Source organism: Dreissena polymorpha, chromosome 3 (assembly GCF_020536995.1).
Source record: "Dreissena polymorpha isolate Duluth1 chromosome 3, UMN_Dpol_1.0, whole genome shotgun sequence".
In the NCBI taxonomy this organism is placed as follows: Eukaryota; Metazoa; Mollusca; class Bivalvia; order Myida; family Dreissenidae; genus Dreissena; species Dreissena polymorpha.
The window spans coordinates 15,112,007-15,233,902 of NC_068357.1; the positions used below are offsets into that span (position 1 = coordinate 15,112,007).

The 121,896-nt window shown below is 36.3% G+C and overlaps 4 protein-coding genes across 8 annotated transcripts; 2 read left to right on the top strand and 2 right to left on the bottom strand.

Annotated features, from left to right (window-relative positions):
* Positions 1 to 14,787: 14,787 nt before the first annotated feature.
* LOC127873056 (pecanex-like protein 4) lies at positions 14,788 to 63,433 on the bottom strand. Its single transcript, XM_052416628.1, has 14 exons — positions 63,362 to 63,433; positions 41,769 to 41,879; positions 37,961 to 38,271; positions 35,708 to 35,939; positions 33,552 to 33,729; positions 31,766 to 31,939; positions 30,901 to 31,190; positions 26,871 to 27,107; positions 24,455 to 24,597; positions 23,643 to 24,123; positions 21,606 to 22,769; positions 20,148 to 20,265; positions 19,278 to 19,464; positions 14,788 to 17,741 (listed from the first exon to the last, which is right to left on the bottom strand). The coding sequence occupies exons 3-14, from the start codon at positions 38,243 to 38,245 to the stop codon at positions 17,490 to 17,492; spliced, it is 3,741 nt and encodes a 1,246-aa protein (XP_052272588.1). The 5' UTR covers positions 38,246 to 38,271; positions 41,769 to 41,879; positions 63,362 to 63,433; the 3' UTR covers positions 14,788 to 17,489.
* Positions 63,434 to 63,580: 147 nt separating this feature from the next.
* On the top strand, positions 63,581 to 104,142 carry LOC127873060 (mediator of RNA polymerase II transcription subunit 17-like). 5 transcript variants are annotated; one of them, XM_052416637.1, is made up of 16 exons: positions 63,581 to 63,700; positions 71,207 to 71,377; positions 72,845 to 72,980; positions 74,444 to 74,470; positions 82,969 to 83,146; positions 83,872 to 84,042; positions 86,147 to 86,277; positions 87,656 to 87,727; positions 88,770 to 88,832; positions 90,129 to 90,340; positions 91,779 to 91,835; positions 93,012 to 93,146; positions 93,825 to 93,836; positions 96,434 to 96,557; positions 102,095 to 102,243; positions 103,533 to 104,142. In XM_052416637.1, exons 1-16 carry the CDS (start codon positions 63,609 to 63,611, stop codon positions 103,747 to 103,749), a joined length of 1,947 nt encoding a protein of 648 aa, XP_052272597.1. In that variant the 5' UTR covers positions 63,581 to 63,608; the 3' UTR covers positions 103,750 to 104,142. The 5 variants fall into 5 exon arrangements, with proteins under 5 accessions (XP_052272597.1, XP_052272598.1, XP_052272599.1 ...); XM_052416638.1 differs by having other exon boundaries at positions 90,141 to 90,340; XM_052416639.1 differs by lacking the exon at positions 93,825 to 93,836.
* A 147-nt stretch (positions 104,143 to 104,289) lies between these two features.
* Positions 104,290 to 109,137, bottom strand: LOC127873073 (uncharacterized protein C1orf198 homolog). Its single transcript, XM_052416656.1, has 4 exons — positions 108,843 to 109,137; positions 107,238 to 107,288; positions 106,655 to 106,875; positions 104,290 to 106,170 (listed from the first exon to the last, which is right to left on the bottom strand). The coding sequence occupies exons 1-4, from the start codon at positions 109,110 to 109,112 to the stop codon at positions 105,543 to 105,545; spliced, it is 1,170 nt and encodes a 389-aa protein (XP_052272616.1). The 5' UTR covers positions 109,113 to 109,137; the 3' UTR covers positions 104,290 to 105,542.
* Positions 109,138 to 109,308: 171 nt separating this feature from the next.
* Positions 109,309 to 121,595, top strand: LOC127873080 (malate dehydrogenase, cytoplasmic-like). Its single transcript, XM_052416682.1, has 8 exons — positions 109,309 to 109,473; positions 110,671 to 110,769; positions 113,252 to 113,348; positions 113,680 to 113,855; positions 116,503 to 116,625; positions 117,255 to 117,431; positions 119,858 to 119,971; positions 120,868 to 121,595. Exons 1-8 carry the CDS (start codon positions 109,471 to 109,473, stop codon positions 121,078 to 121,080), a joined length of 1,002 nt encoding a protein of 333 aa, XP_052272642.1. The 5' UTR covers positions 109,309 to 109,470; the 3' UTR covers positions 121,081 to 121,595.
* The last annotated feature ends 301 nt before the right edge of the window (positions 121,596 to 121,896 follow it).

Here is a 121,896-nt window from a genome sequence, read left to right on the forward strand (position 1 = left end):
CGTTTGCACTTAAAGGCTATTTTCTCATATTTAGTACTAACTTCCATATTCCTGTCAACATGTTAACATGTTAAAGTATAGAGAGCAGTGGAAGCGAGGAATTACTTTAATGCATTGCATTTCAACTCGCGAGTTATATCGGGTCAATTTGCGGCCACTGTGTGTGAATGTCAGAGTTTACATACAGGTCATCGCTGCGTCTCTACCCTATGTGCTGATCGAAGTTCGCGGCCAGGAAAATAATCGTTACATAATAAAGACGCTATAGCGTGAACTAGGTGAACTGGAATTTTCTTTAGACCAGACAGATGTTAAATGAAGATATACAGCGATATCATATGGTATGTCAATAATAGATTCTTAATGTGTTTTACAACAATACCATGATAAATATTATTTTTAATTAATTTAACAAGAATTATGCCATCATATTGACTAATGAATTAAGCATGAGCGCAATGATTTTCGATACTGTTAATAATCGAATCAAATAGCAACGCCAGACAAACCACTAAAACAGGTTTGTTCGAAGAACGCGCGTATAAATATTTAAAATATATACGGATACTTCGCGTGTGGCCGGTTGACTCATATGTTTTAATTTCACTTCCATTCTTCTTTTGGTTTTCTGTTTTGTATCTATACGTTTATGACCAGAAATATGTAATAATGTAAAATAAGCCGCGAAAACTCCGCGTATCATCCCGTACTACGTTTGCTTCAGCTAAGAACTGCACAGAAAAAAACATTCGCTATCTTTGATCTCATTCATTGAAGTCTGTGGAAGGGTATTTAGGTAAAAATTACATCATTCGTGGTGAATATTTACATTATGACTGATGCTTTTTATAATATGCTTCACGACAATTCCAGCATGCTTGTTGTCTATTCGTTTATACTTGATGATTGTTGCAACATTACATCATTTATGATGAATATTTACATTATGCGTGATGTTTATTCTAACATGCTTCACGACAGTTCCAACATGCTTGTTCTCTTTTCGGTTATACTTGATGATTGTTGCAACATGCTTGGTGTTTATCCAATGTGTGTGTGTTCATTATTTCAGAAACCAGTCATAATCGGCTTTGCCACTAAGCGTCATTAACAACGGCAGGTAGAAACAGGCAGTAAGGAGAATGCAACTAAGCAGAATGCAAGTTACCAAATTATGACAACAGGTGGCGCGCGTTTATTTTCCGTATGTTGAATACATTACTTTTCGGAAAAAAGCGAAAACATCCGAATCATTTTCACTAGTATACTGAATAAGCTAAATTAGTTCCCTTTGTTATATAATCTCCAATAAACTAAATACGTTTATTATTGCCATTAAGAACAGTAGGCCTACACAATAAATTGACTGCCGTGAATATTTTTGATATTTGTAAGTTGCAGTTGGCACTCAAGAAAATATACATGTATTTTATTAAGGACATAACAGGGCTGATGTGTTGGAAGTCACAGTGGCCCATCCCTAGTCCAAATAATTACAGTAGACGTAATCTACCGATGTTCATTGCATATCGACCTCATATTTATAAAGTAGCCCAGACCCCCATTGCCACAGAACTGTGCGTGTTATTTTCAGATTTCTCTAGTCTGTTTACCAGGCTATACTTACAATGTCTATAAACACATATTGATCATTTTATGTCTATATAATGTCTGTGGTATATATAGTGAAGCCTGAAATTTACAAGTACTCGTGTCTAGTACAACTATTGTACCCCCGTTGAGAAAAACTACTTCTACTATTAAAATATCATAGAACATAATTTTCAATTAATTTGGAAAAAATAAATAAAACAAATTAATATAAACAGGTCTGTCATAAACGTTGACGTCGTTCTTGGTTACCAAAAAAATTCCCACGCACGGATTTCAACCGTCATTGTTTACAATCAATTAAGTGCGTAAGTACTGGAATTGGTGTAGCGTTTTTAAAAGGTGTATGTCCAGCGCGTGTGGCGGGAGAACAGGGCTTAATGTATTCTTTTTGTTAAGCTCTGTAATATTTATATCCAATCTGTATGAAAAAATGTGGGTGAACATTAATCCGGTGTTAATTTTAAAAAATATTGAGGCGTTCATTAATTATGGATCTAAAACGGAGCATTAATCCGCATTAAAAAACACCGGGCATATTGCATATTAGATCGGAGACATGAAATTATTTAGAAAGAAAGCAATAAGAGGTTCAATTCTACATGAGCAAGTCTTGCTACGCACGATTACGCTCTTACTGCTCGTATATATTTGACTCTTATGAATCTTGGCCAGTACCTAGTGTTTTATTTTGCTTAATCTAAATTATGTCATGCATATATATGTACTTTAAGCAGCATGACCAACAGCTCTTTCATATGTGAAAGAGATTAACACGAAATATCTACCCATCTATAATAAAGTTTATATGTGTACTTCAATATTATAGTTTTATAGCATTTTATGTGGTGCAATATAAGTGTACTCTAGTAAATTTGAAATTATGAAATGGATTTCTTCTCAACATACATGCAGAGTTCCAGATAACTTTTTCAGCAAAATCTTGGTTTACACTCTATAAAAAAAATCCAGCCTATAAGTCTATTATTAATTCCTTTTTTCAGGTATTTATAATTTTTGGCACATCAGCATTTAGATTTATAGTCTAAGAAGAGCTCATGACAATTGCCGGGTTACAGCAGACTTTTTGCGATAAAAAGACCAGATAATGGAAAACGTTTGGCTTTTCGACTGTTTTAAAGATGGTCTGTTATTCATAATAACGTTAAAGAGCTGTTGATTTCATAATTTTAATGAGGGCCTAGACGAGTGGGAGCTCATAGATGAAATGTTTACATTATTTGCATTGATATTGAGTTTTACGCATGATCACACATTTTGAATTCTTATTTTATATGTCCAATGTGTAATCGTACGCACAGAATTTAAGTCTACTTTTTTACTAAATTTAATTCATTTTTTTACGACTTTAAGTGTCTTATCTGGAGCTCTGCATACATGCATTAGTAGCATATATTGAAATATATCCATAGAGTTTCTTTGGTTAATGAAGGTAAATTACTGTACAAAATCATGGTTAGTCATTATTAAAAAAAAGTTACGTCTACAAACACGCGGTTAATTTGGGTTCAGTAGCAAATATCACACAAGGGGGCACAACTTCTGCTATAACATACAATTTCCGTTATACGCCGTAAATGTCCGTAGTCGTCCGTAGCATATCGGACCGACTGTCAATTGACATCATTGTATCACGCATGATTGTATGTTGCTTTGTGCTTGGGTGAAACTCACATCTTGCAATCGCGTTAATTTATTCAACGCATCAATATTTGATTACATTATTCACTGCGCATATTGCACAAGTCTCGCTGCACAAACCAACATACACATACCCAGCATGCAATTTACGAACAAGAATGTTGCATCTGTACACATGCATGATACCATTAAGCAGAATGTAAATAGACATTGGTCATCAGGCAAGATGTAAGCGTCATCAAGCATGAAAAGATGTCTACATACAAATTGAAAGTACCATCAAGAATCATGACACAGTCATAAAGAAGGATGTAATTTTTACCTAAATACCCTTCCATAGAAGTCTTTACCTTTCATTAACTGCAACCACAATCAACGCCGTATATCTTTTTTAAAGATATTTCTTGTTTATATTGTTATGAAAGCGAATTTATGTTAGAATTATCTAAAACTAAGCAAGTAGATTTGATTAATTGTTTTAACCTTACCAGTAGCTACATTGATGACATTCTTAATTTAGACAATCCATTATTTGAACAATATATTCACAAAATCTACCCAAAAGAACTAGTCTTAAATAGATCGTGTATATCCAGTACAGACGCTGCGTATTTAGACTTACATTTAACTATTTATAATAATTTGATCAAAACTAGTTTATACGACAAACGGGACGATTTTAACTTTGAAATTGTGAATTTTCCGTTTCTAGATGGCAACATCCCTAAAGGACCTTTCTATGGTATTTACATTTCGCAGTTGGTACATTATGCCAGAGCATGTTCGTGTATTAAAGATTTTAATGATCGTAATCTAATATTAACTAAAAAATTGCTAAAACAAGGCTTTTTGTATCAAAACCTAAGAAATAAATTTGCTAGATTTTACTCTTAGTATGGTGATTTAATTTCAAAATATAATGTTTCTTTAAAATGGCATTTAAATAATGGAATCTCCCACCCATCATTTTACGGAGATGTTTTGAAGCGTGTCCGCAAATTAAAATATGTTAAACCAAATGTTCATATTAAACTTTTCAATTTAATTAACCTGTTTTTATCAAAAGGATACGATGCTTATGTACTTAAAAACACGTGTTTGATGGTTTTCGATTCACTATATCTTTCTTCCCTTAAAATTTGGAATCATTAGTGATATTATAGGCATTTTTCACTGTTGAATAAAATTGTGTCATTGTGTCGTATGAACAAATCTGCATGAATACTACATTATAGGCATTTTTCACTGTTGAATAAAATTGTGTCATTGTGTCGTATGAACAAATCTGCATGTAAACTACATTTGGTCTCAAATCGTACATCAAATCATTTCTGTCTTCAGTTGTCAAAACACCTATATACTGTTTGATTCCAATAATGTCGCTTTAATGGAATTACCATTTTTATGCATTTGCTTCTTAATATTAAATCACCTAAACTTGTTTTATTAGTAGCACAGCCCAATTAATATTTTTATTTAGTACTGCCCTTGGAATTTGTTCACGTCATTATGTCATTATGGATTTGTGTGACGTCATACGACCGACTTTCCCAGTTGTAATCTACATGCATAGGTCATTGGGTTTATAACGTTCCATTTTATTTATATTTTCTCTGATAGGCGTTTCTTGTTTGATTTAATTATTTTTAATTTGTTTAGCAGTCACATAAACAACCAAGCTATGTAATATGGAATTTTTACACCCATTATTGCTGCTTCTTCCTGTATTTGCGCGATGATTATCTGAGATATTAACTCTATGATTCTATATTCTCAAATCTTTTCTATAAAGAAGGAATGTAGTTGACAATTGTTAATAGTTTTATTTGATCGTTCGTCAAAAAGTTGTAATTCTGTTACTCTTGTATCTTCAATGCAATTGAGTAATTAAATAGTAATTAAATTGAATGCGTTTTAATTCCCTTTTATTATTGTTTAATTTGAGTTACAATGCTATGACGTTAAATTTTATTTACACTTAAATGTATTATGAATATTGCTGGGCCAAGTGTGAGGTTGAGCGCTCTATAACCAGGTTTAAACCCCCAATGCTTTGCATTGACCGTTCCAAGGCGGTGACCCCAGCTTTATTCATATTTTGTGTTTATGTTGGTTTGTATTGTGCTGTATTGTGCTGTTTTGTACTGTTTGGGCAATCGGTCACTTGCCTTAAATAAAGGACCAACTAATTGTTTTTAATGAAAATTAAATACTGCTCCAGCAGCTGGAGTTTCACTTCTTTATATTGATAGCAACTTGATATTTGGCATGCATGTGTATCTCATGGAGCTGCACATTTTGAGTGGTGAAAGGTCAAGGTCATCCTTCAAGGTCGAAGATATGGGGGGGGGGGGCCAAAGGGTTTCACAAACACATCTTGTTTTTATGTGTAATCGATCAGAAATTATGTGCCTAAAAATGTATAAGGTGTTCTTTTTTTGAAAAGTTCCATACAGTAAAATTAATGTAATAGTCAGTATTATTGACAAGAAATTGCCATCACTTTATTGGATACCTAAATTACATAAAACGCCATATAAAAGTCGTTTTATCGCTAATTCAGTGTCTTGTACCACCAAGCAATTATCAGTGTATCTTACAACTGCATTGAGTGCTATTAGATATTATATAGCTAAATATTGTAATAAAGTTTATGAAAATAGTAATATTCACCTATTTTGGTCAATAAAAAACTCCTTAGAAGTTATTGATAAAATTGAAAAGAAAAAATATAAGGTGTTACTAGTAAGCACTTATGATTTTTCTACACTATATACTACGCTTCCTTACGCTTGAATAAAATCCAAACTTGATTCTTTGATTGAAAAAAACATTTGCTAGAGAGAAGTGTTCATATCTAGCTTTTAACAATAAAACATTTTTTTTACTAATCAGATATAAGATAATTACATCATTTGGACTTGTCTTGATTTTTGTGCAGCACTTACTTTTCTTCTGGATAACTTGTTTGTTGAATTTAATGGTAAAATATTTAAACAAATTATTGGCGTTCCTATGGGTACTAATTGTGCGCCACTTATAGCTGATATTTTTTTATATTGTTATGAAAGCGAATTTATGTTAGAATTATCTCAAACTAAACAAGTAGATTTGATTCAATGTTTTAACCTTACTTGTAGGTACATTGATGACATACTTAATTTAAATTTCCATTATTTGAACAATATTCACAAAATCTACCCAAACGAACTAGTCTAAAAAAGATAGTCTCAATCCAATACAGATGCTGCGTATTTAGACTTACATCTAACTATTAATGATAATATGATTAAAACTAGTTTATACGACAAACGGGACGACTTTAACTTTGAAATTGTGAATTTTCCGTTCCTAGATGGCATAATCCCTTAAGGTCCTTCCTATGGTATTTACATTTCGCAGTTGGTACGTTGTGCCAGAGCATGTTCATGTATAAAAGATTTGAATGATCGTAATCTTATATTAACAAAGAAATTGCTAAAACAAGGCTTTTTGTATCATAACCTAAGAAGTAAATTCGCTAGATTTCACTCAAAGTATGGTGATTTAATTTCAAAATATAATGTTTCTGTAAAATGGCATTTAAATAATGGAATTTCCCATCCATCAGTTTATGGCAATGTTTTGAAGCGTGTTCGCAAATTAAAATATGTTAAAGAAAATGTTCATATTAAACTTTTCAATTTAATTAACTCGTTTTTATCAAAAGGATATGATGCTGATGTACTTAAAAACACGTGCTTGATGGTTTTTGATTTACTATATCTTTCTTCTCTTAAAATGTGGAATCATTAATCATTTTATGGGCATTTTTCACTTTTGAGCAAAATTGTGTCTTTGTGTCGTTTGCACAAATCTGCATGAAAACTACATTAAGACTCAAATCTTACATCAAATCATTTCTGTCGTCAGTTGTCAAAACACCTATATACTGTTTGATTCCAATAATGTCGCTTTAATGGAATTACCATTTTTATACATTTGATTCTTAATATTTAATCACCTTAACTTGTTTTATTATTAGTTCAATTTTGCAGTACCGCCCCATTAATATTTTTATTTTTACTTTACAGTATTGTCCCTGGATTTTGTTCACGCCATTGTGTATTCGCTTGTCAATTACGTCATAAATCTTTCTCTGTTCCCGGGTAAATTTATTTTTGTGACGTCAAACGACCAACCTTCCCAGTTGTAATCAACATTCATAGGTCATTGGGTTTATAATTTTAATTTTATTTTCTCTGTGACAGGCGTTTCTTGTTTGATTTATTTTTTTGCAGTACATAAACAACAAAGCAATGTAATATGGAACTTTTACATCCATTATTGCTGCTTCTTCCTGTATTTGTGCGATGATGATCTGAAAAATAAATTATATGATGCTATATTTTTAAATCTTTTTCTATAAAGAAGGAATGTAGTTGACACTTGTTCATAATTTCAATCCATCGTGCCTCAAAAAGTTGTAACTCTGTTGCTCTGGTATCTTCAATACCACTGAGTAATTAAATTGTAATTAAATTGAATACGTTTTAATTCCCCTTTATTATTGTTTAATTTGAGTTACAATGCTATGAGGTTAAATTTTATTTACACTTAAATGTATTATGAATATTGCTGGGCCAAGTGTGAGGTTGAGCGCTCCTACCAAACCGGTTTAAGCCCCCAATGCTTTGCATTGACCGTTCCAAGGCGGTGACCCCAGCTTTATTCTTATTTGTGTTTATGTTGTTTTGTATTGTGCTGTATTGTGCTGTTTGTACTGTTTGGGCAATCGGTCACTTGCCTTAAATAAAAGACCTACTAATTGTTTATAGTAATAATTCAATACTACTCCAGCAGCTGGAGTTTCACTTCTTTATATTCTATGTGAGTTGTCCTAAATTTTTATATGAATCAGTCTCTAAAGTCGGATGATTTACGAAACTGAGACTTATTGTTATGCCGTATAACAAAGAAAACAAAAGTTAATTCAAAATTTCCACTTTTACTTTCATTTTTATTTACCTTATCAATTCTATTACAACAAAAGCATATATTCATAAATATCATATGCAATCAACAATAAAATATCCGTACCTGCATCTTATTCTATAGTTAGTTTATAATAATATGTTTCTTGTTTAATAATAATGTTAAATAATTTATCTTGACCGGATGTTAACTTTTCAAAACAATATTACAAAACTGAAACTTGCTTATTTTCGAAACCGCTATTTATACTTTTTCGGTCGTGACGTCAATGACAGGTGACGACCGTTAAAGTAAAAATATCTACCAATGAACGTTATATGAAATGTCGGATTTATACTCAAACCCGGTTGAGTCGCGGGTCGTTTTGACTCGCGGTATTTCATTAGCGCCCTCTGGATTGTGTTTGTAAACAAACCTGCGTGACCTACTTTTGAAATCTGAAAGAAAACATCTTTTGCTGCCAGTACAGTATGAATAGATTTTTGGTAAGTAACTTCCCAAAATCGATTTAAAACATCATTTTAAACCAAAATTATGTAAAAATCCATGTTAAAATGAAATTTCCCTTTCAACTTTTTCACTGTTCAAGTTCGTCTGCTTGCGGTTGCTTAGGTCAGACACTACCAATATTATTCTCTTTGTGAAGGGGTTACACACCACCGATTTTTTTAAATTATTTCGATAGGTCAGGCTCTATAAAAACTTCAATATTTAGCTAATAGATTTGAGGGTTGAACTTAGATGAAACTCAAATTGTTTTTCAGATTAGAGAGTCAAATCATAAGAAGAAGCCTTACGACAAGAACAACCTCAAGAGAGCGCTTGGAGGAATGTCCGTGTACAGAGCGTCAAGAGTGTATAATGTCCCGGAGCCAACATTGAGGGATAGAACAAGGCAAAATGTTGACATTAACTGTAAACATGGAGCAGAGACACTCTTTACCTGTGAAGAGGAGAGAAAGTTGGCGGACCATATTGTTTTTATGGCCAATATCGGCTATGGGTATTCTGTAACTGATGTGAGGTGCATGGCTGCAGACTATGCCCGTTCTCTGGGGAAGAATGTCAGGGCCAAAGGGGAGCTAAGCTCGGACTGGTTCTATGGATACATGCAGCGTTGGGCCCAACTTAAAGCTGTTAAGCCTCAGAAGCTTGGCTTACAGCGAGCAAAGACGGCATCGAAGGCTACGATTGACCGGTACTTCGAGGAGCTAGGAAGCATTCTTCATCGCAATGATCTGCTTGATGCCCCAAAGCGCATATGGAACGTTGACGAGACCGGGTTTTCGATAGAGCATTCGCCTCCTAAAATAGTATGTGCGAAAGATGCTAAAGCCCAAGCAGTGACCTCTCCACGCTCTAAGAATGTCACCATGGTCGGGGGTATCAATGAATGAATGAATGAGATGCAAGTGTTAAAAACAATATTATACAAATACAATGACAAAAACGTAAGTTAAGCAATAGACATCGGTTGAAATATATAAATATGATGTTAATGCATATTGTGAATAACAAGTTATTTTAATAATACACATTTTAATTTAATAACGAGCGTTTGTTTACGTAACGCTTTGTATAACGGAATGGGTGGGGTAACGGCCTAGCATTATGTTTCTTATGAGGCCCTTCTTCTGTATTTATCCGCAAGTACAATAGACATCTAAAAGCAACTTGGTGGCGAGTAAAATCTTGCAAAAACTGTTTGAAACTGGATTTATAGTGTAAACGCTGTGTCAGTAATACATCTTTTTGCTTAATTTGTCAAAGAAAAATTTTAACAAACACTACTTTATTTTAGCTATTTTTTTATGACCAATAATAAACTAACAAAGTTTTCACATAAAGTGCGGAGTGTCAGAATCACAGGTGTTCAAATAAACTCCTATTTGTTTATTGTACTTATGCAGATTATGTTCGGTAGCTGGAGTATTTCGATACTTTTACTCTTGTAAAAATCAGCACCGAACGTTCGGTCAGACGAGAGCCAACCTAGCATTTCTACGAGTTCAAGAGTGTTTTCTTGTAGTTTATGTTGGCAAGCAGTCGTTCGTGGTCATTTTTCGTCACAAGGGCAAACCTTTCCCCAACATAATGATACATAGTTTACGAAAATCGACCGCCATTTAGGCACTAAATGGCTTAAAGTGTTGATGTAGGTTATTTCATACATACCTGTTAATATATACCTTGCAGGCTCTCTCTCTCTCTCTAGAGAGAGAGAGAGAGAGCGAGAGGACCAAAGAGAGAGAGAAGAGAGCGTAGTCGGCGGAGAGCGCGAGAGAGAGAGGAGAGAGAAGAGAGAGAGACGAGAAAGAGAATCTGGATACTTTATGCTGAGCGTCATATCTATAGAGATCTATATCATCTCTCGCACTTCTCTTCTCTCTCTCTCTCTCTCTCGATCTCTCTCTCTCTCTACTATCTCTCTATCTCTCTCTCTCTCTCTATTACATATATATTATATATATTTTTTTGTCAGATTTTTGGTCAAAATGATGAAAAATGTTTTATGACATATTGATACTGTTAAATGACTTGGCCACACGCCCAATACCTGAGGTGTGCAGTATATTCTGACACATGTGTTGGGCACATTGGGCACTGAATGTATACAATGCAAACTATTTGAGCTGAATTCTGGGAAATCTCATATTCTTAGTGGAGTTTAAACATGAGAAACGTTCGTGATACTTGGCCCTGGGTTTCATGCATGTTTTAAAGTGTTGACCCAGTTTAGCCTGTTCAGTCAGTATTTAGTTTAACATGATGTCTCACAGTCGACTTGTTCAGAAATCAATCATTGAGAGTAAAGAAAGCATGTTTGTGTACAGCGCCGTAGCCACGCTGAGGAACACCGAGGCAGTTGCCTCGGCTAAAATTCGCAGAGCAATGTTGAGATTACAAGGAAAATCAAAGTACTGACAGTACTGGTGTGACGATGCTTTTGAAGAGGATTGATATAAAAGCATCTATTTAAGTTTATCTACATCACCACAATTGTGTATGTGGGTACGAACATTTTGGGTACGAAAATTTTGGGAACAACAATTATGCCCCAAAAAATTAAGTATGTAAAAAGATTTGGTTACGAAAAAAATTTGGGTAAGAAAAAAATTGGGTACGAAAAAAAAATGGTTACGAGCAAAAATTTGGGTACGAAAAAAAAATTGGGTACGAAAAAAAATTGGTACGAAAAATGTATGGTACGAAAACAATTGGGGGTACGGGGAAGTAGTATCCACGGGGAACTTGATCCTTTCAGCGAAACTGGGAGGCGGGTTACATTCTCGATCAAATATAACAAGAAATATCTTTTAAAAGGTATTCGACGTGTATTTTCTGTACCACTTATCTTAAAAAAACAGTCTGTTACAGTAAAACGTTTGTGGGTTATAACATTACGTTTCAGCATATAAATTCAAAACTTCACATGCTTTTAAATTACACCATGTTCTTTAATTTCACATGTATATCATACCAAACTTTATATTTCGTTGTTTCCTTTCCTAAGTTAATGATGCTATGTGTACGGACGTGATTTCACAATCCAATGTGCATGAACATATACTTTTTCTCTTTTGATTATTGTTCTTTTTCTCTAATTCAATTAGCTTTGGCATGTTTGTTTGTTAAGAACGGCAATAACTTCATGATGATTCCCGATCGAAAGTGGGTATGAGCACATAGTCGTAAGAGCACTTGAATACGTGAGTTCGCCCATGAACACATGGTAAGGTTAACTAAATCTCCGCTATATGACCTAACATGTGTTTAAAACAGCAAACAATATCCAACAAACGAATGAATTGTCAAACATAGTATGTGCACTGATGTGGCTCTGTAATTTATGTTTGAAAAGTTTATAAAATATGCAAAATAAGAAAGCACGCAGAAGAGCGAGTATCACAGATATGATATGGCTATTATGCTGTTTATATACCATAATCGCTACAACGTTTACAAATGGCAGGTTCGAAATAATTCGTTTTCTTTACACTCATGATTGCATTGAAAGTTAATTATACACGTTTTAATTCGCAATTTATTTACTGAATCACGACAAATGTCAAATACAATACAGAAAATGTATAGTTGTTTCATTGATCTATAAACATATAATGGACTGAATGTAACTGATTTAAAACTAATGTTTTCAAACTATTATTAAATCTTTTCCCAGAATATGCTGTCCTATTTATAGCTGAGCTTCCTATACCTTTATCAATGATAATCAGCGAGGTATGCCGATTAGAAAAATCGAGCTATCTCAATCGGACTGGCTCGGTCTTTTACATAGGTTGCCATTGTGAAGAATTTTTCATGATATGATAACTTAGACGATGCTTCGCAGCATCGTCAAAAAGGACAATTTATGTCAAAGAATAAAATCTATATAAGAAATTGAGACAATTTAATGAATTTAAGGCACTATGATATTCACAAACAAATATTATCATGGAGTACAATTGGTTCATGTTGAGGCCGATAATTATTTCATTTTAATAAGTTCAATTGATGCCAAATGGCTCAGCAAAATGATTAGGAAAATCCGTATATTAAACAAAGCGTCGCACTGTACACTTCGATGTTACAATCATTGCATTGTGTCACACCGGTCTTTACTGACAATAACGTAGTGACGTCACCATCTATGTATAGAATGACAATCATTGTGGACATCGGAACGTACCGAGCGAGGATCGGGTGTTTTACGGCCAGGTCTGGGTCTATTTAGGACCTAGACACACTTCGAGTGGTTGGCGTTTTCGCCTTTATTGGAAATCTCCTCTTTATGGCCGGCGTCGATTTTAATCCGGAACCGTTTCAGGTGGTAAGAATCTTTGTTTACATTAGAATTTTCAAATAATGATATGCCGCGTATTAAACTTTTTGATATAGTTCTTTTCTTTTAATAGTCAATGAAGTTGATGATAGAACGTTGATGATAGAACTGTCAACTGACAGAAAATGATGACGCAGTGGTTAAACAAAATGTTACACAAGAAAATTGAAAAAATGGCCAAAAACTTTACTGATTTAAGTTAAATATTTCTACTCCTCATGATCAGCAATATGCTCCTGTGTCGCAATCGGTAAGGCGTCAGACTCTGGATCAATTGCTCACTATTATATTGTTGGTTCGAATCCCAGTAGGTCCGTGTTTAAGTAAATTTCATCAATGATCCTTTTTATATGTGTTTATGATTGAAAACGCCTTTGATTTAATGCATTTAAATATTTCTTTAAAGAGCCCTATTGTGCGTTCAAGCTCTAAATGGAAAAAACAAATCGTCCACGAATTTTTTTCACGGTGAACTTGTCTGAACTACAACAGCATGTTTGCGGAAGCTGATTTGATGTTAACTTCAGAAATAATATTTTTTATTGGTTCTTGTACATGTGAGCGGAGTTTTATCGCATGGCGAAGGCTTAAAACGTGGACACGTTCTACTATGAAAGAGAAACGGCTTAATGGCATCGCTTTAATGTTTGTGCATAAAAACATTCCAGTTGATCGAAAACAGATTCTTCGAATGTGGGATTCGACTGGAGACAGGAGAGTTGAATTAGCGTTCAATAAGAGTGACATTTAAAAGTTGAAGAATAATAAAACATGTTCATGAAACATTATTCGCTTAAATGTTTGATAGATCTGTTTCTTCATATTATAAGGTAGATCTATTTTATTTTAGTATTTCAATAATAAATATGTAAAGCACATTCTATTAACCATATACATACTATGGCTTGTATGAGAGAGCTGCGTCTCAATTTTTTCTTTTTTCTATATGACTTCAAATGAAGTATATGACTATTTTTCTGTAGTTTGTTACATCATTGTCACTTCAAACACCGTTTATGGTACCAGAATATAAAATTGACAATGAACTTTTTTTGTTAACTTTATTGATACCAAACGGTAATATATAGCGTCCACGATTCCGATAATTTAGGAATAAAATGTAGTTTAATGGCCTTTAAAACGCACCAGAGACGTTCTAGGTAAAAAAAATAATTGGGGGGGGGGGGGGCATTCCCCCGTTACCCCCCCCCCCCCTAGAAGGACCTAAGATACTGCCTCGGCTTAAATTTGGGTCTGGCTACGACACTGGTTTATGTTTAAACTTAAAAGGTTAATGAGGTCCTGCAAAACCGATGGTCCCAGAATTGAACCCACGATACAGCTAGGAGGCCTACTATGGTTGTTGGACTGATAAACTAATATGTGAAGCAGTCTTGTTAGGGAGGCGGAAAACTACAACGGGCGAGGCATGGTCAGGGGTGATAACCCCAAAAAAGGGTTAGGGTAAGGGTTAGGATTAGGGGTCGGGTTAGGGTTAGGGTTGGGTTTAGGCTAACCCAAACCCTAACCCGACCCCTAACACTAACCCAAACCCTAACCCTCTAACCCCCCCTTGCGCAATACCATACCATGCCTCGCCCGTTGTAGTTTTCCGCCTCCCGTCTTGTTACATTAAAAAAATAGTCATCCAAAATTAATGGCTTTTGTAATAAACAGATGAAAAACATGCTGCAAACCATTTACAAGAAAGATTTTATTGTCAACAAAATAGTGATATCACAGACTGGGAAATGAATATCCACATAAAAACGGCAACATAACACCCAATATATACATAGTCAATACATGATAATTGACTGTGATTTACAGCCATGTTATTCTTATGTTTGAGCCATGCTCTGGAAAAACAGGGCTTAATGCATGTGTATATTGTCGCCCCAGATTAGTATGTGCTGTTCGCTTTTGGCTTTTATGGTATATTACCGTTTCTTCCGTTTAGAGTGAGTCTCTTTTAGCCAAAACCAAGCTCAGGCGAAAATTGTCGTCCCTGTTTAACTTGAGCAGACTACATGGGTAATCTGGGATGACACTTTACACACATGCATTAAACCCAGTTTCCCAGAGGAAGGGTCATTTTTAACATACAACAATGCTGAGTATAATGAAACAGACCTAAATTAACTGCTTGCTTTTACACGATTCATTTTCACATAATATCAAGGTGATGCATCAATAACGTAAGTGTTGCCCCTGCATGAAATGGTTAGCAATGTGTTACCAAGACAAATGACAGCAGACTTCACATACAAATATCAAGTATTCTACTTAAAACATCAAATGGTGTCTAACATTGTTAACAAGTAGTAAACAACCACAATTTATACAATGGTATATCCATTTCTACTGAATCTAATGTCTTCCACTCCAGAAATAATTGAAACGAACGTGAAACACAATATGAAATGTTCAAATGTTATGAAAATAATTTGTGCTATCATACTTTCACAAAATCAAAAAGTGCTTGATTTGTGCTGTTTTATAGTATGTACATAAAATGATTGAATAAATCACACAATAAAGAAAAACACTAACAACAATTTAATAATTGAAACATTACTCATAAATACAAGGGTGTGATCAAACTGATGGATGCTTGCCTATGTCATTTATAATACAAAGATACTGCGCTTCAAAGAATATCATGCCCTGTACCTAGGCATAATTCATGTGATATTGAAAATGAAATTATCAAAAATACATTTACTTTTCATTCTTGCCCTAAGTTCCAGAAAAATGGAGAACTGTGAACAAAATTCCAAGTTCAGAAATCCTCAATGTACCATTAATCTGAGTAAAACCATAAAAACAGAGCATCACAGTTCAAAGAATTGTCCAATAAAATAAAAAATATATAGATCTACTATAAGTAAAAAAATAATAACAATAAAATCATTGAAGTGGAGCTTACTAGTTTTCCATAGTTTCGATGAATTCTGACTAAAAATTGCTTCTAAATTACCTCTTAAAATACAACTGAATGGGAGATCGAGTGGCAACAACACATAACCTGAATAATGTCAAGAGAGCACAATACAATAAAGACAACTCATTAAGCAAAATTAATTCCTTACATTGAAGAAATGAAATGTCTATGAAAATTGACATTTACATCATATCAGCTGAGGCTTTTGATTAGCAATCAAGTCAAATGTATACATATTTTTGAATTGTATACGTACATAAAATCAAAAGGCAATAACTCCATGAAAAAACGGTACTTCACAAGAGGGTTGTTCCCCAAGATACAAGTCATTGTAGAAAAAGGGTAAGTAAAAACTGTATTGGTTTCAAAGGCGAAAATCAAAATGATAAAACAGATTTAAATCAAGAGCAATCCTGCAATACCAGTAAATTGATAAAGAACATGACAATAAAACAAAGGTAAAACTTGTAAAGATAAAACAAAGGTAAAACTAGTAAAGAACAATCAAAATCAAAAGTGACTGAACAGGTCAAATATAAATAAAACAAAAGAGAGAAAAAACACTCAGATCTTTATGTGGTTGATTGATTCAAAAATGAATGTTCAAATGTGTAAATTGATGCGATACAAGTTCACATACAAAACCCTGAAAAGAATGCAACTTCATTAAAAATTGCATTTAAAAAAATGATGCAAGCGCACAGTAAAAATTAATGCTGTGTATTTCTCACAAGGGATGGTCACAATAAACATTCAATGACTACAGTAATTTCTAGCTTGTAAACTTTAACCTGACATTGATCTATATGGGCCGTGCTCTGTGAGAAGGGAGGACACTTTCCGCTTCGATCTTTGCTAAGAGGAGACTTCCTTTAAATAAAAATATAAATGCGGAAAGTGTTGACTCTGATCTGGGACAAAACTTTACACACATGCATTAAACCCCCTTTTCACAAAGCACTGCCCAATTTATCCCATTTTAGGTTTTACCCTTACACTCTAATGCCCATACTGTTTTTGCCGCGAAAATTAGGCCTGTATAAAAAAGGCAACCTTGTTTAGGGGACTGCATTTTTAGGCAACTCAGCTTATAAAGCAGTGAAGACATCAAGCTACGCCTAAAAAACACTAGTTAACAATGATGGCATATACACTGAATAGCTGAGATTAAAAGATTGGTAACAAATGGTACCATGGCCACTAACTCAGGTGCTTAACCCTTTCCCACTCAGCTCAGAAGCAAAGTGAAAATGGCTGTATGCACGCAGAATAAAAGTAACCCACAGTCTGTTCAGGTTTTATGCTGTTTGCTTCTAATCAGTATATTATGATTTGAAAAAAGCCCCTAAAACTTAAATCTTTTAAGAAAAATCTTTAAATTAATTGAATTTTCGAATAAACTAAAAATAAGTTTAACAGCATATCTAGGTGGTAAAGGGTTAAACCGCAGAGCTATGCAAGCGGTACACTGATAGGCTGCGACGAGTAGATCGGGTAACCAAGGGGCGGGTCAGCAGCCTGAACTGTGAGGTTCCTTAGCAACACAGGATGGGCCTGGATACTGTATCTTTCCTCGTCATCGTTTGTCATGTACAGGAGCTCCAGGCCCAGATTGGCCCATTGCCCGCGCACAGCTTCTGGGTTCAGACGACCAATGGAGACAGGCATTGACTGGAGTGTAAGCGTGCGACTGTTGTAGGTGCTCTGAAATAAAAGTATATGAACCTCTTTCTGGAAAAACCGGACTAAATGCATTCACGTAAAATGTCTTCACAGATAAGCTTGTGCAGTTATTGTATGTTTTGTGTTTGTCCTCACAGATAAGCTTGTGCAGTTATTGTATGTTTTGTGTATGTCTTCACAGATAAGCTTGTGCAGTTATTGCATGTTTTGTGTATGTCTTCACAGATAAGCTTGTGCAGTTATTGTATGTTTTGTGTTTGTCTTCACAGATAAGCATGTGCAGTTATTGTATGTTTTGTGTTTGTCTTCACAGATAAGCTTGTGCAGTTATTGTATGTTTTGTGTTTGTCTTCACAGATAAGCATGTGCAGTTATTGTATGTTTTGTGTTTGTCTTCACAGATAAGCTTGTGCAGTTATTGTATGTTTTGTGTTTGTCTTCACAGATAAGCATGTGCAGTTATTGTATGTTTTGTGTTTGTCTTCACAGATAAGCTTGTGCAGTTATTGTATGTTTTGTGTTTGTCTTCACAGATAAGCATGTGCAGTTATTGTATGTTTTGTGTTTGTCTTCACAGATAAGCTTGTGCAGTTATTGTATGTTTTGTGTTTGTCTTCACAGATAAGCATGTGCAGTTATTGTATGTTTTGTGTTTGTCTTCACAGATAAGCTTGTGCAGTTATTGTATGTTTTGTGTTTGTCTTCACAGATAAGCATGTGCAGTTATTGTATGTTTTGTGTTTGTCTTCACAGATAAGCATGTGCAGTTATTGTATGTTTTGTGTTTGTCTTCACAGATAAGCTTGTGCAGTTATTGTATGTTTTGTGTTTGCCTTCACAGATAAGCTTGTGCAGTTATTGTATGTTTTGTGTTTGTCTTCACAGATAAGCATTTGCAGTAATTGTATGTTTTGTGTTTGTCTTCACAGATAAGCTTGTGCAGTTATTGTATGTTTTGTGTTTGTCTTCACAGATAAGCATGTGCAGTTATTGTATGTTTTGTGTTTGTCTTCACAGATAAGCTTGTGCAGTTATTGTATGTTTTGTGTTTGTCTTCACAGATAAGCATGTGCAGTTATTGTATGTTTTGTGTTTGTCTTCACAGATAAGCATGTGCAGTTATTGTATGTTTTGTGTTTGTCTTCACAGATAAGCTTGTGCAGTTATTGTATGTTTTGTGTTTGTCTTCACAGATAAGCTTGTGCAGTTATTGTATGTTTTGTGTTTGTCTTCACAGATAAGCTTGTGCAGTTATTGTATGTTTTGTGTAAAGGAAGTCTCTTCTTGGAAAATATTGAGCTTAGGCGGAAAGTGTTTTTTCTTAGATAAGACTGTGCAGACTTCACAGGCATATCTGGGCTGACATTTTAGGCACATCCATTTAGCCCAGTTCTCTCAGATCAAGGCTTATATGTATGTCGACAGAAAACAAAATTAATAGCAAAATAACCTATGAATAATCCTTCCAAAAAACAGATCAAAATTTACCTGATAACTATAATTTGTGAAATACTTAGTTTTGAAACTTAATTCCCCATAATTTGTTTACTTCCTTACCTGTTGTGTATTGTGTCCCATGGAGAACATGTTTGGAGTCTGGTTGAGTATAGCAGTGGTCCAGTCTTGTTCCCGTTCTACACCGATGTACCAGCCTGTGTCATACTCTTCCAAGGCCTCGCGCCAGTCTGCGTCTGTGGAGAACTCCCCCAGCAGCATCTGGTCTATCATCAGCTTAAACCCATACCTGCAGTACAACACCACAACAGCCAGTAGAATTGACTATGGTCACTAACGAAATCAGCACAAAGTTTAACCAGTGCTACAGCTCTGAACAATGTAGCCATCAAAAGGAAGTTTTTTCCACCACAGAAAGAGAAAACTGTCTCCAAAACTTATAAAACCATGGTTAATTGAACCAATGACCCTCGGTCTGGGAAAACGGGGCTTAATGCATGTGTGTAAAGTGTTGTCCCAGATTAGCCTGTGAAGTCCACACTGGACTTTTGTTAAGAAGAGCTTCCTTTCAACAAAAAATACATTAGAAGTGGAAATTGTCGTCCCTGATTAACCTGTGCATTTTAGCTCGGTTTTCCCAGTACAAGGCTCAAATTTATCCCATCATCACGCCTGCATTGAAAAAATTACACCTGGTGAAGAAACTAAAATGCATTTCTACTAAACTGAAGACAGCAAAACACGTGTATTGTGACATATTTTTTTATTTTCATAAGGTCATGTCATGTTCTTTTGCGTGTTTTATTTCAGAAATTTTTTGTTGTATATTTTCAACATTAATACCGAAAAATGTTAGGCTAATTTGAATATCTTGTCAGCGTCAGACAAGAGATCAGTGTCCCAGACTTACTTAAACATGTTTAATTAAACCATAGCTTACAATAAGGTCAAGTATGTCACATTGATTCTCACCTGAAAGCCTTCTTGACGAGTGCCTGCAGGTCAGTGTGTTCTCCCAGCCAGTCCCACATGGCGTTGACAGACACCTCGCCCATGTAGCTCTTGTACAAGAAACTGGCACCAGAGTAGCCTACAATGTGGTTGTATAAAATGGCATATTTACCCGGACACTTGCAGTTTCAAAGAAGCACATTTTGGGTGGTAAGTCTATACCAAACATGTGACCACTGGGAGATGGCTATTTTTGACACCAGGGCCAGAATTTAAACAAACTTCGTACAGGACCTTTTTATGATGGTTCATACCACATATGATATCTAAGCCCCTGGGAATTTTGATTTCAAAGATTTTTTGTATAGTTGTTCACTATATAAGTCTACATAAATCATGTGACCAATTGGTTATGGCCAGTTATAACCCCAGGGGCAGTTAAAGAGATGTTGTTAGAAGCAAATTGTTGAAAACTAATTACTTTCAATGAACACTCACAGTCAGATGTCAGAGGGCCACCTACCATTACAGCTAACAATAAGAATATCTGAGGTAAACATGACAGTGTAACCATTGAGGTCTGGACATTAGCATAGCTTGGATGTCATCCAACTAAGAGGAGCATGTGCTAGACAATTTAAACTGCCAGTTGAATGTGCTACATGTAGCCGTATGATGCCCATATCTTACAACTGATCTTTACCTTTGAACTAGCAACACAGTTTAGATGAATGATCAAATTACTGTTTAGAAAAGTTATCCCATGCCAATCTTTTAACTTTGATATCTCATTAAGACCGTGAACTTAAAGTTAGGAACATTTTTCAAGCTAAACACTGTCTCAGCATGGTGAACATTAGCATAAGTCACTTTAAAATTGCCTGATGTATAATGAAGTTTCAAGATGAATTATGCTCAAACTTAACCTTTTATCTCTAAAAGCGACCATGACCTTGAGCTTGTTTCCACATGATGAACATGTGTAGTACGTACTTTGTAAATTCTATGATGAATGATAAACCAACAGTCTAGACAGTCATGTATGGTCAAACAGACACCTGGACAGACAAACGCTAGCACAAACACCAAACCACCATTGGGAACATGGAACTGACAGGAAGCCGGCTGGACAAAAATGAAGAATTTATAAAAGTTACGCTAATTTTGGAAAAAAGTAGAATATCTATTATCTATATGGGCCGCCCTCTGGGATAATGGGGCTTAATGCAAGTGCGTGAAGTGTTATCCCAGGTAAGTCTGTGCAGTCAATACAGGCTTATCAGGGATGACACTTTCCGCGCTTATGGAATATTTCGTTTACAAGGTATCTTGGGGAAAAAATCTAGTCTAGGCAGAAAGTGTTATCACTGATTAGCATGTGCAGACTTTAAAACTAATCTGGGATGACACTTTACACACATGCATTAAGACCAATTTTCCAACAGCTAGACTCATATATATTTCATGCCATATACTCACCTTGGCTTTCAAATATCGAGTAGCAGGCCATGATCAGTTGAGCGTAACAGTTCCGCAATGTGTCATCATTTACAACATCTTTGAGCACTTGATCCTTGGGTACATTTTCACACGTGAGATCAACACATGACAGCACATACTTGTACCAGTCCACAGGAAACTTGCTTACATGTCTAGATATCTGAGAAGTGTCCAGTGGTAACTCCCGCCACTCGTGCGGTATACTTAACTGCGATGAAAATGGAGATTTGTAATCTGGTGAACCAGCCAAATTTGTTTGAGGTCTATAGATACTGTTACCGTATGACTTTGAACCAAATTTGTTCTGAACCTGAGGGTTCGGTTTGGTCACGTCGAAAGCGGGCATTCCGATGTTGAACTCGTCGAATAGATCCTCAATATCAGGGCTCTTGGTTCTCTTTCCACCCACATGTTTGTTGCCATTGGCTGGAGTTCTGGAGGATTTCTTCTTGCCGGCCCCTTCGTCTTCTGAAAAGATGCTGTCTGTGAAGCTGGCTAGGGAACCCCATGAGGACACCATTTTCTTCTGCTTAGCAACCGTTGCTTGGTATGGAGGTGGCGGGGGTGACTCTGGTTTATCTTCAAAACCTAGATCTAGAGGCTCTAGAGGAACTTTCTTTGTTGATTGTAAAGAATTTGAAGTATTATTATTCCCACTTAGTTCTTTCAGTTCATGTTTTTCTGTTTTTACAACATTCTGTTTTTCTGTTACTACCGATTCACCCTTTAACTTGTTTGCTTTGATTTTGTGATTTCCCTTCACATATTTCAACACAATCCACACTAGGCTCTTCAAGAATGCTTTCATGGTGTCTTCAGTAGCATTTGGAGTGTCAATAATTCCTGTGAGCACATTCCGAGCATCTGAGAAAGTCTCTATGTAGCTCACATCTGCGGGAGTCAACGTATGTAGAGGATACTCGTTTATTTTCCCCATCATGCGTGAACAGCCTTCACGAAGCTCTAGAGCGTTCTCAAAGATTTCATCGATTCTGGCTGCCTCAACAGTGTGGCAGGAGGTTTCCTGGAGTTCAAGCCCTTTGATGTTCAGGACACAATATGTGGCACCACGTTCCAGCACTACGATCCAGACAAGTCGGTCCTGATAGCGAACCAGGTAGTGATTGCCTGGACTGGGCTCCCCTGTGAAATACAAACATTGCAGTAAAAAAGCCTTGTTCTGGGAAAACTTAGCTTAATGCACATGCATAAAGTGTCGTCTCAGATTAGCTTGTGCAGTCCAAACAGGCTAATAAAAGACAACACTCCGCCTAAACTTGATTTTGCACTTAGAAGAGACATCCTTTAAACAAAAATTCCATAAAAGTGGAAAGTGTTGTCCTTGATTAGTCTGTGTGGACTGCACTGGCTTATCTACCATGAAACTTAACGCACATATATAAAGCCCAATTTTCCAAAAAATGTGGCCCCAATGAAACTTAACCACAACAATGAGTAATACTCTAGCACCGCTTTCTTAGCTATGAAGGAAAGGCAAATAACGTAAGAAAAAGTTTAGCACTGAGGATGAAAAAACTAGATATCATGGAGATAGCGTTAAGTTTCAAATTATTTGCTTGAGAAATGTGAGAAAATTAGTGTGCTTCTACAACTTATATCATTTTCTGTAGACTGTAGACCAAGATACTACAATACATAACTGGCATGCCAGACTTTGACTAATATGAATTTGGCCGTGCTCTGTGAAAAGGGGGTTTAATGTATGTGTTTAATTAGTAATCCCAGATAAGCCAATGTCGTCCGCACAGGCTAATAAGGGACGGCACTTTCGGCTTGTATGATATTTTCTGTTTAAAGAAAGACTCTTTATAGAAAAAAATCCAGTTAAAGCGGAAAGTGTCGTCCCTGATTAACCTGTGCGGAATGCTCAGGCAATCTGGGACAACACTTAACGCACATGCATTAAACCCCTTTTTCACAGAGCACAGCCCATATTTATCATCATCATCAAAACAATCAAATCTTAAGTTATTCCTTATCAACAAAATAATTTACCTAAGCTTCCATTTGCGAATCCTGAAGACAATGCCCTCGACAGTTCTGGAGCTAGCTGTTTGTAGAAGTTAGTATCTGGACAATTGTTCGCTGAGGCCCCAACTTCCTCAGGCCAAGATCGCAAAGGTCGCGGAAAAGAAAACAGCACCATGGGAAGAGTAAACAAAGGTAACAGCGGAATGGCCAGAGCTGATGCTACCGCAATAATGCCCAGTACTAATGGGAACAGAATAACTGAGACAATGATGATTGGTACGGTAGAAGATCGCCGCTGCTTCTTGTCAGTCCAGGAGCTGATGAGGAGCGTCAAGTAAAAGTAAAGTTTGTCTGAAAAGTTGTAGAGACGATCTCTGCAGAGGGACACGAGCATTGCTAAGATCGGTATGCCCCACTGGAGCACTGTTGTGTTGGTTGTCATGGTTACTAGAACAAGATGGCTGATAGAAAGTTCCAATAGGGAATGGACTGTGTGCTGCCAAATCTGAAAGACAACATGAAATAAATAAAACACACCACACAAAAGAACACCATTATTAAACAAGAACTGTCCCAAGAGACAGCCCTCAAAATATTCTTCCTATTTGATAATATGGTTGACATTTTTGGTCAGTAACCTGATTTAACTACAACAAATACATTTTCTAAGTCGAATATCTTTGGTACTTACATATTTTATGTAAACTTAAAGCTGAAAATTAATAAATCAAAACAAGAAATGTGACCATTGCGGACTGCACAGGCTAATCTGGGAGGATACTTTACACACATGACCTACGTCCAATTTTCCCAACACAAAACAAATAAGTATTTACCGCTCTGTAAACCCGCACAACCCCGAAGATATACCAGACGGAAGTGGCATGGTCAAGATGACGTGTTGCAGACACTGACTTTGTATCCTCACCATTGGCAATGATCACCAGGCACAGATAAGCCAGCATCAAGAGTGGCCCAGCTTTGGATAACAATTTAAAGGTCACAATTATGCCACTACAGGTATTTTCAATTTAACCACAATTTGAACAATCAAAATATGTAGTTTCTGCTTAATTGTTCATAATATTTGATAAAAAGTTCTTACATTAAAACATGGGTTACACACAAGAAATGTTGTGGATACTAATTCATATAAACATAATATAGGAAAATGTGTATACACAACGAAACAAGAATATACGCATACAATAAATATGAATAACTCTGGGAAATACGACTTAATGCATGTGTGTATCAAAAACTTTCAGCTTAAATAGTATTTTCTGTTAAAAGAAAGTCTCTTCTTAGCAAATATTCAAGTTTATGTGGAAAATTTCATTTTTGATTAGCCTGTGTGGACTTCACAGGCTAATCTGGGACGACACTTTACACGCATCATTAAGCCCATATTCCCAGAGCGAGGCAAATATAAGAGTCTGAGAAAACAGGGTTTAATGCATGTGCGTAAAGTGTCCTACCAGATTAGCCTGTGCAGTTTGCACAGGCTAATCAGGGACGACACTTTCCGCCTAAATTGGATTTTTGCAAAGAAGAGACTTCATTTAAACAAAAGGGCCTGAAAGGCCCAAAGTCGCTCACCTGAGATAACAAGATATTATTGGAACAAATCTTCTGACCAAGTTTCATGAAGATCGGAAAATAAATGTGGCCTCTAGAGTGTTAACAAGGTTTTACTATAGCCATATAAGGAAAAATGCCCCGCCCTCTGGCAGCCATGTTTTTTAACCAACCGGCATCATTTTTAAACTCGTCCAAGATATTATCGGGATGAATCTTTTGACCAAGTTTCATGAAGATCGGACAGTAAATGTGGCCTCTAGAGTGTTAACAAGATTTTACTACAGCCATATAAGGAAAATTGCCCTGCCCCTTGGAAGCCATGTTTTTCAAGCAAACATAATTATTTTCAAACTAATCCAAGATATCATTGAGACCAATCATCTGACCAAATTTCATGAAGACTAGACAAAAAATGTGGCCTCTAGAGTGTTAACAAGATTTTACTATAGCCATATATAGCCATATAAGGCCAAATGGCCCGCCCCCTGGTGGCCATGTTTTCAAAGCAACCAAAACCATTTTCAAACTCATCCAAGATATCATTGGGACCAAGTTTCATGAAGATCGGAAAAATTAATGTGGCCTCTAGAGTGTTAACAAGGTTTTACTATAGCCATATAAGGAAAAATGCCCCGCCCCCTGGCAGCCATGTTTTTTAACCAACCGGCATCATTTTTGAACTTGTCCAAGATATTATCGTGATGAATCTTCTGACCAAGTTTCATGATGATCGGAATATAAATGTGACCTCTAGAGTGTTAACAAGGTTTTACTATAGCCATGTAAGGAAAAATGCCCCGCCCCCGTGGTGGCCATGTTTTGCAACCAACCGGCATCATTTTTGAACTCATCCAAGATATTATTGGGATGAATCTTCTGACCGAGTTTCATGAAGCTCGAACTATAAATGTGGCCTCTAGAGTGTTAACAAGATTTTACAATAGCCATATAAGGAAAAATGCCCCGCCCCTTGGCAGCCATGTTTTTCAAGCAAACGTTACCATTTTTTTAACTCATCCAAGATATCATTGGAACAAATCTTCTGAGTAAGTTTCATGAAGATCGGAAAATAAATGTGGCCTCTAAAGTGTTAACAAGGTTTTACTATAGCCATATAAGGAAAAATGCCCCGCCCCCTGGCGGCCATGTTTTTCAACCAACCAGCATCATTTTAAAACTCATTCAAGATATTATTGGGATGAATCTCCTGACCAAGTTTCATGAAGATCAGACAATAAATGTGACATCTAGAGTGTTAACAAGATTTTACTATAGCCATATATCGCCATATAAGGAAAAATGCCCCGCCCCTTGGCAGCCATGTTTTTCAAGCAAACGTTTCCATTTTCAAACTCGTCTAAGATATAATTGAGACCAATCTTCTGACATAATATCATGAAGATTGGACAATAAATGTGCCCTCTAGAGAGTTAACAAGGCAAATGTTGACGCAGCACAATGCACAACGGATGACGGACAAAAGGCGATCACAAAAGCTCACCATGAGCTCAGGTGAGCTAACAAAAAAAGCATAAAAGCGAAAAGTGTCGTCCCTAGTTAGCCTGTGCGGATCGCACAGGCTAATCTGGAATGACACTTTACCCAAATGCAGTATGCCCAGTTATCTCAGAACACGCCTCATATCTTCTGAACATAATCAAAATATCCTACCCCAGTTGACTACTATTCTTCTTATAATGCCAAGTGTAAGTAACATCTTTTTTCTTCCCTTCAAGGTTCCTGAAGAGAGGCTGGGTGGAAATAAAGGATTCCTCCACAGGCCGAAACAAATAAACACTCCCTGCAGGTCTCTCACTACTTTCTCAAACACACACACACCAATGATGCAGTAGCCCAGGATTTTCCAACTTGATGATGATATTGTTTGACTTTTGCTGTTCACCAGACCTACAAATAGCAGACAGATACATAAACACATAAATACAATTGTATGAACTACCAAAATTATTCCCTTTGTTCTTTAAGAACATAAATAAGTATAAATAACTTTTTAAATATTAAAATCTGTTAATTTGCAAGTATAATATAATGAATCAATGTAATATTTTAATAAATAAATTCTAAATAAATTGTCATAAAATTAAATTCAGAAAACAGCTTTTACATCTTCATGTTTTGGTTTATTTTCAATGTATGACCGGTCCTATTTTCAGATATCTTTGGTTTTCCAATTGTGACCCCCAACGTTAGATTTGAATGTTTATAAAAACATACGGATAAGCTTCCATTGAATATACATGTAATAACATTTCGGGGCATCCAACGGGGAATCATATTTCCCGGAATGGCAAAAGAACAAAATTTATTATTTGTAAGCATAAAATAAATAGAAAACATGTTGGATATGATGGAATATCGATTTTAATTCACTCCTGAGCATAGAAAAAACATATTTTCTCTGATCACTCGTGAATTAAAATCGATATTTCACAAAATCTTACAGATATCCTCTCTAACTTTACTTAGATCTGATATAAAACACATAAGCAAGCAGTGGACCAGTGGTCACAGCGGTGCCATGGATATGGTGTCCATCCTATAACCAAGAATATGAGATGTCCCAGGTTTGATTTCCAGTTGAGAAGCATTCTCAGAAGCTTTCTTAAGACACTAAGTACTGGTTTAACCTAAGAATGGGACTTGATCACAGAAAGCATTGGTTCTACCTAGAAATGGGACTTGATCACAGCAAGTACTGGTTCTATCTAGGAATGGGATTTGATAACAGCAAGTACTGGTTCTATCTAGGCATGGGACTTGATCTTACCAAGTACTGGTTCTACCAAGGAATGGGACTTGATCACACCAAGTACTGGTTCTATCTAGGAATGGGATTTGATCACACCAAGTACTGGTTCTACCAAGGAACGGGACTTTATCACACCAAGCACTGGTTCTACCCAGGTACAGGACTTGATCACACCAAGTACTGGTACTAGGAATGGGACATGATCACACCAAGTACTGGTTCTACCTAGGAATGGAACTTGATCACACAAAGTACTGGTTCTAGGAATGAGACTTGATCACATCAAGTACTGGTTTTACCTAGGAATGGAACTTGATCACACAAAGTACTTGTTCTACCTAGGAATGGGACTTGATCACACCAAGTATTGGTTCTACCTAGGAATGGAACTTGATCACACAAAGTACTTGTTCTACCTAGGAATGGGACTTGATCACACCAAGTACTGGTTCTACCTAGGAATGGGACTTGATCACACCAAGTACTGGTTCTACCTAGGAATGGGACTTGATCACACCAAATGCTGGTTCTAGGAATGGGACTTGATCACACCAAGTACTGGTTCTACCTATGAATGGAACTTGATCACACAAAGTACTGGTTCTACCTAGGAATGGGACTTGATCACACAAAGTACTGGCTCTATGAATGGGACTTGATCACCTAGGAATGAGACTTGATTACACCAAGTACTGGTTCTACCTAGGAATGGGACTTGATCACACCACCAAGTACTGGTTCTACCTAGGAATGAAACTTGATCACACAAAGTACTGGTTCTATCTAGGAATGGAACTTGATCACACCAAGTACTGGTTCTACCTAGGAATGGGACTTGATCACACCAAGTACTGGTTGGTTACACCAAGTACTGGTTCTACCTAGGAATGGAACTTGATCACAAAAAGTACTGGTTCTATCTAGGAATGTAACTTGATCACACCAAGTACTGGTTCTACCTACGAATGGGACTTGGATCACACAAAGTACTGGTTCTACCTAGGAAAGGGACTTGATCACACTAAGTACTGGTTCTACCTAGGTACGGGACTTTATCACATCTAGGAATGGGACATGATCACACCAAGTACTGGTTCTACCTAGGAATGGAACTTGATCACACAAATTACTGGTTCTAGGAATGGGACTTGATCAAACCAAGTACTCCCAAGGAATGCTTGATCACACCAAGTACTGGTTCTACCTAGGAAAGGGACTTAATCACACCAAGTACTGGTTGTACCTATGCATAGGACTTGATCACACCAAGCACTGGTTCTACCTAGGAGTTGGACTTGATCACACCAAGTACTTATTCTTCCTAAGAAAGGAACTTGATCACACCAAACACTGGTTCTACGTAGGAATGGGACTTGATCACACCAAGTAATGGTTTTATCTAGGAATGGAACTTGATCACATCAAGTACTTGTTCTACCTAGGAATGGGATTTGATCACACAAAGTACTGGTTCTACCTAGGAATGGGACTTGATCACACAAAGTACTGGTTCTACCTACAATAGGACTTGATCACACAAAGCACTGGTTTTACCTAGGAATGGGACTTGATCATACCAAGTACTGGTTCTATCTAGGAATGGAACTTGATCACACAAAGTACTTGTTCTACATAGGAATGGGACTTGATCACACCAAGTACTGGTTCTACCTAGGAATGGGACTTGATCACACCAAGTACTGGTTCTACCTAGGAATGGGACTTGATCACACCAAGAACTGGTTCGACTTAGGAATGGGACTTGATCACACCAAGTACTTATTCTACCTAGGAGTGGGACTTGATCACACCAAGTACTGGTTCTACATAGGAATGAGGCTTGATCACACCAAGTACTGGTTCTACCTAGGAATGGGACTTGATCACACCAAGTACTAGTTCTACCAAGGAATGGGACTTGATCACACCAAGCACTGTTTCTACCTAGGAATGGGACTTGATCACACCACCAAGTACTTATTCTACCTAGGAGTGGGACTTGATCACACCAATTACTGGTTCTACCTAGGAATGAGACTTGATCACACCAAGTACTAGTTCTACCAAGGAATGGGACTTGATCACACCAAGTACTGGTTCTACCTACAATGGGCCTTGATCACACAAAGTACTGGTTCTACCTACAATGGGACTTGATCACACAAAACACTGGTTCTACCTAGGAATGGGACTTGGGACTTGATCACACCAAGTACTAATTCTACCGGGACTTGATCACAGCAGTAATGGTTCATCCTAGGAATGGGACTTGAGAATGTCACACCACCTACAGGTTGAGAATGTCTCTATGAAACAATTATTTTATAAATCCAGCTAAAATATTTATTCATACATTCTTTAATTTATAACAAGGGACAAAATTGTCACAAAACCAGGTTTTCATTGTGAAAAAAAAATCTGATAAAGGGAGAAAACTCAAACTGAACTTTTGAAATGAACAAACAAAATTAACCCCCTTTGTAAGTTTGTTTTAAAAAAAAATCTATTTTTAGTCGTGGCGACCTTGACATTGGAGATATTGACGTGATTCTTTCGTTCGACACACCGTCCCATGATGGTGAACAAATGTGCCAAATGATTTTAAAATCTCACAATGAATGACATAGTTATGGCCAGGACAAGCTCATTTATGGCCATTTTTGACCTTTGAACTCAAAGTGTGACCTTGACCTTGGAGATATCGACGTAATTATTTCGCGCGACACACTGTCCAATGATGGTGAACAAATGTGCCAAATGATTTTAAAATCTGACAATGTACGACATAGTTATGGCCCGGACAAGCTTGTTCCGCCCGCCCGCCAGCCCGCCCGCATTCGCCAATCTAATAACCAGTTTGTTCCTTCGGAAAACCTGGTTAAAAATTATAAGTATAGTAACAAAATGAGCAGTTGAAAAGTAAAGTAATACCAGCCACAACTCCGACTACTGCCAGCATCACCGTGTGATACACAATCTCCAGGACTCCCCACTTCCACAGGAACTTCTTCACAGGACTGCCATTCCTCACTGGTGCCCAGTCTCTAACAGCCGACACCCGGTTCCTGTTGAGAAGAGCCCAGAGCTGGGAGCCAAGACCTCCAAGATCCGTACTGAGCAGGTAGCCAGCCAGTGATGATATGAGGATGGTTCCCAGGCATGATGAGATGTAGAATGCACCCAGGTACACGCCCGTGGACAACACACAGAATGTAATGAGCCTGGAAATAAAAACAAGTACCAATAACGTGTTACTATGCATGTTACATATACCAAGTACTCCTATACTATTTGTTCAGTAGAGTATTACAGACTTAAGTGTAAAATTGTTTAATGAAAACAGCGAAACCAATTACTGGTACTTGCGCATTCATGAAATTTTTACTTAAAATCTGACATTCTGACTTTTTATATTTTGAACATAAATAGATGCACAGGTGTATAAGTTGCAGGCATCTTTTGTCTGGAAAAAAGAGTCTTTTACCCAAACATACAGTAACAACTTATGTAATATTGCCATACTTATGTTGCTCCTCTTATTAAAAACTTAAGAATTTGCACACAAAAAATCCAATTAACCAATCACTACCTATACTTGAAACAGAGTTCTTCTTTATTGCAAAGTTTTCTTTGCATGAAATCATTATACACAAATTCCATATTTGAATCACATGGTTGAACTTAATGTTCAAAGTGTCAAATTTTTACAGATATATGTTTTTGTAAAACTTAATTTGACTAAAAAAGTGTTTCATTTTGAAAGATACCTTTAATTTTTCAAATGCATGGGACATACCTTAAATCTGATGCCATGTATGAGCCCCCAAATAAGAACACATGAGCCTGTTCCAGCAGGTAAAGAAGGAATGCATCAACGGGCGAGAGAACACCAAGAGTCCAAAACACAGGCAGACATACAAAGAACACGTGGAGAACCTGATTGGTCAGTAGAAAATTGCTGTCATGGAAACTGAAAGAATAAACATTAATACAAATTTAAACTTCTGTTAATAATTATTTCAATCATCCCAAAGGCGTTTTCTTTTGTCTTATGGGACACGTTCTTTCTGGTGAACATCTCTACTACAGTTTCACTTCAAATAGGCACACATTTGTAAAAAATAGGCTTGGTGCTCAGCAGGAATGCAACCATTACCTCTGGTTATGGGTAGGATACAAACAAGAACAATCTCCAAAGAAGACTTCGACCCGTTGCTCCTTAGACAGTTGCACTACCCACAAGGTCACCTTTGTTTGTCATAACAGTTAGGCTACACCAATACATTCTTTGAGTATCTGCATTCCTTTAGCCTAACGTAAAGAGAAACAAGATGTGGTTGTGAAACACTATGTTGCCCCCATATATTTGACCTTTGACCTTGAAGCATGACCTTGACCTTTCACCACTCAAAATGTGCAGCTCCATGAGATACACATGCATGGCAAATATCAAGTTGCTATCTTCAATATTGCAAAAGTTATGGCCAATGTTAAAATTTGACGCAAACAAACCAACAAACACACAGGGAAAAAGCAATATGTTTCCCAGAATAGACTGGGGAACATAACAAGAGCTGTGGGGTGTGGTCATTTATAAGATGATCTTTCAAAAATAAAAAAAAGGAAAAAAATATAAAAAATTGGGGGGGGGAGGGGGGGGGGGGGAAAGGATTCTGGGTTGGGGCGTGGAGTTTTGTTTGAGTGGAATCCATTGTGGCATTCAGGTTAAGTGTTGTTTAGTCAAAGTATTAATAAAATCTGATCATAAAAAAAGAAGTTATGGCAATTTAAGCAAAATGTTCAATTATCAAAGTATAAAAGGGTCCATTATTCTGTCAAAATGTTTGATACAGTTGTCTGCTCTTGTTTATAGGTTGGGGTCATGTTGGTAAACAAGTATGCAAAATATGAAAGCAATATGTCAAGGGACACAGGAAATATTTGGGGTAGTACGCAAACTTTGACATAGATTTATCAATAATATGCATATTCTAAGTATAAAAGGGGCAATAATTCTGTCAAAATGCTTGATACAGTTGTCTGCTCTTGTTTGTAGGTTGGGGTCATGATGGTAAACAAGTATGCAAAATATGAAAGCAATATGTCTAGGGACATTGAAAATATTTGGGGTAGTACACAAACTTTAACATTTGCTGCATATTCTAAGTGGAAAAGGGGCCATAAATTTGACAAAATGCTTGATAGAGTTGTCTGCTCTTGTTTATAGGTTGGGGTCGTGTTGGTAAACAAGTATGCAAAATATGAAAGCAATATGTCAAGGGACAATGAAAATAATTGGGGTAGTACGAAAACTTTAACATTTGCACGCTAACGATAACGGAACGGAAACGCCGATGCCGGGGTGAGTAGGATAGCTCCACTACATATATTTCATATATAATAGTCAAGCTAAAAATGCAATTCAATTGAATTAAATCAAATACTTATCAGTTCAAAATAAATTTATCAAATGAAGTTTTAGCATTGGGCATAGACACAACAGTGCCCTGTATCTATTGCTGTGCAGTAAAATATGGCAATATGTATAAAAGGTATGACATAATAAAAAAAAGCTTACATACCGATGAATCAAATCGAACATGATGAGAACGTAGACATAGAAGGCTCTGCTCACCGCCCCGAGTTCCAGGATATCTGTGGTGCGGTAGGTGGCAGTCTCCGGCAGAGCGACCGTTGTCAGTGGATACTGGGCCACCAGCAGCGCGAACCAGCCGAGTATGAACAGTACCACAGTACCACCTAGATAACAGATGTGAAATAAGAAATTGCCAAGAAATATGGTCCCCTAACGGTGAAACTCCACCATTGTCAGAATTTTTTGTTGTTGTTGCCATAGCCATACATGCCATAATTTTTCAGACCAATTCCGGGACATTGAGTTAAATTGTCCGGGACTTTTGCAGATTTTCTGGGACATGTATAAAATGTAGCGATTTTTATAGACATATGCATTTTTGGTACGTTTTTTTTTTGTTTCGCATCATTAATTGCAAAAGTTCGAAAGCCTATCCGAAATACACTTGATCTATTAACGTCAAATTAAACATTACTACTTCCGTTACTAGATACAAGCCACGTGTTTTCAGTGTAAGCGTTCTAAACATAGATGGTGACGTCACTGCGTTATTGTTATTAAGACTGGTGTGTAACGCGTAGTTGTTGATACGCCTTTATTCATGAATAACATTTATATAATAAAAAATACAATACAGTACCGTTAGATCGTCAACTCAAATCAATTTATTATTTTTAACGTTATGTTTACTGGGGGTTAAGAACAAGACAATAATAAACCTAGTGAGGATGACGTTTTTATATGCTTACTTTTTTACTCAACTTCTTTGTCGGTTAAACATGCCAACATAAACTGCTTTTAATTTTTTACTCAGCGATGTTGGACTTTAGATGTGTGAACAACTATCCTTTGCCCTTACGCAGCGGGAAATAATGACTTAGTAGATTAAAGTCAATTAACAACCACATTAAACAATGCCGCCTTTTCGGTTTGACCGCGAACGTGAGACAATCGATATGATAACAGGACCCCTGTTAATTGATCGATTTTGACACGTAGCGTAGTCTGCCTATTCAGGTAGGCATTGTCATGGAGACGCTGCAGATATACACAGATTAGAGGTGCAGTTAAGCCTAAGATAAGGTACATGTATATATGGATTCTGTAAATTCCGGGACATTTGACAGATTTCCGGGAGCAAAATGAAATAACGTGCATACTCTGCATATTGCCATCTATTCATGTTTCAAGTTTCAGGAAAAAATATGAAGAACTTTTAAAGTTATCGCAGGATCCATTATTTTCAGTAATATTTCTAGTCTATTTGTTGCCATATCAACCAGAATTCTTAACGTAGGAACAAAATGAAATGACATGCATAATCTCCATATTGCCATCTATCCATGTTTCAAGCTTCATGAAAAAATATGAAGAACTTTTAAAGTTATCGCAGGATCCAGAAAAGTGTGACAGACAGACTGACAGACAGAGCGCAAACCATAAGTCAACTCCGATTTCACCAGTAGGGGACAATATGCAGTCTATGGTATGCTATATGCAATTAGCAGTCAATGATATGCAATATAACTGACGCTTAAAAGTTATTTAAAGCTATCAAATTGTCTGCAAATATTTAAATGCGATTCAAAAATGATGTGAATTACTATAAATGTTCACCAAACAAAGAAATGCATTGCACTTGGCTTCACACAAACAATCCAAACTTTGGAAATCTATTAAGTCATAGCATATTCACTATGCAGATATTTAATTACATCTGTAAGTATGTAAACGTTCCTATGCTTCTTTTATTTTGCTGTGGCAACCTAAGTCCTGAGGATAAATAACCACTACACTGTGGGTCTTTTTTTTACTTGGGTTATGTTTCTTCACCTGCGTCATAAGGGTTAACAACCTTAGCCTCATTCTGGGAACACTGGGCTTTATGCATGTAAGTAAAGTGCCGTCTCAGATAAACCTGTGCAGTCTGCACAGGCTAATCAGGGACAACACTTTCCGCTTTAAAGTTAAGGCTTTTTTTTAAACGAAGTTTCTTCGTAACAAAAAATCTAGTTAAGACGTAAAGTTTCATCTATGATTAGCATGGGTGGATTTTATAGGCTAATCCAGAAAAACACTTTACGGATATGCATTAAGCCCAGTTTTCCAAGAATAAGGCTACGGTAAATAACCTAATCATACCTGTGTTTCCATAGAGACTGTCCATTGTGCTAGGCAGTAGGTACAGAAGACCCAGTCCACACATGGGGCCGGCCAGGAGAGCGTGCACCAGGATGTTCACCTTGTACTTCTTGGGTGGAATGATGAACTTTACGGTGTCCGGGTCACAGCACGAGATGAAGTCCACCTCGTCCTCCTCTGACAGCAGGCTCTTCTTCTTCTTCATCATCGGCAAATCAGTTGGATGACTGGCCTAATGAAAAAATTAAGCCGCCTTCTGGGAAAACAGGGCTTAATGCATGAACATAGTATCTTCTGAACAATTCTTTTTAAGATAAAATGCTCTCAACTAGCACTAAATAAAAGCTTGTTTGTGAAGGAACTAACACATAACTTTATATTAATCCAGACCTTATGACTATTACAGCTCTAAATTTCTGATGAAAGGGCCAGTCATATACCTCCCAAATCAATTAATTAGTTTAAACCTATTTATTTGAGCTCGATTGCATCGAAAGCCTAAGTCTTATATGAACACTCTTGAGTCCTTTTCCTGGGCCTAGAACCAGTACTTGGTGTCTTTGGGGAGATTTAAAGAACGCTTCCATGGTGGGGATCGAACCCGTGATCTCCCCGTCTCTAGTTTCACACCATATCCATTACATCATGCAGGGACTACCCTAGGCCTTAAAAAAAGGGAGAAGTGACTTCTCCTTTTTTCCGAAACAGGGAGAAGTGTAGAAAATCAGGGAGACGTTTGTGCGAACAATATCAAAAACAAAACATGTTCATTTCACAACTTTTATTATTTCTATCATAATACTATGCTTATATGTAAAAAACAATAAAGTCTCATTGAAATCTACTTCATCATGACACATTTAAATCATTTAACACATTTAAGTAATTTAAGATATGTACCGATAGCACCTTTTCATCACATTTATCGTCATTATATTACCATCATCCTTATGACTGCTTTTGTAACAAAACACAATCGTAATGCATAGAACATCTAGTATATCTATTACTGTTTATCCGAATACTATACATGTCCAAAATATGTACACTTAAGAATGCCTTACCTGTTTAACTTTAATAATCCAATTTTTTCATGTTGTTATCTGGTTTAACAAACCTTATCAAATGTTTGTTAAATCCAGTTAATGCTTTCTCCATTATTTAATCACCATTACTTGTAATTTGAATCGCCAGCTTTGAATTGAACGCGGGTTGAATGTTACAATACGTCCGCCATTTGCAATGTCGAAGGTCATAACATAACAATTTAATTCATACTCGGATAATTTATAATATATTATCTAATTGAGGATTTTTTTTCTCAATGTTTATGTGTAGTATTATGACTTGTTAATAAAAAAAATGAATGTGATTACAGTTTATATCAGACGGGTGTTTAATACTCGTAATTATCGGTGGATTAACAAACTGACAATACTTGCAGGACTTAATAGTGGATCTACGTAATTAATAGACCTTTAATCAATTTTGTTTTTCTTTAATTATTTTTGCCGACTTTCTTTAACCATGCCGTCTGCGAAAAAACCTGCAATTATCGGATGGTCAATCAATTATCACGTTATCATTAGACAACTTGTGGCACGCGCGAAGAGACACGAGTGTGTTGTTATAGCAACCAATATTAAGGGACTGCTTTGTCACGGTCAATTAACGATCCTTGCGGGGGGTAAATTGTGTAACCATTAGATAAACAACAAACAATAAACTTGCTTATCGCCTGCGGGCGGTAGCACGCATTGGCAATTATAATCGGGGCGCTTGATTTTCGCTTTTCCGCTCTTGTTTACTAAAAAAATCAGGCGACTTGATCTTCGCTTTTTCTGGGCTCGTAGGGCGATATCTCGGGCGTTAGAGCGAAAATTTCTTCGCTCTAGTCGCCCGTAGGGTAGTCCCTGATCATGGCGACCTGATCAATTAATTCAAGGACCTTAAAAAAGAATCATAGATGTCAGTGGTCAATGAATTAACGTACAGTGAAGAATATACTCGCAACTGGCTTTAATTAATCCATCCATTCATCTGCCCTCATAAATTAATTAATCATGAAATGATGGCAGAAATCAATCAATCAATTAATCAAGCCAGCAAACAAATCACTTAATCAATCAATTAAATTGTATCCAATCATATCATAAGGAAACCTTTAATGACCTGGACAAAGCATATTAATCAAGCAATCTATCAATGACATTATTTTCATCATTTTAAATCATAAGGAAAAACCCAACTGACCTGGACTATGTGTGATATAAGCTGTATAAGGAGAACATAGGCTGCCATCAGGCCTCCGTAGACATACACGGCCGTGTACTTTCCCATGGCCTCTAACTCCACCAGCAAGGTGAACCCCCCTCCGAGCAGGAACGGAACAATGAACACCATGAGCTGACTGACATACACGTACACTGGTGCATTGTAGCCTACGCGCAGCTTCAGACCTCCGAGCACTGTCTGTGGGAAGCGCTTGGCAACAAACTCCCGCTTGTACTCGTTGAGAAGGGGTACACCCGTACCCATGATGTACGTGATCCACTGCTTGTGATCTGACGATAGGCAAGACACATTAAGATTACCTTCAAGGCAAGGTTCTTCAGCTGTGATAGTTTGAGGGAAATTCTCAAAGTAGTTTAACATGAGTGGGGTCAACACAATTGCGAATTTTGAGGTAAAAAACATGACAAAGGGTCATCATAATACTGCCAGTTGCAGTCGACATTTTATTGTTTACAACCACCTAAACATCCCTAAACCTACAATTAACAAACATGTAAATACTTCAAAGCTTTTTAATATTACAAAAGCAAATACGCATATTAATATTTGTTAGTAAATCATGGTAATACAAATCGTTAAAGAATCAAATTAAGGCAAGCTGTCAACAACGTTTGGATAAAAAGACAGTAAACATGCAGGAACTATTTATTTCAGCATCAAATAGGAGTTTTGAGTTTTCCGCACACTTTCATGAAAAAAAAGTTCCTTGACAGTTCAGTGGTCATCTAAATACAGGCACTTCTTTCTTTAAGTCATTTCATTCTCTTACTGGATTTTAAATAACAATACTACAGTACAGCCAACGCGGCACAAACATAATCCGTGGCTATGCCACGGCCAGAAATTTAGTATGCAGCGGCCGTGGCGAGTGTTAACGCGGCGTATCGCCAAGGCACTTTGCATCGATCCGCGCAACGACGCCGAGTCTGTTTTAACCTGGCGTACTTTCCAGGAGTAAATCCGCCACATACGTATGCGGCGGATTGAGTGAAAAGATATACACCTACATGTACATTTGTGTAGCATAGAAACCTAGATTCACGCTACTTTCATATTTATTATTTTCACGTTTTAATAATTGATATTGGCATGTAATGCGCTTTAACAAATTATCGTTGAATAAATTATGCACAATGTTAATGTTTCGTTCGATTCTGAAATGAGCTTTATTAAATTTGTAATTCGAAACACTCTTCCGAATTTTAATGCTAATGCGACATTAACAAATTCTAGCGTCAAAATAAACAGTGCTAAAATATCCTTTGTCTCCATAAAAAGCGCGCGAAAATTATGCAGACATGTACAACGTCGCATGGAAAGTTTGTGTGCATTTTGTGTTGTATAAAAACATGTACATCACGTCAGGCGATTTATGCGTGTTCAGTGGAAAAAAAAACGCCCCGATTGGAAGTTATTTCATCACATCTTTTAATAGTAACAAATGCCAAAATGTATTTGATACTTAAGAATAATTGCGAATGCGTGTGTGTCTTGAGCACTTTTATCGTAAATATTTACCAGAATTTGCTTTAAAACTGGAATATACAGGATTATCGGGTAATGATTAGCGATATCAACTGTATAATATAAACAAAATGAAACTACTTTATATACGCATAGTCAAACAATAGTTATAATAAGCTGATAATTAACAAAATAACAATAAAGTGTTGGTAATTGATGTGGCTTCAAACTGCTAATTGTCTCAGCTAAAATATAATAGCAAAAACAACAAGCAATTATAAATCCACCACCTGCTGGAGTCGTGACCACTCGTATGTGCCAAAACATAATTACGTGACATTGTTTATATGCTAATACATGTTGTCGTAAAAACTAAACCCAAAACAAATATGTTTGTTGATCGTTTAATATAAAGACAATAATAATACGGCGCAATAAACGCACACAAAGTAACTTAAAGTACTTTAGCCGATTCTAAAAATGACAATGGCAAATGATTATTGGAATTTATGAATACATGCCCGTGATAATCATATTTTGTTTTTATAAATTCGATTTTTTTAATTTGCATTCTTTTAAAATAATAATTATTTCTATCCGGATGACAGCAATTTCTTTAGAAACAGGCATGCAATCACTAAAAACAAAACAACAGCATGCTTTTTTATTAACTAGTTTATCTATTTTGAATCCGCGCACATTAAATTAATTATGATTTTAAATATTATAATAATTGTTCTTTTAAATTTCTTTGACTTACTAATCATTTTAAAAAGATTTTGATTTAAAGATGCGCATCGACTTGGCGTCATGTCGCGCATCGCGGCTTGCCTCGGCATGTCTCGGCAGACAGATGCGAAGCATCGCGGCGAAATGCGACTTTCCGCCGCATACTGACGCGGCTTCAACAGCCGACTCGGCATCGACTCGTTGCGCCTTGCCGCCGCGGATCGCAAAATATGTTTGTTCCGCGTTGGCTGTACTGTACCTGGCATTAATGTGTACTAAATGCCCTTAAAGCGAGTTACAGAAATGAAACATCCACCGCAAACATCTTGAATTCAGCCTTAGCCAGACATATGGCTTTCATAAACCTTTGAAAGCTGCACATTTGAAGTTTTTGAACTCTGGTTTTGGAAGGTTTGCTAAGTGAATATGTTAGTTTCTACAAAATAATGTGACCTATAAATGCAACTAAAAAAATTCACCACACAAATAAAGTAGGAATATACAACTTAAAGGACAATTTGTATACACACATACTGCAGTTACAGATTGGCAAACTTAATTTTCTCAATGTCTACATTTATGATTTAAAATGATTTGATTGAATCACAACCGCTTATTTGCATTATTGTTTAACAAAGAAAAAAGGTATATACTTATAATATATGCTGGATAGTATTTCCATAGGAAATATAGATACACTATTTGAATAGTTTGACCATGTGTGAGTACATGTAGTTCAGGCAATATTTAGAACTGTTACAGAACAAATGCTATTATAGTAATGATATTGTTTCATATTAACATTACACATGTTTTATTCATAAAACAAAAAAGCCAAACACATTTATATTAATCAATGTCAATATTAACAAGAATTACAGGTTTACGACCACCTCAAATGAGAAAAAAAAAACAACATATTTTTCAATTGCTGATCACATATACATTTTATACACCTAAAGGCATGACAGGATATGGAAAAATTATGGGAAAAATATCAGAAATACATGTATATGACAATATAAGAAGTACATGAGGTGTTTGCAAATACATAGGATTTTCCACAATACAGGAGATTTAGAAGAATATAGCATCTTTTGCAAAAATTCCAAGTGACTGAAGTGATTCAAATATTGCACACATTCATTTCTTATCAGAAATTCAAAGTGACTAAAGTGATTCAAATATTGCACACATTCATTTCTAATCAGAAATTCAAAGTGACTAAAATGATTACAATATTGCACACATTCATTAGTAATCGGAAATTCAAAGTGACTAAAGTGATTAAAATATTGCACACATTCATTTCTAATCAGAAATTCAAAGTGACTAAAGTGATTCAAATATTGCACACATTCATTTCTTATCAGAACTTCAAAGTGACAGAAGGGATTCAAATATTGCACACATTAATTTCTAATGAGAAATTCAAAGTGACTAAAGTTATTCAAATATTGCACAAATTCATTACTTATCAGAATTTCAAAGTGACTAAAGTGATTCAAATATTGCACACATTCATTTCTTATCTGAAATTCCAAGTGACTGAAGTGATTCAAATATTGTTTACCTGGATTGATTCTGTTTAGTCCATGTTTACGTCGGCTTCTATGAATTGATCCATAAAAATTGTATTCTTCAAACACGTCATCACTTGATCTTTTCAAACAATGCCAGGCACCTAAAATAACAAACAATTACATAATAAATTACACAAGGGCCAACAAGTATTAATTCATGCTACTAATTACTTTTTATATCATCATCTTACTAAGAGATTAAACTAAGTAAAATTGTAAAGCAATTAACTCTTATTTTATAACTAAAAAAACATTATTTATTATGACTCTTAAATACGAAATTGAAAGATATTGTTTCTAAAATCACTTCTTTAATTTAGCCGTACTGTGTGAAAAGGGGGTTTAATGCATGTGCATAAAGTGTCGTCCCAGCTTAGCCTGTGCAGAGGCTAATCATGGACGACACTTTCCGCCTAAACTTGAGTTTTACTAAGAAGTGACTTTCTTGAAACGAAAAATATAAAAGCGGAAAGTGTTGTCCCTGATTAGCCTGTGCACACGTCACAGGCTTAGCTGGAATGACACTTTACCCACATGCATTAAACCCCTTTTTCCCAGAGTGTGGCTCAATTAAGCACACACATTTTTCAAATTCACTGAGGCATATTATCTCATATTTTTCTAATTAAATGAGTGACAATACTTTTAAAAAGAGGTATTTAAAGTAAACCTTGGCAGTTTCTTTTTCAATTGCTTCTCACAGTATTGTGTTGTGAGAACACCCTGTATTATCATGTAATAAATCAATAACTGACTAAAGAAAACGAGTTGTGAACAACAATCTTCAAAAGAGAACTGAATGTACTGCTATCTATTTCATGTTTTTCTTTTGTAAACTACTTTGCTAATCTATGATATGTAAACATGAAACAAATAAACAAATAATGCCACATGATACTTAATTCTGATATTCTAATGGTGAATTCTCAATGTCGCTACTTATTATTTGGCAGTCAACAAAAAATGATGTATTAGCGGTACTAAAGTAGAAATGGAAATAATCATGATTTTGCACTGGGCTTTTTAAAGCTGATTTTATATCTGTTATTTGGTCATATTTAAAATGGCAACAAATATGTTATTACATACTGTTTCCATCAAACTGATCTGGAAAACTACTTCATTTCTAAACTTGTTGGCAATAATATATGTCTAAAAAAGGAAAAGAAATTATCTCAAACCTGCATTCACTATTTGTATTTAATCAATCACAGTTAAATATTATAGGTATTTTTGCTTCAGTATTTTATAAGTATTTTTAAAGGTGTTTCTTTCTACGTCAAAATATGATAAAAACTGTATTGAAATAAAATCTATTGGAAAAAAAATGGTATAAATGTTATTCAAGAACAAGGATAAGACTTTAAACAAGAGATGTGTTTGTCAGAAACACAATGCCCCCTACTGCGCCGCTTTGAAGCCATATATTTGACCTTTGAACTTGAAGGATGACCTTCACCTTTCACCACTCACAATGAGCAGCTCCATGAGATACACATGCATGCCAAATATCAAGTTGCTATCTTCAATATTGCAAAAATTATGGGCAATGTTAAAGTTTTCGGACGGACTGTCGGACCGACTTATGGACGGACAGACTGACGGACGGACAGTTAAAAAACTAAATGCCACCATTCAGGGGCATAAAAATACTCTACAAAAAATTATCAACAGATTTTCAGTCTGCCAATCACAGAATCAGCATTACAAACAAACAATTTAGTCTGAAAATTACATTTTACTTTATTAAAAATTCTAGTTTTATCAACATTGAATCATTCCAGATAACCTTGAAAATAACATATTTGTAGGGCTGTCACGATACGCCATGAGCGTACCGCGGTATATCGTGGTACTGTAACACTGTATCGCGGTACGTACCGCGATATTTTACAGAATATGTATCTGTGAAGAAAACAGCAGAATAACAAGTTTTACAAACTTTATTAAACTCGATAATCAGAAAACACTGGTATCATAGTTTGACTAGAAACTGTAAAAGAAACTGTAATAAACTTGATAGAAGTAGTCATTGTTATTGTTATTGTTATTCGCGTCTTTTTCTAAAATGTCCGCCATGTTGTCTACAATAGCTGTCACTACAATCTGTGTAAATCGAACGCTTCAAGGGCATGTTTAAAATGCGGAGTCAGCAGGCCCAGTATTGAAAATCCGCAGCGTTCTGACTCGACTTATTCATAATCTTAAGATAACATGATTCGGAAGTGGCATGCTTTGAACGATCGATATACTAAAGAAAGAAAATAAAAAATAGAGTAAACATCTTTTGGATAATTATGAATTTATTTGCAAAGGAAATCTGTCCCAAATTCCAAAAAAGGTACGGACCCATACATCGCCGTATTTTAAACGTGAAAGTTAAACATCTACCAGTGGAAGCGCTTGCTTGACCTGGATATTAACGGATTATTTATTTAGCCCTTTTGAATCGCTTCTACAGTTTTCAAAACGATATCTATATCAAAATAATTATGTAATGTATTTATATCTGTGCTAATATAATAATATTAAAAAACCGGTGCGGCAACGCCGTACCGCGGTGCGATTTTTTTCACGACATGCACCGCGATATACCGGTATACCGGTGAATCGTGACAGCCCTACATATTTGCAATGTGTTTTATACAGAAATAGAATGAGAGTCCACTGTAATGTTTTTAATACAGAAATAGAATGAGAATCCACTGTTGCCGATCAATGCAATGACGGACCCTCAATCACCTGACAGGCGTGAGGCATTTATTGACCACTTCCATTGTATGATGACACAATTCAATGCCTTAATAACAATTAAAAACTACTCATTAGAAATTGAAATACGAATGTTGTATACTATGTCATGTATTCTGAATATATAATCACGAGTTTCTAAATGAAAACTTACACACAACAGCTTACGTTACCTTTTTTTGGTGGGTAAGCATCCATATCCTTAACACACAAATCAATAACAAGGACCAAATAAAAAGTAAAGTATCCCCAGATTCAAATATGACAAATAACACTTGTCACAAATTTTCAACCATTTGTAGATGGATGATTAGAAAAAAATCTAAACAAAAAATGACATGATGCGCAAATAGCAAGGAAAACATTTGTCACGTTTTTTCCATAGTGCAGATGCCAAGGAAGTGTTTTTCCAATATTCCTAGGAACTGATGGCTGATTTCCAATACCGGTCTGCCACAATGAATATCCATATAATTATTCCACTGCAGATCCCAGAAAACAGAATCCGATATTACTCATTCCCAAAAATCAATGTTTAATCAAAACTGTTAAATTTCACTTGCACAGCATCTGCATACAGATCAGACAAGTTGATAGAAGAAAATTCTCTCTGTTTCAAAAGATCTGGGTCTTGATATTTTCAATAGTGCACCCTACATGTTAATGTCTTTGATAACATTTTCTGCACTGCAAATTAATAATCAATAAACTGATGCTGCCTATTCTTCATCCTAGTCATATGCAAGAAATGAACTAAAAGAGCCGTGCCCTACGAAAACCAGGCTTTAATAAATGTGCATAAAGTGGCATTCCAGATTAGCCAGTGCAGTCTGCAAACTTTTTGCTTTGAAGGATATGTTAATTTAAAAGAAGTCTCTTCAAGACGAAAATCCAGTTCAGGAGGAAAGTGTTTTTATTCTGATTAGCCTGTGTGCACTGCACAGGCTCATATGGGATTACACTTGAAGCACATGCATCAAGTTACATTTCCCCAGAGTGTGGCTCAAATAAATCTCAAAGTGACTCATAAATGTGTCTGGTTCTGAGAAAACTGGGCTTAATTCATGTGCGTAAAGTGTCGTCCCAGATTAGCCTGTGCAGTCCGCACAGGCTTATCAGGGACGACACTTTACGCTTTTTTGATATTTTTAGTTTGAAGGATGTCCCTTCTTACCGAAAATCAAGTTTAAGCAGAAAGTGTGGAAAGCGGACTGCACAGGCTTATCTGGGACGACACTTTACGCACATGAATTAAGCCCAGTTTTCTCAGAACAAAACACAAAGTAACTTATACAACTGTTCTCGAATTAACATAATGGTTTTTCCTAAATGTTGAATTGCTTTGAATCCAACTACACGTTTAATAATAATCATCTTTTTTCATTTGTATTCATTTCATTTTTGTGTTTTTAATCATAACCATAATAATAAATATTCAGGCTACACCACAGTTCTGCAACTGTCGGGGCCAACCAATTTAAAGGTCAGGATAGGTATTTCTAGGGATAACATGTCCAACAGTATATTGTCAATGCTTCTTGTGGCTTTGAAGTTGTGAGTTGTACAAAAACATGGATTTTATTAAACTGCTTTTAGTTCTGCTTGTTTGCTTTAGTAAATCACATAAAAATAGCTTATGATTGTATAATGTTTGTTACCTTAAGTTCTATATGCAAATATATTTAAATGTTGATATCTTAGTATAGTAAATTACTATCAACTTAATTCAAATTATAGTACCATAGCAAACCAAAGTTTTGACAAATTGTACATGTTCCCTAGAACACAGATATTGATTGTTTCCTTTAGACTTTTTCTTGCCTAAATTTGATGTTTAATAAACATTTCAACACAGTTCAAGTCAGGGCTTCTGTTAGTGGAATTCTGGGTGTAAATTACGCCCAATCTCAATGACTCTACAGTTATTTTTTTTTGCTTTTATTTGTTACAGCCAGTGCCATTTGAATTGGGAAAATTAGCGCGATAAACCATGAAATTGGGAAAAATAGCACGATAAACCATAAAATTGGGAAAAATTAAGCATTATAAATATGATTATAAGTAACAGAATTAAAATTGTTCTTAAGTGCATGTTCATTCTTGGGTGCGATGGTTGGACGGTATTTCAAACATAAAATAATAAAAATTAATATTTGTGATTTTTAACCGTTTAAAAAAAAAAAAGAAATTTTGGGGGGGGGGGTGGGGTGGGGGGGGGGGGGGGGGTATAGTGTGTGAGGGTGTGGTGGTCATTTGTGAGATGATCTTAAAAAAAAAAAAAATTAGGGGGGGGATTCGGGTGGGGGGACGGGGGGGTTGGGATTCTTGGGTGCGATGGTTGGACGATATTTCAAACATAAAATAATAAAAATAAATATTTGTGTTTTTTAACCGTTTCAAAAAAAAAAAAAATGGGGGGGGGGTGGGGGGGTTTAGTGTGAGGGTGTGGTGGTCATTTGTGAGATGATCTTTAAAAAAAAATAGGGGGGGAGGGGGATTCGGGGGGGGAGGGCACGGGGGATGGTTTGGGTGGAGTCTATTGTGGTATGTCAGGTAAGAGTAGTTTTGTCAAAGTATCAATAAAATCTAATCATAAATAAAGAAGTTATGGCAATTTCAGCAAAATTTAATAATTTGACTTGGAGAGTCAAGGTCATTCAAAGGTCAAGGTAAAATTCAACTTGCCAGGTACAGTAACCTCATGATAGCATGAAAGTATTTGAAGTTTGAAAGCAATAGCCTTGATAGTTAAGAAGTAAAGTGGATCAAAACACAAAATTTAACCATATATTCAAAGTTACTAAGTCAAAAAAGGGCCATAATTCCGTAAAAATGACAACCAGAGTTATGCAACTTGTCCTTTTACTGTACCCTTATGATAGTTTGCGAGTGTTCCAAGTATGAAAGCAATATCTATGATACTTTAGGAGTAAAGTGGACCAAAACACGAAACTTAACCAAATTTTCAATTTTCTAAGTATAAAGGGCCCATAATTCCGTCCAAATGCCAGTCAGAGTTACATAACTTTGCCTGCACAGTCCCCTTATGATAGTTAATAAGTGTTGCAAGTATGAAAGCAATAGCTTTGATACTGTAGGTATAAAGTGGACCTAAACACAAAACTTAACAAAATTTTCAATTTTCTAAGTATAAAAAGGGCCCATAATTCTGTCAAAATGCCAGTCAGAGTTACATTACTTTGCCTGCACAGTCCCCTTATGATAGTTAGTAAGTGTTGCAAGTATGAAAGCAATAGCTTTGATACTTACAGAATAAAATGGACCTTAACACAAAACTTAACCAAAATTTTCAATTTTCAAAGTATAAAAAGGGCACATAATTCTGTAAAAATGCACGCCAGAGTTATCTAACTTTGCCTGCCCAGTCCCCTCATGATAGTAAGTAAGTGTACCAAGTTTGAATGCAATAGCATTGATACTTTCTCAGAAAAGTGGACCTAAACGCAAAATTTAACCAAAATTTTCAATTTTCTAAGTATAAAAAGGGCACATAATTCTGTCAAATTGCACGCCAGAGTTATCTAACTTTGCCTGCCCAGTCCTCTCATGATAGTAAGTAAGTGTACTAAGTTAGAATGCAATAGCATTGATACTTTCTGAGAAAAGTGGACCTAAACGCAAAACTTAACCGGACGCCAACGCCGACGCAGATGCCGACGCCAAGGTGATGACAATAGCTCATAATTTTTTTTCAAAAAATAGATGAGCTAAAAAAATAAAATAAAAAAATAAAAAAAAAATTTTGTTTGTTTGGAAATTGGACTTTTTTGGGGAAATTTTGGTCACCTTTTTGGGAAAAATGTTGATTTTAGCAATTGGGAAGCAGCCGCAATCAGCGGTAATTTTTAGAAAAAAAAATCACTGCTGTAACACTGTAGATACTACGTAAACGACTTGTTTTTAAAGTAGAAAAAAAGTTTCAACATTTAAAAAATGCAAAACCATTTTTTTTAACCAAAATACAAGATATTAGCATATACTCTGCGCTATTAAGTTATATCCAGAAATCAAATATGTACATCCATTCTTTCCCTGAGGAAGAATGACATGACTTTGTAAATGAAGTCTTATTTTCGCATGCTTTAAAGCAATACAAAGAATTAACACAACATACATGAGAAAACTTTATTTGTGGCCAGAATTTTCGTGACTTTACTTGAATAATAAAACCTTGTAAGGCTTTTTCGGATGACAAATTTAAATATACACATATGACAATACTAAATGAATAATATTTTTTTATACAAAGTATAACATGGAAATACATGCATGAATAACTTGACAAGTTATATCTTGATACAGAACTGTAGTGTGAGTGTACTCGGTACAATTTACAGAAAGATGTTTATTCTCAGAAGTATTTGTAATTTCACTAGTCAAGGCTGGCCGAAAATTTTGAAAGTTGTCAATAGGTCAATGTGTCAATCTGCTAAAAAGTTTCCTTTAAGATTTGTGAACGGAACAAAACATTATTTGATGGCCATAATAGATCAACACTTTTTGGTCGCCATGGCATAGTGGTTATTAAGTATGCCAAGCTACCCAGAGGTCATGGTTGCGATTCCCACTGTGGAAGCGTTTTTTTTTAGATCTCCCCAAATGACACTGAGTACTGGTTCTACCCAGGAAACTGTATTCGAGAACGCTTCAATAAGCCTTAGGCTTTTGGTTTCCAAGCTAAAATAAATAGGATAAAACTATCAACACAGGCCCTTTAAAAGAAACTCAAAGCACAATATTGTGTACTTTTTTTTTATTAAGAGCTGTCATGCTTATATTTAGTATTCAAGATATTGAGTTATTGCTCTGATGCATGTTTGTTCCTGGAAAGAAATGGCAGTGTTAAAATAAGATGGTATCATTGACAGGCTTTTCTGCTATCAGTTCTTTTTTGTGTCATTCTGACCAAGTTTCAAGATTGGATATACATGAGCCTCGTTCTGACAAAACTGGGCATAACGCATGTGCGTAAAGTGTCGTCCCAGATTAGCCTGTGCAGTCCGCACAGGCTAATCAGGGACGACACTTTCCGCTTTAATGACATTTTTCGTTTAAATGAAGTCTCTTCTTAACAAAAATCCAATTTAGGTGGAAAGTGTTGTCCCTGATTAGCCTGTGCTATAGCAATATTCAATATGGCCTCTTAAGAATGGTTATGATCTAAAAGCTTACAACGCATTCTCGACAACAACAGAGGCACAATAGGTCATCTTCTGCATTTCATGGTCAGATTGGCTAAAAAGTTATAGCCACATATACTGCAAAATGTAGTACTCATCTTCCTACAGTATTTCAATACCAACTACACATCTTGGCAATACTCTTTTTCAACCTACTTTGGAAAAAGCACTGCATTTGATTTGGAAAAATCAAGGTGGAAAGTTTTCTTAATCAGGAAAAAATATTATTGCTAAATGCCATCTATAAAAACAAAATGTCCAGTTTAATATGAATTAAATACCACAAATAAGTTGAATTTAAATCTAAGTTTTGACATAATACCTTACACAGGAATACAAACTTTAGTTGGTCATCATATTAATTTGTTATTGCCATTAATATAATTAGGTTCAAGTGTTTTTCTAGAAGACCGATACTAAATCTGAAGTATTTACCAATCTATAAACAATCTTAGGAATTGGGAACCAATTGGGAATGTTTGGCTCAGTATTGAGAAAAAAATGCATACTTAACATGTTAAGCTAAGGGAAAGGGGCAGACAAAAGGAATAGAAAAAGGTGTCTATAAACCTATGTTCCTAAACAATCACTCAGCACTTGTTTTATCTGTATCCAAATGGACAAAAATGTGAAACCTTTATCTGTATTAAGCAAGATTGCCATTGAACTGTATCAATCAAGGTTACATTTAATAATGTACATTACACTAAATCATTGTGTACCCCTCCCTTGTCCAAGGTTACATTTAATAATGTACATTACACTAAATCATTGTGTACCCCTCCCCCTGGTCCAAGGTTACATTTAATAATGTACATTACACTAAATCATTGTGTACCCCTCCCTTGTCCAAGGTTACATTTAATAATGTACATTACACTAAATCATTGTGTACCCCTCCCTGGTCCAAGGTTACATTTAATAATGTACATTACACTAAATCATTGTGTACCCCTCCCTGGTCCAATCGAAAGTAGTGCCTATTCCTAAAGAGTTCCTTTTCTCTTCTTAAATAAAAGCCAATTAATAATGCGAGGCATGTCTTTTGTGCATATTTCTAATAACCTGTTTGTTTCTGGAGTACTTTGATGCCTTGGATCGGAAGCTAACTTAGAAGATGAAATTTTGTGGGGGTGTTTTCTATTGTATGGGGCTTTTGTCGAAATAAATCTTCCGAAACACTGTTTTCTAAGGTGGGTGCATTCGACAGTGATTAACTTTCTTAGAAGTTGCGAGACGGTATGTTTTTGATTGCATTTATTGGAAGAGGACAGATCCATCTTTGAAATGATACCAGATTCGGAAAAATTGATATGTCAGAAAAATGCTTTGAAAGTTGTCAGTTTTATAATGGGACCCTACGGGAATTGGAATTAGTGTAATATAACCTCAAGGTAATCTATAAACAAGAGCTGTCAGAGGACAGCGCGCTCGACTTTTTGAGTGTTTGACAGTATAACAAAAGCCATCATGAGGAAATTGTTCATATTCAATAATTTATTAGACGATCTTTCAAAATTAAAAAAAGGAAAAAAATAATTATTTTCTTTTTTTTTGGGGGGGGGGGTGAAAGGGGTATAATGTGGGGTGTGGTCATTTATTAGACGATCTTTCAAAAATAAAAAAAAGGAAAAATAAAAATTGGGGGGGGGGGGGGGGTAGGGGGGTGAGAGGGGGGTATAATGTGGGGGTGGTAATTTATAAGATGCTGTTTAAAAAAAAATGGGGGGGGGTAGGGGGGGGTAGGGAGGGGTGAGAGGGGGTATAATGTGGTGTGTGGTAATTTATTAGATGATGTTTAAAAAAAAAGATGTGTTTGTGAAACACAATGTCCCCCTATATGACGTTTGACCTTGTAGGATGACCTTGACCTTGACCCTTTACCACTCAAAATGTGCAGCTCCATGAGATACACATGCATTTAAAATATAAAATTGCTAGCTTCAATATTGCAGAAGTGACATCACATGAGCAATTTTGACCCATATATTTGACCTTGAAGGATGACCTTGACCTTTCACCACTCAAAATGTGCAGCTCCATGAGATACACATGCATGCCAAATATCAAGTTGCTATCTTAAATATTGCAAAAGAATTCATAAAATTAGCGATTTGGGCCACATATATTTGACCTCTGACCTTGAAGGATGACCTTGACCTTGACCTTTCACCACTCAAAATGTGCAGCTCCATGAGATACACATGCATGCCAAATATCAAGTTGCTATCTTCAATATTGCAAAAAGTATTCATACAATGAGCGATTTTGGCCACATATATTTGACATCTGACCTTGAAGGATGACCTTGACATTGACCTTTCACCACTCAAATTGTGCAGCTCCATGAGATACACATGCATGCCAAATATCAAGTTGCTATCTTCAATATTGAAATACTGCAAAAGTGTACAAGATTGCAACATATAAAAGCAATATGTCAAAGGATATAGGAAATATTTGGGGTAGTACGCAAACTTTAACATAGATTTATCAATAATATGCATATTCCAGGGCTATAGATAACAAGCGTATTTGCGTTATTTCGCAATTAAAATAACCAAAAACGTAATTTAATTCAAAATAAAGCGTACAAAAACGCAAATACAAATTAAATAACGTAATTCCCGTAACAAACCTTGCGTCACGAAACGCAATTCTTACGAACACTGGCGTATTTTTAGACTGGTTATTTTCGGTACAAAAATATATCAGATAGTTAATATGCCGTCCTATGAAGAAAAGTCTCTCCAGCGGTTATCAATCTTTGGGGTATTATTGTAATTATTCATAGACCCGTCTGATTTATACTTTCATTTTCAAGGTATTCAACTCAAAATGACTCGAAAACGGGGTGTATCGCTTTGAACAGCCATAACTTCATCAATTGTGCAGCGATTTTCACGAACTCGGTCTTATTCAATGCAAAAATTAATGAACTTTGATCAGAAATTCAGTAATTGTTTGGTGTTATGTACAGGTACCTTTTTGAATTCCATTTGTATAAATAATGACCGTAATAACCTAAATAACCTTAGTATATTTGTTTTATATTATATATGTAATTCCCTAAATTACCCTATTGAGTTAAAAAACCGGAGGTGAAAACCCAATTAAGCTCAAAATAAGGGGGTGAAAAGGTTTGCTAAAACTATTAAATTTACAAACACCCAATTGTTGTCAAAAACAGGGGGTGAATTACCCAATATACTCAAAAGTTATCTATAGCCCTGGCATATTCTAAGTATAAAAGGGGCAATAATTATGACAAAATGCTTGATAGAATTGTCTGCTCTTGTTTATAGGTTGGGGTGATGTTGGTAAACAAGTATGCAAAATATGAAAGCAATATGTCAAGGAACAATGAAAATAAATGGGGTAGTACGAAAACTTTAACATTTGCTGCATATTCTAAGTGGAAAAGGGGCCATAATTATGACAAAATGCTTTATAGAGTTGTCTGCTCTTGTTTATAGGTTGGGGTCATGTTGGTAAACAAGTATGCAAAATATGAAAGCAATATGTCAAGGAACAAAGAAAATATTTGGGGTAGGACGAAAACTTTAATATTTGCACGCTAACGCAGACGCTAACGCTAACGCAGACGCTCACGCCGACGCCGGGGTGAGTAGGATAGCTCCACTATATATATTTCATATATAATAGTCGAGCTAAAAATAAAACAACTATAAAACAAATGCACAGTCTGCTGTTTACCGTTGAATTGCTATTTGTGCACAATATTATTATCCCCACACTATTCGGAGAAAAAGTTGGGATATTGTGGTTATCTCCATCTTCCGTCCGACCGTCCATCCTGGCTACCTGCTCCTCCTACACTATAAGCACTAGAACATTGAAACTTACATACATGGTAGCTATGAGCATATGTGCGACGGTAAGGATGGCGGAATTTTGATTTGACCCCTGGGTCAAAAGTTATGGGGGTTGGGGTGGGGCCGGGTCAGAGATTTTCCTGCGACCCCGATTCGGCTCATAACTACTTTGTCCCTTTAGATATTGATTTCATATTTGGTGTGCATGTGTATCTAGACAAGACCTTTCCATGCGCATACAATTTTTTACCTCTGTGACCTTGACCTTGAGGTCAGCTTTCAGGTTTCAAAATCTGCGACTGCGATTCGAAAAAGGCTCACAACTACTGTTTCCCTTCAGATATTGTTTTCATATTTTGTATGCATGTGTATCTGGACAACACCTTTCCATGCCTATACAATTTTTAACCCCTGTGACTTCATTGACCTTGAACTTGAGGTTAGCTTTCAGGTTTCAAAATCTGCAAAGGCGATTCGAAAAAGGCTCATAACTACTGTGTCCCTTCAGATATTGCTTTCATATTTGGTATGCATGAGGGCCCTCAATCCATTTTAGGGGAAGTGGGTCGCTACCCATGGCAGGGGGAATTTTAGGATGTGGGGGAAAGAATTCTTGTAGGTCAAGAATAAAGCAAAATACCACTTAAATATCAGTATGTTTTGACTTTATTTGTTCAGCCATATACATTTGCTCATTTTCTTAATGAAATGAGTGTGTCTGAAAGTCAATTATTCTGTCTTACATTTGTTTGAAATGACCTAAAGCTTTATCTAGCTGGGCACTCGTAGGTTTTTATGTTCCACAGTGGACTACACATAAGATATGTTCAGTGTCTATTGTTTCAAGGATAATCTAGAGGTGTACAGACACTATTCATATTACAAGAGGGCCAAGATGGCCCTAGTTCGCTCACCTGTGAGGAGTCGGTTCATTCAATCTTTACCTAACGTCAAACTTGACCTAGATATTGTCCAGACAAACATCCTGGACAAGTTTCATCATTATTGAACCAAAACTCTGGCGTATGGATTGTTTTTGTTTTTGTAAGATTTGACCTGGTGACCTATATTTTGAGTTGACCCCCCCCTTACCAAACATCAAACTTTGCTAACAAAAATAAATATTTTGACCAAGATTCATAAAATCTGAAACAAAATTGTGACCTCTAGTGTTTACAAGGATTTTGTATAATATGATGAAAATTTGGACAATCTAAGGGCAATAATTATGGCATTAATTATGTGATTTTGCTCATTATCAAACTTGACTGAGATCTTTCAGCAACTGTCATTAAGAATGCTTGAGAAGTGTGAATGCTAGAGTGTTTACAAACCAAATGTGGACGGACGGATGGCGGACAAAGACCAATCCTAAAACCTCACCTGAGCAATCAGGTGAGCTAAAAAGTGTGTTTCACCGATCTGAGCCATTTTCCAGCTTGCCCGAGAAATCAATAAAACCAATGTATTGTCGAAAATAAATAAATAAAATCATTGGAAAAAAGGCAATACTAATAACATCAGAACAAAGACAACATATCTTTTATAACCTTAACACAGAGACAATAAATCAAATTATGCAAAGAAACACACATCTATATCTTCAAATGAAATGAGTCCTAAACGCACCTTTTGTGACATCAGGAAATTTTAATCACTCTATTACATGACATGCGTTTTTCTCCCATCAAACCAAAAAACTGCGCTTCATTTCCGTAATTCGATGCGCACCTTTATGCAATGCGATGCCCGTTGCATAAATCTTATATAAGATAAACTACTCAATTTTAAGTTGGCTCTTACTTGACTTATGAGATCGTCCAAAAAAAATCGAGGTTAATCGATCCCCGCGTCGTTGCGGTAATGTTTTTGCTTAAGTTGTTGTCACGAAAACTCGTTGATTTACAACGCAAAACGTCTTATTTGAACTGACGCAAATTAATTTAATAATTTTTTTCAAAATCGCTTTTGCTTTATTTGGATAATCTAACCCAAAGTTTAATGTAAGCAAGTGTTTGTTTACTGGAATTGTAAACAAAGAGTCAGTAAAAGTCATCCGCATATTTGCAGTCTGTGTGAATTGACAGTTTGACGTCATCACAGGAAAGCCGCTTTCTGTCTGAAGCAATATAGCGACAAATTTCTCGCCGACAAAATTGGCTTCCTTTGTATAGCAATCAACATGCCGAACCAATCGTATTTTTGTTTCTCAATGGCAATCCTCCAATTTAATAATAGCACTTGCATAGCTCCGCCTTCGAATCTTTTGTAGAGAACGGAGGTGGAGTTTAACGGTTAATTGAGCTAGTGTTTTACGCAAGTTGAGTTCCGATTTGCCGAAATTACTCGTCCCTAAGCATTGAAACGACAAATACATTTATCAATGATTTTCCTAGATTTGTTCCGATTAACAAACTTTCTGTACAGTTCCTAAATATGGCGGACGTGTTTACAAAATTCCTAAACACATATATCGTAAATAATGGAAGGGTTTTATTGGATTATTTATTCTAATTATCAAATTGCAAGGTAATTCTTTTTTTATCTACTACAATATCGGGTTTGTTTAACAATATAGTTGCATCACAGACTCGGAAATAAATTTTCATGGAGTCCACATTTTACTGACGCTGATTTTCCTATTGTCTGTAATTTTTACCCGAAATAAATTTTGAGAAGTGACCATAAAAGGACTGGTACATAATGTGTCACATTGAAAAATATCCCGATCTATGCAATATATGTGAACCAATCGTTGATTGTACTTACTTGATTTAATTCGCAACCGTACTCAAACCGGATCTTTTTTTTTTTCGTTTCGTTCGTTTTCAGTGCGGTCGGGAATAAAATATATTTAAAAAGACAATTTTCCGATTTATTTTTTTTCTTCCCATTTTCCCAAAATTAGGATCTGCGGTTTTGTAAACCAAGAAATATAAAAGTCGTGGCCTTAGGCAAAAAATGTGACTGCTATAGTGTTCGATCACAAGGTTTCCCTCTAGTCACATAAGGATAACTGCCCCCCCCCTTAAAGGCCATGTTGTTTGACCGATTGGGACCATTTTCAAACTCATCTAACATATATATAAAACCAATCTTTTCACCAAGTTTCATGATGATTGGGCAAAATATGTGACTTCTAGAGTGTTCACAAGCTTTTTTTACTATATAAATATCAGAAAACTGCCTCCCCCCCCCCCCCGGCAGCAATGTTATTCAACTGACCGGAACCATTTTTCAACTCAACTCTCGTATCAAGGAAACAAGTGTTCTGACCAATTTTCATAAAAATTGGGCCAAAAATGTGACTTCTAGAGTGTTCACATGTTTTCACTATATGCATATAGAGAAAAATTCCCCGCCTACTGGCGGCCATGTTTTTTCACCGATCTGGACCATTTTCGAACTCGTCCGAGATATCAATACAACCAATGTTTTGACCAACTTTCATGATGATTGGGCAAAAATTGTGACTTCTAGTGTGTTTACAAGGTTTCTCTATAGCCAAATAAGGAAAACTGCCCCGCCCACTGGCAGCCATGTTTTTCAACGGACCAGAACCACTTTTGAACTCAACCAACATATCATTAAGACAAACATTTTGACAAAGTTTCATGAAGATTGCACATGAAATGTGACTTCTACAGTGTTTACAAGGTTTTCCTTTTTTTGACCTAGTGACCTAGTTTTTGACCCGGCATGACCCAGTTTTGAACTCAATCGAGATATCATTGGGACAAATGTTCTGACCAAGTTTAATGAAGATCGGACAAAAAATGTGGCCTCTAGAATGTTTACAAGGTATCTCTATAGCCAAATAAGGAAAATTACCCCGCCCACTCGCAGCAATATTTTTCAACGGTCCAGAACCACTTTTGTACTCAACCAACATATCATTAAGACAAACATTTTGACAAAGTTACATGAAGATTGGGCATGAAATGTGACTTCTACAGTGTTTACAAGTTTTTTTGTTGTTTTTTTGACCTAGTGACCTAGTTTTTGACCCAGCATGACCCAGTTTCGAACTCGACTGAGATATCATTGGGACAAAGCTTCTGACCAAGTTGCATGAAGATCGGAAAAGAAATGTGCCCTCTAGAGTGTTTACGAATAAATGTGAACGGACGGACGACGGACAAAAAAGACCGGTCACAAAAGCTCACCTGAGCAATCAGGTGAGCTAAAAAGAGTTGGGATTAGAGCTGACAGTAAAACCAAATACTGTATTGCTGGGTTATCCACAGACATTCGACATTAGCTACTACCCCCCATGACAAAAAAAGTTTGTCCAATGTTTTTTTTTAAATTATATATATATAATTATATATATATATAACAAGGTATGTGACTTAGACACTTGAATTGCTGATTTCGGGCATACCAGCCAATTTCCGAAGCTCACTACTCCATCAATTTTCAACCGATTTGCACAATTCTGGTATCAAACAACGCAGAAGACTCACATAAGTCTACCGTAAAGCGGTCATTAAAAAACAAACTTGCAACAACATATCCAAGAATCTATCTGATTACCACGAAAATACATTACAAACGTACACACTTCAGTTGAACAGTCATTTGCATTGTACTTATACATTTCATACAAACAAATTAGCCTTCATGCACACTCTCAGTTTTCCTAGCCATTTTGAGTCTGATTGGGACTTTCTAATCGATAAAATGGCAAATTTGAGCATTTTTTAATCAATAAAATGGACCAAATTGGAATGTTTTTATCATCAAATATTGACACAATATATGCAGATACATCAGGTTTTTCCTGGCCATTTTGGGAAAAGTATGAAATTCATATGAAAAGTACACTGATTTGGGAAATACTAATTTAATGTAACTCTTTATAATAATTCAAAATCATATTATATTATTAATTTGTTATATACTTTGTTAGTTGTTATGAAATAAATATTTATTATAAGAGAGTTCTTTCTAAAAATAAATAAATAATAATTCTACAAAATCGGGGAAAAAAATATATTCTTTTTTGAGGAGAATGGGGCCTAATGTTGGCCCGGAAACTGCCATAAAAAACCCACTGAATGTCTAACTTAATTGTATTGCGTTTAACTTGTCAAATTTCCCCAATGTTTTCATTTTATATACGGCGCTGCTACATATTTGTATTGTAATAATTGCAAACCAATTCTACAATGAACGTTTTCATTACTACATAAGTAGTTGTGTATTTATCATAAAAACCAAAATGTAAATTATGTTTTTTATTTTCATGTACGATCCCTAGCGAATCAGCTAAAATGAAAAATTCTTGCCGTAAAAAACATATAAAATACATTGTGCATAGATTCGAATTTACCCTTAGCGTAACGGTAATGATACCGCATGTTTGAATTATATTTTATTAAAAGAGGAAATGTCAATGCCACATTATTTGTGAGATACAGCGGTACTTAGTTGAAATTTACGACGAAACTTTTAACGGAAATTAAATTATCGCAAAGTTGTACAGGCTACGAAATTTTCTATTTACAAATAAATACACCAATGCCAATTTTCGCGCGCTTTTTATCAGGACAAAGAAATTCATGACCAGTACCGAAATTTAACGATTTATATACCAGTAAACTGCCATTATTACCTTTGCAATGACACTAATTGGATATTTCCCAAGTGTTAAAAACAAACCCAGCCGTGTGTAAACAACATTGTCACTAATCAACTGTTTTTCATGCTTCACTGCGTACCATAGTAAGCCGCGAAATATGGGGTGTTAATACTAGCTAGAACCGGTTTTATGCTTACGTTAGCGAATTCTCAGATTAAAACATGTCATTTAGTGATCATGCTGGTCGGATTTTTGGGAGCCATAGCCAAAGCACGATATATTGGACAGCGCAATATAACGGTCCGCGATATATCGGCGTTGCAGTGTACTAGCTATGAGCATAATTATGTGTGACAGTGCAATATTTGGAATTTTGATCTGATCCCTGGGTCAAAAGTTATGGGGGTTGGGGTGGAGCCGGGTCAGAGCAGAGATTTTCACTCATTTTTTAAAGTTATTTTACATTAACTTCTTCATTTCTACACCAATTTACTTCAAATTGATACTGGACATCTCTTATGACAATAGGGTCAATCTCAACTATGCATGGCCCCATTTCCAAGGTAATGTAACGACTCGCCCCCTTAACGACTCGCCCCATAACGACTCGCCCCACTTTTTATAACGACTCGCCCCACATGCATAACGACTCGCCCCACATATATAACGACTCGCCCTATTAAAATAAAATGTTATATTATATATGGTAATATAAATGAAATCAATTCATAATATGAATTTCAGGTTCGGCATTGTTTGATAACCATCGTTCAGCGTTTTTTTGCCTTATACCTGACCTTATATACGTCTATTGCAGGCATATTCTGAAAAGTAATAATTTTTATTTTATGATGCTTTTTTTTTACATCTTTGTTCAGTGACAATATTATCATAAAGCAAGACTATTGGATATCGGCACATTTGTCTCATGTCATACTTTCCTTTATATGTATAAAAAGAAGCAAAGGCTAAGATCATATCGACAATTAAAGATTCCCAGGTTAAATTACTCAAGAATTTAGGGATTATCGTTATAAAGGAGACCGATGAATTAACAATATAATTGACAGGTACATTACCGCGGGCGGGTGATGACAATCAACAATACACGTGTCATAATCGCGAAAGCGTGAATACCTTGCTTCGTGGTAAAGATATTTTCATATATACGGGTATTGAAAGGTAAGAAAAATTAAAAAAGGTCTTTGCCGAAATTTATTTTTTGCAGAAATTTTACGGACACAATTCATCTGTAAGATAATTTTTTATTTATAATTTTAAAATTACCATTATAATCTTAAATCTACCTATTTATTACCTGTTGATCTGAATACACAACGCAGGATTTAAAAATCTTTTTTCATATTATAAAATGCGCATCAGTCCTTTTGTGTTTTTCACACAAACTTTACTTTAAAATGCTTATCAAATGGCGTTTCTTTTAAATTTTGGTGAGAACAATTAGCGCGGAAAGTTTTCAATGGTTTCAAATAAACATTAAATGCTAATTAAATGGCGGTTCTTTTAATTTGTAGGTGTGAACAATTATCGCGGAAAATTTGCAATGATTTCAAATAAACAAGAAACCATTTGTGATAAATCAATTAATACCACGATTTGTTTAATAACTTTAATGGTCATAACTTTAATTGAGTAATACGTGCCACTGCGGAGTTTAGTATTTAAAGATGTACACATGATTATAGTATACCACTATTTTAAATTGATAATTCCACTAACACCATGCCTGCGCCTCCTTGTTTGTTTTGTCTACGACGGGTGTACCAAAACTCCAGAGCGGTGACATGTGACAACTGTTCACGGTGGCATCACATAAAATGTGGTAACACTGGTAAGTACTTCTAAAACGTACAATCGAAGATAAATTAAGGGGAAGCTCTGGGGAGTGTGGAAAAGATACAACGAGCGTTCCATCTCAACTAGTCAGCCGCTGGACTTGTGTTCAGCCATGTACGGACCTGTGTAAAAAGTTGTTGTTGCTGTTGTTGTTTGTGTAAATAGTGTTTAAATTTGTTATGAATAAAACGTTTGAATAAAATCATTTTCATAAATTCAATGTTGATAATATTAAGATATAATTATATTGATTACTGATGTATTACTGTCTTTTGTAAACTTTTCTTATTAATTCAATGTATTGATATTATTATACACACTGCGTAACTTTCTATTTTTATAAGTTGTTGTTGTTGAATATAAGTACATAAGTATCTAATAAACCATCAACACAAAAAAGTTTTTCTTGTATATTTCTCTTTCTATTCATCTGTACTGTTTACATTTAACATAGATGCTAAAAATGTAACAATAAAAATGATGGGGGCGAGTCGTTATATATTATATACGCAAAAACATAGTTATGTTACTGTGGTAACGCATAATATTAATTGCAAGAGTTGATAAAATTCCAGGTGTAGAAATCTTGAACATATCATGCAAGATGCGATACAGTATTCCAGTTTCTGTTGAAAGTTCCTAAAAAAGGTGAAAGTTAAAGTAAAGCATTTTAACAAATTTCATCAAACTTCTAATTTGCCAAATCTTAAGATATTTTTTCAATACCCCACCAGTTTTTACCGACTTCAACACAATAAAGTCGAAATTAAACTATGTGGGGCGAGTCGTTATATATGTGGGGCGAGTCGTTATGCATGTGGGGCGAGTCGTTATAAAAAGTGGGGCGAGTCGTTATGGGGCGAGTCGTTAAGGGGGCGAGTCGTTAGTAAACCATTTCCAACCCTGGGGCGCTCCTGGGTCAAACATGCGGCGTGGGGATATGCGTCGTCCTCTGCCGCACCATTTCTAGTTTTGTTACGTCAAGAATACGTGTCCCCACAGGGAATTTAAGCTCGATTAAAATTTTAACCCATAGGCCATGCATCGACTGAGATTCACACAGTGACATAGTCCAAATTTTTGACGCTCTTAAATATTAAGCTACTTTTTATATGGGTAATATTTGGAGCGTACAAAGGGTGAAAGACCAATTATGTGGTGGGAATTTTTTGTTCTTTGTCTATATTGTTGCGCAAGGATTTTGTGCGCAACATTCAAGCCCCGATATAAGACACTTAATAACAACGGATTGCAATAATATTTACATACCTGTGTAGATAATTCATTTCTCAATAATGTTCCGTAAAAATTATGTAATGACACTTTGAATTTTGCACGCCTGAGCAATTTAAATCCAACCACTATTCAATTTTTCAATATCTCTCGATTCGCTCGCTGTGTAGATATAAATCGATAACACGACCTCGATGTAAAGCATCTGGTTTAAAGTGGAAGAATAAACAGCGTAAAATACAGTTTGCGTTCGTCTGTTGTGGTGCAGCGCGTTACATAGTAAACCGATGTTATACTTTTCTGGATTAATTTAGCATTGTTTTTTTCTAAATTCACAATTAAAAAGTTCTGAAATAAATTACATCTTTTATTTTTATACTGTACATAAATAATATTGATACAGATCGTACAGTATACCGTCCTTTGTAACATAGAATGTAAGTACATAAAACAACACAGACAGAGGTGCGAAAAAGACATGCATAAACACTTCCTGAAACTTAGAACAGTGAATAGAAACTGCACCATATCTGTTTTGAACATATGCTTATTAAATCGACACAGTTTAGCATACTAGATCTAGTTACGTAAAAGTCGGTGTTAAAAGCTCATGTTAAATAAAATTACGCGTACACGTTACACCGTAATGCCTTCTTCTGATTGGTTCATATTTAAATCAGTTTCATGACATGGCTACAGGTCAGTGATTGTTTTGCGATTTAAGCAGAAGTTTAACTGAAGAATGTATGCCTTTCTAACTTCGAATCGACGATATTTGATGTAAAAATGAACTTCTGAATTAAAGCTGAATGAGTTGGTAATGTTATTTTGCAATTTTACGCAAATTGATGAAAATTTAAACTTTCTGGTTTCCACCACAAAAAAGGTCTTTCAACGATGAGACGTTCCAAAGAATTTAGCCCATATAAAAAGTATCTCTAAATTCTTTGCGCGTCTTATAAATGAGACTAACAGTGACAGTGCCATTATGACGTTTAGTTAGTTTGTTGAAAGATTCACTTTGCTCACATTGTGTCAGTCAAACAACATTATCTACTTTACATTAGCATTCATACTGAAATTCAAACCTTAAATCCATTTTCCTCATATAATATGCTTACCGGTTTTTTTAATTCAACTGTCAAACACCATAACACAAATATGCTTGATCACGTGACAATATTGGATACAAAGCTTTTGCAGTCGAATTCAACTCAATCCAAATAAAGCGTTAAGAAGACATATATGAGTGTAAGCGAAAAAGGTCATTTATATTCTGAATTTCGGAGATCAAATTTGAAACAAATAAATGCACATGAACAATATTATGTAAATACGAATCTAATAACTGTTCGATATATTTTCAAAATGGCGCTAGTTGGAGTTTCTGTTTCGATCGAAGCTGTTCAGGAAAATAAAATTCAAGAAGTTACTCTTGATGGCCAAGAAATTGTTATTCCGTAAGGATGATTTGTTTTGTTTCTTGCAATCTAATCATTTTTATACGGTAGATACTATCAAGTAAAACTGGTATGTTGTATCGCGTACACTGATGACTGAAATCTATTTTCTCCTGGGCCGGTTACCGGTTTACTAACGACTCGCCCCCTTAACGACTCGCCCCATAACGACTCGCCCCACTTTTTATAACGACTCGCCCCACTTTTATAACGACTCGCCCCAGATAGATAACGACTCGCCCCATCATTACTTATATGGTAGGATTTTTATTTAATTTCGATTTTATTGTGCTTTAAGTCGGTAAAAACTGGTTGGGTATTGAAAAAATATCTTAAGATTTGGCAAATTAGAAGTTTGATGAAATTTGTTAAAATGCTTTAATTTAACAATCACCTTTTTCAGAAACTTTCAACAGAAACTGGAATACTGTATCGCATCCTGCATGATATGTTCAAGATTTCTACACCTGGAATTTTATCAACTCTTGCAATTAATATTATGCGTTACCACAGTAACATAACTATGTTTTTACGTATATAATATATAACGACTCGTCCCATCATTTTTATTGTTACATTTTTAGCATCTATGTTAAATGTAAACAGTACAGATGAATAGAAAGAGAAATATATAAGAAAAACTTTTTTTGTGTTAATGGTTTATTAGATACTTATGTACTTATATACAACAACAACAACAACTTATAAAAAAAAAAGAAAGTTACGCAGTGTGTATAATAATATCAATACATTGATATAATAAGAAAAATTTACAAAAAGACAGTAATACATCAGTACCGGGTAATCAATATAATTATATCTTAATATTATCAACATTGAATTTATGAAAATGATTTTTTTCAAACGTTTTATTCATAACAAATTTAAACACTATTTACACAAACAACAACAACTATTTGCACAGGTCCGTACATGGCTGAACACAAGTCCAGCAGCTGCGCTGCAAATACAGAGTGCAAAGCGCAGGCATGGTGTTAGTCGAATTATCAATTTAAAATAATGGTATACTATAATCATGTATACATCTTTAAATACTAAACTCCGCAGTGGCACGTATTACTCAATTAAAGTTATAACCATTTAAGTAATTAAACAAATCGTGGAATTAATTGATTTATCACAAATGGTTTCTTGTTTATTTGAAACCATTGCAAATTTTCCGCGGTAATTGTTCACACCTACAAATTAAAAGAACCGCCATTTAATTAGCGTTAAATGTTTATTTGAAACCATTGAAAACTTTCCGCGCTAATTGTTCACGCCAAAATTTAAAAGAAACGCCATTTGATTAGCATTTTAAAGTAAAGTTTGTGTGAAAAACACAAAAGGACTGATACGCATTTTTATAGTATGAAAAAAGATTTTTAAAACGTGTGTTGTGTATTCAGATCAACAGGTAATAAATAGGTAGATTTAAGATTATAATGGTAATTTTAAAATTATAAATAAAAAATTATCTTACAGATGAATTGTGTCCATAAAATTTCTGCAAAAAATAAATTTCGGCAAAGACCTTTTTTAATTTTTCTTACCTTTCAATACCCGTATATATGAAAATATCTTTACCACGAAGCAAGGTATTCACGCTTTCGCGATTATGACACATGTATTGTTGATTGTCATCATCCGCCCGCGGTAATGTACCTGTCAATTATGTTGTTAATTCATCGGTCTCTTTATAACGATAATCCATAAAATCTTGAGTAATTTAACCTGGGAATCTTTAATTGTCGATATGATCTTAGCCTTTGCTTCTTTTTATAAATATAAAGGAAAGTATGACATGAGACAAATGTACCGATACCCAATAGTCTTGCTTTATGATAATATTGTCACTGAACAAAGATGTAAAAAAATCATAAAATAAAAATTATTACTTTTCAGAATATGCCTGCAATAGACGTCATTAAGGTCAGGTATAAGGCAAAAAACCGCTGAACGATGGTTATCAAACAATGTCGAACCTTAAATTCATATTATGAATTGATTTCATTTATATTACCGTATATAATATAACATTTTATTTTGATAGGGCGAGTCGTTATATATGTGGGGCGAGTCGTTATACATGTGGGGCGAGTCGTTATAAAAAGTGGGGCGAGTCGTTATGGGGCGAGTCGTTAAGGGGGCGAGTCGTTACATTACCCGGTTACCGCGTATCGAGCGGTTAAGGAAACGAGTTATAGATTTTTCTAAATAAATGCAAAAAATGCATCAATAACTATAAACCTTCAAAGATTTATTTATTGTCCGTTAAATCCATGACAAAATCGTTTATGTACAGCTTCTTTAACCTATAAAAGTCGATAGTTTCATACACACCGGCAATAACATTTGCTATACGCATGGTTTACCACATATCGAGACATCACACTGGAAATGGAGAGTACTCAATTGCGATTAGTATTAGGCCAACACAACTTAAAGTTTTATTCACTGAACATATTTTATTCATACTTAAACAGTAATATATATATATATATATATATATATATATATATATATATATATATATATATATATATATATATATATATATACGTTACTATTCAGTATTGAACGTTTTGATAAAACTAGTGTCCAATTGGGTATTCCCACTAGACACCTGTATATCATGTGCTGCGAAGTGCGCACACAGCTCTTATGCTAAAATCTACACTGATTTCATCATTATGCAACATTGCAACATTTCCTGCATATCTGGAGAAAGTGAACGTAATTTTATGAAAACAAATCAAACAGATGTGTTTACACAAGTTCAGTTGTCTGCTTCTTTGCAATCAGGGCTTTTTTTCCTTCTTAAGTTCTTTGGGACCCGCCGAAAAACAGCCCTTTCCCCTCGGATTTTTTACCCCTCAGCAGGTAAATTTTCCCCCAGACTTCATTTTTTTCCCTTAAAAAAAAACATTTTTTTTTTAAACTTTAAATACATATGTTAACCTGATCCAGTGTAGAAAATATAACATATTGCATAATTAAATTATCTGTTGCCTTGAATTTGTTTTTAAAACAGCAAAATATGTAAAATTGATTATATAACCCTTTCCCCGATAGATGCGTATAATCCCGAGTCTATCGTTTCCCCGATACATGCGTTTATTACCGTCTCTATCGATTACCGCATACATGCGAATATTTCCGTCTCTATCCATTACCCGATAATCCCGTATATTCCCAATGTCCATTTTCTTTTTAAAGATTTGATGAAATAGGTGTCCAATCGGGACAAGGGTATTCAAACACGCGTAAATATCTTAATGTGGTGTGCGCGCATTGTGTACAATTAATGTTCTGTTACAAATTGTTGCCAGAAATAAATACATGTATAATGTCCATGATATTTTCGTGTCAAGTCTTTGTTTGGACAAAAAGCGCGCGAAAATAGGCATTGGTGTATTTATTTATACACAAAAACTGTGTAGCGCAGACAACAACGTAAAAGCTTCGTAGTAAATTTCCATTTGAGTATCGGGGTATCTCGCAAATGATTTTGACATTTTCCTGAATAAAATAAAAGAAATAAACGCTGTATCATTTTCATATTTTAGTTTCTTCAATATTGCAACAATTATTGTACGCAAAGTGCCGTGTACAGTTCATGAATATTCTTTTACAACGACCAATTAACAGCGTCATCTATATTTAGATTTTATGCAATATGTACAAGTCATTTTCTGGAAATTGGGAGAAAGTAAAAGTGATTTTTCGAAAAAAAACCTACGTTTTTTGCATTTAATTTGTCATAATTATTTATATTTTATGTTGTCTGTGTATGTTTGTTTGGTTCTCATTTATCTTATGAAAATTAATATCGTAATGATATATGTTTACAGCAAGTCCCGTTTCCAGGATCATTTACGAGAATTACTTCGATATATTTACTGACATATAAAATCATGGTTTTGACAGACGACACGTGCTTATCTAAAGTTGGTGTTTTTGTAATACACAGGATATTAGATTATCGCTGCTTGATTGAGCAATAAAACAAAGACGCAATCGGCGGTTTTCAGTAGGCCTTTTGTACTGACCAACATAATAATTAATAATGCGCGTGCTTATCTAACTTTTAGGGATAAAACACGCGGGATACTAGACACTTTGGGCCATAAAACGCAATCCCGGTGGCTTTTTTCAGTAGCACACGTGTCCAGAAGCTAACGAGTTCGGGTAATAAAGCACAGAGATTATGATCTGAAAACTGCATGGAGTCTGAAATAAAACAAAATGCCGACAAATCAAACGATTAACCGCCTAATGTTTCAGTATAAAATTCGATATTTTAAGGTAGGGTTCTCACTGCATTTCCTATTGCATTCGCATACGCTTTTATTACTTTTTATATCCTCGTATTATTTGCACAAATTTATTCTGTTACCATGGCTGACTACTTAGATCAGCTTTTTGACAGTGACTCGGATGAGTCTGAGTTTTCTGGTTTCTCAGAGTTTGACTCTGATATTGAAGTCGGTGATTTGTCCGATGATGACATTATTCCAGATGCTGAGGCTGGAGATGATAATTGGACAGATGACTTCAGTCCATTGAGGGTGCGTCTACACATAATATATGACTACACAAAAATAATAACGTACATCTGTTGCAGTGCAAATTTGAAAATGTCAAAACATTTTTTTTTTATTAGTAACCGCTACCACCCTATAATACTTATAATTATAATGCCCTTAACATAAATATTGTAATATATGTACATGTTATAAAATAAAATATTACAAATGACACGATCATATTATTAATAATATTATAATAATTTATATTATAATTGTTTATAATTATAATATAATTATGTTAATAATAATATTTCTTTCTTTTTTTCATTTCAGTTTGATGAGTTCAACGAGCAGCCGGGAGCACGCCTGCCAGATGGATTCGATGTGGACACAGCCACTCCCATGGATTACTTTTGGCTGCTGTTCTCTCCCCAGCTGCTTCGGTCCATTGTGGCGCATACCAATGGTTACTTCGCTTGGAAGATGGCACAGCCGGACATTCCAACGGTCATTAGATGGCAGGACACAACAGAAGAAGAGATGAGGGCATTCCTGGCCATCAACATCCTGATGGGAATCAACCAGCTCCCCAATGCCGAGATGTTCTGGTCGTCCAATCCCTTCATCAACAATGCTGGAATCACCAACACCATGACATGCAACAGGTTTCAGAAGCTGGTGCAGTACTTCCATGTTGCAGACCGGTCGACTGAGCCAGGAAGGGGAGAGCCAGGATACGACAAACTCTTCAAGGTGCGACCTGTCATGGAGAGCGTCAGCCGGACATTCCAGGACATCTACACACTCAACAAGGAGGTCTCGTTGACGAAGCCATGATTGCGTTTACCGGCCGCCTCAGCTTTAGACAGTATATGCCCGCCAAGCCGATCAAGAGGGGAATCAAGGTGTGGATGCTCTGCGATGCCAGGACAGCCTTCCTTGCTCGTTTTGAGGTATACCTGGGGCGACAGAACAACCAGACGGAACACGGACTTGGCCACAACGTTGTGATGAGGCTAGTGGACCACATCTACCACTCCTTCCGCTGGTTGTTCTTCGACAACTTCTTCACATGTGTACCTCTCATGAAGGAACTCCTGGAGAAGGGCCTGTACGCCTGCGGGACTGTCAGGGTCAACAGGAAGGGATTCCCGAGCCAGTTGAAGAAGCCAGCAGAGGTACGCCAGCGTGGAGACTTTTAAGATCATGCAGTTGGGCGACACCAACCTGACTGCCACTGTGTGGAAGGACAAGCGACTTGTTCATCACTTGTCCACGTTGAGCGACCCTACCGTCACTTTACCTGTACAGCGACGATGTGGAGCCAACGTCATGCAGCTACAGTCGCCACACAGTGTGAACGTCTACAACATGTATATGGGTGGTGTCGACCTTCATGACCAGTACCGCGCTAAGTATAACGTTGGGCGCTGTTCCAAGAAGTACTGGCGATACCTCTTCTGGTTTCTTCTGAACTGTTGCATTGTGATTGCCTTCATCCTCTACAAACTGACGTCCCGCAGGAGAATCGGCAGGAAGCGGTTCACCCACCTTGATTTCCGCCTGGAACTTGTCCGAGAACTGGTTGGTGGGTACTGCAAAAGAAAACGGGCAGCACCGGAAGGCAGAGGGAGAGATGGCTTGGTGGAGCAGATGAACATGGGGGCCATGTCATGTCCCGACTCTCCGACAAGACAAAGACCTGCAAGTACCACACCTGATACCTGAAGCAGCGGAAGGAGACGAAGTTCGGATGTGCTACTTGCGGTGTCCACCTGTGTCAGGATGGTTGCTTCGCCAGATATCACAACCTGTGATGAGTAATAACTTTACTTGTAATGACACTTTTTAACTTCGTGTCATGTGCAATCAAGTAAAAGTTATCATGGACACACACATTGCTAAGAAAAGGACATTGATTAGGACATTGCTACTGTATATATTGCAACTATATTTTCAGTATTCAGATTATTATATTTTTAAAACTAAGAAGTAAATAATTTATTTAATATTTCTAATTTTATAAGCCATGAATTATAAAAATTGATTAGATTTTATTTCATTTGTCATGTCGCATTATAATTAAAAAAAACTTAAAAGTAAATAAGTTGTACAAACACTAACTTTTGTCTACAGAAGTCTCATGTTTGCAAATAATAATTTATTGCAGCCTATACTTGTTAGCTTGTGTAAATACTGATGTTGTGTTATGTAAATGTATATGTTTATTGTTATGTAAATATATTTGTTATGTAAATATATATGTTTATTTTATTATTAAATGTGTAATATGAATACGCATTAAAATCATGTGTATTTGTAAATTTATCACTGAATAAATTCTGTTTTATGTGAAAAAAGTATGTCTTCTTTGTTCAAACATTTCTTATGCGTTGTTTACAATACAGACTTAAAATTTATATGGTTGGAAGCAGAATTTATTTCTCTACAATCTTTACATTTACACAAATGATGTGAAATGAAAGGAACTAAGTGAAAATTAAGCTTAAACAAGACAGGCGTAACAGTTGAGAATGTTTCCAATATTTTTCCAATAACCCTATGGAGATGGTGTAGTCAGGCTTATCAGCCTTATATGGAGTTACTGTTATCAGAACAGCATGACTGGTATTGGCCTGGAGTGGCAAATCAGATAAGGGGTCTATCAGGGAAAGGGTTAAGACTTTCCTTATTTGCCCAATATCCGGCGTTTCGCGTGATTTTTTTCCCCAAAATCCGGCAGTGTGTAAAATATATGAATTTAACAACATGATTAATGCAACACATTACAAGCCCATGTTAACACAACAACAAATTACAAAAAGAAATTTATAGAAATACATTACTCGTTTATTACGGTTTATAAGATAACCTTTGATATCAGCGTCTATGCACAGACACTACAGTACCTGCCAGCACATTTTCAGATATTGAAGTGAAAACAGTAGTTATTTGTAAACTTCTTTTATTTTAGACCTCTGTCGATGTCAGAATCTTTGGCCAAAAGTGCTCAGAAAATAGACTTCACCGAAGATGGCTCAGAGGACCACAGTGCCAAGACATCAGAGGAGGAGACAGGAGACAAGGAGGCTGCAACGTTTCAACCCTCACTCTGGCCATGGGATAGCGTACGCAACAAACTTAAGTATGCAGGCTAACTTCTACACATTCATGGCTTTATCGTTCTGAAAATTGAGACTTATATGTTGGCTCATGGAAAAATGTTATCCACATTTGATTTTATATTTTTCCAAAATTATTTACTGTTTTCTATTTCATCATATACTGGCTACATTGAGGTAGAAGTTATGTGTATTTTTCCTGAAAATATGCATCTTTATTAAATGTAATTTATACTCGATGCTTACAATTTATTATGGCATATTTACACCTAAATTGTTCAGGCCTTTTCCATTCCTTTTTGGGAAAATGCCACACTGGAATTTTGGGAATTTCGCGTCGTGAAAAAGCCCATTTTTGGAAAAAAATTAATCGCAAAACTGGCTCAATTGGGAAAATTAATAGCATGTAAATAGTGTTTCTTATATTTTTAAAGAAGCCGTTAACTGGCAATAACAACTATTTTGATAACATATTATTAACATTTTACAAAATCTTATGAGCATATGTGATAAGTGCAGGTTTTTTATCTGATTTGGGGGAAAAGGCCTGGCCTTTTTTGAGGGGAAAAAAAAATCGCATGAAACGCCGGATTTTGGGGAAAATAAGCAGGCCTTTTCCGCTCCATTTTGGGAAAACGCCACACTGGAAGTTTGGGAATTCCACATCGTGAAAAAACCCATTTTGGGAAAAAAAATATTCGCAAAACTGGCTCAATTGGGAAAAATAATCACATGTAAATGGTGTTTCTTATATTTCAAAGAAGTCGTTAACTGGTAAATAACAACTTTTTTGATAACATATAATAAAAAATTTTACAAACGTGTGATAAGTGCAGGTTTTTTATCTGATTTTGGGGGAAGGGCCTTGCCTTTTTTGAGGGGAAAAAATTGCACGAAACGCCAGATTTTGGGGAAAATAAGGAAAGTCTTAAATAATCAATTAAACATATTTTACTGTTTTTAAAACAAATTCAAGGCAATTTTTTGGGAATTGGGATTTTTTTTTCAATTGGGAAAAAACAACCAGATTTGCATTGGGAATGGGGCCAATATTCAGACCCATGGCATAGGGCGGAAAAGGCTTATTGTTATCATGTTTAGAAAACATATAAACTAAGCACATTCTAAATACTGCACGACAAGGCCAAATTAGCTTTAAAAAATACACACACACAAACTAACCTTCACATTGTCAGTTTTTGTTATTTAGTGAATAGGCCTGTTAGTGAACCTTGTTCTTGGAAAATGTGACTAAATTCATTTGTAAAAAGTGTCCTCTCAGATTAGCCTGTGCAGTCAGCTCAGGCTTATCTGGGTGAAACTTTCTGTCTAAACTGGATTTTGGCTATGAAAAGACTTCTTTTACATAAAAAATACCTTAAAAGCGCAATGTATCATCCTTGATTATCATGTGGGGACTGCATTAAGCCCGATTTTCCCAGAATGCAGCACACATGGTATCAAAGGTGTTGTATTGTTATTGTACTCAGGACAGCCTATACCGAGGTAGGAGTACTCCTTGACGTGCTGAACATTGCCAAGGAGAAAAAGTACATGGTGCTAACACATGTCCAGCAAGACACAAGTGAGCCAAAATCTGCCGTTCAGCTTTTGGCCAAAAAGAAGGTAAATATAGGTTCAATGTTGATTGATTGAGTTCCAATTGTCTGTTTAGTGTTGAAGATCTACCTGGTTGAGTATGCATAAGTCTACTAGCTCTCGGACAAACTCAGTTAAACTGCATTAGGTGTAGAAATAATTATTGACCCTAGCATAATTGGGGGGAAAAATCAGTTCTGGTACTATTTTATTGTTGAATTGCCAGTAAATTGGAATTGAGTTACCTGAAATTGTGGTCAGATATGTTTTTCAAAGTTTTTTTAAGACTTTGTTTCTCAGTTGCTGATCAGATTTAAAACTAACTGTAAATAGTGTGGGGTATGTCCTTGACCTTAATATATATATATGGATAGGGCACATACCTTTCCTGAATATGAAAATAGATATTTAACAAGAATAGCTAATGCATCAATTTAATGCATAACACTGTATTACAATGTAAATGATTTTATTTAACATCTCTGTTGTTTTTTTTGTAAATTACTCTATGCAGTTTTTATTTAAAATCAATTGTATCTCTTATTTTCTGAAATTAAAATAGTAGAGATGATTATCATTTAAAATAACTTAACCCATTTATGCCTAGCGTCTAGAAAAAAGGCCTTGGCAAACAGCGTCTCATCTGGGTCTGCACTGTTTGCTTAAAGGAATGTCTGTAAGAAATATTCTAAATATAGAAATAAATATACTATACATCCCTAATTTGGAAATAAATTGATCTAATTTAGAAGAATGGGAGAGTCTACTAGGCATAAATGGGTTAAATTCCTCTTTGAGTTACCCTGAAGTTCAGTGATGGAATGCCCTTAAGACATGTTTTCGTCAGTTTTGTAAAAAAATAAAACTGTAGTTGATGAGTCATTAATGACATGATGTATTTAGTTTATAATGCTAAATAATCATATTACCTAAGTTCTGGGAAAACTGGGCTTAATTTATGTGCGAAAAAGTGTCATCCCAGATTAGCCAGTGTAAACAACTAAGGTTTTATCAGGGACAACACTTTAAGCATAAACTAGTTTTACTTTTGAAGAGACCGTTCTTTAAATAAAAAAATCAATAAAAGCAGAAAGTGTCATCTCTGATTAGCCTGCTTGGACTGCACAGGTTAATCTGGTTCTGAACCTACATGGTTTAGCCCAGTTTTCCCAGACCAAGACTCATATAGTTATAAAACATTAATTTGTGTCTTGTTCTGTGAAAGCTGGTCATAATGCATGTGCGTAAAGTGTCCTCCCAGATTAGCCTGTGCAGTCCGCACAGGCTAATCAGGGACAACACTTTCCGTCTAAACTTGATTTTTGGTAAGGAGGGACTTCCTTGAAACTAAAAATATCATTAAAGTGGAAAGTGTCGTCCCTGATTAGCCTGTGCGGATTGCACAGGCTAATCTGGGACGACACTTAACGCACATGAATTAAGCCCAGTTTTCTCAGAACAAGACTCATTTGATCATGCTGTTTTTGAAGGGAATAATGCTTCAGTCATTAATAAGTGTGAGTATGAAGTGTTGGTGACAGCTCAGTTATTTATTTATTTTTTGGAAATGGATGCATTAATTGGAATGAGCTTATTTGAATTTGGCATTATTTGATTATATAGGCCCAGATTCACCCACTCAAGTCTTAAGATATTAAAATGAACAATAAATACTTCAGTTCTCCAGAAATAATTTTGTTAACTGATATTTTCTTGCTATTAACCAGTGGGTACTGGTATTTTGGCATTCATATTACAACATCATTGCATATTTGTAAACAACTGATATTTTTTCATGAGATTTAAATACGATTCGAAGTCTAAGAAAAGGTGGGTGAATATGGGCCTAGTTTACCATTGGTTGATAGGACAAGGACAATGTTTACCATCGGTTGATGGGAAAAGGACAATGTTTACCATTGGTTGATGGGACAAGGGCAATGTTTACCATTGGTTGATGGAACAAAGGCAATGTTCAACATTGGTTGATGGGACAAAGACAAGAGGTGCATATAAACCTTAGCAGGGCATTTGTTTGAGTCTAGTGTATATGGTTTTGGCAAGAAATGTTTAGCTCGCCTACTCTCTGCATAGAATGAGCTATGCTACCCACTCATTTGTCGGTGTCTGTGTAAAGGTTTGGTGAAGTTACATATGCAACATCTCTTTATCAGGGCATTAAAATGGAAGAGGTGCCACATATTTTAAAAGGATGGGCATCAAAATCGAAAGGTGCAGGGGGGCTCCCTGCTATTATACTTTAGCTCTACTTTAGTCCCTACTGACCAATATTTATAAGCGTGACCAGCTTTTTATCAGTATTATGCCCAATTGATATAACATCTCCATGTATGGAAAGATATTTAAAACTTCAAATATGTTTTAAGTAATTATACCTACACAAACGAAGTTTAAGGGGGTATATAGGAGTGAGCTTGTCTGTCGGTCCGTATTCAGTGTCTGCTCTCTAATTCAAGTTGTTTTCATCCGATCTTCACCAAACTTGGTCAGATGTTGTATCTAGATGATGTCTAGGTCAAGTTCGAATATGGGTCATGCTGGGTTAAAAACTAGGTCACAAGGTCACTAAGAGCGTTTTAAAAATTGAGCATGGTGTCAGCTCTCTAATTCAAGTTGTTTTCATCAGAGCTTCACCAAACTTGGTCAGAAGTTGTATCTAGATGATCTTAAGGCCAAGTTCGAACATTGGCCATGCCAGATAAAAAAACAAGGTCACGGGGTCACTTAGTACGTTTTACACATTTAGCATGGTGTCTTATCTGTAATTCAAGTAGTTTTCATCCGATCTTCACCACACTTGGTCAGAAGTTGTATCTAGATGATGTGTAGGTCAAGTTTGAACATGGGCCATGCGGGGTAAAATACTAGGTCACCAGGTCACTAAGTGTGTTTTAAACATTGAGCATGGTGTCCGCATTTTTTTTGTTAAGACAACATGCAAAATATTCTGTGTCAATGCGGCATGTGGGGGTATTTTTCACGTCTGTGACAAAGCTCTAGTTAATTACTGACCTGGACGGATGGCTGTGACCAGCAGAATTATGCCCCCTTGTGTCTTATACATGTATAATCAGGTTAAGGCCTGCATTGAGACCCATCATTTGGGGTCAGTTGAGTTAAGGTCACTAAAGTTGCTGAAAGTAGATAAAGGGATTCTTTTAAATGTGTCTTGTTCTGAGAAAATTTGGCTTAATGCATGTGCGTAAAGTTTTGTCCCAGATTAGCCGGTGCAGTCCGCACAGGCTAATCAGGGATGACACTTTCCGCCTAAGCAACATTTTTGGTAAGAAGGGACTTCCTTTAAACGAAAAATACCATAAAAGCGGAAGGTGTCGTCCCTTATTTGCCTGTGTGGACTGCACAGGCTAATCAAGGATGACACTTAAGCATTAAGCCCAGTTTTCTCAGAATGTGACACAATTAATTTCAGTTAGGCTGGAGATATATTGACACTTTTTGTGTGTGTACAGTACAGTCCACGCGTTTTCTCCAATTTCCCTCGCTTCTCCGCGTGCAGTAACTCCAAGGGAGATTAAGAAAATCCCGATAAGTGGCATTTGCATGATTTGGGACTCCGTGGTTAACAATCGGCAAAATTGAAAGACTGTTTAAAGTCTCGCAAATCTGTGTGAATTGACAGTTTGACGTCACGTTATCAAAGGAAAGCTGCTTCCTGTCTGAAGGCATAACTTACTCAAGTAAACACGTTCAACGAATGTATAGGGAATGGTTTTAATTGTCGGAACAAAGTCTATTCTCTGCTCACTAATGCATTTATTTTCCCTTTGTAGGTAGATTATTCCATTGATTGCTAAAAGAAGGTGTTAACTATTGAGTTGATATTTGCATTAAATATTCAAAATTGTATTCTAGTTGCGTCAACATTCAAAACAATGTTTACCAGTAATTATGGACCAAATCGGCAGAGTGACATTCACACATGTTAATCCCTTTTGTCAAAACACCGCAGATAGCAGTCTACACAATAGGTCAGAAGACAAGCTTTGCGTGTTTTCATAACGTCAAACACTTAATCCAGTTCCGCCCAGATGTCTTCTTTAATCAGTTTACAGTACAATTACTGTAATTACTTTATTATAAGTACTCTACTAAAATACGGTAACAATAAAGATTTGGCGTGTTCGATTTGAAATTATTTTGGTGGAAATATCAACTTATTCGCGATGTTTTTTGGGGAAACCGCGTGGACTGTACTGTATGTACATGTAACTTACATTCTGATCTAGAGTGGGATTGCATGCCGAGCCATTGGGGTCAAGTTCACTGGTAATTAAAATAGAAAAAAACAAAGTCCTTTCAATAAAATTAGTTTGGATAAAGGTATTTTGTTGTATTTTTGTGTGTGACCGTCACATACATGCAAACCTAGCTGGTATCATGTTTAGAGCCTGTCAAGTAGAGGTCACTTTTCCAAAATATAGAATAATACTTCCACTGAAATCGAATAAAGCAAAAAAAGATGACTGCTACCATTTTTATTGTTCCATATATGCATGTATTATAACATTTTAAGCTTTGTAATGTTATTAATGTTTTTTCTATTAACAGTCACCAGCCTTATCCACAGATCACATAATACTTTGCTAATATTATCTTCATTAAATATAAGTAGTCATTTTAAAAGTAAGCTAAATCCAAGATGAGCATGACATATCCGAAGATGTTTTTTAAGCATCCATGCTACAAACAAGCATTTGTAAATTCAATCTGAAAGTCAAGGGCTTAAATTAATTTAAATGTGACTAATTAGGAGATTGAGGTCTCTAATTGTCTCTCATCTTCAGCTAAATGAACTCACAACAGAGCGTCTATAAGAATGAATATGGTGAATGGACATGAATTAACAAATAAGCATGAAAATGTATGTATTCTTGTAATTTTTAGCTCAGGGTTTTCAGAGAAAACCCGAGATATTGTCATAGCCAGGTCGTCGTGCCATCCGTCGTCTGCCATCGGCCGTCTGGGTCATGCTAAAACCTTAACATTGGCTCTAAATTCAAAGTGCTTCCACCTACAACTTTGAAACTTCATATGTGCACCTTGATGAGTTCTACATGCCACACCCATTTTGGGGTCACTAGGTCAAAGGTCAAGGTCTCTGTGAAAAACAAAAAAACTCAAACTAAAAAAAACAACAAATTCTGACAAGCTTTCATTCATTCAAAACTGCAACCGTAGCCGAGTGTGGCACCCGTTATGCGGTGCTCTTGTTAAGTTTCTGATTGTTTTCATTTACAAACATTTGAAATACATAGTACCATATTTTCAAAGAAAAAGTCACACATTTTTGACTTGAAAAAATTGCCTGCATGTTATATTCCAGTGCGTCTAACATATGGACATAATAACTTTTTTTATGCTCCCACCAAATTTATTTTGTGGGAGCATATAGTCACCGCTTCGTCTGTCCACCCGTGTGTCCGTCCGTGCATGTCTATGTCCAGGGTTCTATGCCAGAGCGAGAGTCACATATATTGCCATTAGTTATCCTACAATAGCAACTGAAAGATTTTCCAAGTATATTATTAATGTGCATATTATCAGCGGGTTCTGGTTGGATGATTTTTCACAGAGTAATGGCCCTTTGAAATTTTCTATAAAAAAAATTATTGTCCCCCCAACTACTGTGCCCTCAAGACGTTTCCTTTTATCTGAATATATAGTGCAAACCTTTGGGGAGCATCACCCGTCTCCGACGGTTTCTTGTATAATTCAGGTATTCAAAAATGTGTACGTTTTAATTCAATAAATGTGCGAGAGATAATTAGCAGTAATTTTGTGGCTTGTTTTTCATTGAACAATTTTATTTTACATTGAAATTCGTTACACTATGCTAAACAAATGGTATTTAAGTTCTTGATACACTTACAATGTTCCATGATTTATGTGATAGGTAAATTTAAAATGAAAAAAATAAAACAAAAACTGATTTCTTTATTAGCTCGGCGTTTTCAGAGAAAACCCGAGGTATTGTCATAGCCAGCTTGTCATGTCGTCTGCCGTCCGACGTCCGCGTCATGCTAAAACCTAAACATTGGCTCTTAAATCAAAGTGCTTCCGCCTACAACTTTTAAACTTCATATGTAGATGCACCTTGATGAGTTCTACACGCCACACCCATTTTGGGGTCACTAGGTCAAAGGTCAATGTAACTGTGACCTCTTAAATTTTTTTTTGACAAGTTTCATTTATTCAAAACTGCACCCGTAGCCTAGCGTGGTACACATTATGCGGTGCTATTGTTTTATGATATTACTTTACTATTTTCCCAAAACATTAAAATTTGTTGAAACTAATAACAAAATACAACTTACAAACCCAATATCAATCAGTTGAAAATGACGGTCCAACCATTTTTAGCTCATCTATTTAAAAAAAAAAAAAATTAGCTATTGTCATCACCTTGGCGTCGGCGTCCAGTTAAGTTTTGAGTTTAGGTCCACTTTTCTCATAAAGTATCAATGCTATTGCATTCAAACTTGGTACACTTACATACTATCATGAGGAGACTGGGCGGGCAAAGTTAGATAACCCTGGCTTACATTTTGACAGAATTATGTGCCCTTTTTATACTTAGAAAATTGAAAATTTGGTTAAGTTTTGTGTTTAGGACCACTTTTTTCCTAAAGTATCAAACCTATTGCTTTCATACTTGCAACACTTACTAACTATGGTAAGGGGACTGTGCAGGCAAAGTTATGTAACTCTGACTGGCATTTGGACGGAATTATGGGCCCTTTATACTTGAAAATTTGGTTAAGTTTTGTGTTTTGGTCCACTTTACCCCTAAAGTATCATAGATATTGCTTTCATACTTGGAACACTCGCAAACTATCATAAGGGGACAGTAAAGAACAAGTTGCATAACTCTGGTTGTCATTTTTACGTAATTATGCCCCTTTTTTGACTTAGTTACTTTGAATATATGGTTAAATTTTGTGTTTAGATCCACTTTACTTCTAAAGTACCAAGGCTTTTGCTTTCAAACTTCAAATACTTTCATGCTATCATGAGGGTACTGTACCGGGCAAGTTGAATTTTACCTTGACCTTTGAATGACTTTGACTCAAGGTCAAATTATTAAATTTTGCTAAAATTGCCATAACTTCTTTATTTATGATTAGATTTGATTGATACTTTGACAAAACAACTCTTTCCTGACATACCACAATAGACTCCACCCAAACCATCCCCCACGCCCGCCCCCCTCCCGAATCCCCCCCCCAATTTTTTTTAAAGATCATTTCATAAATTACCACCACACCCTCACACTATAACACCCCCCACCCCAAAAAAATAATTTTTATACTCCCAGTAGGGTGGCATATAGCAGTTGAACTGTCCGTCAGTATGTCAGTCTGTCTGTCCGTCCGTCCATAAAAACTTAAACATTGGCCATAACTTTTTCACTATTGAAGATAGCAACTTGATATTTGGCATGCATGTGTATCTCATGGAGCTGCACATTTTGAGTGGTGAAAGGTCAAGGTCATCCTTCAAGGTCAAATGTCAAATTTATGGCGTCTGTCCATCCGAAAACTTTAACATTGGTCATAACTTTTTCAATATTGAAGATAGCAACAACTTGATATTTGGCATGCATGTGTATCTCATGGAACTGAACATTTTGAGTGGTCAAAGGTGAAGGTCAAGGTTATCCTTCAAGGTCAAATGTCAAATATATGGCGTCTGTCCGTCCGAAACTTTAACATTGGCCATAACTTTCTAAATATTGAAGATAGCAACTTGATATTTGGCATGCAGGTGTATCTCATGAAGCTGCACATTTTGAGTGGTGGAAGTTCAAGGTCAAGGTCATCCTTCAAGTTAAAAAAAATAAAAAATTGAAGCAGCGTTCTCATGAAGCTGCACATTTTGAGTGGTGGAAGGTCAAGGTCATCCTTCAAGGTCAAGGTAATCCTTCAAGGTAAAAAAAAAAATAAGTTCAAAGCGGCGTTATCATGAAGCTGCACATATTGAGTGGTGGAAGTTCAAGTTCAAGGCCATCCTTCACGGTCAAAGGTAAAAAAAGCTAATTTTTTTTTCAAAGCGGTGCAATAGGGGGCATTGTGTTTCTAAAGAACATCTCTTGTGTTTTTTTTCAAACATGGTTAAAAAACACAAATGTTTATTTTTATTATTTTATATTTGAAATACCGTCCAACCATCCCACCCAAGAATCCCCCCCCCCCCAAAAATAAATTGTTTGCATTTTTTTGTATTTTTGGAAGATAATGTAATAAATGACCACTCACCCACACTATACACCGCTCTTCACCCCTCCCTCCTTTGTGATTGAAATTGAGAAAGGTCCCTAAACCTTTAAAAATAAAAATAGATGAGCGGTCTGCACCCGCAAGGCGGTGCTCTTGTTCTTAAATTCTCCTCTAGCCACTGTTAAAATCTTCACAATAGGTTGCTATAACATCTTGAATAAACTTCATCAGAATTTGTAAAGTTACTCATCACAGAGAATTAAAGACTTAAAGAATTTGTGATGGTTTCATAGGACTGTGAACTTAAGTATTTGAGAGATTTCATTTCTTATCATTCTTTAAAAGAAATACCGGTTGTACCATAAACATGGTACTGTTACCATGGCTTTCCGGCTTTGATGTGTTTATGAATAGAGAGCTACTTGTTTTAAAGTCATATTTTGTATCAATATCTGAAACTTAAAAAATAATTTTAACTGTAAACTAGGGTGCTCCCATCCATAATGTAAAAAAAAATAATTAAGGTATTTATTTACCACCAACCCACCATATGACAATGTGCCATATAAAAACTCATTAACCTAAATATTTCCTAATTAAAATAATATTTAGAACTTGCTCAACATGTTTTAAATGACCATGTTGATGATCTTAATGCCATTCGTGAACTGAACCTATAGGGTTTGGACCACAATAATTTTCAATTTCTTTCCAGCTGTTATTTTAGCCACCAACGCAGTGAGGGGATGTATAAGATTCATCTTGTCGGTTTGTCTGTTGGTGGATGACATGACGTCAACATTTCTTATTGACAAATCAATGTGAAAAGTTTTATGTCATCCATTTGAGGTGTAGATTTTTTCACGTTAACTCTTTCTGTGCTGGAATCAAATTTTGAAAGCCTTTGCAAACAGTTTGGATCCAGATGAGACGCCACAGAAAGTGGCGTCTCATCAGGATCCAATTTTTTTGCCATTCTGATAGCATTCTTTGAAAAAAAATGGAAGAAAATGCTAATTTTAGAAATTCAGCAGAAGACATTTTAGCAGACGAAAAGTTTCCCAGCATGCATTCCTGAGTTATTTGCCTATGATCATAGCTGACGTTGAGGTGCTTGGGTATAAGGCAGGTTTAAGACAAAGCTCTAATTAATTTCCAATCAGTGTGTTTCACAAGTATTTCAACAACTTCACCACTTTCCTTTTTGGTACCTGGGAAAATTGTTGAAAACAGTCAGCCTACTTGAAAGTTCAATTTGTTTACAATCAACATCAACTTCTCATTAGAGCCTCGATGTGGGTCTAATATATGTGCGTTAAGTGTCGTCCCAGAGTAGCCAGTGCAGACTTCACAGACTAATCAGAGAAGACACTTTCCGCTTTAATTGTATTTTTCATGTAAAGTAAGTCTTTTCCTAGCAAAAATCCAATTTAGGCAGAAATTGTTGTGAAATTTACCAATAACATAAGTTGCTGTACATTGTACATAGTACTTCAATACTATTTGTTTAGTCTTTTGTAACCAAACAGGCAGTCCCGAATGCTTGGCTAAAACTTTGGCTACAGGTTCTTAAATTTTGCGACAATCCATTTTGCGAAATTGTTGGCGACATAATTCTTTGAGCCAGGGGGGAGTCCTGTGTTGTCCCTGATTATCCTGTGTGGACTGCACAGGTTAATCAGCGACAACACTTCACATGCATTGAGTGATGTTTTTCCAGAACCAGGCTCAGATCCATCTTATCCCCTTCTATTCAGGGTCTCAGTGCGGCCTCTGCGGTGTTACTCAGCGGTGCAGAGAGACTCAAAAGGTCACACGAGGATAAGACCGGGGCATCCTCCGACAAGTTCCACATGGAACTACTAAAGTTAAGACAGAGCTGGCGACTCAAGAAAGTTGGCAACGCAATAATCGGTGATCTCAGCTACAGATCTGGTAATTAGTTTGAACCTATGTATTTAAGCTTGATTTCATCGAAAGACAAAGGCTTATTAAAACCCTCTTGAGTCCGTTTCATGGGTTAAACCAGTTTTTGGTGTCCGGAGAATGCTCCCATGAGCAGTATCAAATCCAAGACCTCCCATGATCTGGTAAATGCATAATGTTGTGAGCTTGTGATGTGATAGATGTTAACTGTTTGTTTATCAGGCATTTATAGGGTTGTTAATATTTAAGTCGCGTTCTGAGAAAACTGGGCATAATGCATGTGCGTAAAGTGTCATCCCAGATTAGCCTGTGCAGTCTGCACAGGCTAATCAGGGACAACACTTTCCGCCTAAATTGGACTTTTGCTAAGAAGAGACTTCATTTAAACATAAAATGTCATAATAGCGGGAAGTGTCGTCCCTGATTAGTCTGTGCAATTTGCACAGGCTTATCTGGGACAACACTTTACGCACATATGCATTATGCCCAGTTATCTCAGAACACGACTCATTTGTGTGTGCCTCTTTATTAGCTTGGGTAAATTCAGTTTGAGATTGCCTGAAGCTTTGATGTGCGTTATTTACTGTTTTTCCGATGTTCACATAATTGTTGAGTCTAAGATATAAATTGCATAACCTATTTTACAAGAAAATAAATTAAAGGATAAAAGCTTATTTCCATTATCAAAACTGCATTTATGCCAACCAATGCTATATTTTCTATTTTTTCTTCAGCTGGTTCTAGGTTCTGGCAAGGTGGTACATTTGAGGTCACAAAGAACACTGGTACGTCGTCAGGTGATCAGACGGATGTGGGGTCAGCCCTTCAGAATCCCCTACAGGTGGTCATCCCTAGCGAGTTGGAGGGGACGGCTTATGTGCAGGTTGAGATCAAGTCTGTGCCAGGTACTCACTTTACAGGCTGACGACAGTGAATGACTGGTATCAGGGATATGACTGGGCCACGCTCTGGGAAAATGGGGCTAAATGCATGTGCCTAAAGTTTCCTCTCCGATAAGCCTGTGCACAGGCTAATCAGGAGCGATGTTTTGAACTTGAATGGAATTTTTAGTTTCAAGGAAGTCTCTTCTTAGCAAAAATCCAGTTAAGGCAGCAAGTGTCATCCCAGATTAGCGTGTGAAGATTGTACAGGCTAATGTGGGACGACACTTTAGGTACATGCATTTAGTCTGTTTTCCCAGAACAAAGTTCATATAAATATGCAGGAGTCCATGTGCCCTTGGACCCTAATTTTTATAACCCCATTACATTTGGTAATAGGGGCTATATAGGAGTCACTTTGTCGGTTGGTCGGTCTGTCCCGAAATTTCATCCGATCTTCACCACACTTGGTCACAAGTTGTATCTTGATGATGTATAGGTCAAGTTTGAATATGGGTCATGCCGGGTCAAAAACTAGGTCACGGGGTCACTTAGTGTGTTTTAAACCGAAAGTTTGTCCGTACCATAACTATGTCATTTATCGTTAGATTTAAAAATAACTTGGGACATTTGTTCACCATCATGGGACGGTGTGTCGCGTGAAAAAAGTACGTCGATATCTCGAAGGTCAAGGTCACACTTGGAGTTCAAGGGTAAAATGCTTGTCCTGGCCAAAACTTTATCATTTATTGTGAATTTTAAAATCATTTGGCAAATATGTTCACCATCATGGGACGGTGTGCTGCGCGAAAGAATTACGTCAATATCTCGAAGGTCAAGGTCACACTTTGAGTTAAAAGATTAAAAATGGCCATAAATGAGCTTGTCTGGGCCATAACTATGTCATTCATTGTGAGATTTAAAAATCATTTGGCAAATTTGTTCACCATCATGTGACGGTGTGTCGCGCGAAAGAATTACGTCAATATCTCGAAGGTCAAGGTCACACTTTGAGTTCAAAGATTAAAAATGGCCATAAATGAGCTTGTCTGGGCCATAACTATGTCATTCATTGTGAGATTTTAAAATCGTTTGGCATATTTGTTAACCATCATTGGACGGTGTGTCGCGCGAAAGAATTACGTCGATAACTCCAAGGTCCAGGTCACACTTTAATTTCAAATGTCAAAAATGGCCATACAGTGCAAATGAGCTTGTCCGGGCCATAACTATGTTGTTCATTGGAGATTTTAAAATCATTTGGCACATTTGTTCACCATTATTGGACGGTGTGTCGCGCGAAAGAATTACATCGATATCTGCAACGACAAGGTCACACTGTGAGTTCAAAGGTCAAAAATGGCCATAAATGATCTTGTCCGGGCCATAACTATGTCATTTATTGTGAGATTTTAAAAATACCTGGTACATTTGTTCACAATCATTGGACGTGTCATGCGAAAGAATTATGTCGATAACTCCAAGGTCTAGGTCACACTTGGAGTTCAAAAGTATAAAAATGGCCATAAATTTGGACGGCATGTCATGCGAAATAATTCAAGAGTTCAAAGGTCGAAATGGCCATAAATGATAATGGCATTATAATTCTTAAAAATTGCCATACGTTTGATTCTCTTGTTTTGTAAATACAGCATGCAAAATAGTCTGTGTCAATGCGGCACGTGGGGTATACGTCACGTCTGTTACAAAGCTCTAGTTATGCTGGGTCCCTAGATTGTTAAAGAAAAATCCTCAGCCCTATTTACAAGGCATTCTTATAGAACACATCATGGCAATCAGGCATGAGTCCTACACTTTCAACTTGCTTAAATCAAAGCCAAACTGGTCCAATATTAGGGGAAAAAATAAAAGATACCAAATGATAGCCATGTTATACATGTGGTCAGTGGAAAGAAAATAATGCAATAAAGTGATTGTGAAAAACTTTTTTTTTTCATTCATGATTCATGTAAATTGAAACGTTTTAAAACTCTTTAATCTTCAATGTGCACTTTCCGACAGACATTCGACACATTTTAACTTGCCTTAATGAAATTTTACTTTTCCTGAAAATGGGGCAAGTAAGTTAATATGAAGACTGTATGTCATTTTGCTGTGTGTTTGCTAGACTCCATGAACCTGATGAGTGCCACTCTTCAAATGCCGGACGCCATCGGTCGGACTCCCCCGAACTCCCACTGGCAAGAGAGACTTGACAACGCACAAAACCTGCTCTTCTGCAAGGAACTCTTCGCCCAGGTAACACATTTCTAGCGTTTGGAGTCTTAGTTATTAATTATTAGTAAAAAACATGTAACTGGAGAAATGGCCGAACAGTATGAACAGATAAGACAGTTTAAGTATGATATGAACTGTGCGGTGGGTAAATGTGTCTTCATGAATGTGTGTAAAATGTCGTCCCAGATTTGAGTATGCATTCTCCAAAGGCTAATCTTGAAATACACTTTCAGCCTAGATTGGATTTTTGTTTATAAGAGACTGCCTTTAAACAAAAAATATCAGAAGTGTTAAGTGTTGTCCCAGAGTAGCCTGTGGGGACTGCACAGGTTAATCTGAGACGACATTCTACGGACATGCATTAAGCCCCATTTACCTAGAACGAGGCTCATATCTACTAACTGTAAACTGGACAATGCTCAAATCACACTGCTTTCCAAGGGCTTGATTTCCCAGATTAAGAAGTTTTCTCTCCCATGGAACTCTGCCTGGAAGCAAGTATTACGCTCCAGAAAAGAAACTTAACCAATCAATGGCAAACGAGCTAAGCCAGGAAAAGTGTGCGTTGATTAATAGACCTTGTGATGTGACTGAAATACTGTTGAAAATGGCAAAAAACACAACAACAAAAATAGACAAACTTTAATTCATGGAAATTCTCAAGTCTTTGGCTAATTTATGTATGAATGCATTGGGTTTTGTTGTTCCAATTCGGGGCTGGTATTTGGTCCGATTCCCAATGGAAAGAGGTATATATTTTTCTTCATTGGAACCTTAAATATCCCAATTGAAGGTTTAAAAAAAAACTCTTCTTTTTTTAAGTCACAACATTTAGTTCATCTCCCATCCAGCTCTATAAGTTGAACATAAGTCAATATAGTATTGAAAAAAAAAATCTTATCTTTGAAGCATTTTTTTAGCAAATCAACGACAACACTTATATCCAAGTTTTAGTCAAAACGCCGAGATATTTCTCATTCCAAAGCGAACCAGCCCCATTCCCAAAATTGTGAAAACATACATGTTTTATGTATATGTTATTTTACACTAAATGTTTCATATATGTGTTTGTTTACGCTAAAAAAATAATTCATAGGTAATTGTTCTCTATGTATTTTCTATTTTACACTGTAAATTTTTCAATTATAACATTCGTTATATGTTTCAAAGTTTACCCATTAGTTAATAAACATCATAATATTTTACATGAAAATGTGAATTGATTTGAGTATGTGACATGGTATTCTCTAACTTGCATATACTTATATAGAGTTAAATGACTTAATGTTCTCATTTTATCTGTATTCATTAAGCATTTGTTGTGGTTTTTCGTTTGTATTTTTCACCTATTTTATATATTTTATTGACATGATTCTATTGAACTGACATTTTGTTTTAGTTGGCCAGAGAAGCCGTCAAGATGAAAAGCAATGTTCCACATGTGGTTGTTGGCAACCAGATCATAACAAATGTAAGGGTTTAGTTTCTTGTCTCAAGCAAATACCTTCAGTACATTATGATAGAAATGTTTTTCACATTCAGCTCTGTATGATATTTATTGATAATTTGAGTCGTTTTCAGAGAAAACTGGGCATAATGCATGTGCCTAAAGAGTCGTCCCAGATAAGCCTGTGCAGTCCGCACAGGCTAATCAGGGACGACACTTTCCGCTTTTATGACATTATTGGTTAAAATGAAGTCTCTTCTAAGCAAAAATCCAATAATTAGGCGGAAAGTGCGCAGACTTCACAGGCTAATCTGGGACAACACTTTACGCACATGCATTATGCCCAGTTTTCTCAGAACACGACTCATTTAATTAAAGCCTCACTCTGGGAAAACAGGGCTTAATGCTATTGCGTAATGTGTTGTCCCAGATAAGCCTGTGCGTTCCACACATTATTATCATGGATGACACGTTTCACTTAAGCTGGATTTTGTTTAAGAAGAGACTTCCTTTAACCCTTTCCCACTCAGAAGCAAAGTGAAAATGGCTATGTGCAAACAGCATAAAACCAAAACAGCCTGTGAGTAGCCAGCAGACTGTTCAGGTTTTATTCTGTTTGCTGCTCATCAGTATCTAAGGGTTGGAAATGAAGCTTTAAAAATGTTAATCTAGCAAAGGTCTTTAATAAAATTTAACTTTCTGAGGAACTACAAATGTGTGAAAATGAGTATCTTAATGGTAAAGGGTTAAACATAAAATACAATAAAAGCGGATGCCTGTGCTTCTGTAGGGTCTCATAAGTGATTACATTTTATGCATATGACTTATGTATTTAGCCCTGTTTTCCTAGAGCAGGGCTCAAGTATATTTATGTTATCATACATGTTTATTTTGAATTACAAGGGATCTTGAAAATCAGAGTTGAGTTTTATATATTTTGACTATAAATTCTTTAACCCTGCATTAACCAAATTCTCCCAAAACCTGGTTTAATAAACAGAAATCTGTGTTTTGGTGTCCAGACATTCTGCAAGTTAGTTGAGAACAGTAGTTTTCTTTGTTTAAGATATTTCCTGGTGTGCAGCTGTCCATTGTATTGTGCCATTCTTCCAATAAAGCAGACAAGAAGGTATGTAGTTAGTTCTGTAAGAAAAGAAACTGTCCTTAATATACAAATAGTGTACCTATGTGGTAAATTGAAGAGACATTTAAAAATAATTTGTAACATTTGACGTTTATACCTTATTTTTTAACTCGGCGTTTTCAGAGAAAACCCGAGGTATTGTCATAGCCAGCTCTTCGTCCGACGTCCACTGTCCGCGTCGTGCTAAAACCTTCATATTTATTTGTTTTGAACATTGGCTCTAAAATCAAATTGCTTCCACCTACAACGTTGAAGCTTCATATGTAGATGCACCTTGATGAGTTCTACATGCCACACCCATTTTTGGGTCACTAGGTCAAAGGTCAAGGTCACTGTGACCTTAAAAAAAATAATCTGACAAGCTTTCATTTATTCAAAACTGCACCCGTAGCCGAGCGTGGCACCCGTTATGCGGTGCTCTTATTTAGTGAAAATCAACACAGGAGATTTTGAATATTTTAAAACTTGAATCACAAGTTATTACCAACAGCATGGACAAGTGCAGATGACTCAATCTCCTATGAGCGCCACTTCAATTTTAATTATCAAACAAAATTCAACACAGTTAATATTTTCCTTAGGAGCTTTTTGAATACTGGGTCGTAGTGTTTACAGAGGGCCAGATATACTGGGCCATAGTGTGTATAGAAGGCCAGATAAGATGCATACATTTACACCCACATACTCTGATGAGAGCGTCCTATTACACTTACAATCTCTGAAAACAACATGTTTAACACCCATAATCTTTGAAAAGACTTTACATTTACACCCACAAAATCTGAAGATAGCACAACATATTAACACCCAAAAACTCTGAAAAGAGCTTACATTTAACCCACAAACTCTTAACGAGAGCATATATTTGCTTCCACAAATTCTGAAAATTGCTTTTATTTAAATCCAAAAACTCTGAAAAGAGCTGATATTTAAACCTGTAAACTTTGGAATTTTTTTGTATCACTTTTTTTCAGAAGTAAGTGCGCACCCACACCCAATATAAATACATATCCTAAGCAAACAAGTAAGATTTCTCTGGAGATCTTTAACCCTTTCCCACTTGTTATATGCAACCAGCAAATGCGGTTTGCTTCTCGTCAGTATCTTAGATTGCAAATGAAGCCTTTACTCTATAAAGAAAGGTTCTTAATTTAATTTGGTTTCAAAAGGACTAAAACCGTGTGAAAATGTGTATCTAAGTGGTAAAGGAATTTCAATCTTTGTAAGAAGAATGTAAGTCATGTGAGGTCATTGAGTGGAAAGGGCTAATACCATCTGTAGGGTGTATTGCAGGGTGTTTCCCAGCCTGCGCGGACTGACAACAAGCCTGTGTTGGAGCACTCCCTGCACCAGCTGCTGAGGGAGGTCCACCACAAAACCCTGCACCTTGACCCACCCCAGCCCGCCACCGCGACCTTTGGGTTCACAAAGAGACGGAGACTGGCTGGGCCCCTGGGGCTCTCTAGAGCCGACCTGAAAGAAATGGCAGACAGGTCTGTTGGAAACTGATCAGTTACTGTATTCATCAACCCTTTCTTAGGCTTGGGAATAAAGAATAGACCAAGAACCAAAATAATATGAGTTGAGTTCTGAGAAAACTGGGCAAAATGCATGTGCGTAAAGTGTTGTCCCAGATTAGCCTGTGCAGTCCGCACAGGCTAATCAGAGATACACTTTCCGCCTAAATTGGATTTTTGCTAAGAAGAGACTGCATTTAAAAGAAAAATGTCATAAAAGCGGAAATTGTCGTCCCTGATTAGCCTGTGCGGACTGCACAGGCTTATCTGGGACGACACTTTAACGCACATGCATCATGCCCAGTTTTCTCAGAACAGGACTCATATATGCAGTGTTTAAATATATACAGGCCACCACTGATAATTATTTCTTTAAGAAAATGTTCAACATGAATAATGATATAGATTGAGTTTGTTAATGCTAAGTTTGACTGAAAATTAAAGCAATTCTTTAATATTCTAATTTAAAGTTTATTCTTTATTCTTAGACTTGAGAGTAAGAATTGTTTGGTGAATTAGGGCTCAGGCTTACTTACTTATGAATTAGTCCTCTTCATTGGAGCAGAGGGCTGTCATCAGAGCCCTGTATCTGTTTCAGTCTATGGCACTAGCTTTGGAGGCACCCCATGCTCTATGTCCAGGGTTCGATGCCAGAGCGAGGGTCACATATATGGCAATCAGTTATCATACAATAGCAACTGAAAGATTTTCCAGATATGATATTAATTAAGGACGTTTCGATTACCAATAAAAGTTTCAGAGTAATAGCAACCTATGTTAAGCCTCTTTTGATGTTCTTGAATGTGAAGGTGTAAACCTTTATTTTACACACTTAACATGTATACAATTTTGTTTTCATTTTCCAAACATTTTAATTGTTCTCCATATGGCCCTAATGTGTGGTTTCATTGGCTGCTTACACTCAGATAATAAAGTTTATTAACTATTTATATACCACTTAGAGTATTTCTTATTTTAGCAGAAGATCCATAATGTGTTCTCACTGATTTTGGTGAGGTTTATAAGCCTGCTTTAAAATTTTCAATTTTAAACATGCAATTTTTTCATGTGACAGGAATTGGCTTATTTTATACCTGGTATTGGGTCATATCCAGAGTGGCAAAAAGTTGTAATATCCATAAATGTGTTATCTTTAAGTTAAGTATTTTCTGTTTTACCAGTATGTAAGTTTTATCAAGAATTATTCAAAAGTAATCAATCAAGCCAAAGTATTTTTTTCCAATTTGTTATTTTTTTTCTAACATCACAATTTCTCAGATGTTGGTAGTTTTCCAAAAAATGTTGAGAAAAAAAAATGTTGGACATAATATAAAAAAGTTTATACAGAAAATGTATTTGTTTCATGTTGTGAAACCATTTTACAGCTTATCAAAATATCTGGTTTATGTTTCAGTGAGACACTCTTGGAGCAGATTATACAGCAAGCAAGGCATGAGGTTCTCAAGTTTAGGTAAGTTAGCAGATTTTTAGCCCATTCTGGGAAAACTGGGCTTAATGCATCTGTGAAGTGTCATCCCAGATTAACTCTGTGCAGTCGATACAGTCTAATCAATTGCAACACTTTTCACTTTTATGGAATTTTGCATTGAAAGGAAGTCTTTTCCAAAAATAAATTCCAGTCTATGTTGCAAGTGTTGTTCCTCATTAGCCTGTGCAGACTGCACAGACTGATCTTTGGTGACACTTCATGCACATGCATTAAGCCCAGTTTTCCCAGAATGAGGCTCATTAACACTCAAAACTTGTACTCTATATCCAATACTTGGTTATTGTTATTTTCACTCTAAGGTATTGTCAATGAGCTGTAGACATATACAATCCAAACCAAATTAGATTAATTTATGATTTTCTGCTATTTTAAATTTTCTTTACACACATTTAAAAAAGCATGTGCTACTGTGGAAAGTCTGCCTCAAATGTGTGGTTGGTTCCAACTAAGACATGAAATCCATGAAAAGTACCATTAGCCCAAAACAATTAGCATAATTGGCATGTTACTACTGCATTATACTCCTTGTTTGATGATGACAAAGTTTTACCCTTTTTGCATTGGTTAAAACAGACTGAAAACATATTTTTATGCTCCCGGTAGGGTGGCATAAAGCGCTTGAACTATCTGTCAGTCTGTCCGTCCGAAAACTTTAACATTGCCCATAACTTTTGCAATATTGAAGATAGCAACTTGATATTTGACATGCATGTGTATCTCATGGAGCTGCACATTTTGAGTGGTGAAAGGTCAAGGTCATCCTGCAAGGTCAAAGGAAAAAAAATCACAAAAAAAATCAAAGTGGCGCAGTAGGGGGCATTGTGTTTCTGACAAACACATCTCTTGTTTGAGCTGCATTCTGGGAAAAAGGGTCTAAATGCATGTGCTTAAAGTGTCGTTCCAGATTAGCCTGTGCAGTCTGCATAGGCTAATCAGGGACGACTCTTTCCGCTTGTGTGGTATTTTTGGTTTACAAAAGTCTCTTAGCAAAAATCCAGTCTAGTCGGAAAGTGTTGTCCTGAATAGCGTGTGCGGACTGGACTGCACGTGCTTATCTGGGACAACACCTTCTGCACATCAAGCCCCATTTTCTCCAGCTAGGCTCTTTTTTTATGCTTTGCTGTTTACTACCACTAGGACCATGGCCACCATAGACCGTCTAGCGGAGGAAGTTCGAGATCCACAGATCATGGCCCACTGGTCGTGTCTCAACAGTCCCCTGCAGTCAAACGTAAAAATCATCATCACCTCCAGCGGATATGAGGCTGTCAGGTACATTAACAGTGTATTATTTGGTCAAATTTTGGATGACCCCATTCCCAATCTCCAAAAGTTTATATCTTTCCTGACTGATTGAGTAAAAATCCCCATTGAAGTTTTCCTGAATAAATTTGTGATCATTTTTTATTTTTATTAATTGCAACATAGTTAATTTGAGCTCTTTAAGTTGAACCTTGGTAAATATATTGTTGAAAACTCGCGAATTTTCACATTTAAAGTATTTGTACGACAAAAAACAAATTCCCCAATCTCAAAATGGTGAAAAAATAAATAAATTTTAATTATAGACACAATCCTTTTTTATCCCCTGCCAAAGGAAGAGGGACATAGAATTGGGGTTGTCAGTCTGTCCAGCTGTCACACAACATTTATTCTGCGGGGTATATCGATTCGACGAAATTTCTTGCTTGTCAAGAAATGGTTATATATTTAGAAAAGATAAGTTTATATGAGGTTTTGTATTTCAAGTTGGGGAAACATGTAGTGCTATAATGTTCCAATCAAAGGTAAACAACAAATATTTTGTGTGATTTGGAGAGAGGCATATTAATTATATAGTATTCACTTCCTGGAATACCTTTTCTCTCTATGTTAATTATCAGTTCACTTCCAGGTACAAGTTGTTCTTTTCCTTAAGCGCATTTGCATGCCAATTTCCCTCATTTTCAGGTCCCAAGGACTGTGAGTACATACTATCACTCTGTTTGTCAATGGAATATAACAAATAGCAGTTTAAATCGACTTTGACATATTGCCTATCTACATTAAAGTTACACAGTTCTATGAATACACATCTGATTTTGTTTGAAATCTTTGCCACTGTAGTTTAACTGCCTAGCCTTTTCTCTTGAGAACACAAGTTTGGAGAAAGCTTGCACTGTCACAATAAAAGGGGCTCTCCAACTAGCTCTAGCATTTTTGCGAAGTGTCTTGTTATTAACCTAACTTTATTTCAAATTACACTCTGAAAAGAAATTATCTGCCCTACAATGCTAGCTACCAGTCTTACTGACACTGCTTTTTCTCTTGTTTGAAAGATAAAGCTTTTTTCTAGTCTAGTCACTCTGTTCACAGTTATGAACAACTGGTTTGTATGCATGTCTTGCACATGCCCAAGCCATTCTACTCGCTGAGAAGGAATCCAATTACATATAAACTCCGGCAATGAACATCCAAATTCGTTGAGTCATTTGCATATGGCTCTATTGGTGCAAAAAAGGTGTTGTGTGCCTTTTAATTTCAATGTCACATGGTAACTTTTTGCACCAATGGGGGATATTATAATGCTTTTCATATTCTACATTGCAACGTAGAATCTAGTAAATATAAGACCAGTTGTTTTAATGCCGAACCCACGCTAATTAAACTTATAACACTGCTTGCTATTCTCTTCTTAGTTTAAACTTAAATATGTTCCTTGAATATATCAAAGGGATAAATGCTCCTTTTATATTGTAAGTAAATAAGAAAAATTTGTCTCAAATAAATGAAGGCTTCCCATTCTTATTAAATGTTAGCGGATTAACAACAGGTGGAATGCCACAATGACCTTCAGTCTACTTACTGGGAAACTTACAGTAATGATTTCAGCACAAGGATTCTTTTGATCCATTTCATCTTTTAGAACTTTCTGTATGTAACCGTTTTCGGACGAAAACAGAACGACCTATTTGGAGATAACGGGGTTCTATACATAAAACAAATTATCTTATTGTTCAATGTTTTTGGTGAACATTCAGCCCTCCTTGTCAATGACCTATGCGCCTCAAAGGGTTTTGCGCACCTTTGCAATTTTAGATGAAGTTGCTGGCTTCCAATATGGCCTGTTACGCACACCACATGACTTTTTGTGTTATTGCCTTTAAGTTTTCAATTGCTGCGCCTCTGCCTTGTATTTGTGTTGGAAATAAATTTAAGTCATTAGACATGTAAAACAGTTACACAAATATGTAAGCTGTTTAAAAACACCACACAGAATAGAAATTAAATGTCCAGTAATTTCTAAGTTTTCTTACAATAATAACCTACGGGAATTTTTATTGTGGTGCATCAAGATTTCTGGTTTTTAACAATTTATCAGCTTCCTCTAGTAATAAATTGTTTGTAAATGAACTATGCATTGCTACTATGTACTTCATGACACTTGATACTATGCTTGAGAATTGATTTAACTGATAATTTTTTTTTATGTCCCCCACTATAGTAGTGGGGGACATATTGTTTTTGCCCTGTCTGTTGGTTGGTTGTTCTGTTGGTTGGTTTGCGCCAACTTTAACATTTTGCAATAACATTTGCTATATTGAAGATAGCAACTTCATATTTGGCATGCATGTGTATCTCATGAAGCTGCACATTTTGAGTGGTGAAAGGTCAAGGTCATCCTTCAAGGTCAGAGGTCAGATATATGTGGCCCAAATCGCTTATTTTATAAATACTTTTGCAATATCGAAGATAGCAACTTGATATTTGGCATGCATGTGTATCTCATGGAGCTGCACTTTTTGAGTTGTGAAAGGTCAAGGTCATCCTTCAAGGTCAAATATAATGTCACTTCTGCAATATTGAAGCTAGCAATTTTATATTTGAAATGCGTGTGTATCTCAAGGAGCTGCACATTTTGAGTGGTGAAAGGTCAAGGTCGCCGTGGTGTAATGGATATGGTGTCTGCCTTGCGACCGGGAGGTCACGGGTTCGATATCCACCATGGGAGCATTCTTTAGATCTCCCCAAAAGACACCAAGTACTGGTTCTAGTCCCAGGAAACGGACTCGAGAGCGTTTATATAAGCCTTAGGCTTTCGATACAATCGAGCTAAAATAAATAGGTTTAAACTAAAGGTCAAGGTCATCCTTCAAGTACAAACGTCATATAGGGGGACATTGTGTTTCACAAACACATCTTGCTTGTTTAGCTTTTATCTTTTCAATGAGTCCTTCAAATTTTTCAGCATCAATGCCCTGTTTTCTATTTAAGTCTGCTTCAACTTTTAATTAACGATATTACATATTAAATAAATGTGTTCTTCTATTTTGCGTGCAAGATGTGGCCACTCAGACGTTCTTTCTAGATCTGATTTTAAACACTATTTTCTTCTATAAATATCACTTACAAACTAACTAATGCTATGATACTATATAAGCGTATGTTTTCGTCAAGATCATCAAGTGGTACAATTTTTGCAGTCCGCACAGGCTAAACAGGGACGCCACTTTCTGCTTTTATGGTATTTTTGTATGATAAGGATGAGAAATTATCATATTTAATGGCCTTGTTCACAGGGTGACGTTTCAGTCTCTGGACCTGGAGATCGGAGTGGACAGTCTCAAGGCTGTCACCAAGGACAGACGCGTGCTACAGCTGGGATTCCAGGAGAAAGAGGTGGAGGACCTCATACGCTGGCAGGTAGGGGCGTAATTCATAAGTGTAAAGTATCATCCCACCTAAAGTAGATTAGTCTGCACAGGATTACCACGAAAGACACTTTCCACCTATAGTAGATTTTCGCTTAGAAGAGACTATCTTAAAATGAAATTAGTTATTAAAGCATAAAGTGTCATCCCTGACTAGCCATGCGTAAAGCTTAGTTTTCTGAGAACTAGGCTCAAATTGTGATCCTTTCAAGTATTAATGTTTCTTTTTTTGATAATTTTTCTGCAAATGTTTCTTTTTCGTATATGGGTTGGTTACTATGAAGTTGTCAACATATTTTGCTTAAAATGGAGCGTCTTTTTTAACTCTGCTGTTTTTGGAGAAAACCCGAGGTATTGTCATAGCTCAGTGATTTTTTTTGCTTTAATTTGTTACAGCCTGTGCCATTTGAATTGGGAAAATTAGCGCGATAAACCGTCAAATTGGGAAAAATAGCGCGATAAACCATGAAATTGGGAAAAATTAAGCATTATAAATAGGATTATAAGTAACAGAAGTGATATTGTTTTTAAGTGCATGTTCAGAGAGTTTTCTAGAAAAGGAGTCTGGTCAAATTGGTTGTTTTTTTTAATCAATAAAAGTGGCAAGTTTGGGAATGATTTATGGACAAAAATGACTAAATTCATAAATTCAAGTTATATATTTTGTAAGATGTTTTAAAAATAAAGTTGAGACCTAGATTTAAGAAATCATAATTAAGTTATATGAGACTTCTTTCTAAAAAAAAATAAAAAAAAATTGGTTTTTTTTTTTTTTTTGGGAAGTTGGGCTTTTTTTGGGGAAATTTTGGTTAGATTTTTGGGAAAAAACGTGTACTTTTGCGATTGGGAAGCAGCCGAAATTCGGCTGTAAATTTGAGCAAAAAAAATCACTGTAGCTAGCTCGTCGTCTGCCGTCGGGTGTCTGCGTCATGCTAAACCTTAATATTGGCTCTAAAATCAAACTGCTTCCACCTACAACTTTGAAACTTTGTATGTAGCTGCACTGTGATTAGTTCTACACGCCACACCCATTTTTGGGTCACTAGTTCAAAGGTCAAGGTCACTGTGACCTCTTATATAAAACTTTAACATAGGCTCTAAAATCAAAGTGCTTCCACATACAACTTTGAAACTTTTTATGTAGATGCACCTTGATGATGTCTACATGCCACACCCATTTTTGGGTCACTAGGTCAAGATCACTGTGACCTCTAATTTAAGCTTTAACATAGGCTCTAAAATCAAAGTGCTTCCACCTACAACTTTGAAACTTCATATGTAGATGCACCTTGATGAGTTCTACACGCCACACCCATTTTTGGGTCACTAGGTCAAGGTCAATGTGACCTCTAATATAAAACTTTAACATAGGCTCTAAAATCAAAGTGCTTCCACCTACAACATTGAAACTTCATATGTAGATGCACCTTGATGAGTTCTACACGCCACACTCATTTTTGGGTCACTAGGTCAAAGGTCAAGGTCACTGTGACCTCTAATATAAAACCTTTACATAGGCTCTAAAATCAAAGTGCTTCCACCTACAATTTTGAAACTTCATATGTAGAATCACCTTGATGAGTTCTACACGCCACACCCATTTTTGGGTCACTAGGTCAAAAGTCAAGGTCACTGTGACCTCTAATATAAAACTTCTGACAAGCTTTTATTTTTTCAAAACTGCAACCTCAGCCGAGCGGTGGTACCCGCTATGCGGTGCTCTTGTTGGTATATGAGTCTACCTACATGACTTTCAGATGAAGTTTGAGTTTCATTCCAGTCCATTGATTTATTTGGTGTTATGGGCCTTAGGCTTATTATTTTTTTCAACATTAACCATTTTCTTGATTTTTTATGATTTTTTTTCTATATTATAACGTTTTTTTTCAGATTTTTTGTAAAAAAAGCTTTCAGATATTCAGCTGTTTTTTTTTAAGTATGTGAGTTTACCTACATGACTACATACAGATGAGCTGTGAGTTTTGTTCCGGTCTATCGATTGTTGACTAAGTTATGGGCCTTCGACTTTAAAATTTAGCTGATTTTGGTATGCAGGGGTGTCAATTTTCCGGATTATTCCGGAAATCGGATTTGAGCCGTCCAGGTTTGATTTTGAGGTGAATGTAAATCGGATGAGTTTGTTTAAGGCGGGTGGGGGTAGGGACAAAATTCTTTTAGTGCGGGATCATTTCAGAACGAATATTGTTATAGCATCGTCGGCATTCTGGACATTTGCGCTTGGTACTGATTTTATTTATTGATTTCTGATTGGTAAGCGGCTGGCACTGACATCAGCAGTAACTGGCAAAGTAAAGCGCTGCAATATCATATTTTAAAACAATATGTTAATCAAATTATATATTGACTGCGTATTTGCTAGGTTACTGGTTACTGGTTTTCATTTTCTGCAGTCAAACGATATGCATATTTTATTTCATTTGCAAATGATGTATCGCGACATGTTTTCGGACAGTCTTTTTCTGATACGCTGGTTTGTCAATTTTAATTTAATTTCGAAGTTCTTAATATCATTTGTTTAGAATGACAAATACATCTGCGGTGTTACGGATGGTTTGGTTTATAATATTTCGTATTGTACTCACCAGAAAATGCACCTAAAAAAGAACAATAAGCTAGGGCTCGGGGGGTTGGGCCCTCTCTTCCCTTTATCATACGGCTTTATATTCCGGATTTTAAATTGGGGACAATTGACACCCCTGGGTATGTGAGTCTACCTACATGACTTACAGATCAAGTTTGAGTTTTGTTCTTGTATATTGATTTTTGACAAAGTAACAGGCTTTGGACTTAGGTAAAAAAAAAATCAGATACTGCCCATCTTTGCAAGGCCCTTATTTTTGTCAAATATATAAAATTTCAATTCGGATATAGCTGCTATGTGGCTTCAAAGTGCAGTAGGGAACAGTGTGTTTCACAAACGCAGCTCTTATTATGCCCCCCTTCAAAGAAGAGGGGGTATATTGCTTTGCTCATGTCGGTCGGTCCGTCCGTCCGTCCACCAGGTGGTTGTCATACGATAACTCAAGAACGCTTGGGCCTAGGATCATGAAACTTCATAGGTACATTGATCATGCTTGCAGATGACCCCTATTGATTTTGAGGCCATTAGGTCAAAGGTCAAGGTCACGGTGACTCGAAATAGTAAAATGGTTTTTGAATGATAACTCAAGAATGCATACGCGGCCAACAGGGCACACTCTGAATAATATTACTGAAGCAACTGGTCTGTAATCCTAAATCTATTATTATCAGTCCAATGAAACATCATCCTTTTAATATGAGATTTTTTGTATATTTTGTATATTAAATATTGTGTTAATGTTTAATTTTGTTGATTAATATAAATATAAGCAGGACAGGGGAGGTAATACACTATATACAGGGGAAACAAATGCAATAAGTTTAAATTTATTGTTACAGCATTTGCCTCCCTTGTAATATATTTAAATTTTACCAAATGTAAGGCTAACTGCATTTTTGTAATGCATACTACTACTACTACTACTGCTGCTGGTGCTGCTACTGCAGCTGCTGCTGCTGCTACTACTACTACTACTTCTACTACTACTACTACTACTACTACTACTACTACTACTACTACTACTACTACTACTACTACTACTACTACTACTCTACTTCTGCTACTGCTACTACTACTATCACTACTACTATTACTACTTCTACTGCTACTACTAGTACCACTTCTACTACTACTACTACTACCACTACTACTACTACTACTACTACTACTACTACTACTACTACTACTACTACTACTACTACTACTACTACTACTACTACTACTACTACTACTCCTCCTCCTCCTTCACCACCACCACCACCACCACCACCACCACCACCACCACCACCACCACCACCACCTTTAATGTTTCAGCATTTGCCTCCCTTGTAAAATATTTAAATTTTACCAAATGTAAGGCTAACTGCATTTTTGTAATGCATACTACTACTACTACTACTACTGCTGCTGCTGCTACTGCAGCTGCTGCTCCTACTACTTCTACTACTACTTCTATTATTACTACTACTACTACTACTACTACTACTACTACTACTACTACTACTACTACTACTACTACTACTACTACTACTACTACTACTACTACTACTCTACTACTACTACTACTACTACTACTACTACTACTACTACTACTACTACTACTACTACAACTACTACTCCTACTACTACTTCTACTACTACTACTACTCTACTACTGCTACTACTACTATTACTACTACTATTACTACTTCTACTGCTACTACTAGTACTACTTCTACTACTATTACTACTACTACTACTACTACTACTACTACAACTACTACTACTACTACTACTACAACTACTACTACTACTACTACTACTACTACTACTACTACTACTACTACTACTACTACTCCTCCTCCTCCTCCTCCTACTATTACTACTACTATTACTACTTCTACTGCTACTACTAGTACTACTTCTACTACTATTACTACTACTACTACTACTACTACTACTACAACTACTACTACTACTACTACTACAACTACTACTACTACTACTACTACTACTACTACTACTACTACTACTACTACTACTACTATTACTACTTCTACTACTACTTCTATTATTACTACTACTACTACTACTACTACTACTACTACTACTACTACTACTACTACTACTACTACTACTACTACTACTACTCCTCCTCCTCCTCCACCACCACCATCACCACCACCACCACAGTGACAGAAAACGTATTCACACAATGGCTGCTACTACAACTTATAGCCCATATAGGGGGGCATGCATGTTTTACAAACAGCCCTTGTTTTATTTGTTAAGTTCATTGAAATCGATTATTGAATTTGCAAACAAACTTGATTCAATCCATTTCAAAAGAAAAACAGCTTTTCTTAACTGCTGTCAATTCCCTTTGATTTTTTTTTATTTAAATGACATCACAAATATTTGCACTTAAATCAAGTGGTCAAATTCTTTTTTGTTTCTTGTTTTCAGTCCCTGAAAGGTTTATTTAAAGGGATAAAATCTACAATCAGATGCTATGTTTATAAAAGCAAATGTACTAAAGATGTAAATGTTAGTAGCCACTTTCTATTATGCAATAATTACCCTCTGGTCAATAATATCCTTAGATGGAGATTGTCAGGTGATTATCACATAATGCATCTAATCAGTAACCTTTGAATAAGCTGCGCTCTCGGAAAACAGGGCTTAATGAATGAGCATAAAGCGTCATCTCAGTTTAGCCTGTGCAATTTGCTCTGGCTACTGTAATCAGGCACAACACTTTCTGCTTTAATTGTATGTTTTGTTTAAAGGAAGCCTCTTCTTAGCGGAAAATCCAGTTTAGGCTGAAAGTGTTGTCCCTGATGCATTGTGGATGACATTTTACGCACATGCATTAAGCCCCTTTTTCCCAGAGCGAGGCTCATATTATCCTGAATCCTTCAGAATCACTGCTTATGGTATTATTTCAGATCTCGCAACACCACATTGCCCTTTCCCAGAACATTGCGCGCATGATTGGCTGGGAGGTGCTGGGTTGCAATGGCTGCAATGGGGTGGGAGCCATGGAGGGGTTCGCGTCCAGCTCCTCCATTCAGCTGGTGGCACCAAAAAATGACAGGTATGGCAAGTATATAACATGACGTTTGGAAAAAGCCTGCACTTGACAAATAAGTCCATTATCGGTCAACTTTGTCACAAGATGCTCATGGTCAGCTTTTTGTTGTTGCCTCTTGTTCATCGTGTTATATATATATATTATATATCAACATTTACCTTGTTAATACTCAAAAGCCACATTTATTGTACAATCTTCATGAAACTTGGTCAGAATATTTGTCCCAATGATATCTGAGCTGAGTTGGAAAATGGTTCTGGTCTGTTGAAAAACATGGCTGCCACGGGGCGGGGCAGTTTTCCTTATATGGCTATAGTAAAACCTTGTTAACACTATAGAGTGACATTTTAAGTCCAATCTTCATGAAACTTGGTTGGAACATTTGCTTTAATGATATTTGGGCTGAGTTTAAAAAAGGTTCCGGTCTGTTGAAAACCATGGCCACCAGGGGGGCGGGGCAGATTTTCTAATATGGCTCTAGTGAAACCTTGTTAGTGCTCTAAAAGTCACATTTTAAGTTCAATCTTCATGAAAGTTGGTACGGACATATTTTTAGTCTCAATTAAATCTGAGCTGTATTCCAAACTCCATCATTTGAGACAAAGAAAGCTAGGTCACTTGGTAAAAATTGAAGAAGAAAGGTCTAAATCATTTCAAGTCAGAATAGTTAAGGTCCTTTGTTTCTCAGGTGAGTGCCTTAAGTCCCATAGCCCTCTTATTCAAATTATTTGTTTTGGTGCAAATTAAATGCAAAAAGGCATTAAGAATTTTCTTCATCTGCTTGTTGTAGTTGTAGTTGTTGTTGATTGGCTTTTTATATTCCTGTACCTTTATCCAAAATATGAGGACCTTGACAGCCTATATTGATAGCCTGTTGAACATTTGGAGGATGAAATATGATTCAAGAGAATAGAAAGAACACAGTTAATAACATGTGTTAGTAACTTTTATGACTTTTATAGAGTAACAAGTATTTAAGCAAAGCAAATTTCATGATCAGATGAAAATCCATGGAAATCTTTTTCTTGATTTAACCTTGACCCATTTATGCCTAGCGTCTAGAAAAAAGGCCTTGGCAAACAGCATAGACCCAGATGAGACGCCGCATGATGCGGCATCTCATCAGGATCTGCGCTTTTTGCTTAAAGGAATTTCTGTAAGAAATATTCTAAATATAGAAATAAATATACTCGACATCCCAAATTTTGGAAATAAATTGATCCAATTTAGAAGGATAGGTGAGTCCACTAGGCATAAACGGGTTAACTTTGTTTTCACCTTTTTTCTTTCAGAATGTTGCTGATAAAGAGTGGACCTACGTCAGGCCTGCACGTGTTTCTAAAAATAGACAATAAAGATAACCTTGACCCCAGCTTGGCAGCCCTTGTGGATCCTAAATGGCTGAACCTTGGTGGAACGTTCCGAGAAATTGACATGGAACAAATCGAAGGTGGAAACCTTGCCACCAAATTGGAACTCATAATGGCGATGGTTTGTAAAAAGCGATGATACTGAATGCAGAAGGAAGCTTGGATTGTGAACTATTTGATGATGCCATTTGTTGAAGAAGATTTAAGATGTTCACATACCTATGTTCTACAAAGAATGATCCAGCAGCTCATCTAGAATCTCTTTGATAAGTGCAAGGTATGACGCAACAAAACAGTTGCGCCCATTCCATAGTCAATGACTCATGGTGCCGAAAACATGCGTTAAAATGGTGGCATATCTTCAGCTGATTACGAACTGTGAACTCAGTCGGAGCCTGTGACAAAATGCCTTAGTATACTTGTTTATGCTACTGGTTTGGGTACATACCAGTATCATTTATGTATGATACTGTGCTCAGTAAAGGTTCAGTGTTGTACATGTCGGTATAATATTAAATATGCAATAGAACAAGTTGTTAGGTTATTTTTTCTGTATAATTCCAGATACATTTCAGGGGAAGTAGTTTGTGGGCATAATATATTATAACTTAGTGAAGCATTTAAATGAATTACCCAATTGCACAGTCATGGCAAATGATTGGCAACATTGAAGAAATACTTCAATTTCCAAAAACTGTTTTAATAAAAATACAGGCATTGATATACATAATTAATATATTTTGCATTTAAATAATTTCAAACAAAGCAATAATGTATAATACTATAATCAATAAAAATACAACCTATGTCCTAATAAACAACAGATACAAATCTGAATGCTGATCATTTCCATTTCTAACATGCTCTTGAAAAATATGTTTGAGTATACATGTATACAACCAGTTGATTGAGATAATTTATTGCACAAACTATCTGTTCTGAAATTTGAGATTCAAACACACTAGCAAAATCATTACATTTTTCATAATATGATTTATTTACATTGTTTGATACCTCTCCAAATAATAAATGTATTTAAAAAATTTACAAAAAAACTTACATAATATTCTTCCCAACATATTAACTTAAAGCACATCTTGAATGTAAATTATGATGTTGAAGATGGCAAGAGATCTGCATTAATACAGGCAGTGATGTGGCAATAAATGAGCAGCATTCCAGGAAAACTGGGCTTAATGCACGTGAATAGAATGTGTTGTCGTCACAGTTTAGCCTGTGCAGTCCCAAAAATCAGGGACAACACTTTCTCCCAATACTGAATTTTGGTTTAGAAGAGATTTCATTTGAACAAAAAATTCTATAAAAGTGGAAAGTATCTTGCTGATTAGCCTGCGCAGACTGCATATCGAATGCAAATATTAAATATGCAGTACTTTACAAACATGCATTAAACCCTGTTTTCACAGAAGCAGGCTCAAATAGACGTATATGCTTATTCATCTTCACTGACACAAGAGCAGGGACATAGCTTCATTTATGAACTATAGGCAAATGCCAATACATTTTTAAATAAAAATGCAAAAAATCCAAATAAAAATTGAAGAAGAGTTAAGGTAGCGAGGTCTTTCTTGGCACTGAGTAATTGATCTCTAAAGTTGTATAATACGTGTAGCTTAGTAGTGTCAAGCTGGGGCGGCATTCACTAAGTTGCAAAGGAACAACTTAAGTCAAAGGTACAAAAAAAATATTCAAATTCAATTAAGTTTATACTTGAAATACTGTATTAAAAATAAAAGTTGAATCTTTCCAAAGTAAAACCAAGATAAAATTGAATTGTAATGAACCAGCCATATACACTTACTATAATTTCAAGAAAGTTGAATAAAAGTTCCACTATGAACATTGTATACAGCCAACAAGGATGATTTAAATGAGATTGCCTTGAATTTCCAGTGAAAACATTTCGACACATTACCAATTGTCTAGGAAATCAAACCCAGTCTTGGAAAGCGACGAGGCATTGAGACTCGCTCTTTCTTCCGTCTGAATCTTGATCACTTCATCCTGGAAACTGTCGTCGTTCCCAAGCAGATCAGAGTTGTCTCCCCTGCTCATTTCTACGGAACCAGGCTCCTTCAGCAGCATCCTGTACGGGGAGGGAGTAGAGGAGCTCGTATCCTCATCATCATGGCCTTGATTCACAAATGAGGTAAAGTCGCTTTCGAGGACCGGATTATCAAATGCATGTCTTTCATCATCAATCATTGCCACGAGAGAATTGGAATCTTTTTCAGAACGGGATTTATTTGAAATAAGCGACTTGACAGATTTACTGACAGACTTGACTAACCGCTGATGTTGCGCCCCTGCTGGTACATGTTCGCGACTCTGACTGCTGCTCAAGGACCCGCTGAGGATTTCTCCGCTGGACAGAGACGGACTGCGAATTATTTCCAGAGAACCTGGGGAACTGGAGAGATTGTCTGCACTTGCCTTGAATGCGTAATTAACCTTGTCAGGAATGTGGGTAGGGATGGAAACAGGTTCAGTTTCAATTATTCCATTCTCTGTTGTCTTAATTGATTCCAAACCTGAAGATCTGAAAATACAAATAAAACTAGGGTATATATAAAGCTGATCATAGTTTTATTATTTTCTTGTCTGCTTAATCATTGTTCATGATTAACCGCGAGACAGACAAAAGGTGAGCTATAGCTTCATAATATTCTTATCTTTCATTCATCTTTATATTTACTTTTAAAAGAATCAACTTTTTTTTACGCCCTTGTGTTAATCTGCATATGCCATATTAAACATTCTCTAAATAATATTTTGACAATTCCACTGCAATTTGGGGGGGGGGGGGGAATATGTTTAGAAACATCTATTATTTTCAAAGAGACACAGACAATTATAACATAGTTTCTAAATCATGTAAAAGATTCAAATTAATAAATCATACCATAGATTTGTGTAAATTGGTGCTTGTAGAAATATAAAGAAACAACTAAAAAATCATTATACAGCCAGATAAGAGACCTGATGCCAAACATTGAACAGGATAGAACAGCGGGAAAATGTACCTTTTCTGTAATTTTGGCTGTTCAATTCCTCTAAGCAGCTCTGATGACCTCCATACAGCACCATACGACAAGACCGAGAACTCGCGCTCACTTGTTTGATTTTCCTTGTCTGCATCATTTTCAGAAAGCGTCTCGCTACTAGACTCCTTTCGTTTTCCCTTAGTGGGTACTTTGCACAAGGTGTCTGGCTCCAGATCATCAAGGGTTAGATCTTGTTGGCTCTGCCAAGATATAAATGTAATTATATACGAGGCACACAAAACGGGGCTTAATGCATGTGTGTTAAGTGTTGTCCCAGATAAGCCTTTGTAGTGTGCACGGCTAATCAAGGACGACACTTTCAGCGTTAATTCTATTTTTCATTTCAAGATAGCCTTTTATAGGAAGAATCCAGTTAAGGCTAATCTGCAACAACATTTTATGCTCATGCATTAGGCACCATTTTTTCAGAGAGCTGCTCGAATATCAAATGTACGTTTTCATATATTTTGTACTGTCAAAAAAGACTTTTTATAATTAATTTATAATCACAAATACTTATATGTTAAGTTGACCAGATGTAGATGAAAACAAAAATACTTACCTTTGTTCTCCAATTAAATGGCGAAGAGTGGTCATCTTGCCAAGTCCAGCACTGAAATAAAAACACATATATTTACTCATCATTTTTGTCATTTTAAGCAATAAGGCTTGGGATTTTATAAGTTATTCATGAGAATCAAAGTACACCAAATGTGAATATGTTAAAGAAAACTTGTGAGGAGTAGTGCATATGGTTCGGATTCAGGCCCCCCCCCCCCCTCCCCCCAATAGAACGCAGAATACTTAAATGATTACAAAATAACAAGGTCCAGTAAAATATGCTAAAGTACAGTAAAATTGAATAGAACCTCATGTACTATGGATTTTTTTTGTCTTTCCGATGGAGTGGACATAGAGGCCGCAATTATTTCTAATCAGTAATCTTCATGTTTACATCTTTGTTTATTTTTATCAAATTGATAGATTGAATTATGTATCTCATTCTGACCAACTGAAATGGCACATTTCCTCTGAATACTCTCAGTGCGAGGTAGTTTTCCAATAAAGATTTAAATCAAGATTCTGTAAAGTTTAAATGCATTACCCCATTAAATGTGTTTAAGTTTAAGCTGTTCATGCATCCAAAATGTAAGTGTTAAGCCTTCAGGTTAAAATATTTATGGAAGATTAAGTGTTTCTTTCTTGCTTGAAACTTACGCTCAAATCTAAGTCTTAACCACTGTAATATGTGTAACGAAGGAAAGTGTTCAATTAATGATTTAATCTTTTGACTGTAAGGCTTTGAGACAATGGCTAGATTGCTCTTTACTGGTCGCAATTGTTTACCACTATTGACAAAGCGGGTTTTGGGGCGGTAGCCCCCAATACTAAGGAAATATATAGGACAAAAAGGATTATTAGATGTTGCGTTAGGTGTTGCGGGTTAGAGTAGGCTTTTCTGTTCTTTTTTACATACCAGTAATGTGCAATTGCCCTGAGACAATATAATTAAGGACCAGAGCCCTACTAGAAATGCTAGTCAAAAATATTGTAACACCTTGACCACTGAGCAAAGGGTCCTTTGGGAATATTGTAAAAATACGGAGCTTCAATGGGGGATCGAACCCACGACCTCCAGAGTGGTAGTCAGACACTCTAACCGCGTCGCTGAAAAGCTAGCTCAACAGCAAGGCTGTTGGAATAGACCTTAAATCACTACACTCCTCCCCCTCTTAATGTTACAAGGCCAGACATGCCCGCTACAGCATGTCATATGACACTTTTTGCTATATTATAGTGTCGACCGCTTCACAAGCGGCTCCTTGAAGCTATTAGAAATGTTTCAAGGCCAGACATGCCTGCTACAGCATGTCATATGACACTTTTTGCTATATTATAGTGTCGACCGCTTCACAAGCGGCTCCTTGAAGCCATTAGAAAGCTCACACCCACGTTCTGAATCACAGTTCGTGTTTGCCTCGTCGCCATTATTGTAAAAATACGGAGCTTCAATGGGGGATCGAACCCACGACCTCCAGAGTGGTAGTCAGACACTAACCGCGTCACTGAAAAGCTAGCTCAACAGCAAGGCTGTTGGAATAGACCTTAAATCACTACAGGAATTCGCTGTTTGAAATACTGTCAGACAACGTCATTGTATACTTACATCATTATCGAAATCGAGAACAATTTTATCGCCAGTGTCGATTTTATATTTTGGAAAGGAAGTTTTATTAGTCAATGGTTTGTCAAGAGCTGAATATTTTTCTCTTGTTGTCAGATCTACTAAATAATCATCAATAAGCAGCTCTTGCTCCTTAAAACTAAGGTGTTTCCATTGGTGTTGTAATGCATAAGCCAATCTTTCTTCGTCCTTCACGATTTTCTTGGCGATTGGATTTACAGATGACAAATATTGAACATATCTGTCATCCATCTTCTTTGTTTTTACCGGAAGTTACTTAACGAGAAAAACCACACCTCATCATGTAAAACTGGTACTCAATTCAATCAAATAAATAGGTCGAAATTCGGGAACCAACTCTACCTTGAAACCCAATCGCACATTCTCGGCCCTTTCCGTCAAACATCGGATTATGATAATCTGCGAGGGGTACCGAATGCCTTGAAACCTTGACCTTACAACCGTGTCACTCCGTAAATTTCCGTAATTTGAAACGGAAACTCCCGAACTAAGAACGTATGACAGCACGAAAGAGGCCGAAACGAAGGTGAAGAACAGTTTACCGGCGGCGTATAGGACACAAGGCAGTTAACACAAAACACTGAACAAAATGGTAAGTTGCGTTACTTTACATAATTTATATTTTGTACGTTATAATCGGATTAATGCATTCCATTGTGCGTTAACACCTGTCATTTTGTTTTCTGATGTTTGTATGTTGTTAAGTAAACACCGACATTCAGCATACAGTAGACAAGATATCGTTCTTGACCTTTCCGTAATCTCGTGTCATTGTAAGCCAATAAGCCACTTTAAGTTGGTAATATGGAATTTATCTTCTGTGTAGTAAATGCCTTCAGATTTTATTCATTGTTGTTTCAAAATTGAGCCTTGGTTGGCACGAGTTCGCTGTACAGAATTGAACCTTGAAATCATGTCTTGTTTGTGTCCAGTTTTATGTCATGTACGATGTAGACATTCATTTTCCTTCCTGGGTCACAAACAATTGGATCATTGAAATGACATTTTATAACCGAACATTGAAAAGTGCACTTGTGCAAATGTATGTTACAAAGGTGGTGGTGTGGTAGTCAAGTGGTAACACTCTGGTCTACCATTCCAGAGGTCCCCGGTTCAATTGCTTGCCGGGGCACTGGAAATTTCAGAAATGCTTTAAGTGTTTCCCACCCAACTATAGATGTTCTGGTATGAAACCCAGGTAATTCTCGGCTGTATCGGTGCTATACACTTGAGCACGTAAAAGAACCAAGGGATCTATTCTCATAGAGCTAGGGTATCGCACCTGGATTCCTTGTATCTCAATACCGTCTCTTCTGCTTGCTGTTTCTTCAGCAAAACCAAAGGATCCTATTGGAAATAAGTGCTTGCACTTTCATGGGTTATCCTTGACTGCAAGGACTGAAAGAAAAAACAAAAGCTTGTGTGTTAAACTCTTATTTAACAGTAAGGTGGATCTTGCTCACTTGGTTCAGAGACGTAGATAACATAGATCTACGTCTCTGCCTGGTCATAGCTCATTAGCTGAATGGCCTTTAATCATTCATGATGGAATGGTGGCTTCCACCAATTTGGGAAGAATTATGTCCCTTTGTCTTTTGTTTTTTTTACAAATAATATATTGCCTTATTCTTGTGTTTTTAATTCCTGTTAAGCTGGATTGGTCTTGCTCAAACTTTCACAGTTGAACAACTTAAATGATTGCACAGAAAGTTCTTTGGCTGCAATCAGTTTGGTAGCTTTATGGGTCTTTAAGGTTATATAATTAAACCTGTCTGTTGTATTTTTTCAGAGTGGAACAATCAAGGTTTTGGTGACCGGTGCTGCAGGCCAGATTGCGTACTCCCTGGTCAGCTTCATTGCCAAAGGGGATGTCTTCGGAACTAACCAGGTATGGAACTCAACCTGGCTTTGGGAAAATGGGGCTTAATGCATGCGCTTTAAGCGACCCCCCCAGATAAGCCTGTGAAGTCATCACAGGCTTATCAGGGATGACACTTTGCAACTAGACTTTATATTGCGTTAAGAAAAAACTTTCTTAAAACAAAAAAAATCCACAAAATTGGAAAGTGTTGTGCCTGATTAGCCTGTGCGGACGACACAGACTGATCTGGCATGAAACTACTCACATGAATTAAGCCCCCTTTTCCTAGAACACTGCTTAATGAATAGTTTTCTTGACTTGAACGATGAGTTGGAAAGAGGCATGGTTAGTAGCTTGTAAAAAATATCATTATATGACTCCGGTATCAGATGCTTAAAGATTGGGTACTTTATAGAAATGTAGTCCATTACCTTGGCAGAAAATGTTGGTACACATGGCTACAAAGCAAACAAATCTTATCTGGCTGCAAAGCAAACACATCTTATCTGTAAGCACAGCTCATTGTAGATACATTTAAATTCATCAAAGTTGAATTTGTTTAGTGAGTAAGAATAAAGCCAAAGCCATTGTTTTTTAGCAAAGTTATGGGCCTTGGACTTTAATATTGAAATTAATTAAATTTTCTGTTCATTAACATCTATCCAGACTTTTTTGCTACTCAAAGTGCTTCATGTATTTTATCACACTTCGTTGTGCGGTGGGTCAAAGTTTAGCTCGTTACCGCTATGTAGGCTACATGTTTCATCCAATGTTGATGAAACTTGATCAGAATGTTTATCTGCTCAATATCTAGGTCGAATTTCAAATCTGTGCATGTGTGTATATATTAAAAACTAAACCAACAGATAAAATCTTAGAAAACCATTGTTAATACACCAGAGGCCACATTCAATGAAATAATGTTGATGAAACTTGGTCAGAATACATTTATCAACAATATCAAGGCGGACTTCAAATCTGGATCTGATGTGATTAAAACTATTTCATCAGGTGAAATCTTATAATAAGCTTGTTACTACTCTAGAGGACACATGCATGATTTGATCTTGATGAAACTTGGTCAGAATGTTTAACTTGTCAATATAAAGGCCATGTTTGAATACGGGTCAAGAGGGCTCAAAAACTAGGTAACCAGGTCAAGTCTTCAACAATTGGTGTCCATGAACATATTACTTAATGGCAATCATGACCCTCTTGTTAAATTAAGACGCTTAGTTGTTGGTGGTGGCTGTGGTGAAACCTTGGTCTGTGGAAGTTATATTCCCAATTTTTAGCTCACCTGAGCACAACGTGCTCATGGTGAGCTTTTGTGATCGCTTTTTGTCTGTTGTGCGTTGTCCGTCGTGCGCCGTCAACATTTGCCCTGTTAACTCTAGAGGCCACATTTATTGTCCAATCTTCATGAAATTTGGTCAGAAGATTGGTCTCAATGATATCCTTGATGAGTTTGTTTGCTTGAAAAACATGGCTGCCAAGGGGCGGGGCATTTTCCTTATATGGCTTTAAATGGCTATAGTAAAATCTTGTTAACACTCTAGAGGCCACATTTATTGTCTGATTTTCATGAAACTTGGTCAGAAGATTCATCCCAATAATATCTTGGACAAGTTCGAAAATGATGCGGGTTGGTTGAAAAACATGGTCGCCATGGTCGGGGCATTTTTCCTTATATGACTATAGTAAAAACTTGTTAACACTCTAGAGGCCACATTTATTGTCCAATCTTCATGAAATTTGGTCAGAAGATTGGTCTCAATGATATCCTTGATGAGTTGGAAAAAAATTATGTTTGCTTAAAAAAACATGGCTGCCAAGGGGCTGGGCATTTTTCCTTATATGGCTATGGTAAAATCTTGTTAACGCTCTAGAGGCCACATTTACTGTCCGATCTTCATGAAACTTGGTCAGAAGATTCATCCCGATAATATCTTGGAAGAGTTCAAAAATGATGCTGATTGGTTGAAAAAACATGGCTGCCAGAGAGCGGGTCATTTTTCCTTATATGGCTTTAGTAAAACCTTGTTTACACTCTAGAGGCCACATTTATTTTCTGATCTTCATGAAACTTGGTCAGAAGTTTTTTCCCAATATCTTGTAATCTCAGGTGAGTGACTTGGGGCCTTTCAGGCCCTCTTGTTTTAACAGCTATAACATGAGTCTTTCACACATGCAAATAGGAAGGTTTCCATCCCCCTGCTATTTAGGTCCCAATCTTGTCAAAAGTATACATATGTGTTGCACTCTGGGAAAATATTGCTTAATGCATGTGGGTAATGTCTACACAGGCTAATCAGGGAATACACTTTCTGCCTACACTGGATTTTTTGTCAAGAAGAGACCGTATATAAATGAAAACCATACATGTGGAAACCGATTTCCTGTTGAGCCTGTGCAGACTGCACAGGCTAATGTAGGATGACACTTAACACACATGCAATAAGCCCAGTTCTACCAGAACTAGACTGATATTTATAATGTTTGTTTGTAGCCACTGAGCCTGGTGCTGCTGGACATCGCTCCCATGATGGGGGTCCTCAATGGGGTTGTCATGGAGCTTAAGGACTGCTCTTTCCCCTTGCTGAAGGGTAAGTTGCCAATGTTGTAGAAAGGATGCTTTACAAGGTTTTGAAGGAAACAAAAGAAGTTGCCAACTTTCTTTAAAATAAAATTACAAAAGAAACAAAAAACAAACAACAACTAACAACCAAAGGACACAAAATATAACAACACCATGATATTTTTTAGTAATACTATTCAACAAATGGTCCGAGCTATTCTATTTGCCCAAATATTGCTGTCTGCATGGGCATCAACTTCATGCTCTACTTTTAACAATAGGCATAAAAATTTACATATTTACCCTTTGTAAACAGCTCATTAAATTAAAAAATACAAGATGATTGAATATTATTTCAGAGATCATCCCAACGGACGACTATGCGGTGGCGTTCAAGGATGTAGACGTGGCGTTCCTGGTGGGGGCAATGCCCAGGAAGGAGGGCATGGAGAGGAAAGACCTCCTCGCTGCCAACGTGAAGATCTTCAAGGGCCAGGGGGAGGCTCTTGACAAACACGCCAAGAAGAATGTCAAGGTTTGTTGGTGTAATATGAACCTAACTGTAGGAAAATGGGGCTTTATGAATTTTCCTAAAGATTCCACACATGCTTATGAGGGACAACACTGTATGCTTTTATTATTATGTTTTTTTTATAGGTAGTCTCTTCTAAGCAAACATCCAGTTAACAGACTACACAATGCTAATCTGGAACAACGCTTTAAAAACATGCATTAAGCACTATCTCTATTTGCTTTGTTGTCAGTTTTTGCAATTTGTTCCTTAAGCAATTATGCAGATAATTTGGTCAAAGTTTCCCTTGTCCATGTATGCTCTAGCAGCTTATGGACAGTTGATTTTACCAGCCCTGTATTTAATAAATGAGTCACATTAGTTTTAGGCGTTGTGGATAATTATTTCAACATTGTGAATCTAGTTAGTAAAATAATAAATTTTGCAAGCAATTAAATGAGCCCATTTCTGGGGAAACTGGGCTTTAAACATGTGCAAAAAGTGTATACCAAATTAGCCTTTGAAGACTGCACAGGCTTATCAGAACCGACACTTATAAACTTGTATGGAAGTTTTTGTTTGAAAGAAGTATATTATATAAAAAACATCCAGTCTAGGCACAACGTTTCATCCCATATTAGCATCTGAGGACTGCACAAGCTTATCTGAGACGACACTTAACGCACATGCATTAAGCCCAGTTTTTACGGATAGCAAGAGCAAGAACATTTTTCAAGTCTGCCTATATGAATATGAGAATCTGAGCAAGCTAGTTCAAGGTTTTCAGGCTTTTACGAATTCCTACAACTGTATTATATTAAAATATGATTTTTTTCTTTCTTTTTTTTTCAAAGAAACTATGCACAAGTTCTACACAGAAAATGCAATTCAACGTGTCTTGATACTCGCTCAACTTCTGTGGGATGTACACTTTTTAGCTTGACTATTATATATGAAATATATATAGTGGAGCTATCCTACTCACCCCGGGGTCGGCGTTGCCGTGTCCGTTTGCGTGCAAATAATAAAGTTTGCGTACTACCCCAAATATTTTCTATTTCCCTTACATATTGCTTTCATGTTTTGCATACTTGTTTACCATCATGACCCCCAACCTATAAACAAGAGCAGACAACTGTATCAAGCATTTTGACAGAATTATGGCCCCTTTTATACTTAGAATATGCATATTATTGATAAATCTATTTTAAAGTTTGCGTACTACCCCAAATATTTCCTGTGTCCCTTGACATATTACTTTCATATTTTGCATACTTGTTTACCATCATGACCCCAACCTACAAACAAGAGCAGACAACTGTATCAAGCATTTTAACATAATTATTGCCCCTTTTATACTTAGAATATGCATATTATTGATAAATCTATGTTAAAGTTTGCGTACTACCCCAACTATTTCCTGTGTCCCTTGACATAAGACATATTGCTTTCATATTTTGCATACTTGTTGACCAACATGACCCCAACCTATAAAAAAGAGCAGACAACTGTATCAAGCATTTTGACAGAATTATGGCCCCTTTTATACTTAGATAATTGAATATTTTGCTTAAATTGCCATAACTTCTTTATTTATGAGCAGATTTTATTAATACTTTGACAAAACAACACTTACCTGAATACCACGATGGATTCCACCCAAACAAAACTCCACGCCCCAACCCAGAATCCCTGTCCCCCCACCCCCTCCCCCCAAATTGTTTTCCCTTTTTTTTTTTTTTTGAAATATCTTATAAATGACCACACTCCACATTATACCTCCCCCCCCAAAAAAATAAAATATAAAAGAAAATACATTTTTTTTTTTAAAAGATCGTCTAATAAATGACCACACCCCACATTATATTCCCCCTCTCAACCCCCCTACCCCCCCCCCCCCTCAAAATTTTTTGTTTTTATTTTTTTTTTTCCTTTTTTTTTTATAGTTTGTCTAATAGATTATTGAATATGAACAATTTCCCCCGTGATGGCTTACGTTATACTGTCAAGCACTCGAATAGATGAGCGCGCTGTCCTCTGACACAGGTTTTTTCCCACTTTTTGGGAAGATAGCCCATGGCTTTGGAATTGGGAATTTTATCGGCATTTTCATGAAATTGGGAAAATGAATTCATTAGCCTTTTTTTCCACACGAAAAGTCCACTAATTAGGGGAATACTAAATTTGATATAACACTTTATTATCATTAAAATTAAAAGAACAAAATCATTAAAAACTTTGTTAGATGTAATTGAATTAAAATTGAGATAAAATACGCATAAGACACTTCTTTCTAAAAAAAAAAAAAAAAAAAAAAAAAAATTTTTTTTTTTTTTTTTTGGAAATTGGGAATTTTTTGCCACATTTTGGGAAAAAAAGTATACTTTTTGGGATTGGGAACATAGCCGAATTTCGGCTATAAAATCGGGCAAAAAAAACCTGTGACAGCTCTTGTTATTATTGTGCTCACAATTGGAGGTGTCAAAAAGTTTTAATTTAGCTTCATATTTATCTTTACCTCAAGACTTGTTTGAAGACTAAGGTAATTTCCTTATAAAGTAGAAAGAGCATATAGCACTTGTTTTTTAGTATCAACATCAACTTTAAATTCCATGGTTGATGTTCACAAAAAATTGGATTCAAAGGTTATCATTCTAATCTTGTATTGAAGGTTATTGTTGTGGGCAACCCAGCGAATACGAACGCGCTGATCTGCAGCAAATACGCACCAAGCATTCCGAAGGAAAACTTCACCGCAATGACCCGTCTGGACCAGAATAGAGCCCAAGCCCAGGTATGCTACTTGTTCTAAGGTGATTGATGATCATTTTGTTAATTCTTAGCCCATATCAACCAACTGATCCTTAAGAGTCATGACTTAAGATAAGAAAATTCAGAGTGGTGAGCTGACAGTTTGACACAAATAGGCCACCTTTGTTCTTTCAAGACTTATTGTGTAGGGGACACATGAGTTGTTAAGATTTTTAGGGGCCCTTTCCAAATTTTGGGGGGTTATGGGCAAGTGGGCTCCTGCTAATCAAAAACCTTAGAATGTTAAGAAAAAAAAATAGAGAGATTGTGCCCAGCCTGTAGTATTTTGCCATACCAAGCTAAGTTTCTATGTAACATGTTTAGTGGTTAATTGATTAAGTGATTTAAATTTTCAGGGATCAAATTTTGTCAAAAGTTGATTGCTCTATAAATATTGGTTTGTATGAACATAAGTATATTACTTAACCAAAAAAATAATTGTGTAATATAAAGTACATTTTTGTGTGAGTTACATGGCAACATTTACATCAAAATGATTCAGGGCAGATAATATGGGGGGAGTCAAAAGTTACATTATTGCAAAATGCTTGCATCAAAAAGCAGAATTCTACTAAATTAAACTCCCTGATGTAAATATGTTCCCGCGTGTAGATTGCTGACCGTCTAGGCTGCAAGGTGGAGGATGTTCAGAAAGTGATCATATGGGGCAACCACTCGGCCACCCAGTACCCTGATGTACGCCACGCCACCGCGGTCGTAGAGGGAACCACCACACCTGTACAGAAGGCCGTCCAGGATGACAACTGGCTGAAGAACGAGTTCATTTCTGTGGGTTATGATTTCTTTTACATCGGCTATAGCTTGGAATTATTCACTAAACATTGTTCTTCCTGGTGGAAAACGGGCCTTAATGCATTTGCGTAAAGTGTCATCCTAGATAAGCCTGTGAAGTTCCCCTTTTATGGAATTGTTTCGTCTAAAAGAATTCTCTTCTTAAGGAAAATCCAGACTTGACAGAAAGTTTTGTCCCTCATAAGCATGTGCAGACTTCACAGGCTAATCTGAGTCACTTCACACATGCATTAAGCATGGTTTTCCAAGAACTTTGCTTAAATTGTATTTAAATTATATGTTCCTTCTGTAAAGACTGGGTGTTTTTAGGTGTCAATACCTTATAACAATTGTTCCCATTTATGCATCTTACCCTTTACTGTTCCCCCCCCCCCCCCCTCCACACACACACACACACACCCTACCATGTCTTATTCAAGTAGGGGAGTCTTCAGCAATATGCATAATTTACTCATAGTTATAAGTAAATTTATTATTCTCTATTCTCAAAATACTATTAAAATCTCATCATCTTTATAACCCATATCATCATCATTATCATTATCAAACAAATAATAAACCAAAGACAAAATAGGAGTGAGTGCTTGTATTTGACAGGACTTTCAACATATAAATGCAAAAAACAATTCTTCTGACGCCCGTATGTGTTGTATGTGCAATGGATATAGACCTCAACGGCACCGCTCAATTGATGGGCCTCGAGACGACTGGAAACAGTGTAACATCTTTGTTCAGGTGTATAAAGAACTGAAACGATACTATTTAAATGCTGTAGGGCATGTAATTATGAATTCTTCACATGCACATGTGTGTCATGTGAAAAAATGCAAATTTATTCATAACAATTAGACGTCATGTATATATCTAAAATAAAGAGTTACTGTTTGAATTAACTGATCCCGGCCGATGCCCAAAGTGCACACAGGACGCCCACAATGCCCATCAATCACGCTAACTTGCTTAAATATTATAAATTAACAATTGTGAAACATTAATTTGTTCAAAGAAGCTGCTAATATCTGCAAGATTCATCCATCACCACCAATCAAGAGAAGTGTACATGACTTCACGTACACCCCATACAATAATCAGTAGTAATAAACGATTCAGGTTAAACCGCGAGCGGGATACGCAACCCTACTGCCATTTTAGTTTTCTTATTTTATTTTTTTTCTTTTAATGGCAGGGGGACGTATGAGGACCCATGGCTCGAGACCGGTGTCTAGGTGCCTTCATCACCTCCCGAAACCTCCAATTTTAGAGAAATCTACAAATAAGCAGCTATTATTATACTGTAAACATTAAGTATTATTTAGTAAAAAATGTAATTAAAACATTATCAATTTCATTGCGCAAATTAACATAACAAACAAACATCAAAAGCATCCCGCACACAACCCGGACATCAACATAAAAACAAACAAATCACTCAAACCATAAAATCCATAAAGCACCTAAAAAGAATGTTGATAAATCATAAGTATTCCGAGAAATATATAAATGCATATGACGAACAGCTATATTAAACCGACTTCAACATCTAACCAGTCACACCAAAATGAAAATATTAAGTAATCGTACAATAAGGATGTCTTTAAAATTAAACGTTCATTACGAAAGACAACAAAAAAATAATAACACTGAAATTTAAACATACCAATATTTCAATAAAAATGCTGGAGGTACTATCTCCAGGAAGTGAGAGTCTCGAAAAACATGACACCCATAACTTAAAAAACCTCATTCAAACACAATATTAAGTAAAAAATGAGTCAAAATAATCCAGAAAACTTAGCTGCTTCAGACTTAAATGAAAATACACCCATCGTCTTTCCCAGTAAAGGAATCGGTTTGTGTTAAGATCCCATCTCACATGGACTAAAAACCGAACTGAAAATATACTAAATATAGACTTTATAATTGCAAAATTATAAACATAAAAGCAATGTAACCAATTATTTAACCAAACATATGTTCATTAAGGGCGGGCGGGCGGGGTTATCACCCTTTCGTTTTCTTGCTCCATAACTTTGCCTGTCAAAAACAACCCTCGAATGGCGTCTCACTAGATGTGCAAATCATATATACCCCAAAACGAAAAACTCGTGCGCTTTCGCGCTAAAACATGCACACAAAACCCGTGCATTATACGCGCTAAACCATTACCATAATCTCTCTTCTAAATAACACGTATTAAACCATACTATACCGTATTTATCAAACCGAGAATAATTTCATTTTTTCGCACTAAGTGCTGCAGACCCACTCACCAAAGAAATCACAATGCTGCATGCCCTGGAAAAGTGTGTGTTTCTTAACTGAACACCTGAAATACTGTTTAACAGGCAAACAATTCAACTTACACACAAATGCTACAACACATTTCTCGTGAAATATTTCAGACCATCCAGAAGCGTGGTGCGGCAGTGATTGCTGCCCGTAAGCTGTCCAGCGCCATGTCGGCCGCCAAGGCTTCCTGTGACCACGTCAGGGACTGGTGGTGTGGGACACCTGAGGTAGGATTGTACTCATAAATATGATTTGCGCTCTCTGAAAACTGGGCTTAATTCATGTGCATTTCCACTTTCCTAGAATTTTTTCATTTACAAGCATTAAGCCCAGTTTTGTTATATGGATTAACCCTTTCCCACTCAGAAGCAAAATGAAAATGGCTATGTGCAAGCAGCATAAAACCAGAACATCCTGCGAGTAACTCACAGTCTGTTCAGGTTTTATGCTGTTTTCTGCTCATCAGTATCATAGGAATGCAGCCTTTAAAATTTGAATCTAGTAAGAAAGTTCTTTTTTTAATTTAAATTTAACTTTCTAAGGGACTTCAAATGGGAAAAAATATGTATCTTAGTAGTAAATGGTTAAGACTAGTTTTCCCATAACAAAGCTCAAATCTTTGTAGGAATGGAAGAATTGTTATTTTGATACATTTATCTACAATACAAAAATTCTGAATATTTCAATCAGGTTTATATTTAAGTTAATAACTGTGATATTGGTCATTGGTTTCTTTAATACGCATTCAGTATGTGAGTTCAAAGGTGTATATGATATTCTTTAATCAACAGCTTTTATTATGCCCCAGGTAGGGTTGCATATAACGATTGAACTGTCCGTCAGTCTGTCTGTCTGTCTGTGCGTCCATCGGAAAACTTTAATATTGCCCATAACCTTTGCAATATTGAACATAGAAACTTGATATTTGGCATGCATGTGTACCTCCTGGAGCTGCACATTTTGAGTGGTGAAAGGTCAAGGTCATCCTTCAAGGTTAAATATATGGTTTCAAAGGGGCGCAAAAGGGGACATTGTATTTCTGATAAACACATCTCTTGTATAAGAAATATTAAGTACATTTCTATAGTGAAATATAATAAGAGAATATCTGCTCATATTGCAGGGAAAGTGGGTGTCAATGGCCGTGTTCTCCGACGGCTCCTATGACGTTCCTGAAGGCCTCATGTACAGCTTCCCGGTACGCACCAAGCCCGACCACACGTACGAGATCGTGAAGGGGCTCGACATAGACGACTTCTCGCGTCAGAAGATGGACCTGACAGCCAAGGAGCTGGAAGAGGAGCGGGCCACTGCCCTGGAGGTCTGCAGTGCTTGACTTGGAAGCCACAAGTTGTGAGCCACCTGCGTCGGCCATTTTATCAGTGAGCCGTAAATGGCAGTTGTCTTAATTATATAAGAAGTGTTCTTGGAAAACTGGGCATAATTCTTTTATGTAAATTTTCTTCCCAGATTAGCATGTGCAGTCCACACAGGCCAATCATGGGCAACACTTTCCTCCTTAACTTGGCTTTCTTTAAGAGGAGACTTCCTTTAAACCAAAAATACCATACAAGTGGACTTTTTTGGAAAACTTTCTTAACATTTTTGTTGCTAATTTTATGTTGTTCAAATGGTTCGTTTATGTAATATCAATAATGTACATCTTCACTGGTGAAGTGATTTATTTTTTGTTTATAATCATTATAAATGACTTTGGCATTTCTCTTGTTTATGACTGATCAATGACTAAAAACGATCAAGCTGAATGTTTTTGCTTTTGTTAGATGTTCGAGTGTTGTATTTGCATATTAGTGCTTAGACATCTAATAGGAATTAAATATGGAAAAATGTTGTTGCCTTTATTTGTTTATTGTTGTCTTTCTGACACTGGATGTTGGCAGACATATTGAAAGTGCATATACTTGCAGCTTTCAACACATTCCTTCCCACCATATCATCAAAGCCCATCAGTAAATTCCAAGTTTTATTATTTATCTGACCCCTACCTCCAAATTTTTGGTATTATAACCATGTTTATTATATATATCAACCCCAAGCTAAAGACAAAAAAAATCTTAAAGATATGAATGCCAACCACTTTAGAGATGAACTGGACCTTGCAAGATTTTTACCGGACATCGTTTTTCTTTTA

Coding starts and splice junctions, on each gene's coding strand:
- LOC127873056 (XM_052416628.1), bottom strand. CDS start 38,245: ATGGGTACGGGTGTACCCCTTCTCAACGAGTACAAGCGGGAGTTTGTT. Junction 33,730..35,707: donor CAGTCTCTATGGAAACACAG/GTATGATTAGGT, acceptor TCTGTTATCTAG/GTGGTACTGTGGTACTGTTC. Junction 20,266..21,605: donor CTCGATATTTGAAAGCCAAG/GTGAGTATATGG, acceptor ACCACATTGTAG/GCTACTCTGGTGCCAGTTTC.
- LOC127873060 (XM_052416637.1), top strand. CDS start 63,609: ATGGCGCTAGTTGGAGTTTCTGTTTCGATCGAAGCTGTTCAGGAAAAT. Junction 63,701..71,206: donor GGCCAAGAAATTGTTATTCC/GTAAGGATGATT, acceptor CTTTTATTTTAG/ACCTCTGTCGATGTCAGAAT. Junction 88,833..90,128: donor CCAATAAAGCAGACAAGAAG/GTATGTAGTTAG, acceptor TACCATCTGTAG/GGTGTATTGCAGGGTGTTTC.
- LOC127873073 (XM_052416656.1), bottom strand. CDS start 109,112: ATGGATGACAGATATGTTCAATATTTGTCATCTGTAAATCCAATCGCC. Junction 107,289..108,842: donor TTCTCGATTTCGATAATGAT/GTAAGTATACAA, acceptor TTTTTATTTCAG/TGCTGGACTTGGCAAGATGA. Junction 106,171..106,654: donor CAGCCAAAATTACAGAAAAG/GTACATTTTCCC, acceptor TTGTATTTTCAG/ATCTTCAGGTTTGGAATCAA.
- LOC127873080 (XM_052416682.1), top strand. Junction 113,856..116,502: donor ACGCCAAGAAGAATGTCAAG/GTTTGTTGGTGT, acceptor CTTGTATTGAAG/GTTATTGTTGTGGGCAACCC. Junction 117,432..119,857: donor TGAAGAACGAGTTCATTTCT/GTGGGTTATGAT, acceptor GAAATATTTCAG/ACCATCCAGAAGCGTGGTGC.